The sequence below is a fragment of the Patella vulgata genome, chromosome 4 (assembly GCF_932274485.2).
Source record: "Patella vulgata chromosome 4, xgPatVulg1.2, whole genome shotgun sequence".
NCBI classification, from domain to species: domain Eukaryota; kingdom Metazoa; phylum Mollusca; class Gastropoda; family Patellidae; genus Patella; species Patella vulgata.
Window position 1 is genome coordinate 20,966,192 of NC_065882.2, and position 130,287 is coordinate 21,096,478.

At 35.7% G+C, this 130,287-nt stretch overlaps 4 protein-coding genes across 10 annotated transcripts; 2 read left to right on the plus strand and 2 right to left on the minus strand.

Annotated features, from left to right (window-relative positions):
* The first annotated feature begins 571 nt into the window (after positions 1-571).
* On the plus strand, positions 572-8,295 carry LOC126818240 (toll-like receptor 13). Its single transcript, XM_050545547.2, has 2 exons — positions 572-1,724; positions 4,660-8,295. The coding sequence occupies exon 2, from the start codon at positions 4,686-4,688 to the stop codon at positions 6,723-6,725; it is 2,040 nt and encodes a 679-aa protein (XP_050401504.1). The 5' UTR covers positions 572-1,724; positions 4,660-4,685; the 3' UTR covers positions 6,726-8,295.
* A 6,390-nt stretch (positions 8,296-14,685) lies between these two features.
* On the plus strand, positions 14,686-22,260 carry LOC126817846 (toll-like receptor 2 type-2). Its single transcript, XM_050545008.2, has 2 exons — positions 14,686-14,698; positions 21,671-22,260. Exons 1-2 carry the CDS (start codon positions 14,686-14,688, stop codon positions 22,258-22,260), a joined length of 603 nt encoding a protein of 200 aa, XP_050400965.2.
* Positions 22,261-30,933: 8,673 nt separating this feature from the next.
* Positions 30,934-73,994, minus strand: LOC126818239 (probable 3',5'-cyclic phosphodiesterase pde-5). Of its 7 annotated transcripts, none has more exons than XM_050545541.1 (29): positions 73,647-73,994; positions 63,751-63,939; positions 59,595-59,672; positions 54,105-54,281; positions 53,010-53,059; positions 52,285-52,396; positions 52,063-52,112; positions 51,885-51,904; positions 51,299-51,498; positions 51,030-51,088; positions 50,470-50,520; positions 48,326-48,376; positions 48,081-48,139; positions 47,932-47,983; positions 45,305-45,441; positions 44,656-44,748; positions 44,353-44,421; positions 43,844-43,958; positions 42,733-42,872; positions 42,149-42,235; positions 41,135-41,155; positions 37,446-37,596; positions 36,459-36,614; positions 36,051-36,101; positions 35,477-35,598; positions 34,475-34,586; positions 33,619-33,699; positions 33,362-33,450; positions 30,934-32,762 (listed from the first exon to the last, which is right to left on the minus strand). In XM_050545541.1, exons 2-29 carry the CDS (start codon positions 63,887-63,889, stop codon positions 32,669-32,671), a joined length of 2,616 nt encoding a protein of 871 aa, XP_050401498.1. In that variant the 5' UTR covers positions 63,890-63,939; positions 73,647-73,994; the 3' UTR covers positions 30,934-32,668. The 7 variants fall into 7 exon arrangements, with proteins under 7 accessions (XP_050401498.1, XP_050401496.1, XP_050401501.1 ...); XM_050545539.1 differs by lacking the exon at positions 45,305-45,441 and adding an exon at positions 45,877-46,016; XM_050545544.1 differs by lacking the exon at positions 48,326-48,376.
* A 42,187-nt stretch (positions 73,995-116,181) lies between these two features.
* LOC126818248 (uncharacterized) lies at positions 116,182-118,483 on the minus strand. The gene has a single exon (XM_050545557.2). The coding sequence runs from the start codon at positions 118,370-118,372 to the stop codon at positions 116,621-116,623; it is 1,752 nt and encodes a 583-aa protein (XP_050401514.1). The 5' UTR covers positions 118,373-118,483; the 3' UTR covers positions 116,182-116,620.
* Positions 118,484-130,287: the final 11,804 nt, after the last annotated feature.

A 130,287-nucleotide genomic window follows, 5' to 3' on the forward strand; every position in this document is an offset into this window, starting at 1 on the left:
CCTTGTTTTGAAATTAGTCTCGCTTAACCAGTGTATCGACCATTCTACGTCTGATTGACAGGTCGGGATAATCAAGACTACTTTTTTACGAAACGTAACAGAAAGCTAGAACAAGAAATTGAATTTAGAAATAAGCACGTTAGGTAGCTCAACAATTGTTTTAAGAAGCTTGTAAAAGTAAAATCAAACTACTGCTAGTATCATGTTCCTGCCTAACCCGAGTGATTCAGAGATATTATTTGTACTAAACCAAAAGATGCCGCTCTTAACGGTACAGTTAATGATAAAGCGATTTAAAAAATGAAACGAACGTAATTTCTAAATCTGCTGTAATAACCAAGAAGCTTAATTTAACTGCTATTCAAAATCGTCAACAAATTTTTTACGGCTGTAATTGTTGATAGATATGTAGAGAATTGCACGTGCCATGGCTATTTATAGTATCATACTGTCAGAAAGTTGGTCTCGGCACGGCGAGTGTGCACGCTTCAGTGGTAGTCTCGAACTATCAGCGGTGGACTGTTTTTCTGTGAGTACATAGGTCACCCTACTATCATAGGGATGATTGAGCTTGAATGTCGCGAAAATCGGAACGAAACTGCCCGACAAAATGGCCGCTGTTTGTACGCTAATAGTGTAAAAGTATGCAATTCCAAGGTTGTGGACCCTCTAATTTAAATGTCAGAATTTGTGCCCGATATATGTTTATATCCCAGAGATATCGGTTCGTTTCGATATACGTAAATATACGTAACTTCCTGAATTATGACCCAGATTGTACGGAAAGTCGCCTTTTTTTAGCTTGTTTTCTATTCATCTCTTCCAAAATGTGGACATATCTTGCATGACAACCGCTTGTTTCTTAGTGGATATGGTATTTCATTGAGATGATTGTAGGCCGGATGAGTCGTGTGTTTATTGAGTTGTTACAGCTCTCAATTTTAATCAGTCAAAAATGAAATGGGGTTTAACGTTCTACATTTCTGCGCCGATATTGTCAATAACAATATTTGCGTCATTTCACGATTCTTCAAAACTTTGTTACCGATCAGCCTTAGTAATGATCTATTATGTTAACATTATATTTCAATTGTGTTGATATATATGTAAGGGGGGTAGGATGACCGAACGGTTAGCACGTGCGCGCTGTATCATAAGACCTGCCATTGAGTCAATTGGCGTGGTTTCGATTCCCCCGATTGTACGTGACAAGGAGTAAGGTCGCTTGTCCAACCTCGTGTGTTTTCTCCGGGTCCTCCGGTTACCCCCCACTGCTAAAGACCACTACGCGCAAGCGAATTATTGAATTAGAATTGAACCATGTGCTAGTCCCGAAATGACATAGTTTGTGTCGAGTGGACGTTACCCTCTCTCTCTCTCTCTCTCTCTCTATACCAACTTAGTCCTTTAGCGATTTACCTCCTATTTATATAAACATAAATAGGTTAATAAAGTGTATGATCCCCCCTGCTATAGTCAGGGATCTTTTTACCCAAGGAATCTCATTTCTCCTCGGTGACCATAGTGTTCCCTTTCCCATCTATTTAAGATTATCGTGGCTGGGTTCATAAATATATTTTTCCTGTGTTGTACCGAATGTCGACAAAGTTTGCACACAAAAAGTTAAAACAAAAACGGTTTTTCCAGTTTGATATAAATAAGTTGATAAGTAAACGACAGAAGTTTCAAGTTCACAAAAATCGCGTAGAATAAAGACTCAGAAGGTAAGACATAAAACTAATATATATTTAATTTCACTAATGTTACTCTGTAGACAATACATAAGCGTAGTAGCCGTGGGAATGGGGGCAATGTATTTCCATTTTTCCCTTGTTTTAAACCAATAATACTAAAACTATATTCTAACAATACAATTTCGATGGTGGAGAATATGCTTAAAGTAGCAATACTATTATTGATTCATGATAGTCAACCACGCCCAGTCTATATATATTTGGTGCAGTATGATTATATAAACACTAACATAAAATCCATCTGTTTTTAAATTAGTTGGCAACCAAAATGCCGTTTGTTTACAGAAAACGAAGTTTTTGAAAGATAATTATTAAGCATTATTAGAGAATATTGTCAAAGCTTAAATTGTCAGAATTTCTATTAAAAAAATCATATTCAACAAATAGTATGAATAAAAAATGACTTTAAATTATTCCAACTGACATGGGCTCATTGCCTCCTTAAAATCATGTTTACAAACAGTTAGTTCTTCTCGACTGAACTCAATTATATTTATTACTATATAGATTATATTGTCTGATACAAGCACAATAAGGATATTTTATGTAGGTCACATGGTTATTTTTATACGTTTTGTGTAAATAATGTATATCACTGAACAAGTCGCAACCACTCCTTCACCTAGGCCTACAATGGTGTGTTAACACAGTGATGAACAAACGCGTGATTATACAGCTTTATTTCATCTCTAAGCAAGAAAACGTTTATATGTTCACTCATGCTACGCATTTGTGAAAATATAAGTTTTTCTGCTTCTCGATGAAATAAAATATTGTTATTCACTCTAAAACGACAAATATCCTCTATTTATAATGCATTATGAAAGATTCGGTAAATCACATAAATGGGTAATCAGATGCCCGTTACTCTATTTCAGGACAAACTAACAGGATAAATTCGCCATACGTTGAAATGTTGTGGTAGGCCACATGAGCAATAACTGTATCAGAAAATCCTGTATTTTACAAATAAGTGACAGGAAAACAAAACGGTTTTTACATTAAATCAAAACGAAAGAGAATATGACACTACGGTGTCCCACTGTGGAGCGCAATCCTGCGAGACCACGGGCTTCCAAATCACCGCAATATGCAGGGTTGGGGCCATTACATTGCCAATTACTGCCTTATTTTTAGCAATGTAATTCATTACCATGTCTATTTCAATAAAAACCTGTAGTTATTAAAAAGACAACTCTATTTTCCTGCCATAAAGCATCTATGAAATCTCACTCAAAATAATTTTTGATTCACTAAGACAGATTTCTCTCTATGAATTGTTATTTCTTTCAAATATTACATGATGGCAAAAGTAAATTTTAAAACGAGGGACAGTGCATGACAAAAACTGTTGTTTAAAACGCAGGTAATTAGTTAAAATTCATAAGCAATCCAAATAGTTTGTCTATGCAACTGGGAAATTATAGAAATGAAATGAAATGGAATGGGGTTTAACGTCCTACTGTTCTGCTCCTATGCTGGGCTAATGAAGACGGGCATACGCCATACAGTGTGCTATGAGGGAAATTTTGCCCAGGCAGCGGCACTATCGCCTACTCTTATATCGAATTCCAACTGCCAAGGGATCTTTTACGTGCATTCCAATGTATACATGGGTCCTCGGTTTTTCGTCTCATCCGAAGGACTAGACAGCTGTCCTTGTCAGGCATTCCGTTCTGCACCACTAACAAGGGGAAACCACGTCGGAAAAGGGAAATTATACAGAATGGCTATAATTTATAGTATAAAACGATATATTTTTATATAAAGTAAACATAAAATGATGGGATATTTTAATTAAGTAACAATAAAAAGGATGAGATACGTGAATGCCATTGTTTGGTTTGCCACTTCTCACCTTAAGATTAATCTATAATGGGACTAGCTGTTAATCCAACTGATTGAATGAATGTTAGTATGGGCTTTTAAATAGGCAATAACTCTCAATCCAATTCTAATAATATCTCTCCATTGTGGAGAAATAATGGTCTGATGAATTTGGAGTGTGTGTGAAATAGCTTTATTTAACGTCCGCTTCCACCGAAAATGAATTTGGAGCCCAATCACCCCTTTAAAGGCTGACCTCCAATATTGGCGAGGCACATGTTAACTTGATTGATCATTTGCAACACAATAAGGTACTTATATGGGAACTGACGGTGATGGGGATGGGCGGGATGAGGATGCAATTATGGCAGAATATGGATTACTAGCCATAGCCAGGGGATGTGACTGGCCCAGTTTACTTTCAGTCCATCTGGCTCAAAATAGTATTTGCAAACCATACTACCTCTAGCAATTACAATATTCTATGTATGTTGATCCTGATACACTAAGCAGAACTTCTAAAAAAAAAATTTAATAACCTTTATAGCCCACAGACATACGACGTATTTTTGGAGATCAGTATTGCGAAAGCGTCATTAATTTAACTGATTAAAGATACATTATGTAAGATTTAGATAAAGAGCTGACCATTCATGCTATAATAGCTCAAAAAGAGATAATGTAAAATGAAAATATTGAACATTTCATTTAAATTACTTCATTCTGAGCCAAGTTATCACTGTTTGTAGTTTTTAGTTTTGACAAGGTGTGTGCATAGTGATAACCAGGGCATTGATATATTCGAGACCTAGACTCGCTTTCCGATATTTAACTTAAATTGTTAAATGACGAACCGTTCTAATCTAGTTAAAATCTCGAGTATCCGACGCCATCGAGAGTTGATTATGGTCTTATTTGTTTATAAATGTCTAATTAATAGTTTATGTAACATTTCAGGCCTAAAGAAAGACCTGCAATAGGCAGATTGATCTCTTGCATAATGCATGTTTAAATAAATTATTTAGAGTGTCTGGTAAAATAAATTAAATATAACATATTTCTTGATATTTCATTTCAGCAGTGTCAAGAATTTACCAATCCATCATGTTGGCATCATTCGTTGTTACAATGATAATTGCTACATCAGTGTTCGGCAAGGATGCTTGCGACTCTGGATTATGTACGTGTGCTGGAAAACGAGCGTTATGCAGGGGTCTGAATCTCACATACATCCCTAAATTTCCTGAGAAGATAAGAAATGTTGTCTTCAGTTACAATAATTTAAGAAAACTTGACGAAAATACATTTTCAAACCTCAGTACTCTAAATTTATATAAATTATCTATAGCATACAATCATATTCAAAATTATGGAAACATTACACTGGATAATCTTCATCAACTCAAAATATTTTCTTTGACTGGGAACTTATTGAAAAGTATTTCCCTGCCCAATGTAGTTAAGAGTATCAGTCGCATAAAACTTTCCACCCTTGTTCTGAAATACATAGGTGTAACGAATATACCCGAAGATTTGTTCAGTGTTTATGAATCCTTTAAACGCCCTTCCTTGGAACAATTAGATTTGTCTTGGAACAACATAAATTTATTTAACGTTTCAATATTTAAACCACTGAAGCGGTTGAAAATATTATACCTTACTGGCAACAAACTTGCCGACATGTCATCCATCATCATGGATCATGGACTGGATTTAAAAAAATTATATTTAAATTCGAATTACTTGAATTTCTTCCCAAACTTTTGCCCTAATGGAACGGCATATTTCCGCAATCTGGCCTTTTTAAAACTAGAAAATAACAGTATTCGATTTATATTCCCTGAACACATGAATTGCCTTAAGAAACTGAATCATCTTGGTCTGAGTTCTAATAGTATTACAACCATCGAGCCAGATACATTTTACTTTTTATCATCTTTGCTCTATTTGACTTTGGATAGACAAAGTGACACTAAGTCATATTTTAACCCCAGAGGAAGAGCCTTTAACAATACCAAACTCACCAAGCTGAATTTGTATGGCAATAAACTGAAATCTAATCATTTGGATCCACAAGCCTTCGACGGTGCTAACAGTTTAAAGTTATTAACCTTGTCAAACAATGTTCTCACAAATACTGAAAACCTTAACAAAGCACTGTCAAGTTTAAAATCTCTCCATGTGTTACTGATACAAAACAACTATTTGTATTCTTTACCAAATGTTTTAAGAGACGGTCTCCCATCACTGACAACATTGGATTTAAAATACAACTTCATCTCAAGTTGGCCAGCTAGGTTTTTCCATAACAAAAAAGACATGTTTGACATAAATCTGCAGTACAACATTCTGAAAACTGTTACCCCAGAAATGTTTCCCAAATCCTTAAGAGGTAGACTCACAACAATTCGACTGAATGGTAATCCTTTCGTGTGCAATTGTGAATTAGTTTGGTTCATTCAGTGGATTCATCGGGAATCTCATAAATTTGTTGGATATCCAGACGACTACAGGTGCCTCAACATCACAGAAAGAATTTGCCTGAATAACACCGGAGTGTTTATCTCAGTGACAACAGTAACGTGTTTCTTTATCTTTGTTATTTTCATCATGTCCGTTATCTACAAATATATCTGGCATATTAAATATCATATTTATATGTGGAGATACAGACCTAGACAGTTATTGGATATTGCAGAGAAACATTTTGTTTATGACATTTTTGTTGCTTACTGTATACAAGATAGTGATTGGGTATTGGACGATCTAGTATCAACCATAGAAGATGGAGAAAATATCAAGTTGTGTATTCATGAAAGAGATTTTCTTGGTGGAAAACTGATTATCGATAATATTGTGCAGCATATGGAAAGCAGTCGTAAAGTTCTTGTTGTTTTGTCCAATGATTTTGCTAGGAGTAAATGGTGTCAGTTTGAAATGAGTTTAGCCCAGAAACTAGTTATAGATATGAGTATAGAGTCAATAGTAGTCGTATTACTAGAGGATATAGCAACAGTTAATATGAGTAAGTCATTAGACGCTCTGTTAAAAACTACTACTTATATCACTTGGAATGATCAAGAGGAAGGGGGCCTTGAATTTTGGGAAAGACTTAAAACATCTGTTAAAAGAGAAATCGAATGAGATTAAATCTTTGCTATGTCGACCTTTCATCTAGTTTTCTAAGACTGAAGACTCTGTTGTTGCCATTGGGTCACCTTACACCGAATAGTCTCCTGACATTCCATGTGAATAACATAGTTCCAGTTAGATACATGCAAGACTGGGCGTCGTACACGGGGCAGAGCATGTTTACTCTTTCCATAACATCTATAGGGTTCACGTAGCTATTGTTGTTTTAATTGACCACGTTACTAGACTACAACATGAAACAGACCCCCCCCCCCCCCCCGCGCTCAGCTACATAATTTTTTTTGGTAAATCAAAACTTTTTATGAGAAAAGTTTCTCGACCGTGTGCTTTATCCTTTATCGTCAGATGTGGGACAGGATGGGCACTTAAAGCACGAGATAATGATATAGACAATATGTGATATCACAATTGATGCTTTGCATCCATGAAATTGAATCACAATGTCATTATATTAATTCATAATAAAAATTGACGTCAAACGAGATGTTGAATTTCTCTGTTTAAAAAGCTCAATGTGTATGTACATACGCCAAAATGACGATAGAGGCAATGCGGGAGGGGGGGGGGAGATATATTGTGTCAGGAACTTTGCAAACCCCCTTCCTGCAAAAATTCCTGGATCCGCCCCTGAATCTCTTGCAAAATGTGGGTGTATCTTGTATAGCAACCGCTTGTTTCATTTGGTTCCAATGTAATTTTGGTGGACTTATATATTAAATGTAATTTAGATGGGCTGGTATTGTACATGTATATTGAATGTAATTTAGGTGAACTGGTATAGTATATTTATTTTAAGTTTGCTCTACTGGTATAGTCACAGGCACTTGAAGGGATTAAAATAAAATTTCTTACTACTGCTTGACTATATATTATAGTATATAAAAGGTATTTCAGGCGCCATCTTTGTTTACACGTCTTCAAGACATTTCTTCTGCTATCACCTCACAATACTCACTAGTTCTAACACTTCCCGTCGTTTTTATTGCCAACGAGACCTTATTTCCGGGCTGTTCAAGTTGGTTTTCGGTAAGTGATAGCGCTTCAAGTTTGATTTGTAATTAATAACGATGTGAAATGACCAATTTAATTACATCAGAAGCTGAATAATGATCAAATAAGGCCTCGTTGGTATAGTATATTAAATGTTATTTGCTTGGACTTGTATATTAATTGTAAGTTTGGTTGACAGATTAAGTGTATTAATTTTAATTTAGGTAGACTGGTATATTATATTAAAAGTAATTTTGGTGGACTTATATAGTATGTTATATTATATTAAATGTAATTTTGGTGGACTTATATAGTATGTTAAATGTAATTTTGGTGGACTGGTATAGTATATTAAATGCAATTTTAGTGGACTGGGCTGTAATTTTGGTAAACTGGTATGCATATTAAATGTAATTTTGGTCGACTTATATTGTATATTAGATGGAATTGTGGTGGACTTGAATTGTATATTAAATGTAATTTTGGTGGATTTGTATATTAAATATAATTCTGATGTACTTGTATATTAAATGCAATTTTGATGTACGTGTATATATATTATATCGCGAGATTAAAATAACATAATATTTACTAAAATCTGTCACGTCTGCGATGATTTTTTGATATTCTAGAGGGAGAAAATTCTAAAATGTTGATTCACTCCCCTCTGTCCCTTTTATTATATCAAATCCAGGAAGGATGGTGTCTCCTTAAATGCTGTGAAGCTACAAGTATCGATGAACACGAACAAGAACCCCACCCACCATTCTTACAAAAATATAAGCCCGTCAGGTTTTCCAATTCTTCGCCCTCATTACAAGCTATAAACAATAAACAGCTTAATGTTTCAGGACCAAGGGTAATCGCTTTCGTACCAACTAAGGCATGGGCAATTTGGAAAGTACAAAGACGTCAGCCCACCAAACTACACTTTTGCCCTCCACCCCGATAAAAGCACATCTCAGTAATTTAAAAACTGTTAAAAAACAATAGTATTGTGCCAGGCGTCTTATATATCCTTCTACTGTCCCGGCAGAAAAACAAAATGCCAATCGGGGCCGACTGCTCCCTCGCCCATCTTCTACTGCCCGAAAGCCCTCTTTATTTTAAAACATACATTACAACGCGTGCCAAATAAACCCAAAATACCAAATTCGTCTGACACATCCAATATGTTCGAATATTTGGGCACGCTGTACCTTGAAATTATCCGACAACTGGGGAAGGATAAGTAGGAAATTAACAATGGAAAATTCTTCAAGCACCGAAGTCCAAGTCTTTCGCGTATATGAAGGGAAATAACTCTTGTGTTGCGACAAACCACCAAACTACCGTTATCTATTCAAACCCACGCATTTATTATATACCAAAATTTAAAAAAATATGGCCATTCAATAGGCGAGAAAGAGTATAGAAAGAATTGCACAGGGGAAGTATTTCGTAATGTGTCAATCGGTGGGTTCGTATACCAGATTTCCAAAACGCATTTATATCTGGGAAGAACCCTATCAAGCCTGTTAAAGACATAGGTTTAACGCTGCCACAGCTTCTGGATTTCATTATGAAGCGTTTTAAAACCATTTAAGAAGTTTTTTATTTCAGCTAAAAATATGCAACAATTCCCAACCATGTTTGCTATAATTTCATTTTTATATTTTCAGATGGCATTAACATACAAATACATGCCATTACTCGTATTTCATCGACCTTAATTGATCAGAAATTACAATATCTTTTTTTAAAAATTTGAATATAAATCACATTATATACATTCATATTACATGTACATTAATGTGCGCTTTTAGACACGTTTTCGTCTATATTGTCACAGTTTATCAATGTCCATTGCCAGAACAGTTTATACGCCTTGTTTCATTATGATAACTGGGTCACATGGAACTATTCCCTTGCGCTCTTGGAAAGTGGCCGTACTCAGTCAGTATGTGCCCAAGGGGGTCAAAACTTGGTACCTGCCCCTAGAATTCAGCTTCAATTACCCATATAGAAGGGACCAAACCAAGCCTTAATCAATCTAAAAATATAGGGGAAATGGCAAAAGTCAGTATTTAAAACAAAAAACGACCGTAAACTTTCTTAAGTTTAGTGGTGTTAATCCTGTGGGTATATACCGGGTACTCCGGTTTACTCCCACGGTAAAGTGGAGAGAGAGAGAGAGAGAGAGAGAGAGAGAGAGATGGGTTTAACGTCCATTCGACACAAACTAGGTCATTTCGGGACTAACACATGGTTTCATTTCATTTCAATCATTCGCTTGCGCGTAGGGGTCTTTAGCAGTGGGAGGAAACCGGAGGACCCGGAGAAAACCCACTAGGTTGGACAGGCGACTCTACTTCTTGTCACGTACAACCGGGGAATCGAAACCCTGCCAGTTGACTCAATGACAGACCGTATGATACAGCCCCGCGCGTGCTAACCATTCGGCTATCCAACCCCCCACGGTAAAGTGGAATCGGACGTTAAACATTTATAGAAGAATGATGAGTTCAATTTACCGTGCCGTTGTCATTTATATGTAGACATACACTCCAACCCTACCAATATCATCGAAATTTTAGGTAACTTTTAACGAGGAAAAATATAAAGATTTTACAAAGCGATATGGAATCCAACAATATCACTGGGTAACTCAAATACAGCACTGACTGATAGACCTAGAGCCCAGGGGGTTAACCTAGCTGAAAAGTGTACCAATTTTCTCCTATATGATATCAATGTATGTTTATCTGGTATCATCAGAATGTAAGTCTGCCGGGTTTCTGGTGGTGGGTGTGGTATTCCACGCCCTAAATGCCATGATCCCCAACTAGGCTAGATTAGCTCAAAAGTGTACCACACGAAAATCTTACTGCAGTGTACCGTACATCTTCAGGTATTACAAAAACACTCTGACAGACATTTCTAGCGGTGGGGTACCCCTGACAGAGCTATGTAATTGCCAGACATTTGTAGTGGTGGAGTATCCCTGACAAGTATTATCTAATATTTAGACCAAAGCTAGGCTAGATTAGCTGAAATCTGTACCACCTAAAACAGCTTTGGAGTTGTTCAGTACCACCACAGGAATCATGAATGACCACTGCCAGACAGTTTATGCGGTGGGTTACCCCTAACAGAAACGCCCCAAAATGCCACGCCTCCAACTAGGCTAGCTTCGCAGGCACTGTTCCCGTGTTCTAAAAAATTAGATTTTTAGCCAGGATGCGTAGGATATTAATACCTAGCACGTATGGAAGAGGCGATAAACTGCGATTGCAAGAAATTTATTTTTGGGCAAACCGTAGTTTATCGCCTCTTCCATATTAGTATTCTACGCAACCTGGCACAAATTTTAATTTTTTGGACCACAGGAACAGTGCCGACTAATCTATCCTATTTGGGGGGGCGTGTTATTTTGGGCGTGTCTGTTAGGGGCAACCCACCGCACAAAATGTCTGGCAGTGGTCATTCATGATGCCTGTGGTGGTACTGAACAACTCCAAAGCTGTTTTAGGTGGTACAGATTTGAGCTAATCTAGCCTAGCTTTGGTCTGGAAATTAGATAACTCTTGTCAGGGATACTCTATCACTACAAATTTCTGGCAATTACATAGCTCTGTCAGGGGTACCCCACCACTAGAAATGTCTGTCAGAGTGTTTTTGTAATACCTGAAGATGTACGGTACATTGATGTGCGATTTTCATGTGGTACACTTTTGAGCTAATCTAGACTATTTGGGGGGCATGGCATTTTGGCCGTGGGAAACCACACCCACCATCAGAAACCCGGCAGACTTACATTCTGATGATACCAGATATACATACATTGATACCATATAGGAGAAAATTGGTACACTTTTCAGCTAGGTTAACCCCCTGTGCTCCTGCTCTATGAATGAGATTCACAAAGATTTTCGTAATAATTTCCTTGTTACTTAACTCATACAAAATTGAAATAAACCAACATACAAATTAATATATTGCAAAGCTGTTATACATTATCTGCTGAATGACCCAGTCTAAACCACGTTTTTGGCAGAATCCTCAAACGTCGCACCCGTTTTATTAATTCTACAATCTGTCAACTAGTACGAATACCATGAAGTAGGGTCAATATCCCGGTCGCAACCCCAAGATTCGGAAAAATACAGGCTTTTCGGTCCAAGCCATGAAATTACTTCCATTTTCTTTGACTGGAAGTTTCATCTTAAACTGATCGCTTAACGGGGTTACGTTAGTGCAGCAGGTAAGGAAATCGTTCAGATGTGGATACAGAATTAAAATTTGCACAAATATTCCTCGAGGACTACTATTTTACAAAGGCAATTGGTAACTGGAACATCCAAGGTGGTGGTCCGTTTTAAGATATCCGACAGAAAACGAAATGTCGTTTCTTACGATAAATTCATACTCATAGATAGCAATTACACCTATTTTAAGCTTTGTCTACATCGATCAATGGTTGGGGGGGGGGGGGGGGGGTCCACAAACTTTGCGTAAAAAGACAAGGGCTATAACCCTATAAGTTGCGATCTGATACAGACCAAACTTGAACTAGATCTTTGGATTCTTAACATATGTTATGTTTCGTCAAAATCAGACCAATTGTTGGCTCTAGGGGGTCCATAGACTTTGTACATAATTCGCATTTTACGTAAAAGGCAAGGGTCATAACCCAAGAAGTTCCGGTCCAATGCGGACAGAAATATTTTGATCGTTAATATATATACCCTAAGTTTCGTCTGAATCGGACTAAAAATTGTGTCCTATTTTATTTATTCTACGAAATGCGACAACCTGTCCTTTTTAGCTGTGTCAGCCAGGTTGAAGTTGTCTGTTCCCCAACCTTTAAATCAGCATGGGCAGTAATTCTGCGATATCATCACCACGAGTTAAACCGAACGTTAGTCCCCAGGCAGTACTCGAATCAATGTCACAAAAATTTTATATTATAGCTATTACAATATGCGTGTACTAGTTACACATGTCATACATGTCATACTACCTTTTATATAGTTGTTTGGGATATAATGCAAATTGAGGAAGCATTTGATAATGCATGCAATTTTTTTTAAAACTGTATTTACAAACGAAAGTCATATATGCATCGATCACATGATTCATAAACACGATTGAATGAGTTAGTCACCCTTTAATCTTATTAAAACCAGGACATTTGGTCAGTGTATTAGTTGTTGATCTTCGTTCCCAGACACCCGTATTAATTCTGAAAGACCACGCACTTGCTTGTACCATTTGTAGAGCGGTAAGTAAATAATAATTATTATAGATAATAGTATCTATAATATACATATTCTATCCTATGTTATTGATAGGGGTATATCCAGTATAGTTGAACTAGAAGCTGTGGCTACGGTGGGGTGGGGCGGCTTCAAAATGCAGGGCGCCGTCTACAATCCCATCCCACAATGAATGTCAACAAAATACTATCCGGCTATAACATTGAGCCATCGTATTACCTATAAAGTTGTTCGCCTATCGTTATTTCGCCGGAAAGCTGTTGACTTATAAACACCATGTCATATACCAAACACCAAAAAAAAAAACAAAAACAAAAAAAAAACGTCTGTACGATTTCAAAATCAGAGAGGCACTTTAATCAAATCATTCCAGAAAACGACTTACTAAATGGATCAATGCAATTTTTTGTGCACAGTATGTTGACACATTAGTGATTAATTCATCATAATTCCAAGACATTACGAGAAGGTTTAGAATCTGTATACAGTCTATACATAAGTATCTGGAGTGTCCACCGCGAGTGTCAATAACATCAGCACAGCGTCTGTACATGGAGTGGACCAGACGATTGATGAACGCCAAACAGCAAAAAAAAAAAAAAAAAAAAAAAAAACGTCTGTACGATTTCAAAATCAGAGAGGCACTTTAATCAAATCATTCCAGAAAACGACTTACTAAATGGATCAAAGCAATTTTTTGTGAACAGTATGTTGACACATTAGTGATTAATTCATCATAATTCCAAGACATTACGAGAAGGTTTAGAGTCTGTATACAGTCTATACATAAGTATCTGGAGTGTCCACCGCGAGTGTCAATAACATCAGCACAGCGTCTGTACATGGAGTGGACCAGACGATTGATGAACGCCATTGGCACCTGAAACCACACTCTCAGAAAATCCTGGCGCAATCCATCGGCTGAATTTCATCTCAAAGATGTTCAATCGGGTTTAAGTCTGGACTAAGGGCTGGCTAGTGCATAACGTTGACACCGTTCTGCTGTAGAAAGACCCGGGTAACTCTGGTAGTGTGGGCACGGGCGTTATCATGCTGGAAAACGTTGTTTCGATGACGTGCGAAATGTGGTATGGCGTGGGGTCTGAGAGCTTGATCGATGTGGCACACTGCAGTGATGTCGCCTCTTCTTCCTGGACCAAGATTTTGGAACACCACAGGACCCACTCTCTGGTTCAGGCCGATTCCTCCCCAAACCATTATGCTTGTACCTCCCCATGAGTCTCGTTCCATGACACATTGGTCAGAATAACGCTGGCCACGTCGACGCCATATTCTGGTCCTGCCATCTGCAGAAGACACGCAATACCGACTCTCATCTGTGCACAGAACAGTTCTCCTTTGCCTGTGTCGCCAGTTCTGGTGTTGTTGGGCAAACTGTAGACGTTCGCGTCGATGGCGAGGGGTGAGGATCAGTCCACGGTAAGGTCTACGACAATGGATGTTCTCTCTAGTGAGACGTCGGCGCACTGTATTGGTACTGATGGGTCTTCCGTGTGTTCCCACTGTCTGACGTGCTGTTTCAGATGCCTGTGTGAAGGGATTCTGCACGTGCTGTCGCACAACATGGCGACCTGGAAGTGATTGGCAACGGCTTGGGCAGTGTGGCTAGCGGCGAGTCTTCCAAGCGCCTGGTTCCTCTGAGCTGTCGTGAGTCGTGGCATGCTGTTGACGTTGTAGTGTGAATGATCCAAACAGGTAGGGGGGGGGGGCATTTTATAGGGCTAGTCCCGATGAACAGCACGTGCAGCATAAGTTACATGAAAATCATGGAGAACACATTACCATCTCAGAAGAACCTTTCCTGGGTTCAGTTCAGTGTTTGAGAAGGTGCTGTCCTCTGTTCCTCTCGTCTCCTCTAACTATCTCTCTCTCAGGGTTATATATCTTCGTATAGCTGACTGCCAATTCCATTTTATAACGAGCAATGTTACTACATGTGGAAATTAATAAAGTCCGTAATTATATATGTAGTGGTTAGTATAGCTTATATCGTGGGGTTCAATGGGTTCGCACATGTGGGGTTCAAATTGGTTCGATGCATCTAAATAATATTTCACACGTATAAGATTTAATACAAGTTGTGGAGGACTTTGTCACAAAATATTTAATTGTTTGTCAATTTCAGATTTATTAGTATAACTATAGCATTTACTCAACAATGGCTGATTTCCCAAACATGCTTTTCATAACGCAAGGGATCTGTTACATGCTGCGCTGACAGCCATCTCTTGTATATATGGAGAAAAGAACACGTCACAATTCTAGTGGGCACAGAAACATTCGGGTCTTGTGATACCCTTTTCTCTGTGTATATTTAATGATTTGTTCTGTAGATGATCCAAACAGTTTATATATAAAGTTCAAGATCACACACAATCTAAAGTAGGCCTACTTTATTGAAAAAAGTTGTGTCCATATTTTACATTTGTTACCATTGCTTATATGTTTTAGTCAAATAAAGGAATACTAATACTGCAATCGTTTTCGTTTTATTTCCTATATCTTTTTGTAATATTAAAGTGTGGTACTGATTTAATATTTTGAGATTTATATAAACGGCGTGCCTTTAACATACAAACTACACATATAACTCATTGAACGGATACCGAAACAAATCGGAAATACATATGTCATATCACCAGTTATATCAAGATTTGGGGTATAATGCAAAACTGGAAGCATTTGGTAATAGTATCTAATTTTTGAATTTTATTTACAAAAGAAAGTCACATGTGGACCGTATTTCTCACTGGGGTGTGGATTTGTATTAATTCGAACAATTATGGAGGAGCTAAACCATTTTTCTTTTTAAATGAAAAGAAATGAAATAGGGTTTAAAGTTCTACTGTTCTTCTCCGACTCGGCTAATGAAACAATTGTTTCGGACAGTAAAGATTTTTAATAAATTCCTCAATGATATCTGGATTCGAGTTGTACACTCTATAAGAGATGAAAGAAAGTTGGTCATTGTAAACATACATTTTTTTAGATTTTATCTTGTGATTGCCCTTTTATTTTGGGAATAACGTCATTGCCACCAAGACGAAGGCCAATGGGTACTTTGATACCTATCAACTTAAAGTTTCCAAAATCAGGGTGATATAAATATGTCGTATTTGAAATGTTTTTGAAATGTCCATTTTCTTTCCTTGGCCAATGTCTAGCTACAGCGAAAAGGTGAATTATGGCGGTTTTTATGTCACCTGACCCGAGTTTATCTTTTCACCCAATACGCCAATTCACTTGGGATCTTATCTGGCACGGCGTCTGGTTAGGGGTAAATTTGCAGCGAATAGGAATCGCATACTGGGTACAATTGCAATCTCCTCTACAAACGCAACTAGTTGCCATTTCGCTGTCAATATCTAAAGTTATTTCACGTGGTAGTTTTAACTAGTGGATATTTGATGCTAAAATAGGGAGCCAAGGTGGCTAAGTGGGTACGACGCTGGCTCGCTAGCCTGGAGGTCGCGTGTTCGATCCCTGCATTGGCCGAAAAAAGTCCATCGGGATTTTCCGACGTGGTTTCCCCTTGTCAGTGGTGCAGGACAGGGGGCCTGACAAGAACAGCTGTCTAGTCATTCGGGTGAGACGAAAAACCGAAGTCCGCTGTATACATTGGCGTGCACCTAAAAGATCCCTTGGCAGTTGGAATTCGATATAAGAGTAGGCCATAGTGCCGCTGCACGAGCAAAATTTGCGTCGTATGGCGTATGCCCTTCTTCATTAGTTAGTCCCGAAATGACCTAGTTTGTGACGAGTGGACGTTAAACCCCATTTCTCTCTCTCTCTCGTCTTCATTAGCCCAGTCGGAACAGAACAGTAGGACGTTAAACCTTATTTCATTTTGATGCTAAATAATTGCGGATCATAGATATACCAACATTGCGTCAACATTGTGATTGCGTCACGTTGAAAAGTATGTTGGTACAAGATATCATCTGCACTTTTTGAATGCACAACTAATACACCAGGGTTGATCTTCCTTTGCCGGCTTGTACCGGTCTTGAAATTGTGTGGGTTTATTAAAGGAATATTTGTCTTCACACACAATCACTCTCTCCAAAGCAGACATTTGTTTAATAATTGGACACAGGACTGCAATCTGGACATAGTATAGATTCTGGTATCCGGTATCAACTTTCGTCTTAAATTTGACAGCAAATTAAATTGTGGCAATTCCCACCCTTTTTGTTAGCCAATCAGTTTATGGTTTTGACGCTGTTGTAATACAGTTGTTTAATTCAGTGGGTTACAAAACTCTAATAGATTTGCCAATGCCAGTTTCATGGAAAAGGATTTCTGTACCTTTTTTTTGCTACAGTCTAGTTTAACAAGTGATTGACACATGTTCATATCTGAGCTCAACCGATCTGTTTGCTTTACAGCATTTGCTCTTTTGTCTTCTTTCAATTGTCGTTCTGATTTGTCTGCGATTTGTTTACTTTACTACCCGTTTAATTGTAACACTTAGATTTTATTAAAGCGTGATTTCAAAGTTGTTGCTTCTGAAACATCTGTTGCTGAGAGGTGAAAGAGATTGGCTTTGCATATGAATCGTTGAATAAGGTATTTTCCAATTTCCTTGGATCTTCTAGGATTTTCCGAGACAGCACATCTTTGCCAATGGCATATACATTGCGTGGAATAATACCGAGGTGTGTTGAGAGCGCATCCTGTGTTAGAATAACCTCTGTGACGCGAAAAATGTGTTTCATGTCTGCCTCAGTGAAGTTCCAAGATACTCCATAAGAATCATTGTCGCTCTTTTGAAGCGCATGGATAGCGTTGAAGTGATATTCGTCGTACAACTGATTCTTTCGAAGATCCAGTGCGAACCCCCTTTCAAAGCGTCTTTATGGTCCATTGTAATACTATAGGGGTTATTTTAGTTCTAAGAAAGGTGTTCTGTTTAATATAGAAATTCGTTACCTACATGATTTGTGACGAAATCTAGGGTAATGAAGTAGCTTGCATTATTCTACTACTATCTTAGACTAACTCACCGACAGTTATGTCAGTATCCATTGCTGGGAGTAGGGTACTATCGTGTAGTCATCTGGTGCACAGATTAGTACAGTTAACTAGAATAGTGTTGACGTACAACGGTGACTATACGAAACACTTACCCAAAATGGTAATTGTCCCTCCCTAATAGCTGACACATCTATATTTTGTATATAAGAAAGATCGAGGTTAAATTTCCCTTCAGATATCATTTGGAGACCGTAGAGAAGACATAATCCGTGAGTTCCTAGGGGAACGTCATACCCACAGCCGCCTAGACTGAGGGGCTGGGATAGAGACAAAATGTGATGTTTAAGCCGTTCGGTTTCAGTTATTAAGGATGTTAAACTCAGACCGTGAATATTTTAATAACTCCTAAAGCATGTCTAATAAATGTTGTAGCTTAGCTGTATTTAGCCTTTGTAGTTTGTTGTATTTGTTATATAAACTTAGTAACAACATATAGGGTATTTTTTAGTATTAAGAAACGTGTTCTTTTTAATATAGAAATTCTTTACCTACATGATGTGTGACGAAAACTAGGGTAACGAAGTAGCTTGCATTACTCTGCTACTCTCTTAGACTAACTCACAGACATTTATGTCAGTATCCATTTCTGGAAAGTAGGGTACTATCGTCCAGTCATCTCGTGCACGGATTAGTCCAATTAAATAGAATAATGTTGACGTTAAACGGTGCCTATATGAAACACTTACCCAAAAATGGTAATTGTCCCGCCCTAATAGATGACGCATTACATTTTCTATATAGGAAAGAGAGGGTTTGATTTACCCTCAGACAATCTTTTGGAGCTCGGGAGATCACCATACCTATAGACTCCTCGGCTTAGAGGCTAGGGTGAATACATCATCCAGAGTCAATTGATGATTGAAATAATTGATCCAACAACGTGAAGTCCAAGCAAGGCCTAGAAGAAAGTTTCACACATCTGTACATTACATTTTCTATATAGGAAAGAGAGAGTTTGATTTACCCTCAGACAATCTTTTGGAGCTCGGGAGATCACCATACCTATAGACTCCTCGGCTTAGAGGCTAGGGTGAATACATCATCCAGAGTCAATTGATGATTGAAATAATTGATCCAACAACGTGAAGTCCAAGCAAGGCCTAGAAGAAAGTTTCACACATCTGTACCCAGTAGTGCCACACATAAACGGTGTTCTAGAGTTAGTTAATTGATGATTGAAATAATTGATCCCACAGCGTGAAGTCAAAGAAAGTCCTAATCGAAAGTGTCAGATACAATTCTTTATTTAGTTCCTTGACGAAGGATAGTCACGACGTAACCCTACCTGTGGTGCCACAATCGTTTTATAGTGTCACACCATGTCACATGCAAAGTTTACCTGGCTATTATCGATGGGAGTTGAGAACAGATATTTTTTCAAATTCTCGTAGAAGATTCCTGCTATATAATGCTCTATCAATAAGCGAGTCGGCTCCATTTAAGAATGAAAACCACAAATATGACTTTACTGCTCCCAATAACAGACTGTAGCCGTTCTCACCACCAAGGCGCTCTGCTAGTTTCACACCCACAACTGCATTACAATGTACCACCATATCATAATGGAGAGCAAATGTAGCATTTCTGTTTCTCATTGTAACTATAAATTCACTAAACTTATTATTCCATCTCTGGGCTGTCTCAATATGAGTTTGATTTAGTTCATTCTCAACAAATAACTCCGCGTCCGTGCATTTTAAGTATTGAATAAATTTAAGTGTTAAAGCAAACTGAAGAGATTGAGAGAGCCTCCTAATATGTCGTGTAGCAGTATCAATATGTTCAACAGTTATTAATTTTGACCATTCTGTAGTTACGCATGGCCATCGATAATACTTTCAGTCCCGCATAGCAATATGCACTAAACAACTAGCTTAAGATAGTAAACCATACAGATTACACTAAGTAATAACAATAATTTATGTATGTCAATTCTGATACACTAAGCAGAACTTATATAAAGATAATTTAATGACTTTTATAGGCAACAAACATACTTTTAGAAATCAGTATCCTGAAAGCGTACCAGACATATTTTTGAAAATCAGTATCCTGAAAGCGACATTATTTTAACTGATTAAATAAATTATTTAGAGTGTTTGGTAAAGGAAACTATTTATAATATAATCTATTTCTTGATATTTCATTTCAGCTCAGCATCAAGAATTTACCAATCCATCATGTTGGCATCATTCGTTGTTACAATGATAATTGCTACATCAGTGTTCGGCAAGGATGCATGTGACTCTGGATTATGTCCGTGTCCTGGAATAAAAGCGTTATGCAGTGGTCTGAATCTCACATACATCCCCGAATTTCCTAAGAGGATAAAATATGTTGTATTCAAATATAATAATTTAAATAAACTGGACGAAAATACATTTTCAAACCTCAGTACCCTAAATTTACATAAATTATCTATAGCATACAATCATATTCAAAATTATGGAAACATTACACTGGATAATCTTCATCACCTCAAAATATTTTCTTTGACTGGGAACTTGTTGAAAAGTATTTCCCTGCCCAATGTAGTTAACAGTATCAGCCGCATAAAACTTTCCATCCTTGATCTTAAAGACGTAGGTGTAACGAATATACCCGAAGATTTGTTCAGTGTTTATACATCCTTTAAACACTTTTCCTTGGAACAAATAGATTTGTCTTGGAACAACATAAATTTATTTAATTATTCAGTCTTTAAACCACTTAAGGGGTTGAAGATATTAAACCTTGAAGGCAACAAATTGACTGACAATTTATCAGTCAACATGGATTTTGGACAGAACCTAAGAGTTTTATCTTTTGGGTCTAATACTTTAAACTTTTTCCCAAACTTTTGTCCCAATGGAACGGCATATTTCCGATATTTATTATGTTTAAAACTAGAAAATAACAGTATTAAATTTGTAGTTTCTGAACCCATTAATTGTCTTAAGAAATTGAATCATCTTGGTCTGAGTCGTAATAGTATTACGACCATCGAGCCCGATACATTTTACTTTTTGTCATCTTTGCGCTATTTGGGTTTGGACAGACAAAGTAACCCTAGATCATATTTCAATCCCAGAAGAGGAGCCTTTAATAATACCCAACTCACCGAACTGGATTTGTATGGCAATAAACTGAAATCGAAACATTTGGATCCACAAGCCTTTGACGGTGCTGACAGTTTACAGTTATTAACCTTGTCAAACAATGTTCTCACAAATACTGAAAACCTTAACAAAGCACTGTCAGCTTTAACATCTCTTCGGAAGTTACTAATGCAAAGTAACTTATTGGATTCTTTACCAAACGTCATAAGGAATGATCTCCCATTACTGACAACACTGGCTTTAAAATACAACTCTATCTCTGGTTGGCCAGATGGATTTTTCGATAACAAAAAAGCCATGTTTGATCTAGATCTGCGGTCCAATATTCTGAAAACTGTTACTCCAGAAATGTTTCCTAAATCATTAAGAGATAATCTAACAATAATTGGACTGGGTGGTAATCCTTTCGTGTGTAATTGTGAATTAGTTTGGTTCATTCAGTGGATTCATCGAGAATCATACAGGTTTTATAAATATCCTAAGGGATACAGATGTCTTAACATAACTGAAACAATATGTCTGAACAATACAGGAGTGTTTATTTCTGTGACAACAGTAACGTGTTTCTTTATCTTTGTTATTTTTATCATATCTGTTATCTACAAATATATCTGGCATATTAAATATCATATTTATATGTGGAGATACAGACCTAGACAGTTATTGGATATTGCAGAGAAACATTTTGTTTATGACGTGTTTGTTGCGTACTGTGTAGAAGATAGTGATTGGGTTTTAGATAGTCTTTTACCTATCATGGAAAAAGATGAAAACATTAAACTTTGTATCCACGAAAGAGATTTTCAAGGCGGAAAAATGATTGTTGATAATATTGTGCAGCATATGGAGAATAGTCGTAAAGTTCTTGTCGTTGTCTCTAATGATTTTGCTAGAAGTAAATGGTGCCAGTTTGAAATGAGTTTAGCCCAGAAATTAGTTATAGATATGAGTATAGAGTCAATAGTAGTCGTATTACTGGAGGATATAGCAACAGTTAATATGAGTAAATCATTGGTCGCCTTATTAAAAACTACTACTTACATCGCATGGAATGATGAAGAGGAAGGGGGAATTGAATTTTGGGAAAGACTTAAAAAATCTGTCAAAAGAGAAATTGACTAATCTCGCGGACAATGATAAAAAGATACTAAACTTGCGAATTTATTCTGAGATTACTTTCAAATAAAAATACAGAAAATACGAACTAATCTTGATGTTTTAAATAAAACTATTGACTTTAACGCTCATGATTTGGTAAGTTAAAAAATTCTGTTTAATTAGAAAATTTTAACTTGGTTAGTGAATCTTTTGTTTCAAAACTAATTAAGATCCTTTTCATTAGATCCTGTTCTGACTTTTGTTCTTAAAGACTGTCTAGACGAAGTTAGTCCCGTTCTTACCAATATTATTTATTCTTGTATATCATCTTCTACTATTCCCAACGTTTTCAAACAAGCTTATATTACACGTTTAATTAAAATGTCTGCACTGGATTCTAATGTTTTTAAAAATTACAGACCTGTCTCTAATTTAAGTTTTATTTCTCAAATATTGGAGAAATATATTGCTTCTCAGATAAAGTCTCATCTAAATGATAACCGTCTGTATAAACCATTTCAAAGTGCTTATAAACAATTTCACAGTCCCGAAACAGCTTTAACCCGGGTTTCAAATGATATTTTACTGGACATCGATAATAGAAAATGTACATTTTTAATTTTATTAGATTTATCTGGCCCTTTCGACACGGTGGATTCTTCTATTCTTTTAGGTAGACTTCATTTTAAATTCGGGTTTATGTCTCTGCATTAAATCTTTTAGAAAGCTATCTTGTGGGTGGAAAACAGTGTATTTTAGTTCATTGTAAATCGTCGTCTGAATCTGTTTTGTCATCTGAGGTTCCTCAAGGTTCTGTTCTCGGTCTAATTTTATTTACCTTTTATATTAGAAAATTAGAAAATTTTAACTTGGTTAGTGAATCTTTTGTTTCAAAACTAATTAAGATCCTTTTCATTAGATCCTGTTCTGACTTTTGTTCTTAAAGACTGTCTAGACGAAGTTAGTCCCGTTCTTACCAATATTATTTATTCTTGTATATCATCTTCTACTATTCCCAACGTTTTCAAACAAGCTTATATTACACGTTTAATTAAAATGTCTGCACTGGATTCTAATGTTTTTAAAAATTACAGACCTGTCTCTAATTTAAGTTTTATTTCTCAAATATTGGAGAAATATATTGCTTCTCAGATAAAGTCTCATCTAAATGATAACCGTCTGTATAAACCATTTCAAAGTGCTTATAAACAATTTCACAGTCCCGAAACAGCTTTAACCCGGGTTTCAAATGATATTTTACTGGACATCGATAATAGAAAATGTACATTTTTAATTTTATTAGATTTATCTGGCCCTTTCGACACGGTGGATTCTTCTGTTCTTTTAGGTAGACTTCATTTTAAATTCGGGTTTATGTCTCTGCATTAAATCTTTTAGAAAGCTATCTTGTGGGTGGAAAACAGTGTATTTTAGTTCATTGTAAATCGTCGTCTGAATCTGTTTTGTCATCTGAGGTTCCTCAAGGTTCTGTTCTCGGTCAAATTTTATTTACCTTTTATATTAGGAGATATTGTCAGAAAATAATATGGTCTCAGCTTCCATTTGTATGATACTCAATTATATCTGTCGTTTACACCTAACTGCCAATCTTCTGTCAATTTATCAAAATTGCAACTTGAGAACTGCATTAGTGAAATTAGAAAATGGATGTCAAAGAACTTTCTAAAAATGAATGATGATAAAACCGAATATTTGTTATAAATTATTAGGCTCAAGGCATCAATAAGGTGAATTTGTACATAACATCCCTGTTGTAATTTGTATTCTGCTCGTAATATTGGCGCAATTTTTGATATTTTTATGCTTATGGGAGCTCAAGTAAATAATATTTGTAAACTGTACTATACTCTTCAAAAAAGTAGGGGATATTCAGAAACAATACAAAACTGCGGAAATGCACTGCTGTTTTTATTAGAGGTAACCAGTGTATGTTAATAACAGGCCAATTGCCTACACATGAACATAAACAGTTCATATGGGCGTCTTATCTGACGGCCCCATTTCACTTGCAAAGAAAAACACCGTCAAAAGTGGAAATGGACGTTTTTGATTTTTGTCTTAATAATGAGTAAGACGAAAACGTCTCCCGATCAAATTAAACGTAACATACTAAAGCAAAGATACGCTAAAAGTAAATCTTAGGAAAAGCATATATGGATAGATAAACCAGCACGCGGCAGTTTCATCAACCCTTCCTTGAAGTGCAAATTTTGACAATGAACCCCTCCCACGTGTATGGCGAAATTGCGTGTCGCATGTGCAGCTCAGTGGTTCTGTTTGAACGATAAGTTCTTCATATGTGATCATATATACTCTCAAAGTATGTCAAATGTCCATGACTATTTATCATATCGCAACCTGCATATTTATTTGCATTTCAATATCCCCTACTTTTTTTGAAGAGTATATTTTAATATCAGAAATATAGGTAAAATACGCAATTTTTTCTGCAGAGGCCATTAAGTCACTTGTTAATTCTCTGGTCACTTCTCAAATAGATAACTTTAATTCACTTTTAGTTGGCTAACCTTTAAAGCTTATACTATAGATAAATAACAAAAAGTACAAAATACTGCAGCTAGACGTTTTACTTAAACTAAGAAGTGTGACCACATAACTCCCGTTTTATATAATTTAGCTCTTGTTTACCTCTCCAGATCTTTTAGAACATTATACACCTGGCCGAACATTACGTACATCAGATAAACTGCTTTTAAAGCCCCAAAACTGTCCAGCAAGTTTCTTATGGTCACCTCTCTTTTAGTTTTCAAGCGCCTGTTTTATGGAATAATCTACCATTTAGTTTAAGATGTTGTACATATCTAAATTCTTTTAAAAACATCTATTTATTCAGGCCTTAAACTGACTATATATACAACTGTTAACATCTCCATAATCTTGTGGGTTTTTTTATATGATTACATTGTCACTTTGTAAAGTGCCCCTGAACACGTTATATGAAAGGGCGCACTATAAATATGCTGTAAAAATAATAATAATATAGACCTTTCAACTAGTTTCCACGGACTGAAGACTATGTTGGTATCGTTGGGCCACGGAGTCATCTTGCATCGAATAGCCTCCTGAAATTCCAGGTTCACGAGGGAAGGCATGTTGACTCTTTTCATAACATCTAAGGGTTCACACAGCTTTTGTTACTTTAAATTACACCCCGTTATTTTTAACATATTTTTTTTCAAATTTGGTGTGAAGCATTGGGCTCATCCGAGAATGATCACTGCTGATATTCAGCGTTCCAGAGCCTTCCGTACCGGTGTGAAGCATTGGGGCATGAGACGACAAACATTATCGATATTCATTGTTCAGTGGCCTTCCGTTCCAGATTTATCTCCCTTGTCCACAGACCATGTGACACAATAGATAGATGCTACAGTTTTTTAACATATTTTTTTCATATTCGATGTAAGAAGGCATTGGGAAAATGAGAGGATACGTCTACAGACAAACATTTACTGGGAAGGAAAACCTTATAAATGATAATCGTCAATAAAATTAGATTAAAATATGAGATCTTAATATATTTATTTCTATCAATTCATCGTTCAATGCATTGTAAATGCATTGTACAAATAGTGATGTTGTAATTTTGTTGAAAAGATATTTTATTCCTAAATTAGCTATATTCTGCAATATATATCAAAATCAGAATAGTTTGAAATTACAACCATTAAAGAGTTAAATGTATTTTTTTGTGGACTGGTATATTATATTAGATGTAATTTTGGTGGACTTGTATAGTATGTTAAATGTTATTTTGGTGAATGGTATATTGTATTTTTTGCAAACTAGTATATTATATTAAATGAAATTTAGATGTACTGGTATTGTGCATTAATTGTAATTTTGGTGGCCTGGTACGTATATTAAATGAAATTTAGGTGGACTGGTCTGTATATTAATTGTAATTTTCGTCGACTGGTATATTTTATCAAATGGAATTTAGTTTGACTGGTATGTTATATTGAATGTAATTTTGGTGGACTTGTATTGTATATCAATAGTTATTTTGGTGGATTGGTGTAGTTTATTATATCAAATGTAATTAAGGTGGACGGGTATTGTATATTAATTGTAGTTGAGGTGGACTGTTAAAGCATATTAATTGTAATTTTGGTGAACTGCTAATTGATATTTATTGTAATTGCAATGTTATATTTTCGCTGACCTGGGGTAAACCGAATGTTCAGTGTACATGTAGGTGCTCTTTTAAGGCTGGTGTGAGGGACATATTCTAAAGACCAGCTGCCAGACGTCACGTTTGGTACATAACTGAAGAAGAATGGAGCCCCAATTTGCGACTAGTAGGTTTTACTCATTTTTTTTATGTTTATTGTACTTGTAAATAAGGGTCTTATATATGATTTGTATATTTGTAATGCTTACTTTTGGTGTTTTACGCCCACTACCAAAAAGTTATATGACTTTTCTTAGTATTTTAACATTATTTAGTATGATGTCTTTTTAATGCTTACTTTTTGTGCTTTATGCCCACTTCCAACATGATTTTTCTTCATATTTTAACATTACTTAGTATGATGTCTTTTTAATTGCATTTTAGTTGTTTATTCTTTTATGATCCGCACGATAATAAATTATTTACTAAAAAAATCTTTCACATTTCCTGTGATTTTGTGATGTTCTAGAGAGACAAAAGTCCCCCCAAAACTTTGATTCACTCCCATCTGCCCTTCTAGACATGAAGATAGCCCCTGTTCAATATTTTTAAACCCGCGTTGGCTTAGCGACTATTTATTGGGCCACAGTTTTAACACAAAGCGCGACGAAGCGAGGTTGTCTACATACGCCATAATATCCGCAGTGAGGCTACTTTAAATTCATGTCGAAGTGAAACTATCCGGTTATGTTATTATCTGTCATCAAAGTATTATAATAATCGTGTGTGGGTGTGGGCGAAAAGAGTTATAATTGTAACGGTGTCTATAAAAATATGAACGAGATTATTTTTGCATCTTATAAATTTATTCAAGTCAATACCCAATGTAATTTAGATTTGCGTCATAAAGCATGAAAGTGAATGAATAAACTAACACTGAAGAAAATGTGATAAAATGGGGTTTAACGCCCAACTCTTCTGCCCCGTCTGGGCTAATGGAGACGAACATACAGTATGTTTGAGCGAAACTTTTCCTGGAAAGCGGCATTACGGCCTACTCTTTACCCTTATTCCAAATGTTACGCGCAATGTGTACACAGGACCTCAGTTTTTCGCCCCATCCAAATGACGACTATACGTTGTCCCTTGCGAAACCGCGAGAACCACACCGGAAAATCCAGATGAACTTTCTCGGCAAACACCGGAATCGAATACGGGGCTTTCAGATTAGCGAGTCAACAACGCCTTACTCACTTAGCCATTGGGGATCCCCGAAGAAAAAATACATAAATATGCGCCTTTTCCCACTCCTGGAATGTATATTATTATTCTGTGCAAATATTAATGTGATAGACATTCAAAGGGGGTATTTCTATTACCTTATTTACGTTCTTTTTTATTCACGGATGTGATGTCAGCTGGTCAAAAACTGTATTTGTTCTGACCAGGGTATGATTTAGGAGGGTAAATATGTCACTACATATTACTGTAGTACTAGTAGATATAACAACCGGTTTAGGTTGTTACTCGAAATAAAGTCCTAAGGGCGGAAAGAGGTCGCTATCGACAAAATACGCTCGTCTGTCCATGGCTTTGAATATATCACCGTTACGCCCTAATGATGATTGAGTTCGAATTTTCTGAAAATCTGATCGAAACTGCCGGACAAAATGGTCGTCCGAGAGAGAGAGAGAGAGAGAGAGAGAGAGAGAGAGTTTAACGTCCACTCGACACAAACTAGGTCATTAGTGTTTTGGAAACGAGGCTAATTGAGATGACGTCACGCGCTGGGTGGAAATTCTTGGGTGAAAATTATAAAAATCAAATTATATTAAAATTGACTTGGGTGAAAATTATAAAAAAACAAATTATATTAAAATTGACTTGGGTGAAAATTATAAAAAACAAATTATATTAAAATTGACTTGAGTGAAAATCATAAAAAACAAATTATATTAAAATTGACTTGGGTGAAAATTACAAAAAACAAATTATATTAAAATTCACTTGGGTGAAAATTAAAATTGACTTGGGTGAAAATTATAAAAAAAACAAATTATATTAAAATTGACTTGGGTGAATATTAAAAAAAAACAAATTATATTATTTTTCATGTCCCTTATTAGCCACCGTACCAAAGAGATCAGTGGGGTTATTCATTGCAGAGTTAATAATGAGGTATTTTAAAACCTTCTATAACCATATGCTTTGAATTGCACGTGCACAAGGCAAGCAGCGGCTGATGTTTATAGTTTATGTGTAAAAACAAATTATATTAAAATTGACTTGGGTGGAAATTAAAATTGACTTGGGTGAAAATTATAAAAAACAAAATATATTAAAATTGACTTGGGTGAAAATTATAAAAAAACAAATTATATTAAAATTGACTTGGGTGAAAATTAAAATTGACTTGGGTAAAAATTATAAAAAAACAAATTATATTATTTTTCATGTCCCTTATCAACCACCGTACTTTGGCACCGAAAGTTTAGTTTTTGCTTGGTGGACCTCTGTTCTAGTATCATTTTAAAATATTTAAGGGAAATTTCTGGATCTTTGTTGACAATTTCAATGGTTAAAAGACTAAAGCGAAACTCGTATATCTACCCTTAACTTTTTTTAGTGAAGGTTGTCTTTGAAATTAGGCAATGGAAGGAGACAGCCAAATCTCACAGTACCGTATAGGGTTAAAAGTTCGTAAAAAAGATGCGCAATTGTGTAAAAAAAAAAAGAGGCATGTCAAGATTTATGGTGATCCTATTCAAACTGGCAAACTCTTAGGCCAAAAGAACAAGAACACGAATATGAAGTTTGGGAAGCGTGGGATATTTCTCTGAATAACATGTAGAGTTCAGGTATTCAATCCGGCTAAGCTTCATATCCGAAAGGCTCTATATTTTAATTCGAAACTTTCAGAGTAAAAAGCATATTATTTCGTCACATTTTGGCAAATGATTTTCATATTTAAACCCACTGGGAGAGCGTCGAAATGAAAATTATTTTTTTAAACAAACTTCTGTCACGTGTTTTTTGTTTCTGGGAGCTCAAATCAGTTACTCTCTGCCATCGTTTTCTCTCGAAACTAATGAAATTCATAACTGCGTCAAACATAGTTGGATTTTTTCTAACAGCCGAAGCTCGAACAGCCGATTGGACTGACAAGCTATAGTTTAGAAAAATGCAATGTTCTGTTACAATTACCTAATAGTATCCCCTTTGTTACTCCAGGCTTGGCTGTGGCATTTCAACGGAGACCCCAAATGTCGAACAGTAAATTGGAAGGGCGGGAAATTATTTAGTCTCGGATGACCACAATGAATTCTTAATATACATGTATCTCCTCCTTACGGATATCACATTATATTCGGCAGTAAGCAAGTTGTTCGGCAATAATTTCAAGTCCAGGCAATTTGCTACCGATCAAAGTCTATTGTTGGTCTTGGCGTATATTATCACCAGTCCGACATCCGTGTCCAAATGGGTCAATATGGCCAAAATCCAAAATGGTCGCCAGTTTTGGCTGAAAAATTACAATTTTTACTCAAGTGTCATAAAATTTCACATAAATGATATCACAGACAAAATCCCACCCACTTTCACTGTATATGTTCTTATTGGGACGCGATAGAAATTGGACACGAGATTAGAATATCAATTAATATCACTGTTTTGATTTTAAGCATGGACAGGAAAAAACTGGAACCCATGTGGTATGAAGAAGGGCGTCTATAGACACAGACAAGAAACATGAGCCGAGTGGGTCTAGATAGAACCCTACACATTTCTTAGATTGAGGAAAAGGCAACTGTGTGATAAATTGCCCACCCCACCCCAGCATTACATTTGTCACAAAGTAAACGAAGTTTGTACTGATGAGCAAATTCCTTTCTTCCTATAACTTAGCACGTGCGTGCTGTATCATTGAGTAAACTCGTGTGGTTTCGATTCCCCGGTTGTACGTGACAAGGAGCAGGGTCGCCTGTCCAACCACGTGGGTTTTCTCCTGGTTCTCCGATTTTCTCCCACTGTGAATTATTGAAATAAAATTGAACCATGTGTAAGTCCCGAAATGACCTAGTTTTGTCGAGTGGACGTTAACCCCATTTCTCTCTTTCTCTCAGTCATGCTAGTGTTACAAAAACATTATCTAAGGGTATTGGGTAATCTTACTATCATCTATTAGTACATACTGCTCGTTCTATAATATCATCGATTAACATATGCTAGTCTTGCTATAATATCCCCTATTAATATATGTTAGTCATGCTATAACATCAACTACTGGTATTTACTAATCTTGTTATACCATCATATGTAAGGTCGTAATTGAGGCAAGGACAATCAGAAGTTCCTAAATGTAAATTAATAATAAAAAAGAAAGTGTCAATAAATTATTTTAAAATCATTAATTAATTTTCACAGTCCTTCTAATCGTGAACATAGAGAGGTAAACTCTATCCATGCTTGTCCAAATATTAAAAAGTATCTTTGGTTAGACTGAATCACTTACAAATTAATTGAAAACAATAAAACTCAAATTAATATAGTTATCATTATTTATTGACAGCAATAATAACAATCTGCATTGGTATTTAAATCCCAAAAATATTATTACATGTTTATGTATATAATATATTAACTTATTACTGACACTTGTTTCTCAATTAAAACATCATGACACAATATACATATCACAGACAGGAGGATCATATTAACAACATAAAGAGTATAAATAATAGAACAATTTGAGCACTGTTTACTCAATTAAGACAAATACAATACAAGCAATTTTCAACCGGATCAATAGTGATCACGTTCTGGACTGAACTAGGGTTTTTCAACGTTCGGTATCTAAATAGTTAATCCCATATAAATTCCCTTGTCAGTAGAGTGGGACGGTGGGCCTAGCAAGGGAAAACGTATATTCGTTCGGATGGACGAAAACCAGAGGTCCCGTGTACACACTGGCCAGGAAAAAGTTCCCTCATAGCACACCGCATGGGGTACGCCCGTCTTCAATAACCCGGTCGGAGCATAACAGTAGGACCTTAAACCCCATTTTATTTCATTTCCATATAAATTCAACCGAGATTTTTTTTGAAAATGATTGTTATAATGATATTCGTAATTTTAAGATATTTATATTATAGCCATAGCAGCCTTAACCATTTATTAAATTGGTTTACTGACAAGTCGTGAAATGAAATGAAATGAAATGGGGTTTAACGTCCTACTGTTCTGCTCCTAACCTGGGCTAATGAAGACGGGCATACGCCATACAGTGTGCTATGAGGGAAATTTTGCCCGGACAGCGGCACTACGGCCTACTCTTATATCGAATTCCAACTGCCAAGGGATCTTTTACGTGCACGCCAATGTGTACACGGGACCTCGGTTTTTCGTCCCATCCGAACGACTAGACAGCTTTCCTTGCCAGCCCCTCCGTCCTGCATCACTGACAAGGGAGAACCACGCCGGAAAATCTGGATGAACTTTCTCGGCCAATGCAGGGATCGAACACCCGACCTCCAGGCTAGCGAGCTAGCGTCTTACCCACTTAGCCACGTGATCCCCCTGACAAGTCGTAATGATACTCAAGACAAAAATACGAATTAAGGGGGCATTTCATAATTTGCATAAACTGGCTCCTCTAAAATGTTTAAGATTCCCATGTTTACTACTAGCTTGCCCATTCTGTCATTCTGGTGTTATATAGCAAGCCCCGTTTACCCGATATGCTAAAGATATAAGCTAAGACCCTTTGCAGCTTTCATCATAGGTCAGGAGATCAAAATATAGGGTTAGGGAACGTGATTGTTGACGAGATCGTGGGGTTAGAGTTAGCCCTACTCCTCACCCTAATTCTTATCCTAACCCTAACCATATTTACATCTCGTGAATTATGACGAAATCTGCAATGGGTCTTACCTTTTAGTCCTACAGGTCCTCTAATTTTTTTGTTTCATACGAACTTCCGTTGCAACAATATTATTTGTTCTAGACGAACTTCCACTGCTGGCTACAACATATTTATTCGAATACTAGACCAATTAGAAGTAGCACCTATGTTCCACACACTGAAACGTAGAACGTCGAAGTAATTCAAGGCAGATAAAAATTGTTTGTCTATATGATAGACACACAGTCTGTTTGATGTGCGCGTGATTTTGGTAAGGACACTTTAATCAAGCACAAAAGACGTATAAACAACAAGAGAATCGGTGTATAACAATTTGAATAGATGTCAATTAATTAAAGACATTTAATTCTTGGTCATGCTTTTTCTGTGTTGTTTTCGTGTTTAGCTGCTTCTAACGCTTCTTCTTTATTTTTATCAGCCATGACCTGCCATTGTTTTAGGTTGGCTCTGGAGAGAAAAAAAACACAACAATATGAGTATTTGCAATGAATTATTTCAAAACAAATGTATCTTTGGGGTATGTTATTGTCATATCGCTTCACTTAGTAAGTAGTTATCTGTGTCATGCTCTAGGAAGTGTACCATACCACTATTGTGAACTTAATTGACACTCCCATAAATTGTTACATTTTCTGTAACAGTGACTGCACTAACATATCAATCAATATGTTAATAATTTTGTTGTCTATGCCACGATGTCTTCACGAACCTGTTATACTCATCAGGATAAATACAAAACATCCCTTAAAATAACTAAATATTCCACCGTGTGTCATATGTAATATTTAACCGTGCCAAACACTAAATTAAAGGATTAAGCCATTTTTAAGCATGTCTTATATAACTTTTTATCCCTTATATTGACCACATACAATATGATATTCGATCTCCCATGTCACATGCAACATACGTTCCTAATCGGGTTGAAATTCGCCATCAAGCAGTCCGGAAGACGAATTGAAATATATTATGAGTTGACGGGCGGATAATGCACAGGGGTAGAACATTGGCCCTTTGTGATAAAAATGAAGTATAATATGTCTTACATGGTACCATCCAGCATTGGTTTTGTACTGGGTATGACTTGAGCTAGTAGTTCATAACAAGGTAAACATATACCTAGAATAAATCCAACCTGAAACAAAAGGGAATGAAATTACGAAATGCTGATATTATAATAGATCAATTACAGCACAATGGGTTGATGGGATGTTATTCAAAAACCAGTAATTTTAACAAAGGTTTTGCGATCATAATTGTTGAGTCCATGTTAAGAAAACCGTATTTTATCACAATAACTTACTTCCAGTTGAGGTAATTCATTTTGTTTATCTCTGTCCATCATCGGCATCGGCTTAAATCCCTGAGATTTTTCCTCGTCGCCCTTCAATAATAATAGCATAGTACATTGTATAATATAATAAGCATTTCGATTTTTCTTCTAAGCCTTCTCAATTGATTAATTTTGTCGTGATTTAAATGACAATTATTAATTCACTACCAGAATATTAGTTCGGGAAACTGCTATATTATAATTGTATACAAGATCAAAAGTAGAGGGAAACCGTAAATGACACTTGATTAAATAAACTATTTACATTATTATAAAATTAAAACTTTTCTTTCACTTTCATTAAAAAAAATATTATTTAATTAGTCATGTATTTAAAATGTAAGACACAGCAATGCGTTAAGTAGAAATACTAAGTAACACAGATTATACTAATTTAAAAAGATAAAATGGGTTGAAATCTTTAAAGATAAGACTGAACGAAGAAACAGTATATTTATATAATTAGTAACACATTAACAACTGATCTAATTACCCAGCCCCAATTTCGGGCGATCAATACCGATGAGTAAACAAATACACTTGACAAGAATAAATGTTTCACTAATAATGTCAGAGCTTACTTTAAATGTGGTATATATTAAAGGCATGTGTGTACTTTAAAAACTGATAGTACTTCTTTACAAAAAAACCCGTCTTTAAAACCTGTTTTATAAAGGAGCGCGAATAAGGTCATTAACCTGGCCAAAAGTATTTCCGAATTTAAAACGCATTGCTTAAAACTCATTTTATACAAAAAAAAAGAGAAATTGTAGGTCACATTTATATGAAAGAGGAAAGGTTTACCGGGAGATTTCTAAAGTCCTACCTGTTGCCAAAACTCCTCCATGATAACATAAACTAAATTAAGTTGAATTTCCCATGGTTTGTGCATAGCACAAAGATCACAACCAGTCATAAAAATTGCCATAAGCAGACGTCTGCAGAGATTAAAGAGAGATTAAAGAGAGATAGTTCAGATAGAAAATCACTAGACACCATTTACAACACAATAATACCACAATAGATCAGATACACATTTCAAATCTTCATTTAACTATAAACTATAAAATATGTCTAAATAGGCCTTGGAGAAAATTTACTTAGTGTATATATTACAATTGTTGTCTGGCATATTTCATTATTATAATACATTAACATTGTGTACACACATGGTGTCTTTAGAGGACAGTGAAGATTTGGAATATACATTTCATAATAAAACATTCTCGCATAAATAACAGAAACACATTAAAATAACAAGACAATGAAAAGACACTACACTACACATAACTCAGTTGTTAAGCAGATATGAAGAACCAATAGCTTTTAAGAAATCAGAGTTAGTCACAACAGCGGTATTAAATCCATGTTTTCGCACTGAAACACATGTTAAATATGCTGCCAAATTCACCTCGGCCCAAAATTCTTGGTAGATGACATTAACACTATCCAGTTGTACATCCCATGGTTTTGTCATAGCACAAAGGTCACACGCTGTCATAACAAGAGCATGTAACAATCGCCTGTGCAGCGCACGCATAAATAAAATAAAATAGAACAATTACATAAAATGTTGAAAATTTAATATTTTATAAAAAGTAAGCCATTCAAAATCACCACTGGTGTTCTTTGGTGTTCTTTTAGTAGGTAATTAGCTTATTCTGTTCGACAGCATTTTCTCTGCTTTGAATCTCGTCAATGAATCCCTTGTATTCCACCTCTTATAATTTAACATTCCTATCAATAAATTACTGTATGCCGCCAAAAGCTGTGGCTCAGTCTATTCGGTTTTTTTAAACAAAGGAATGGGATATATTATTGAACTAACCTATGTTCTTGTATTGACCAGGAAAATTCATCTTTGTCCGCTATTTCTTTTAATCTAGCTCGATTAGGAAAGAATAGGGCAAGGTCTGTAGCTAGTATACAATGTTTTATATCCCCTAAAACCTGTAAGAAATGGATAATTATGAACAACTAATTATTATGTTAAAAGGGAATATAATGAATGCCTTACTTGTTGATTTTATAGGTGTAAGATGTGACCATATAAGCTGATTGTAGATTAAACCTCAGTTTTTCATTTCATTTGAAAGACTAGTCACAATTTCCCTCTCAACATGGTAGTAGTTATCCCTGGCTTGAAAGATCACAAAGGTTCGCCTCGATCCACGTCGGGATTCGAAACAAAACGTAATAGATTCATTGAGATACTCACTGTTACTGGTGTTCTGGCGCTTTATACAATTATGTTTACATTGCATTTATTGCATTGCATTGTATTAATACATTACCTTATTTGTTTTAATCATTGATTAAAAGTATCCTTTCATTTTAAAACTAATTTCAATTTTAAAACAACCAGGAAGGAATTCTTAATTATCATAAGTAATATCGCCTACCTGTTTATACTCCTCCGATGTTAAATGTTTAAAAATGTTGTGGCCTTCGTGCTAAAAATACAAGAAATCTAATGTAATTTGTAAAGAGTAACAAATATAAGTGTTGCGTTCGAGATTGGGTATAGTTGCCAGCAAAATTACCAACTGCATGTTTGTGATATAAATGAATATAAAAACATATGTGTGATTTGTGCCTAATTGAGTATTGCTGGCATTTCATATTCAGTTCTTCTACCACGCCCCGGTGAAATCAAATAGGGATGGTGTTTTCTTTTCACTTAACTTTTTCGTTTTATATTTTTTCATATTTTATATCGTATCGAACTCAATTTTGTGCAGAACAATAAAAACGGGCAAAATAAATATATCATTTCAATTAGACTGTATTTTAATGATTATTGTCAGTACCTGTAAGATGGCGACAGTTTGATTAAAATGATGGTGCTCCATAGTTGAGGTAGAGTAAATAGCTGCTAAGGGGGATGCACTTTTCACCATAAAGGCATTGGTTTTACCACGATGATCTAAATCATGACATAAACAAGCAACAAACAAAGCTAGGCACTGTAAAAATAAAAAATGTTATATTTTAACGATCATTTACAAAGTACTCATTTGGTTAAACGAGACTAGTAACAACTAAATATGATTAGCTGAAACTTGAATTTGAATTTTTCAGCCAATCAGGTACCCTCAAATCACTTTCTGGGTAAAATAACCGGGCATGAGGATCATGTTGTTATTCTGTTCTCTGAGAATGGGATATAAATATAAAAAAATAAATGGTATACACATTAGATCATAAAATCTTGCGAAAGATAAAGAAAAGAAAGGATAGCCCGCTTTCAAATGTGTTCCCAACAAGGTGGATACTTCTTAGATGATATTTTGATTCGTTTCATGTTCCATATTTTATGATGTAAGAACTTTACAAACGAAACGAAACGCAAACAGATCTCAACAGATTGAATATTATTCATTGTCGGCGACTCATTTTAGTGAGAGGGGTCACGGTGTCTAAGCGGGTAAGTCGCTGGCTCGCTAGCCTGGCGGTCGTGTTTTCGATCCCTGCATTAGTCGAGAATGTTCATCCAGAGTTTTCGGCGTGCTTCCCCCTTGTCAGTCACACAGGGAGGAGGGCCTGACAGGGACAGCTGTCTAGTAGTTATGATGGGACGAAAAACCGAGGTCCCCTTGTACACATTGACGCGCACGTAAAATATCCCTAGACAGTTGGAAGTCCGGGCAAAATTTCTCTTATAGCACATTGTATAGCGTATGCCCGTCTTCATTAGCCCAGTTCGGAGCACAACAGTAGGACGTTGAACCCCATTTCATTTTATTTCTCATTTCTGTAAAGAATCAAACATTAATTATTTATGAAAATAATGATACCTCAGTACTGGTGAATTGGTGATTACTACGTTTAATAACTGTGTACATAGAATGGGCTACAGAGAAGGCGTGAACCCAGTTATGGTAGGGCACATGACGATAGTTCTTCCGCACTGTCAGAGTAAAACGGCTCAGGTCGCTGATATCAAATCTTTTTAAAAAAAACATGCAAAAAATATAAGTAATGTTGTCATATAGCATAGAATAATGGAAATGTATCTCTAGGTATTGAATATACGTCGTACAAAGAACAGAGTCAAATGAGTGTGGTCCAATTTTAGGTAATCCATGTGAACATAAAACATGAGGAATACGTAAAGCACATTGCTGTGTACATGTACACATGCGTGAAATACTTATATATAGTTGCGTGCTGCTCAGTGAAACAATGTCGTTGGAATTTGGAGTAAAAGGTGGTACGCTATGCACAGCATGTTCTACGCATTGCGTGCGCGTGTAAGCTTAACCTAATACTTCAATACATATGTACTATCCACATATGGATACATGTTGCCCTACCCGGTTATAATATTCAAGTTCCGGGTAATCCATGTATAATGCAGCTTACTTGATAAATAATTCATACAAATATCAACTTGTTTAACAGTTGAATGTAAATTCAAAATTTAAAATAATATATTTTAAAACTATTTTATAAATACAGTTTATAAGTTATTTACTGATACCAAGGTAATCAACTTGAGGTAATAGTCCGATCCTTAATGTAAATCCGTCGGCTTTTCGGGTAGAAATTGTGGAACAATCTACATTTTGTAGGTTTTGTTGTTTGATGACAAAAATTCAATGTTGACATTTTTCTGAGTAGGTCTTCATAGTATGGGATGCCATTATTTGAAAGGTAGCCATTTTGCGACAATATTTTAACTTATATTTTGTTTTCAACTTATTTTATAATGTTATGGACATATCAACTGTGATTTGGCACTGTATTAGTATTGACGGGGTCTTGACTATATTTCAGATTTTTTTTTCATCACTTCATGGTGGCGGCCGCTTTGGTGGGAAAATGGGACAATGTGAAAAGTTTGATTAAGTAGTAGTGGTTGGTGTCAATATATATGTTTACGAGGACGCAGATTCGATTTCTGACATTTACAACCTTGTAAAATGATCATATGTTTATATATTTAACATATTTCTAATATTGTTGCCACATGTGGCGGGAAAATCGGACGATATGCTGATTTTGATTAAGTAGTCGTTTTCGGGGGCGCAAATTCGATTTCTGGCATATACAACTGCGTAAAATGATCGTATGTTTACTACCGATTTAGCATATTTCTAAAATGGCGGGACGTTTTCTAGACACATACATGTACCTGAAAGCCGATACTGTGTCGTACCCAGTTAGTATATTATTCAACGATGAAGATTCGTCATCCGAGATGACCACTGAACTGATATCGATTTTCCTGTGAAAGAAAACCCTATTCACTCGGTCTCCTGGCATAAAGGCGGGGAGAGCGTAACGGCAGCGTGGGGCTTGCGCCCATCCTGCTCCTGTCACGACCACACCAAGCGCTTACTACGCCCAGCGCGCTCCAGTCAAGATCTTACTACGTTCATGACCAAGCTCTGGCTACGCGCACCAGGTTGCCACCATGCTCTCGCGGTTATCTGTCAGACCGAGATACGTTCTCACCACACTCCCGTGACGTGCCTATAGAGACTGTGCCATGCTCACCCTGTCCCCATTCACTTTCAAAGCACAGAACCAAAAGTCAAGCAATCAGGAACATTTTTTAGTTTTCTTGATGTTTCCTATTTAGATGCTAGACTGGAGCTGATGGACGAGACAGCGTAGCAAGCATGTGGCTGGCAGCTTTGTTCCAGCCTTGCGGCAACGCGGTTGGGAGTGGTTGGGACTTGGCCGGCTACTTTGACATCACTGCCCCCAGTTCTTCAATGATGATGGCAGTGATGTCATAGATTAAGGACCGTGTCGTCGTTTAAGTGGTGATATAGTTTGTTTTTCCAACGCAACACATTCCTCTGAACGACTCCTTCCACGCCCAGCTTGGGCTCAGTTGATGATATAATCAATGCAGTCCTTGTTTTATTTCTTTGTATACTGCTTTATATTTAATATCATATATTTCTGTTCTACGTTTAATTTATTAATTACCTTTTCAAAAGTTGAAAGTCTCACATTTTTAACCATCGTTAATTTTGCATCTATAACTGACAGACAACATAAACAGAAATACTCGACAGCGTCACCAAGTCTTAAAATCAGACTACTACAACGCGGTGGACCATGTAAATGTGCTATTATCCTCGGATGAGGTATTTTCATTGTTGAATAATATACCAAATAGGTAAAACACAGCACTGGTTTCCAGGTTCATGCTACAAGCTAATACATAGCAGAATTTGATTCAGAAACCTTTTTAGTAATGTGTTTAGAGAACGCCCTGCCACAAGCGGTGGCAATCTTGGAAATATGCCGAATGGGTGAACATACCATGATTTCAAGCAGATGTAAATGGCAGAAATCGAATCTGAACTACCGAAAACATATATGGACACAAAACACGTCTACAAATCAAAATCAGCACATCGCCCCACAATCTGATTAAAACACAAATCCTAATTCGCTTCGTTTTTTATAGTTCAAAATTTCGTTATACTTGTCTTTACTATACTAGGATTTGGAAGAGTTGTTATATTGCCGGTGTTCTGGTTGAAGTGAGGGATTAGCCAATGAAAGGGTCTGTTACGGCGAGTTCTTGGCGTGCGATGCACGGAACTGTGGGTAAATCACTAGAAATGTCAACGCTGATTGATTAATCAATGTCTGGCGTCATAGGATCAAAAGCCGCTCGTACGACCCCTGACGCGACCTTCCATTACAACCGGTCAGATCTTCATGTAGTGCAGGCCATCGAAAGTATAAAAACTACGAAACGAAATATAGATCTGTATATAGTCACGACCCCTGCTAATATTAATACATTGCCAAATCACCGTTGATATGTCTATAACATTATACATACGGTAAAAAATAAAATAATAAGCTGGAATATTATCGCAAAATGGCTACCCTCAAATAATGGCATCGAATACTATGAAGACCTACGCAGAAAAAATGCCAACATTGGTTTTTTGTCATTAAACATCAAAACCTTCAAAATAAAGTTTATTCCACGATTTCTACCCAAAAAGCCGACGGATGAGAATTGTATAACAAACCGAATCGAACTATAATGTTATCATTTTGACGATTCAAGGAAGTCTATTGTATATCGATGCTGTCTCATTAACTAATCTACAGACAAAATTCATTTAAGAAAAAGAAACATTTTGGGGGGTCTCAAAAACAGGTTATTTCAAAATTACCACAAAAGTTAAATATGAGAATATTAAAATTTAGGGCAAAAGAAAGAAAGGGTATCTATTTCATTTAAACAAATGAGAAAGAGCAGATCGTGCATTCATTCTAAGACTAAGCTATTTCAAGAGTGGGGGTACAAAATGGTTATTGCAAATCAAAAGATAGTTAAAATGATAGAATAAGTATGAATAACTAGTAGCTTTAAAATCATAATGTTGGAAAAATAAATAAATAAATCTATCAAAAGCCAAAGCAAACAATCAGGTTTTTAATCATTTCAAAAACAATGTTTGGTAAATATTCGATCACTACCTATTTACGAAAATACTATTACCTTTGATCATTGGAAGAACAACTGAAAAGTAATATCAATTGAACTAAAACGAGTCTCTTTTATTTGAACCTAATGTCAAAATGGCTTTCGATTATCTATAAACATATCAAATGATGTATGCTCATAAAGGCAGTATAATGATTTAGATAAGACAGTGAATGTAGATGTGGTGTGGGTGGTATAGCTCTGCTCAATATATGAACTGAGAGTTCACTTTAATTCCTTTAATTAGGTACGACTAATAACTTACTACTCCGTTATCAATATACGAACGAATAAAGGCAATACTATGATTTAGATAAGACAGTGAATATAGATGCGGAGTGGGTGGTTTAGCTTTGTTCAATTTATGAATTGAGAGTTCACTTTAATTTCTTAAATTAGTTACGACTAATAACTTACTACTCATTTTTCAATATACGAACGAATAAAAGTGTTAACTATGTTAGGATGTAATATAAACTATTTCGTTTGAAGGTCAGTATTCAAAACAACACACAATCTCAAGATTAGTCCAAGTCCTAATTTTGTTATTACAGCAAAGAGTTTGGGTCTCCTGCGTATTTCTGGCGCGTATACGAATTAATGAAATAGAACAAAACATGGCCTAGTTAGTGTTAAATGCACATTACTCCGCCTATGGCCCTCTCTTGTGTTGCTACTGATATTATTATGTCAAATATGAGCAAATTTCAGTTTGGGAATTAAATGCTAATCCAACATGATATGTGTTATGAATTGACCTTAAAACAAATTCTCAGATTTTCAGAGATTGAAATGCCAAAATGGGTTATCAGTTAAATCCAAATGTAAGAGACTCTAAACAAAAAGTGTATTATATCCATTGTAATCTGTTATCCTAAATATTTCATTTTAGAACAAGGGCAAAAAACAATTTACTACACCAAAGTAACGATTTTAATACGTGGTGATAATAGATTACATTTTTATTATCTGGAAACATCTATTTGCAGTAGAACTTGTTTCTTTATTGAGAGTTTGTCTTTTTATTACCTCATTGACGTGAATAGCTCCTTAAACATATCTAGAACAAAAATGGGTTTCTGTACATCAGAGATCTCCCAGGGTGAGTATTCATAGCTAAAATATAAAAGTTTCATTCTGTGCACATACAACATTTTCCACCTACAATATTATCCGGCGTTGCCCTGGGAGGCTTTATCTCTATTTTGTAATATCCATAATAATGCAATAATCACCAATTGTCAATTTCATCATTAAATACGTAACCAAATACAAAGCAAATAGCAACAGTATATTTATTGTAAAAAGTTGGCCTATAATGAAGTTACTTTAAACTCCCTTTCTTTCCGTCACAAGTGCGTAAACATCTTAAGCAACTCCCACGACATGCCAGACAAAATTATCAATAATCATACATTATGAATTCCATCATTAAATACTGTAACTAATACAATATAAATAACCCTATTCAAATTTCTTGCAAAAAAATGGTTATTTCCACGCGAAATTAATTGCTAATTTCATTATTTGTACATTATATAAAGCAATATTAAAATTCTTGTCAAACAAACAGGTTATTGTGAAAGTGTAGCGAATACACAAATTAATGTTACCTGGTAATAGCTTCTAATTTTTCTGGGTGTTGTAAACTACGAAGTTGTTTTAATTCTTCATCTGTACATTGATTATGATATGATAAAACTTCTATTGCAACTCGATATTTTTGTTCTGAACGACGAATCTTCTCATATAACTGACCAAATTAAAGAAAGAAGATATTATATAATGGTATATTTCTTTAACTTGCGGTTGGCTACAAAATCTTGAACTTCACCCCAATCAACGACTACGTCAGCTACCCTAGGTATGGGTGGGGCTAAAATTGTTGTATAATTAGATGCTTGAGAGTCTGGTCAACCATTGCCATTTTAAATAGTATTTCTTTTCAGGGCGAATCAAATACAACCAGTATATGGTTCCAGAATCAGAGGCTTTACGAAAAACGAAATAGTCGATCGAACAAAGAATTTGTTTACAATATGGACCAGCATCGGTTTAAATATTTCTTAATCATCATAATAACCTTATCACCCCTTTTAGTCTATTTGGTGATGAATTTTCAGAGATTTACTCGTGTTGATAGAAAAAAAAGGTGGGCAGCGGTTTGACAAAACAAAAACAAAACATATCTACAAAGAGTGCGCATAAACTACTATATACATAATAATATAAATTGTAGTTTGGTAAATCGTTTAGTTGATGTTGTATAAGTACATTGTATTCTTTTGTACAGGTAAAATGTGTTTAGTTCATATTCTGCAATTTTACACGTATTATTTGTTGAACAATTCTATTTATATCCATGGACCTTATAATGCACTATATTAATGGTTATTTCAATGAAAGGAATAGAACCTTCGTATCTATCATTTGAAATATTCTCACCAATTAATAATTCATAAGGAGAAAACCTTTATAACTTGTTAGAAGTTTTGTTTAATCGTTTTGTATTGTACAATGAAATGTCGATGTAATGAAATACGTTTAAACTAAACTAAAGGTGTGACCACCTAACTTAGAACGACATTATGCAACAAACCTCTTACATTGTACACTTTTATAGGTGAATCGAAAGTCTGTGATCTCATTAACTTGTGTCTGCCGATATACCATAAGCTCCAATTTTCAATGCATTATAATCGTAATTAGTAAATGTATATCTACCTTCGCATGATGTAATGCCAGACCGCAATACACTGCAAATGTTTCAAAAGCTTCTTCGTCTGTTCTAGAGAAGATCCCATCTAGTTTATTGACCATTTGAACTACACCTATAATACTAAGATAAACGGTTACGCTCAATATATTTTAACCATTTGAACCCCACCTATAGTTATCATTACTATAATAAATAATTAGTCCCAGTAACGCCAGTGTGTGTGGGGTGGAGGGGGGGGGGGGTGTTAACACATTTTATAGTACTTAAATTTTATAGTATTTAATAAAGCAGATTCTCATATACAAACCTCATACAAATGTTGCAAGAAACAATATGTTATATTAAAATTTTTACAAACATAAACAAGAAGAAGTTCAAAAATAAACAAACTCATTTTAGGAATTTGATGGCATTACTTTTATACGTGTATTTCTATATTCACAATTTTGGTGCTTTAACGAGACGATAGGTAATCAAAGAATGGTGGTGTGTATAAAATGAATTAAATACTTACTTGCCCCTGATATATATTGGCATACAAAGGATTGTCTTCGTATGATAGCCTGTCTGAAGATCAACATCTCTGCAAAATACGCAAAAGATAAACACATCGAAATAGCAGAAATATAACCCGTTGTTCCACTGGTATGATTTGGGGTACTAAGTATCCATATTCGCAACCTGGACAGCAGTTCGGTCCGCATTTTCGAATCCATCAAATGGGAAATAAAATAAACTAGGGTTTAATATAGTAATTTATTTTCTGCACCGACTGGGCTACGAAGATGTATCCCCTTTCCATAAAAGCAAAACTTACCTGTTAAATCTCCTGTCACTATAGGCATCAGGAATATTTAATATCTGACCGGAGGAGGCGACATGACCAGCCACACCTTTATCTATTGGAAATCTAAAACAAACAATCTATATGTTATTATCTTTGCTGTTTTGTTTTTTTTTAGCAAAAAAACTTTAAAATTTGGTGGCAATTAGTCAAAGCATAAAATATATAAATGTATTAACAGATACAAAACAACACAAATTACTCATAAAAACCATCAAAATTACAGGCGTCTGTAACACGGTAAATCTCTTTCAGAAATAACATTAAAGGGGGCTAAGTATTATGTCTATTACGTTCGTAAGCGAGATCAAATTCAAGGGCAAATAACGCGCCTGAAACCGATTCTCCATGTTATATTAAGCGCTCGTTAATTGGAGGTGAAGTTCATAACCGCGAATTCATTGATTTCTTCCCAAGATAACGCCAATCGTTTAATATATATAAATTCTACCAAAAATATGTGTATGTTAATATAACTTATGCTTACATATCGAGTATTATATTAAAGTTAATCGACGTTGGGGATTTAAAAGGTATTTAAGAATATTGTATTCTTATTATCTGTGATACAGATATCCCGTGACCCTAAGTCACAATTGTTCTTTTTTCTAATATTCCAAACCTGATTTCTTTTTGTGGCACATGTATTGTTTCCTCTGTAGTTCCAGTATCAAATATTCTTGCATACAATTCATTGCTCTTTGTATCGACCATAAATAAAGATGCTCGATCTGCACTGACTAAAGCTTTGGCAAAATTCTGTCAAAAAAGTGTTTTATCGGTTTCATAGTAGACACCAAAAAACAAATTAATTTTTCTAAAGTACAAGTATAAATATGCTGACCGAGACGCAAAAACAATAAATCAACGTAAACTGCAAATAAAGCATGGTAAAGAACGCAATATATTAAACACTGAAAGTTGTCCAAGACAAGTTTTTAAATGCCGAAGATTCCAGGATGAACGGCAACTATAGACGAACATCGAGGCCAAATAGTGTGAAATTACGCATATTTTTTGTGTTTTTACCGTCTAAATTATTATCAAAAAGAACACTTCTAGTCCTCTTCTAGTAAAATTGCGTCTTTAATACAGATTTTCTTGGTGATCCTAATAAAATTAAAATTATGATCCCTGGGGGTTTGTTTTCAAGTCTCGGTTCGCTTTTGGTACTACAAAACATAGAACCCTGACCTGATTTCTCTCTGCTGCGTATCTGCTTGAGAAAGAATTCCATTGCCAATATCAAATATTCGGGCATACAATTCGTGCCTTTGGTTATCGACCAAAAACAGCGATGCCCTATCTGCATTTACCAACTTTTGAGCATAATTCTGTAGAAACAACCAAAAAGCAAAGCGAAGTGATAACAAAAAATAAAAAGCAAAAAAATGTTACAGTTAAAATAAAATCTACATGCAATAAACATAATGTGCTGTGATATAACTAACATAATTATTATGTATATTATTAGCATAACACGTGACAATAAATTACGATGTTTCTGACCACTTGGAAGCATGGTGGCTAAGTGGGTAAGACGCTGGCTCGCTAGCCCGGAGGTCGCGTGTTCAGTTCATCGGGATTTTCCGACGTGCAGAACAGAGGGCCTGACAAGGACAGCTGTCTAGTCGTTCGGATATGACGAAAAACCGAGGTCCCGTGTACACATTGGCGTGCACGTAAAAGACCCCTTGGCAGTTGGAATTCGAAATAAGAGTAGGCCATAGTGCCGCTGCCCTTGCAAAATTTCCCTCATAGCACACTGCGTGGTGTATGCCCGTCTTCATTAACCCATACGGAGCAGAACAGTAGGACGTTAAACCCCATTTCATTTCATTTCATTTCTGATCACTTAATGGTTGCATTTATAAAACTGTCTGCTTGGGTTACATGGGGAATTCTGTCAATGCGCATTATTTTGAAAATTTCAAATCGTAAACGCGAAAAACATTACACATGTTACAATAAAAAACGGGGGATGTGTGTAGAGGCGGTAACTGAATAGTTAGCTGAAAATAAATCGTACATTTGTGTTACTTTTATGCTTCATTACTTTGTTATATTAGTATAAAAGATAACTTATGCGGACTGTACATATTATAATCCTTATAAATAGTTGGGCTGATATTAAATTAATTTCATGATAATGTTGATAATTCGTGAATTTACATTGCTTTTCAAATCTATACTGAAAGATAACTGTCTACCAGGGTTAATAGGTTGTATCTTGAAGAGTTCATTAGAAATATTTTTCGGGGGCGGGGGGTGGGGTACTATTTCAGTATGTCTAACTCATGCACAGGGGAACAAAAAGACTTTTCACAAGAATCATAATCGAAAAGGCGCTAGAAAATAATCCGAATGGCATTATGTTCGTTAAAACAAAGATATAAGAAAATACTAAATTGGTCAAAAACAATTCATTTTAAATTGCATGACAAAAAAAATCTAGCATGGTTTTAAAAAGGATATAAAAAAATACTAAATTGGTCAAAAGCAATTTAATTTAAACAGTCATAATCTGGAAGGCGTAACAAAATAATCTATTATTATGTTAATTCAAAAATATATATATAAAAAAGATACAAAATTGGCCAAAAACTGTATAATCTAAACAGTAAACAGTACAAAAAGAAATCTAAAATCATATTATATTATTTAAAAACAAATAAATCTAAAGGTTTTAACTATTAATCTCTCCACTCACTACACTATTAAATGTGCATTCGAAATGTGAAAAACGAGAACTAATGCGTGCTAAAAACTACAAATAACTGAAACATTTTGGATATTTCTACATAATTAATTTCACTGGCCAGATTCGCTCAAGATATCTAATTGTGGCAGTCTGATTTAAATACTAACGTAAAGAAACCAAAAGCATATTACAACAAGATTTAAAACAAGAGACCTACACATCATTTAAGGCCATTGGGTAAATACCAGAACCTTGTGATGGACTACGTCGATAATAATTATAATGCATTTTGTCCTACTACACAAAAGAGCATTGGGCAAATGCCTAACCCCTGTTTCAAACCACGTTTAACAATTTCTATACAAGGTTTTGCTTTCAATTACTAAAAACAGTCAGTGAGGAGAAGAGAAATTATACATGCTGTGTATATCTGGAGAAGACTATAATGGTGTACACTGTTTGAGGAAAGTAGTGGACAATGTTTGTGGATCACACGAACGGGCGTGATTTTGATGATAAGGGGACTATAGATTTGTGATTAAACTTACCATTATTTTCATAATAACCGTATCCATGCTCACGATGTCCTGAAATATTGACCTGAAAAAGCAATGTGATGTATTGGTTAAAACCAAAGAAAAGAACACGTAAAACAGTATCAATTGCCAAAAAATCAGAAATAATTAAATCTACTTACTTTGTGACGGTTAGTAAAAATTCGTGTAATTTTCTTTGCTTCGTCATATTTGAGTGAATCTGTTATAAAACAAAAATTGGTAACTTACATTAATCGTTTTGTCTTATAATTATTCATGGCTAGTCAACAAATTATTATTCATTTAAACTGTAGTTATTTAAGACAACTCATTGGGTAAAAAAAATATGGCTAAGGAATAGGTAAACCAAAATTAAATTTAGCTTATAATATAAACTCGAGAGTACCTCTGCATATTGTAGTAGAAGTCCTCCCCATGCTAAAATTGTGCCTGTGACCTGTTAGTAGAAATAAAGCAAAGCTCTAATACAAATCATAATGATCTAGTGTTAAAATATACTGGAACTTGTCTATCAATTAAATGTAATACTTAAATTCTACTATATTAAAAGTACAGAATCTATGCTGAAAATCACAATCTAATCTAACTTTATAAAGTATCTATATTCATTAATAAGTACATGCATTTATCATAATAAGGAACTTGAAATCCACAGATCCAGAGTTATATCGACTTTTCAGGAAAGTTTCAATATTAAAGCAAACACTGATAGTGGAATACGACATGTACATGTACTTCCTAAGCATTGATGTATAGTCACTTACATGCACTACCTATGAAGTAAACGGTCGTACATTGGGACAGGCAAACAGCGTTTGTCTTAAATATTAATTCAGTTAATATGTTAGCTAGCCTCAAAATCGTCCCTTATCTAAATGTGATGTGTGGTGATATAAAACAAATCTAATCATATTTCTAACTATGGTACACATTTTTACATAAATAAATCTTTATAAAATTATAAGTTGGTTTTTGTTTTCAAAAAAATATTGTTAGCAAAAATAAAAACAGTGATAAATTAAGATATTTTGTTTCTAGCATAATAAATTAAAACGAAAATTTAATGAGAAACTATCAAGATGGAAGATATATTGTAGAAATAGTGTTATTAAAATACACGGATGGTACCGGCGTTTGTGGTATCTGCTTATTATAAAGCGCAAACTTGTCTCTGATGCTTAAATTTATTTATTTATATCTTATAAAAATTATTACACACAACCTTTCTGGATTTCTTCAAATCATCTAAATATATTGAGACGCACCAATGATTTGACTGAAGTGCCAACGAGTCAGAATGCGGCTGAATTGTGAATTTTGCAATGTAAAATGGCGGGACAAAGGAAACAACCCACGGAGGCCATAACAACTTTGCACTGAAACGTGGACACATAGGCTAAAACTCTAAAGTCAAAGTCAGTAACGTGTCTGAATCTCTCAGACAGCCGTATACACCAAGCAAAATCGCCACATGAGGAATATAAGCCTATGAATGGCTGTTTGTAGGATTCTTTATGTTCCACAGACCGGCTGACCCCATCTAGAAGGTTTGGTCTTGCTTTAACTCCGTATATCTTATGAAGATATTGTAAAACTCGCGGTCGTTGCTTCAGGAATAAGCAACATTTCATATCACATGTATGCCACGGTGGATCCGTGAGTATATGACGTTGGATCGCTAGCCTGGAGGTCCTGTGTTCGACCCCTGTGTTGACCGAGAAAGTTCATCGGGACATGAGTTGGTGTTTATCAAGTATTGATTAGAAATATTTATACCGCTAATCGCCATTTGCATTTTTCCGGCAATATTTGATTTTCACGGCTCATTCACCCTAAAGTGTACTCAAATTCAACATTTAGTACATGGAAATATGTTGGTCAAGATTACAGGTGGCGCTGGTTTCATTTGACCATATATCGTTTATATCATCTGCAGCGGATGCCGAATGTTAACAGTTTTTCTACTGAAATTCCATTTTCACAATAATAAAGATTTCATATGACGATCAAAGACGTTAACTAGAGTTATCAGTTAGAGTGTTAGGCTGGAAAACCGAGTCTACAGATTCTAATATATTTTGCACACCTATATAGATAACCATCTTCAAAATGTCATGGTATTGCAACAAACGTCTGATACTGTGACTGCTTTGGTTGACTTTATTGTACCACAGAAGTTATGTATATGCAGATTGTTTATAACACACAATACTCACTGCTGGCATCAACCACACAGCTCACTAGGCCCACAAATCAGCATAGCTGGGCGTTACTAAGGCTCTGTGAAACTTTGTTTGATAATTCTGTTAACGCAATAACTCACAAATGTTTTAAATATAATTTTCCGTCCAGTGTACGTCAAAGTCGACGAAAGGAGTCAAGATGTCAGACGAATGTAATGTAGTAACACCTTGATATAGTGAATATGATAAGATACCAGATCAGTGGGTTAACTAATCAGTTGAGTTTAAATTGTTTGGTCAGTTGATTAGTATAATGGTTATATCTTATCAGATATATGCAGGTTACCTCAGCGTAATCTACCATTATTCCAGACCATAATAATAAAAAAGATGCAACCTAAAACGAATACAACACAACAATATAAACACGACATGCTGGAAACACCTAAATAAAAGATACGATATCGAGAACTAAAAATACACTGTGTAAAAAACCTTCGATTTAAATGAAAACAAAACAACAATAAATAGTGCAATTAAATTTTAAAGACATTAATTGGCGTGTGCAGAAAAATAAGCAGGGGCGGGTGGGGAAGGGGGCTGTTTTGACGTGACGGGCCGTGGAGCCTCGAGGGGGTATGGGGTTCTTCCCCCAGAAAATTTTGAAAGTTTGAAGTTGATCTCCTTGTATCTGAGGCCATATCTGGAGGAAATTTGCTCTTTTAAATGCATGGGCGCTCACATAGGCTCTCTCCTGGATCTCTCTTGTATAGGCTCCACATGAGCCGGGGCGTTTACACCCTCGGGATACGCGCCTGCTCGTGTGTGATAAAAGAATACAAAGGTAAATTACGACGTAAATAATAAAGCAAATATGACATGGTATGATACAGCATCCCGTCTTACCTCTTCCTCTCCTTCTGAGAACTGACCAAATCTGGAATTTCTATACACTTCTAAAACACCTAGATACAAAAGATTATTTATAATTTTATGTGATCAGTAGATTGGAACAAGTTTATTGAAGACCGTAATCAAGCACTAAAATACAACACAAATAGTATTATATTCCAAATACCCCTTTTAAAATATTTTGTATGGCCATTCGGCAGGTAATTTTGTCATTGAATTTAAGATGTCTTGAATGAGATTTTCAGAATGTGAAAAAATTCTACCTAAAACATTTCCATCTTCATCCATTATAGGTAATACTATTACTGAAAATGATCTATTGCAGGCGACTCCCAAGCCATTTGGAAATCGATGATCGACAGTAACATCTCTTAAGCGTGTTGTCTCTTTACTGTAAGCAACCTGGGCTGCTATGGAAACCCGGTCACATATCTTTTCCCTGTTCTCGTTTACAATTTTACCACTATGAAAAACAATAAGAGTACAAAAAACATTATTATGACATAATTATGTCGTTCTAATCAGCTATAACTAGTAGCGGATATCGTTCATCATACAGCGCATGCTTAGTATGGAAACAAGTAAACGGTTCATATTCAAAATGAAAATTGAGCGGAATAAATTTCATACGTTATGACATAATGTAGCCGCGATTGTTATTATATACTTGCATGTTAACATATTTAGAGCTCTGGTTAATCCCTATTAATTTTGTTACGCTGTAGCGTAATGGTTGTTCACCCGACTGTTGATCAGTCATAATACATTTGGGACAGAAATTTGCGGCGAGTCCGGCAGTGTTTGAGTCCACTTACAATCATGAATCACAGAATGGAAATGAATACTTACCCCCGGATTAGAACAATTTCCTGAAAGAAAACACACATTTATGACTTTACTTCTGAATGTAAAATTAATTATGTTATATTCAAAGACCACACTTTATGAAATTTTTCAAAAATAGATTGAATATGTAAGACATATCATAGATTTTAAAACGGTTTCTTTTTTTAAAATAATCTTCTACCTGAGTAGCTGCATCTGTTGCATACAAATTGCATCCTTCGGCGTGAACAGCTGAAAGTAAATATGAATACAAATTTAAGACTTAACATATTGTGTGGAATGTATACATCTTTTAGTATGTGATTTTATCGCCTAAGACATCGTATCCAAATAATTCAAATCGATGACTTGGTAGGCTTAATTGATCAGGTGATAACGCTATAGTAGTTTGAAGGCCTCTTACCTTTGACGACACATGAAGCTAACTCGGATAAAGCAATATGTCTACCGCTAGGATGGTTTATTTCTTTTGATAAAACGTGCGCTACACGACCTTTAGTTGTATGTATTTGTGACTGAAAAATAAAGAATGGGTAATTGATTGTTAATGAGGGCGAGGATGATTGTGGTTTAACGTCCACTTAACACGAATTAGGTTATTTATGTACCACCAGATGGTAAATCTTTACATTAATAATGTGCACGTGAGTAGGGTTCTGTGGGACGAAACCATGGGGCTTGGAGCAAACCAACAAGAGAGGGACGCTATTCCCTAAAATTTTCGGATTCATTAATAAACAAGCATATGCGACAGAGACAATAATCATGGGGCGGCTTTTAGGTGCATGATCAAATTGATAAGACTCATCTCTGCCAAGCATTGATTATCAATATATGAACCAGGGGAAATAACCCTGGCACAACTTTAGCAAGAGGTTGCTATACATGTGGATAGCGTTCATTTATACTAATAAATATTCCTTAAAAAGTTGTACAATCAGTGGCTATAACTAAGTGTCGACAGATGGACAAGGGCGACTACGGTAAAGGACCACATTTACACGAAGGGTATGAAAATGCAATCAAGTATTGTAATCATTTTTTAATAGAATGAGAATTCGGTACAAAGAAACTAAAGGATTTGTCAGCTATATGAAATACTCGAACTATTATGAAATACATACTTACTGTAAATTTTGAAAAATGAGTAAAATTGTCTGATATGTGATGACTGTCACCTGTAAGAAATAAGAAATTACAACATAAATACAAGGAAAAACTCAAATCACACGCTCATGGCTTAAGCTTCAATCTGGAGAAACACAATACATTGCTTCTTACGTGAAAAAGTTATAATGTTCAACAACCTTGATGAAAAAAAAATAGTTGTATGATTCTCAATATCACAAAATGTATTACACCCACATTATTCAATTTACATTAATTAACAAACCATGTAATTTATTTTCTTGAACACGCAGCTAATTGAGATTTATCTAAAATGCAAACATGATGATGTATAGTCATTTTACAGTGTTTGTTAATGGACAGAACCAATGTGGCATCTGTGTTTGGTTTGAAAAAGATAATATTATAGACAGCCAAAGGAACTTCAAATATCAATTATGTACATAGTATATTTATGTACACAATAAATGATATATTTTATTAAAGGGATATAATTGAAGATTAGATAAAGCGCTAGATAATAGTTAAAGAATACATGTAGATAATGGAAAGGGAATATGTTGACAGTTCCAGATAAATTACTTCACTCTGAGCCGAGTTATTAACGTTACAAGTATACCCTCGGTTGTCATTGCTACCGTTGTTATGATAATAAACAATGTCTCGATTATCATCTTTTACGTTAAATCATTAACCGCAATGGTCTTGGAAAGTTAATTAATGTCTAATAAATAATTTACATTTAGCTCTTGCATAATGCCCTTTTAATTGTACAGATCTATTCAATGATCTACTGCAGTAATGAGAGAGATATGAAATGTAATAAACTTAATATATAATGGCAAGTATAATTATTGTACAGGCCAATGAATGATCTATTATGCAGTCATGAGCGCTATTTCAAATGTAATAAACTTAAATTTAATGATATGAATTTGATTGATCTTAATGAAATATCCGAATGGTTATTGGTTTAAATTGTATGTTTCTTACTTATCATAATGCACATCTAAGGCAAAAACTGTGCCTTTTTGTTTAAAATAAGATTTTGAAGTATCAATACGCCCATCAAGAGCAGTTTGATGCATATCCTACCATTTAGCTTGAACTGTTCTGATGTTTTCTGTCGATCTGTCGTATGGTGAGATAAGTGTGAAGTCTTTCGGAGATACCAATTTTCTATCTGTTGTTCGTTTACATGAGTTAATACATAGGTATCTAAAAACTCTGGATTATGATTTAAATATTGGATGAGTGCTTCTCGGTTTAGATCTAAAATAGAAAAACATAACATAGTACCATCGACCATAGACAACTAAATTCAATGTTTATAACTCGAAAATAATAAATTAGTGTAATAGTATATGGAGGAGGTGGGCAAGGCAACTGGTGGTCTGGTCATGGGTTGCAATCTGTTATTACGAAAGTATACGCTGTCGTGTGCATGACATCTACCACGGCTATCATATTACTCAATTTGGGTAAATACAGAAAAAATCATGGTGTTCGTGAAGTATTTTTATATAGGAGAACTTTTAAGATCATTTGCCAGTAAACTGATTATCAGTAGTCATTTATAAATACAGTATGTATTGTGCAAGACCGGTTTAAGGAACAACACGCACAGAAGAAACCTTATCTGTTTTTCAAAAAGCGGGAGCAATATCAAATTAACAGAAATATAAGCCGGTTTTGATCTAGTTTTATAAAATAGTGTGGTTGTGAAGACTATTATAATATATAAACAAGTACAAGCGTATTATGGACCTGAAACCAAACATGGCATCATCGCTGCCATATTGAATTGTGACGTCATATCAAAATCGAGGTGGTCAATGGATGCACAATCGCCCATGGAACAACCATGCCAAGTTTCAAGTCATCGTAGTTCAATTGGCGGAGCCATTGTATTTTTTTTTTGAAGAGCATGATCAACACCACCCACCCACCCACCCCTAAAAGAAGAACAACAATAAGATGAATAGCGCTTGGGGACAAGGTTTTGGTTCAAAATCAATCTGATTAGTATACAGATTTATATTTCGTTTAGTTTTTTTTATACTTTCGATGGCCTACACTACATGAAGATCTGACCGGTTGTAGTGATAGCTCGAGTCAGAGTTCATACGAGCGGCCTATGACGACGGACATTGATTAAGCAACCAATCTTGACGTCCCAGTGGTTTCCCCACAGTTCCGTACATAGTACGCCAAGAGCTCGTCGTAACAGACCGCTTCATTGGCTAATCCCTAAAATTAACCAGAAGGCGGCTTTTTTAACAACTCTTCCAGATCCTGGTGTATTTAAGACAAGTAAAACGAAATTTTGAACTATAAAAAACGAAACAAAATAGGATCTGTGTTTTAATCAGATTGGTCCAAAATTGCAGGAAGTGACATTTGTTTATTTCAATTATTCGCTTGCGTGAAAATTAACGCACCAGGAGAAAATACACCTGGTTGCAGGCGACCATATTACTGGTCATCGTAGGCCTACGAGCAGGACAATTACTACTGACGTCATTCATATCGAAGGTCAAAGAATAATTTCTAACTAAATAGATTATTATTAGTGTTGGGTTTGCTTGTAAAACAATTTGCTTTTAACTATTATTAATATGAAATTCGACCATAGTAACATTCTCGTTAATGTACCCTTTGTTCAAGAAAGAAGATTAAAATGGGATAATAATAACGGTAAATATGATCATGTAAAACAACGTAATGTTTAAAGCACTCAATTTACCATATGTTATATCTTTAAATGGGGATAATTATTTATATAGCAATACTTTCATTATTGTAATTATAGAAGCTTTTAGTTTCATAATCATTACAAAAGTCGTTAACGGTATATGTGGCAATATTTGCCAATCTACTAAATATTGAGGTCGATGGAGATCCCCATCCCGCTCCTTAATTCGTGGAAACACATTACCCATATACAATATACACAACAGAATACACAAACAAAACCGATTTGACATTGTAGAAAATACATAAGTACATGAAAACTATCTAATGATATAGTGATGTGAAATTCTCAGTTAAACGTAATGTGTCCTCAGGTGATTCAGAACGAATAAGTAAACCATGCCCCTGTGTTTAACACCCGTCCCGTCTAAAAAGTAAATGGAACGAATCGTTGAAATGAAAAGATGGCGGGTCTTTTGAATTTGCGTGTCTAATAAACAATTGTGCAAATGAATAACGCCCAGGACACTATAACCCCGAAAACTCTTTTGTCGTATTTTATAAAATATATCTAATATCATTGGAACTCGAGAAAGGGTAATCTCAACGCTACAGTGTTGCTCTCAGACATGTAACGCGTTTCAGTTCTATTATGTTCTTATCTTATCAGGGACCTTTGTATTCTGACCTTTCAAAAGTTCTATCGATTTATTACTAGGTATGTATTTGCTTTATTGTGTAAAATCAATAATTATTGATAAAGGTGCCGCTAGGACATAAAAACTCTCTATAAATATTAGTTTGAGAGTGGTATATATTCACTGTTATTATCCATCATATTAAAATACTACGAAATTCCACGTCAGTGTTGTGAAAGCGAAGTATTAATTAATTTTATTTCATATTTATTGCTTGTTAAATAATCTGACTTATTCTAATACAGACATGTAAATCTTTCATATTTTAAAATTAATCGCTCAATGTTATTATTTTACTGGTTAGTAATTCGGCTTCTGGAACATTGTTTTCAACATCCATTGATAACAAACTTCGCTCGTTAGCTGGTGTTTATTTTAGTGGTTTGACCAAATTAAAGCAGACGGTTCATCGATATCTATATTCTAGCAAAAGATAGACAGGCAATAATGACAGCTATAAGAAAATATTAAATGATCTACATGCTCTATGGTTTAGTTCTCAACATATAATTTTTAAAATATCTTAAATATCTTTATGTTTAGAGTATGGATTAATATATGATTATTTTTTTTTTATTAAGATTGCCGATTATGTACACTCAAAATGGCGTGTATTACAAGATTATCGAAATTATCATAAAATATCATCAATCCGTTTTATTATAAATCTTTGTATTGATTTGGTTTGTTCTTCAGGTTTCTTATGTTTCTAAAAGTTGGTATATCTAACCAAATCAACACTAAATTCTATATTTATCTGGCCGTAAATAATTATCAAAATATAACAAACGTCATACGTGCACATTGTCCTAGAGCCATTACGAAGGGCCGCTGCTATACATTCACAACAATATTCCATGGAGCACATACAATCCAGTGATGTCCATTAAACATTAGAGTCACTAATACATGTTTGAAAGCGTTTGACGCAAAATCACTGATATGGCAACACTGGTCTGCTATTCACACACTCTCTGGTTGGGTTTAATTTATTTTGGATTATATAAAATGCAGAATAGGGTCGTTAAACTAAAGCTATACCTTAATCCTACTTAGTTTATATTAATTTATATATACTATAGTAACCAGATTAAAGCATAACACCAGATCAGGCGTAAAATGAGCAAAGACTCATGCAGTAATACAATAGTAACGTAGGTTAAGAATCAACTACCCCATGGTTTATTACTCGACAACTGTTTTATTAGGCCATAATAATTGTCTCAATAAAACTGTTTGATTTCCAGCTTTCCTTATGCCTGGCTTAAATCCTTTGTAACCTCTTGAAGATATATCAAGTGTGATGAAATGTGTATTTTGGTCGATAGCCAACCCACTTTCTCTACATAAACACGGTAAATCTATGTATTTATTAATAATATGCGGTTAAGTATACTTTTGTCTAGTAACTAGTAATATAATGGATTGTTTTTGTAAATACTACAATATCTGAAAGTGGGTGGATTTAAACATTGCAAGAAATGAAATGAAGTCGAGGATCCTTTCTGTACCAACCGGACTAATGAAGACGGGATTGGTATTTAAATAAGAGAAATGAATACTGGGGCTTTAAGAGAATAAAATGCAGTAAAATATACAAATAACTGTAATTAATATCCCCGTTGTTGTATCTAAGCATGTAATGGGTACACAAATACAGAGAGGTGGACAGAAGGTGCAACTGAATTTGTTAATTATGTGGACTTTCTAAATAATTCAAATTGTTGTACTGACTAATCTAGAAAAATTAAACCTTCCTAGCAATGGCACGAAGCTGACATCTTCTTTCTTACAGTTTTGGCAGATTTCCGAGGATAAAGCTACGATAAATACCATCTGGATCGGTTGACATTATTGTTATATAAATTGCATAAGTTGCATATGTAATCGATACAAACAACTATTTTGAACAGCCATTGACTAATATTTTTATGCTATGGTTTCGAGCACGAGGTTTGAGCAGCTCACGGATGACGGACAAAACCTGAAATTGCAGAATTTTATTGAAAATCCGCCAAACCAAATCAAACAGATAACATATCCAATCCAAATGAACCCCATACCATGTTCATCGACAGAAATGAGTTATCCTTTATGTTTTAACTGACGTTTCTAAGACAATAAAGAAGAATTTGTGACATCAGCAGAAAACTATGTTACCATTTAGATGACCATAACTTATAAAATCCGACACACCAAATCACACAGATCACAATAAATAGAAATGAGTTATCCTTCAGACTTTAACTGAAGTTTCTCAAACAATAAATATGGCGTAGTGAAATCAATAGATAGCTATGTGACCATTAGATGACCATAACTTACGTAAAGGTTGATCGATTTTAATAATTCATTTGGGTTTCAGCGGGTTTGTTGTATCGGTTTTGTTTCCGTGCATTTACTATAAGACCAATATACTTGTTGTTAAAACTAATTTTTATGATCTAAAAGATTCTGTTTGCCTTTTATTCAGTTGTATTGTGCCTTTAAGACAACGGGGCGATTAATTTGTAAGCAATTAATGGTATAATTAAGTACAGTTATAAATATAACGTGGGTTGATTGATAGATATACAATAATAGCAAAATGCTAATCAATAATCTGCATTAACAGGTAATCAATAATCTACATTAAAAGGTAAAACATGGCAATTATTTGAACATAATATATTATGTATATATCACCATATTTTTCGCATCGTTGCCTTTATCAGTTTAATAAGCAAGTAAATGACATTTGGGAAGCTTTGGGTTCAAAACAGAGGGAGTGGGGGAGAGAGATGGTGGGGTAATATCCAGTCAAAATAGAAGATACTTCAAAACTAACATCTGGTACATTTCTATATCAATCATTCGCTTGAAGAGGTAACCGCAGAACCCAGAGAAACCCATGGGATTTAGGTCAGGCGTAGGCCACCCTTCTTCTTGTCACGTCTTGCATTAAAGACGCCACGCATGATCTAATGATTTAAAGCGTAAGTGTTAGAATACTCGCCCCTATCTCTGCCCCGCCCCCTCCCCGGTATACAGTATCGTAAAATGCGTACAGAGATTACCCCGTTTTAAAGAAGGTCACAAACAAAAATATGGACTATTAAACCAGATATATACAGCCTACGAACGCTGTACAGACAAACAAAAGTGAGTGGCAAAGTCCTTCACACCGATCTAGACTACGTGTTTAGTTGCTTACCGTGAATTGATAAAGGCCCATCGTGGTTGAAAAATGATGAGTTATTGCCATGGTGATGACTTGGAATGGGACTAAAACCTGTAACAATAAAATACAGACTCATGAACAATAAAATTCATCTTCTTTAATAAATCTAGCATTTCTAAGTGGAAGATGTACAACAAATACAAGTAAATTGAATTATTTATGTTAAGAACAGTCTATAGGCGTTCCACTAAAAGATGATAGTAGTTTTCCATGTTTCGGGAGTTCAAACATTTTTAAACAACAGGCAGATTTCGAGATCATTTGCATGTCATCTAAAAAAAAATCTGAAATTGGTCACCAACTAAAGGAATGGAAGATATATTTTTGATACATAGCGGATGATGTAAATTCGATATTCAGACAGTCTTATTTGCTGGAATATGCAGTGAATTTGACGTCATTGTCTGAAATTGACGAGTTTCAGAAATTATAACGTTGACTTTTATAACCTATTTACGGGAAGATATATTGTTTGCGAGAATAAATTACAAATGAGCCATCAAATTAATATAATTATTCATCGACAGCTGATATAATATGTGAGATGAAACTATTTGATATTTTGCTTCCAGTTTCGTCTTTATTAATTATTCATAAGATTGCCTCTAATCAAATGGGCTACATACACTGATATAAAGTAGTTGTTTTATAAACCGAATAACGGGATATCTGCATTGCATTATGTTAATACTCGCAATGCTACGCCCACATTTTTCAAGAGATGGACAGAGAACAAGCTAACAAGAAAAGCGATATTTTTGTACAACCAGGTGCCATAATCTAGGAAGTTACAGTTGGACGTGCGCGAATAACGACAGGAACCGAGATCTTTGGAATATAAAAAATTATTTTCAGTCTCATCAAAATCGGATAAAAATTGTGACATTTAGAGGGTCCACAACCTTGATATTACATACTTTAACACTAGTTGCGTACAGGGAGAGGCCATTTTGTCGGGAAGTTTCGGTCCAATTTTCAAGAAAATCGAACTCAACCATCATCATGGTGTAACGGTTTCAATATTGTAACCAACCAATAGAAGGTCCACAAGCCAATATCGGAAGGGAGATAAACATATATTTGAAGTTTCGTCAAAATCGGATAAATTATGTAACCCTTAGAGTGTCCCCAAACAAATTGTGGACGGACGGACGGAAAGACGGACAGGTGGGCGTATAAAAATGAAATGGGTTTAACATCTTACTTTCTGAACCAAGCGGGCTAATAATCCATGAAGTTACGATACATGCCATTCTCGAAAGGAGCCAAGATCTTTGGAAGATAAACCTTAATTTCAAGTTTTGTCAAAATCGAATAAAAATTCTGATCTGTAGAGTGACCACAAGCAAATTGTGGACGGGCGGACAGGGGCGACGACCATATACCTCCACATGAAATGTGGGCGTATAAAAACAACACAGTCTTGTTATTTTTCTGTATTTTTTGTATAACACACAAAAACAATTTAATTATTTTAATACGTAAGGTATTTATTTTCAACTAAACAACTAATTATTTTAAAATAAATATATAAATCTCTCAGCATATTTAGAACTAATTGAAAAAATATATCATGCATATAAAAGGCTTAAATTTGTTGTACATGGTTATTAATGGTGTGTATTTTTTATTTTCCTATTATATCAATATTTGTTGTAGGAAATACATTCATGGTACAGAAAGATAACAGCAATTATGGACTAGAACATCAATACCTTTATATTGCCATAGAAACGATATGTTGGAGTGATTTCGACCATTAGTTTAATAGGGCTTTAAAACGTTCAATATCTGATAAAAACACAAACTTTTTATACATTATAATTAATTTGTTGGTGTTTTTATTGCTTGCCAATATCGTACATCGTTGGAAAATGCGCAATTATAAAATTAAATAACGGAATACAGATAATGATTACCTTTGTACATCAATATTAATAATACATTTGCTGTTGAGGTCGATGGCGTCAACTGGCAGACTATCCCAATTCAGAAAACGATCAAAGTCAAGACCGGTCGCATCATCTTTTTTTTTTTTGTAAAACAATTAATCTTTTATTATTTTCATTATGAGTGAAGCCTGTCTCATTATGCTCACGGGTTGCCCCCGGGTCCATTCACTTGATTTGATATTTGTTGTTTTTCTTACAATATTTATTTCCGCAAGTTTGTCTTAATGGTTTTGGTTTGCGTGTAGCGCGGTTCTCCTGCACTTTCTCCGGAGATAAACACTTCCTGTTTCATATTTACAATCATTTGAACACGAGACGCGAGAGCGTCGAATTGTTCTAATGGATAATAATTTTTGACCGGTTAAATGGTAAAAAAAACCCAAGATAAATACGAAACAGGAACGTGTTTATCGATACTGTAGCAATAATATTTAGGGATTTTCTCCGGAACTATTTTGGAAATTTTTTTATTTGGCCACGTCCTTGCGTTCATTTTTCAAAATATTCTCAATAGATTTAGGCCGTCCTAATCACTGATAAATGGATTATGAAAGAAAATGTTTTTCGGATATCGCCAAAAATATTTTTTAACGTTCGGAGATTTTAAAAGAAGATGAAATTAGATTTATTACGGTGTTTTGGGTCGTCAGTTTCAGCGTTGATTGAAATATTTCCGATTTGTTAACCGAGACTAAAGAGTAGTAACTCTTGGCAACACAGATGAGTTCGCTTCGGGAGTTTCATAATAACATTGTTAAATTTTCAGATTTTATTTTTTTATTTGCAGTCTGTTATCACAAATTTGTATCTAGTTCTTTTCAGACAATTGCCTTTCATCCTTATACCCTATAAAATGCCCTATAAAACTGTGTGGTGTCTAGGATTCTAGCGGTTGCTATGTATAGGCCTACTGTTCTGACGTCAACAAATGTCAGTTTTGGCATAGAATCCCTGTTTATTAAGCCTATTTCAGTTAGATTCCCTGATTATACTTTCAAGCGATTTCTTGTGACTAATGACTTATCGTTAGGCAGATCATGCTAGTCAAAATTTGACCAAAGTGCGATTTTAGAAAAATTCAACCTGATTAAGTAATGATTGGTCATTGAAGCTAGCCTACCAAAAACGAAAACAAAATTGTCTATACTGTCACTGCCTAGGTACGAATATATTTGGGTACCTGAAAACAGTTTTAATTAATTTATGACTGATTTTCTACTGTTTTATGTATTTCAGGAAGGTGTTTTCATAAAAGGTGATGCTTGAAAATGGTGTGATAGTCATGTGTGCAGAATTTCTTGAAGATATTTATCAATAAAGATTTGAGCTGAGGAAGATCATTGAGCACACAACTGAAAAGAGTACTGCACTTAGGTCGATATTTATACGCAGAGGAAATTTGAGAGAGAGAGAGAGAGAGAGAGAGAGAGAGAGAGAGAGAAATGGGGTTTAACGTGCACTCGACACAAACTAGGTCATGTCGGGGCTAACATATAGTTCACTTTTATTTCCATAATTCGCTTGCGCGTAGGGGTCTTTAACAGTGGGAGGAAACCGGAGGACCCGGAGAAAACCAAGATTCGAAACCACGCCAGTTGACTCAATGACAGACTTTACGATACAGCGCGCACGTGCTAACCATTCAGCCGCCCCCCCCCCCCCCTAGGAAATTTCTGATTAGTGCTACAATATTTGAATCAATCCTCTGATACAGTCGCATGTAATCTTACAAAGCTAATTTCTATTAAGGATTTTATTTCTTTTTACAGTCGGTGGTACTACATTTTATGAAATAGTTGTTTAATATACACGTTTGGTCAATATTTTCACAACGTAAATGGGCCTACTAATAGTCTGTTAAAGATTGTATTCTATTTATCCAGAAACTGTCATGTGCTAATAACCTCTTATTTCTCATTAATGTGTTTCATAACGCATTAATTTAATTCTTGATATAGACATTTACCATATATTTGGAGGGGAAAAACATTGATCATCGTTAATAATGAAAGCTGCCTGAATATACATTCTAGAGCATTGATAATCATCACTGCTTCAAAATAATGGAAAAAAACCCATCTCCTCAATATATGACGACAACCAATACTACCTTATATTTTATTTTAGGCGCTATGTGATTTTTGTTTATTCTTATTTGGTTGATTCTGTTTATTTACCTGTTATGATCATATCTGGTACTTTATGGTACGACTTAGTATGACTACTACTTGGACCTTTGCTACCCGCGCCACGTTTTCCCTTTCCGGGAAGTGGCGGGAGTCGTCTTGTATTCATCTGACGAGTTGGACTGGACATGGCTTTTCACGATGGTGTTAATGCCTTTCCCAAATTCTCTTCATTATTATCTGAAATGCAATAAACTAATGCTTTAAAATAATTGCTGATTTTTTTTAACTAAGAATTTCCAAACTTTGTCATTATTGACACCGCAAAATATTTATATCTAATATAAAGCAGTGGCGATGATTGGGTCCCATGGTGACCACCTATGAAATATATTGTCCTGTTTTGTAATTATGTTTAGATGATCTTCGGTGGGTTTTTTTTTAAATCACTAACATTTGGTGGAAAAACATTCACTTGACTGAAGAAAACAGTCGTTAATAATGAATGTTGCCTTCGAATACAATGGACAAACTATATCTTGAAGTCCTATTTTGTTCCCCAAAAAATTGTTTACTCTCTTCATATACTGAAAGTTGCCTTCGTAAATACTAGACATACAAATATCGTGATCAAGCGACATTTTGTTGCCCAATAAATATTGTTTACGTTCTTTTCATAAACATGGTAAAGGCATGTATAAAGCCTAAATGTTTCTGTCCCACGGTAATGAGATAACTAGTACATGGTAGTACATGCAACGAATTCTATAGTACCCCTCTAGGACATATACTTTCTATTCAAAAAGAATGAAACAAGCTAAAAGGGGTATTCACGACCCTTTTATCACAATGGATTCATCAAGAAAATGTAGACCAAAAGAAATTTTAGCCTGGTTGTAAAAAAGGGACATCATTGTTCAGGGCTTGGATTGGGTTTCACGGGTTTGAGTATCAACATAATGGAGAAGATAGGATATAAAATGTCACCTTGCTACATATTTCCCCCTCCTTTTATATTGGTCGTGAGAAGTTTGTCTTATATACCATACAAGAATGTGTTCATATATGCACCCCACACTGTGTACCTTTGAATACTTTATAAATATTGTTATCGAATTATGACTGAAAATACTAAGCTACCCTGTAATAATATTACAACATTTGGGTGCTTTCGGGTTATGAGGGCATTTACATGCTAAGAATACTAATCGTTAATTAGTAAGCACATACTCTTTATATACATGCCACCCTTTGTATAATTTTCAAATGGAAACAAAATAGGCCGCCAATCAAGGTAATATCATTATTGCGTTTGTGTCAGCATGAAACGTATAAATAAGGTCTAAAATATTGGAATAAAATTGAGCGTTTGCTTTTTACTATATATGTATCAGAAATTACGTTACGAACGGTTTCGGGGTTCGAAACTTTGCAAAGTTTTTTTCATTTTTTTAATTTCCTACACTTCAAATAAGGTACAGTCTGTGAATAAATGATGTATTTAACTTTCAGCTAAACAATAACAATAGTTCTTGTAGTACCCCGTATTCGTAGATGTAATTATTAAAAGTGGGTTTATGTACTAGCATTAATACTGTGGCTTGACTTATAGTACCATCTTTCCTAAAAGGCAAAAGGGTACAATTACCCATTACAATGAAACGTCAAAATAAAGCACGAGGAGTATGACGGAGGATCGGATTTACTTTATAACCCAATAATAAACACCAACAGGCAAACGTGTTGATCCTTAATATTTAATAAAACCTTGTTACTTCAAAATAGAATAGGCTTTAAAGTGAATCATGTTTACTGCTTATAGTAAATCAATAAATATCACGAATAGCTCAGGCAGATTGTATTTTACTGGGTATCAATTGAGTCCTGATTAAATCGTTTTGAAACCCGAAACCCTTAAACAATCAAAAGTACTTTTATTTATTTTTGTAAAAGAGCAACAGCAACATTTTGGTCCGATAATTCTTTAAATAAGTCAATTGTAACTTAGTTTTGGTCATTTAATATTCAAATTTATATTTGACTTAAACAATAATAATCTGTTCGTACAACTACAAGCCATGAAGGGTTTTCTTATACTCAAATGTGCTTTATTACATAATAACAACGGTCTTACATTGAAGAAGTACATAATGTTGATAACTGAGGAATACTCGAACGACCTGGCTTTTCAAACCGCCGAAATATTTTGCGTCTGCCTAAACTAAACAGTAATATTAAGAAATGCTCAAACATTACCATCTAAGTTCATAAAGTCTTGTATAATAAGTTTTTAATACACTTATTTATGAGGTTTAAAAGCAGTGGTGCGTGAAAGATATTTCACATATAACTTGATTTTTTACACTATATATTTTGTTTGGTTTTTTTTTTAAAAAAATCACCGTAACCCAATATCTAGGAGTATTAAGGTTTGATACATCTGCAATTTACGACTGTCTTTTGTTTAAGTACATCTATACCCAATTACATAGACTTCTAGGTGATGAAGTGGATTTTCTGAGACAATATCAAATTTCATCATATTACGTACCGATGTACTTCAGAATACATACCGGCGTACTTATATACCATGATATTTACTAATGTACTTATTCTAAATGCGTTACGATGATCGCATTTTCATTTCTGGCAACATCGATAAAATAAAATATATAATCTAGAAATACAATTTATTGTGATATAGCGTGTTGTGATAAAAAAAATAAAATGTATCTAATCTAGAACTATTGGTAATGTGTTATGGGGTGTTGCAATGTTGTGATAAAACAACATGTATTTAATCTGGAAATTGTGAGATGGTGCCTGGCGATCTTGTGATAAAACAAATGTATTTAGTCTGGACAAATATTTTATATTGTGATGTAGTGCCTTGTGGTCTTGTAATAAAACAAAATGTATTTAATCTAGAAATGCAGTTTATATTGCGATGTGATGCCTTGCGGGCGGACTTATGATAAAATAAAATGTATCTTATCTAGAAATACAAGTTAAAAGTTTAAAAGACAGCACAAAGTCTAATTTTTAAAAGAATGTAATTGGGTTCTTCCTTGTGCCGCAATCAAAACTGCCACCGCTAAAGTTTTTAAGAACTTTATTTTGTTTCGTGTTTAGTTTTCACAGTATTTAAAATAAAGTTACTACGTAAGTTCAGGGATAACTCCGAAATTAACCTTTTTTTTATGGTGATAGCTATTAATAATAATTTACAAACTCAGAGTCCATGTTATGTAGGCTCACCCTATAAGGGATCCAAGCTAGCTCCGTAAGTAAGGCCCTATTTCACTAATATAGGGGCTCGGTTTCCATCCCATTGCTGGCCGAGAAAGTCCCTAGGAATTCACCAGTCTGTAGGGCGGGTGGGGGGCTCTGGTATGGAACAGCGAATAGTGATTCGGATGGGTTAAAAAAAACGGCGTTTCGTGTACACATAATTGGTGTACCAGTAAACGAACCCTTGGTAGTTGGAATTTGACATGAAATGAAATGAAATGGGCTTTAATGTCCTATTGTTCTGCTAAGACAGTTGGAATTTGAAGAGGAGTAAACACCGCTGTCCTGGAAAAATGTTCGCCATAGCACACTGTATGTCCGTCTACACGAGCTCCGGTGATTTAAATAGGTAGGGCGTTAAACCCTATTTCATTACATTTCCTTTTCTGTTCTCTGACGTTGGCACACTGTTTAGTAATACCCAAATGAAACAAGTGTGGCGCACGTCATTTGATCAAAGAATGTAACCTGGAGCAAGGATATTATAGCATTACCAAGGATTAATATCCATATAATTAATTAAATGACGCCAAAGCCAGTATATTGCTCACAGCAGTGCATTCTGTGTCCATTAGAATAATATATTATTCAATACCTTACGGTAAATAACCATACGTGATTTGATCACCTGAATGTTATTGTGTGTTAAGGGAAAAGCACTTCCTTGGTGCTGTTGGAATTATATTTACGATTTAAATCATCGAGACCATATTACAGTCTAGAATGTGTTTCCTATCAATAAATGCGATTAAATATCAATTTATTTATACTCTTTACAGCACAGGTGGACTTTTGTGATTCACATTTTATTGCGTGGCGAAGTATTTAGTTCACAAATAATGTGAAGATTTACATTAAAAAATTTCTATTGTATAAATACCTTTTAAAGTTTGCGCATAACGTGGACACCAAATCTGAGGATATGAACCGTCAATATAACACCGAAACTTATTATTTGGATATTTTAAATCTATATTCGTCTTGAACAGTATTTGTCGATGAGCTAGCGCCTTGAAAATGGAAATAAACTTGAGGGACTTAATAGTCACGATCAAATATTAAATAATTCGTCCATAGCTTTTGAAATGCGTTTCGAATCAAATTTACAATAATTAATCACACCCTCAAACATCCAAACGTCAACTTGAAAGTGTCCGTATAGGCGATATAGCTTATGACAGATGTTTCGAATCATATATTTACAGATTAAACATCGATATTGTCCAACATTTTAGAGGGAGGGGGAAACGTTGCTTAACGTCCACTGGAGACAAAATAGGTCATTTCGGGACTAACCTATGGTTCAATTTTATTTCAATAATTCGCTAGCGCGTAGGGGTCTTTACCGGGGGGGGGGGGGCAGAGAAAACCCACGAGGTTGGACATATAACCTAGTCCTTGTCACGTACAAGTAGGGAATCGAAACAGACCTTCTGATCCAACGCGAACGCGTTAACCATCCGGCCACCCAACCCCACATTATAAGCTTATTCACAGGGGCGGCGCCAGCCGCCGGTGGTTGGAGGTTAAGGGGGCAAAGGCACGAGCTTCAACTAGGGGTATGGGGCTACCCCCAGACATTTTTGAAACTCAGGCTACTGGAAATGCAGTCTGGCAGTATTTCAGTCACTGATCGTTGAGATAAAGTGTCAAACGAACGGACGGAGGGTATGCGGAACCTCCCCCAGAAAATTTTGAAAATAGACTGCCAGAAATGCTGTCTGACAGTATTCAGTCAGTCACCGATCGTCAAAAAATGAAATGAAATGGGGTTAATCGTCCTACTATTCTGCTCCGAACTGGGCTAATGAAGAAGGGCATACGCCATACAGTGTGCTATGAGGGAAATTTTGCCCGGACAGCGGCACTACGGCCTACTCTTATATCGAATTCCAACTGTTAATGGATCTTTTACGTGCACGCAAATGTGTACACGGGACCTCGGTTTTTCGTACCATCCGAAGGACTAGACAGCTGTCCTTGTCAGGCCCTCCGTCCTGCATCACTGACAAGTGGGAACCCCGCCGGAAAATCTGGATGAACTTTCTCGGCCAATGCAGGTATCGAACATCCGACCTCCAGGCTTGCGAGCCAGCGTCTTACCCACTTAGCCACCGTGATCCCCCGATCGTCGAGATAAATAGAGCTGACCAGATACCGTCTGTCGCCTGATCACTAGTTTATCCGACCCAAGAGAGTCAAGGAAGCCCCCGAAAATTTGAAAAATGGATTGCCGAAAATGCAGTCTGGCAGTATTTCCGACACCGGTCGTCGAGATAAACAGAGCTGACCAGATACTGTTCGTGGCTTGTCTGCGACATCACTTCAGTGAAAGCGGACGTTAAAACACCAAAGTACTACTACTACTACTGTTCGTAGCGAGTGTCAAACGAACGAAGTGAGTGTATCAAAGTGAATGAATATTCTCGCCGCGATGAACCTATACCCACGTGTTATTGTTTATAGTTAGTAGGTTTACAGCAGCATGGGCTTGGTAAGAAATCACTCAAACTCTACAACATGGAAGTCTATGACTAAGTGGGAATGTGGGATTTAATCACCGTAGAAGGTATCACAAATACTTTTTTTTATTTTCTGAAATTATTGGAGGGGGGTGGGGGGAACAGAGGGCAGACTCCCCTCCCCTCTTTGGCGCCGCCACTGCACGTGCATCACATTTTCAATAGCGAACTTCCGGGTTATCGTAAGTAACCTATACTATGATGAACGAGATTCGTAGTCAGATTCTAGTATCGCTGAAAAAAATGTTTACACTGTGTGAACTGTATTATTGTAATACTAGTTTGAAATTTGGAAATACGTTGGATCTTTAAAGGTTAAAATTATACAGTTCTACAATAATTGACAGGTGGATTTATTGTTTTTTTTTTTTTTTAGTTTTTGACGTAAGAAGGAAGCACAACTAAAAGTATATCATAAAACGTATTGTTATGACGTAAAACCTAAAATGAATAATTGTTATGAAATGCAATACGAAATAATTACTAAGCATAAACTGTGAGCTTCGGTTACAATGACTGACTTTTATACAGTATTTTTTTTAAGTAAAATATACAACACTCATCACAATACGAATTTAATTTCTACACTTGGTGAACATGAATAAAACATATATATGTTTGTACCTACATGTATATCAGATATTAATAAACGTACATCGGATTAATCAAATGTATATGTATTCGAGTTGTCTACTGATCCTCAACAATACATAGTTTTTAAGTGAAATATACAACAGATATCCACAGTTCGAATATAAAGGGGAGCCACGGTGGCTAGGCGGTTAAGACGCTGGCTCGCTAGCCTGGAGGTCGGGTGTTCGGTCCCTGCATTGGCCGAGAAAGTTCATCCAGATTTCCCTACGTGGTTTCCCCTTGTCAGTGGTGCAGAATGGAGGGCCTGGCAAGGACAGCTGTCTAGTCCTTCGGGTGAGACGAAAAACCGAGGTCCCGTGTATACATTGGAATGCACGTAAAAGATCCCTTGGCAGTTGGAATTCGATATAAGAGTAGGCGATAGTGCCGCTGCCCGGGCAAAATTTCCCTCATAGCACACTGTATGGCGTATGCCCGTCTTCATTAGCCCGGTATAGGAGCAGAACAGTAGGACGTTAAACTTCATTTCATTTCGAATATAAAGCCTACATTTCTGTGAATAGGAATAAAAAATATATATTTTACACCTACATGTATATCAGTCTGTAATAAACGTACATCGGATTAAACCTGTTTGTATACTAATCCTCGACGATACATACTATATAATATACTATATTAACCGTAATCACTTTCCTTTTTAAACCACATTCCAGCTTATTCATTTCTTACTGAATACAATACGAAGATATCATCTTCAGTTAATTTATAGATTATCCTACATTAAACGTATATCAACTCCCCAATTTATTAATCAATTACCTTAAGATATTGTTCATGTGCTCCGTTAATCTCTAGAACAAACATAGAAATACAACAACAAATCGATAAACTCGTAAATGATTTTATAGACCTTAAAATCAAGACAAACCCCGCTATAAAAGCATTAAATTTATTGTAAAGTTACTTTATAATTTATGACTTACTCAGTTTACCCTGACACAAGTTTGAACTTCAACATAAAGTATGTACCGATGACATAAAAGATACCTAAAAATATCGGCTTTCTTGTCGTTCTGATAATAATATACACATAAATTGTGAAAATGTCAAGTGATTTAATAATTACATAATTGTCGAAATGAATAAGCTAGATGTTGAGACACAAACTTCATGATAAAGAAATTGAAATGAAATGAAATGAAATGAAATGAAATGAAATGAAATGGGGTTTAACGTCCTACTGTTCTTCTCCTATGCTGGGCTAATGAAGACGGGCATACGCCATACTGTGTGCTATGAGGGAAATTTTGCCCGGGCAGCGGCACTATCGCCTACTCTTATATCGAATTCCAACTGCCAAGGGATCTTTTACGTGCATTCCAATGTATACACGGGACCTCGGTTTTTCGTCTCATCAGAAGGTCTAGACAGCTGTCCTTATCAGGCCCTCCGCCCTGCATCACTGACAAGGGGGAACCACGCCGGAAAATCTGGAGATAAAGAAATTAAAGTATCGAAAATGAAATGAAATGAGGTTTAACGTTCTACTGTTCTGCTCCGACTGGGCTAATGAAGACGGGCATACGCCATACAGTGTGCTATGAGGGAAATTTTGCCCGGGCAGCGGCACTATCGCCTACTCTTATATCGAATTCCAACTGCCAAGGGATCTTTTACGTGCATTCCAATGTATACACGGGACCTCGGTTTTTCGTCTCATCCGAAGGTCTAGACAGCTGTCCTTATCAGGCCCTCCGTCCTGCATCACTGACAAGGGGGAACCACGCCGGAAAATCTGGAGATAAAGAAATTAAAGTATCGAAAATGAAATGAAATGAGGTTTAACGTTCTACTGTTCTGCCCCGACTGGGCTAATGAAGACGGGCATACGCCATACAGTGTGCTATGAGTGAAATTTTGCCCGGGCAGCGGCACTATGGCCTACTCTTACATCGAATTCCAACTGCCAGGGGATCTTTTACGTGCACGCCAATGTATACACGGGACCTCGGTTTTTCGTATTATCCGAATGACTAGACAGCAGTCCTTGAATTAAAGTATCAGATCAGCTAACATTCTGTACTAACTGGGAAAAAATACGAGCATACGTTATGCAGTGTAATTTGAGAGAAATTTTGTCCGGACAGCGGCAATTTCGCCAACTCTTCTCACAAATTACAACTGCCAAGGGCTATTTTACGAGCACGCCAAGCAGTACGCATTTCGCCACTTCAAACGACTACTCGTGTACACCCTGCCAGCCCTGAAAAAAGGGAAAACAGGGTGGAATATCTTAAGAACTTTATCGGCCAACATTGGGATAGTACACGGGGGACCAGCCACTTACTCACTGAGCCAAACTATCAATTCATTTCTCATAATAAATTGCTACTTTATCAAAATGTGAAGTGATTTAAAAGTAACGTACCTGATGAAATAAATAAATTAATAATATTGGGAAACTGGCAAATGTTTTAGACAGATAATCCACAAATCCTGTTAATTTGTTTAAAGATCACATGTAAACGTTTAACCATATCATTTTTTATCGTGTGGTCTTACAGATAAGCTCCACATTAAAATCGGATGTCCTACAGACTATGTAAATAGGTTATCTTAATAATAACCAGCTGAGAGCAAACTATGCGCGTAACATTCTATGTGAATAATGCAATTAAAGAAAATAAAACAATAATACAGTCACTTGTGAAAAATAATATAATTATCAGCCAATGCGCTTTTAATTATATATTCTTAGGTAACATGTCTTATCTGGCATATGAGGTTATAACAATTATTATATAATATATATATATATATTAGTCTTCATTTCTCATTCTGCAAAACAACATACTGATTATTAGAAAATGTTTTTGAACAGGTGAAATAGCTTATTATTTCAGAACAATATACTTGTTAAAATTAATCAGTAACACATCCTCCTGTGTTTATTCTAGTCAGAAGTAATTACATAGGAGAAGAATATTTGTAACCCTCGGTCACAACGTAGATAATAAAGTTAATAATGTATACATCAAAACGTCTATTTTAATAACGTAGAAAAAAAATGAAATAAATTGGCGTTAAACGTCTTACTTTTCTGCACCGACTGGGCTAGTGAAGACGAACATACGCCATACAGTGTGCTAATGAGGTAAATTTTGCCCGGACAGTTGTACTACGGCCGTCTCCTATTACGAATTCCAACTGTCAAGAGTTCTTTTACACAGATCCTTTGTGCTTGGTTACAGTTTCTTGACAAGGCCTTCGTCCTGCAAAACTACTGATACTAATAAACTTCCCTAATTATACGAGGTTTATAAAGAAGGGTGGATATAATGAACCAGAAGTAACATCTGCTCAACCCTTCTGAAGGATGAAGAGATCACAGCAGATTTTGACATCGACTGTGAAAACACAACCGAAATTTGAAGACATGCCGGTTAGATAAGTAATGAGACCCTAGTATTAACATTAACTCAGTTCAAATTATCGAATCAGCTTGAGATCACAAACCCGATTATATTAATTTCTTACCTTTAAAAAAGTCTATCTATGTCCTTTTAACGAAATAATAACACCTTAGACCGCTAAAAACGTGGTTACTTTGATCCGTAGACTGAAAGGCTTTCAAAATATTAGCAATGTTCTATTGCCTACGTTCTGTTTTCCTAATCACGTATCGAACTTGCTACACCAAACGTTACCTTATCCAAACACACGATGAATTATAACTATTCAGGGTCTAAAGCTCGGTTGACAATAAATCAGTGAGCAGATCTTTCACGTATATCAATCAATAATATTATTAAAGGTTATAATATAATATAATGCAGTGGGTAGTAGTCTTTGTGACAAAATTTACGTTTACCGCACTACCTTCGCTACATATCTACACTGACTCTCACTCATATAAACAGATTTATTTTCACGGTACAACACAATACAATCTGTCAATATAGAAGGTACGCATCCGTGACGTCATTAGAAAACGCGTAGCAACCTGTAAATTTCATTTCTATGTCTGGCACTAATGAAAGCTAAATTATCATTTGGGTTTAGATCGTGTAAAGGCCATTATAACATATAGTGTCGACAAGGGTATATTAACAGCGACGATCCCTGACTATTGATCAGGCTGTAGGTATTGTTCGCGACAACAATAGTTGGATTTTTACCACGTTAATAAACCTTTCTCGCTCGCCAATCTTGTGTAGGTATATTATAGCCTACGACTTCCATAATATGAAGGTAATTCCTTTCATACTATGACGTCAAATCGCATTAAGCCCCGTTAACACTTCTATACATTCATCTGCTGAAAATTCGAAGAAAAGCCTAATTTGTCAGCATCAAACCGAACGTCTTGTGTGAGGTGCATGTGTGCGTAAGCTAAATCGGCAGTAGAAAACAAGATCAGACAGACGGACTCAAGTAAGGGCATGCGGATGGACAGAAATTGCTCGACGACATTATAAATGCAAATTGAAAATGTGATTAATAATAAACGCAAGAATCGCCTGCGTTAATGAAATTAACACAAAATTGTCCCCCTTGGTAATATCCATGCTATTATTATCGTATTGGAACATCACTAAACATTGGCGTGCACGTAAAAGATCCCTTGGCAGTTGGAATTCGATATAAGAGTAGGCCGTAGTGCCGCTGTCCGGGCAAAATTTCCCTTATAGCACACTGTATGGTGTATGCCCGTCTTCATTAGCCCAGGTTAGGAGCAGAACAGTAGGACGTCAAAACTCCATTTCATTTCATTTCTGTCACCACAGAGTTCTTGATGTGGAAATTTACACGGAAATATTTATTTATGGCTTTCTTATCTAAATTAGATCCTGCTTATATATATATATATATATATATATATATATATATATCCCTAGCCATTAATAAATATTTCCGTGTAAATTTCCACATCAAGAACTCGTAGTATTATTCTTACAATTTCTCGTACAATAGGGGCCACAAGGCAAGAAGTTAGGCCCGATATACGCGAACATCAAACCAAGATCTTTGATACATAAACATATAATATTAAGTTTTTTTTCAAAACCGGATACAAATCGTTAGAGGGACCACAGCCTTCGATCCGATTATCACAAAATTCAAACCCAGGGTGTAACGGTGTATATTTAAACGGTTTTTAAAATCGGGTATAAACTGTAATTTTTGGTACACCCGGGGTCCATAATCTAGGAGGTTACGGACCGATATGTGCGAATATGGAAAGAAACAAAAATCCGTGGAATATAGACATATATTTTAAGTTTGATCAAAATCGGATAAAAAAAATTGTGACTTCTACAGTGTCCACAACCTTGGTATTATATACTTTTATACTATTTTTGCGAACGAGGAGCGGGCAGTTTCAATCCGGTTTTCATGAAATTCGAACTCAACCATCATAAGGGTGGAATGGTGATATGTTAGAACAGCTTTTAATATTGGATAAAATGCCAATATCAAAAGGAACCGCGTGTCCACAAATAAATTGTGGGCTGACAGGGGCGACTCAATACACGTCCACTTGAAAATATGGGCGTACAAAAATAGCTCAGCATGATAAAACTTGGTTTTTGGAAGACTAAACAACTGATATCAAAGACTTTATATGAAATGAGATTTTTATTTTAGAAATTAAAATGTTAAGTTATTTGATACTCCCACTGGCAGGTTAATAGTTGTCAACGCTTATGTAGTTTATATTAGGGCAATACTACTCAAGACGGACATGTTGTTTAGATCAGCATACCAAGCAATTAAAATCAGTGAACCGGACCAAACCCAAACATCCAAAATTTAGCACTTTTTCCTAGATAGTCCTAGCACTGTAAAGGTCGTTGACCATTTCCGATATTGATGGAAAAAACAAAACCCATCATTAGTCTATATATATATTGGTTATCCAATGAGTATATACGTTGCTAATTAAATGAAGTGATTTTCCCATATATCTATTACATATATCTATTGATGTACTGTGACACGCCAAATCATTAGCGGACCTGTAATATAATTATCACTTAATTAGTCAACCAGTTCATTATAGTCTCCACAGGGGAACTAAAAAGAAAAAAAACCCGACAATTTCCCGACTCCATAGGAGATACCATAACTCTAAACTTTTCTAATTACTGACGTACAAAAAAAATCAAAATCTTCAAATGAAACCTTTAAAGAGGCAGTAGCTCTTTGCAGTTCTTGGCCGATTAGTAAATTATAGATTTCGACTTGAGGTAATTTGATTAAGAGTTAATGAGATATAAACGTTTTAATTCTAAATTAAGAGTCTTTTCAAGCGGTTTAACTAAAGCTCGTACGATGCTAATATTGTTTGTAATTAGGAAATCTATGCTAAGTCTGGATATATTATTCAAACTAAATTACATTTATTTTCTTGGTGAGGGTGATAATGCCAAATCTCAGAATAACATCCGACCCCGCCACTTGTGTACTTGGAAATTACGTTGACATTGCTCACAATGTGTGCCCCACGTTCGTCTTAGTTGGCGTAACCCATGTTAAAGTATGGCACTCGTCAGTCACTTTGCCAGATATTCCATTTTTATGGATAATTCTTAAATTAAATTCTAGGCTCTATGTTTTCGGTAAAAAAAACTGATTTAAAAAATTGGTTATTCAAATATTCTCATAACCTGTAATTCCACATAACGGAAACAGTCGTTGCACAGCGAAATCGTTTCCATTTATAAAACGCTACCGCATACGAAACCATCTGGAGATAAAGAAATTAAAGTATCGAAAATGAAATGAAATGAGGTTTAACGTTCTACTGTTCTGCTCCGACTGGGCTAATGAAGACGGGCATACGCCATACAGTGTGCTATGAGGGAAATTTTGCCCGGGCAGCGGCACTATCGCCTACTCTTATATCGAATTCCAACTGCCAAGGGATCTTTTACGTGCATTCCAATGTATACACGGGACCTCGGTTTTTCGTCTCATCCGAAGGTCTAGACAGCTGTCCTTATCAGGCCCTCCGTCCTGCATCACTGACAAGGGGGAACCACGCCGGAAAATCTGGAGATAAAGAAATTAAAGTATCGAAAATGAAATGAAATGAGGTTTAACGTTCTACTGTTCTGCCCCGACTGGGCTAATGAAGACGGGCATACGCCATACAGTGTGCTATGAGTGAAATTTTGCCCGGGCAGCGGCACTATGGCCTACTCTTACATCGAATTCCAACTGCCAGGGGATCTTTTACGTGCACGCCAATGTATACACGGGACCTCGGTTTTTCGTATTATCCGAATGACTAGACAGCAGTCCTTGAATTAAAGTATCAGATCAGCTAACATTCTGTACTAACTGGGAAAAAATACGAGCATACGTTATGCAGTGTAATTTGAGAGAAATTTTGTCCGGACAGCGGCAATTTCGCCAACTCTTCTCACAAATTACAACTGCCAAGGGCTATTTTACGAGCACGCCAAGCAGTACGCATTTCGCCACTTCAAACGACTACTCGTGTACACCCTGCCAGCCCTGAAAAAAGGGAAAACAGGGTGGAATATCTTAAGAACTTTATCGGCCAACATTGGGATAGTACACGGGGGACCAGCCACTTACTCACTGAGCCAAACTATCAATTCATTTCTCATAATAAATTGCTACTTTATCAAAATGTGAAGTGATTTAAAAGTAACGTACCTGATGAAATAAATAAATTAATAATATTGGGAAACTGGCAAATGTTTTAGACAGATAATCCACAAATCCTGTTAATTTGTTTAAAGATCACATGTAAACGTTTAACCATATCATTTTTTATCGTGTGGTCTTACAGATAAGCTCCACATTAAAATCGGATGTCCTACAGACTATGTAAATAGGTTATCTTAATAATAACCAGCTGAGAGCAAACTATGCGCGTAACATTCTATGTGAATAATGCAATTAAAGAAAATAAAACAATAATACAGTCACTTGTGAAAAATAATATAATTATCAGCCAATGCGCTTTTAATTATATATTCTTAGGTAACATGTCTTATCTGGCATATGAGGTTATAACAATTATTATATAATATATATATATATATTAGTCTTCATTTCTCATTCTGCAAAACAACATACTGATTATTAGAAAATGTTTTTGAACAGGTGAAATAGCTTATTATTTCAGAACAATATACTTGTTAAAATTAATCAGTAACACATCCTCCTGTGTTTATTCTAGTCAGAAGTAATTACATAGGAGAAGAATATTTGTAACCCTCGGTCACAACGTAGATAATAAAGTTAATAATGTATACATCAAAACGTCTATTTTAATAACGTAGAAAAAAAATGAAATAAATTGGCGTTAAACGTCTTACTTTTCTGCACCGACTGGGCTAGTGAAGACGAACATACGCCATACAGTGTGCTAATGAGGTAAATTTTGCCCGGACAGTTGTACTACGGCCGTCTCCTATTACGAATTCCAACTGTCAAGAGTTCTTTTACACAGATCCTTTGTGCTTGGTTACAGTTTCTTGACAAGGCCTTCGTCCTGCAAAACTACTGATACTAATAAACTTCCCTAATTATACGAGGTTTATAAAGAAGGGTGGATATAATGAACCAGAAGTAACATCTGCTCAACCCTTCTGAAGGATGAAGAGATCACAGCAGATTTTGACATCGACTGTGAAAACACAACCGAAATTTGAAGACATGCCGGTTAGATAAGTAATGAGACCCTAGTATTAACATTAACTCAGTTCAAATTATCGAATCAGCTTGAGATCACAAACCCGATTATATTAATTTCTTACCTTTAAAAAAGTCTATCTATGTCCTTTTAACGAAATAATAACACCTTAGACCGCTAAAAACGTGGTTACTTTGATCCGTAGACTGAAAGGCTTTCAAAATATTAGCAATGTTCTATTGCCTACGTTCTGTTTTCCTAATCACGTATCGAACTTGCTACACCAAACGTTACCTTATCCAAACACACGATGAATTATAACTATTCAGGGTCTAAAGCTCGGTTGACAATAAATCAGTGAGAAATTGTAAGAATAATACTACGAGTTCTTGATGTGGAAATTTACACGGAAATATTTATTTATGGCTTTCTTATCTAAATTAGATCCTGCTTATATATATATATATATATATATATATATCCCTAGCCATTAATAAATATTTCCGTGTAAATTTCCACATCAAGAACTCGTAGTATTATTCTTACAATTTCTCGTACAATAGGGGCCACAAGGCAAGAAGTTAGGCCCGATATACGCGAACATCAAACCAAGATCTTTGATACATAAACATATAATATTAAGTTTTTTTTCAAAACCGGATACAAATCGTTAGAGGGACCACAGCCTTCGATCCGATTATCACAAAATTCAAACCCAGGGTGTAACGGTGTATATTTAAACGGTTTTTAAAATCGGGTATAAACTGTAATTTTTGGTACACCCGGGGTCCATAATCTAGGAGGTTACGGACCGATATGTGCGAATATGGAAAGAAACAAAAATCCGTGGAATATAGACATATATTTTAAGTTTGATCAAAATCGGATAAAAAAAATTGTGACTTCTACAGTGTCCACAACCTTGGTATTATATACTTTTATACTATTTTTGCGAACGAGGAGCGGGCAGTTTCAATCCGGTTTTCATGAAATTCGAACTCAACCATCATAAGGGTGGAATGGTGATATGTTAGAACAGCTTTTAATATTGGATAAAATGCCAATATCAAAAGGAACCGCGTGTCCACAAATAAATTGTGGGCTGACAGGGGCGACTCAATACACGTCCACTTGAAAATATGGGCGTACAAAAATAGCTCAGCATGATAAAACTTGGTTTTTGGAAGACTAAACAACTGATATCAAAGACTTTATATGAAATGAGATTTTTATTTTAGAAATTAAAATGTTAAGTTATTTGATACTCCCACTGGCAGGTTAATAGTTGTCAACGCTTATGTAGTTTATATTAGGGCAATACTACTCAAGACGGACATGTTGTTTAGATCAGCATACCAAGCAATTAAAATCAGTGAACCGGACCAAACCCAAACATCCAAAATTTAGCACTTTTTCCTAGATAGTCCTAGCACTGTAAAGGTCGTTGACCATTTCCGATATTGATGGAAAAAACAAAACCCATCATTAGTCTATATATATATTGGTTATCCAATGAGTATATACGTTGCTAATTAAATGAAGTGATTTTCCCATATATCTATTACATATATCTATTGATGTACTGTGACACGCCAAATCATTAGCGGACCTGTAATATAATTATCACTTAATTAGTCAACCAGTTCATTATAGTCTCCACAGGGGAACTAAAAAGAAAAAAAACCCGACAATTTCCCGACTCCATAGGAGATACCATAACTCTAAACTTTCCTAATTACTGACGTACAAAAAAAATCAAAATCTTCAAATGAAACCTTTAAAGAGGCAGTAGCTCTTTGCAGTTCTTGGCCGATTAGTAAATTATAGATTTCGACTTGAGGTAATTTGATTAAGAGTTAATGAGATATAAACGTTTTAATTCTAAATTAAGAGTCTTTTCAAGCGGTTTAACTAAAGCTCGTACGATGCTAATATTGTTTGTAATTAGGAAATCTATGCTAAGTCTGGATATATTATTCAAACTAAATTACATTTTAATTCGTTTTAATTCTAAATTAAGAGTCTTTTCAAGCGGTTTAACTAAAGCTCGTACGATGCTAATATTGTTTGTAATTAGGAAATCTATGCTAAGTCTGGATATATTATTCAAACTAAATTACATTTATTTTCTTGGTGAGGGTGATAATGCCAAATCTCAGAATAACATCCGACCCCGCCACTTGTGTACTTGGAAATTACGTTGACATTGCTCACAATGTGTGCCCCACGTTCGTCTTAGTTGGCGTAACCCATGTTAAAGTATGGCACTCGTCAGTCACTTTGCCAGATATTCCATTTTTATGGATAATTCTTAAATTAAATTCTAGGCTCTATGTTTTCGGTAAAAAAAACTGATTTAAAAAATTGGTTATTCAAATATTCTCATAACCTGTAATTCCACATAACGGAAACAGTCGTTGCACAGCGAAATCGTTTCCATTTATAAAACGCTACCGCATACGAAACCATCGTGCGAAAATATATACTTCTCCGTACTTGGCGTGTCTTTGTGCTCAGAACGAAAACGGCGCCTCATGAATATGTTACAACACAAAATACAGAGACGTTAACCTAAAAAGAATTGACGAGAACTATAGTGAACTGCTACTTAGTTGCTTTCATCTATACTCTTCAAAAAAGTAAGGGATATTGAAATGCAAATACCTATGCAGGTTGTGATATGATAAATAGTCATGGACACTTGACATGCTTTGAGAGTATGTTCACAGATGAAGAACTTATCGCCCCAACAGAACCACTGAGCTGCACATGCGACACGCAATAGCGCCATACATGTGGGAGGGGTTCATTGTCAAATTTGACACTTCAAGGAAGGGTTGATGAAAACGGCCGTGTGCTGGTTTATCTATCCATGTTTACTTTCCTATCGGTTCTTGTATAATATTTACTGTTTAGCGTATCTTTGCTTTAGTGCGTTACGTTTAATTTGATCGGGAGACGTGTGCGTCGACGTCAACGTCAACCAACAACACTGCAAGAATTGGCCGTGGCACTGCAAGAGGAGTGGGTCAGATTGCACCAAATCGTGATTGGACGGTTGATTAGGAGCATGCCACGAAGAATTGCTGACTGTTTGAGGATTGGTGGAGCAATTACTCATTATTAAGACAAAAATCAAAAAAGTCCATTTTCACTTTTGACGGTGTATCTCTTTGCGAGTGAAATGGGACCTTCAAATAAGTCGCCCATATGAACTGTTTCTGTTCATGTGTAGGCAATTGGCCTGTTATTAACATACACTGGTTACCTCTAATAAAAACAGCAGTACATTTCCGCAGTTTTGTATTGTTTCTGAAAATCCCCTACTTTTTTGAAGAGTATATTTGGTGGAGCAAAAGCAAACATGTAATTATTTAACGTTGTTGAACCATTACACATTCAAATATTGGGCGGCAGCAGACATTGTCTAAGATAAAATGGTGGCAAAAATGATAAATTGTGAAAATTACTTAAATTCCCAGCAGCCAGTGTTTACAATTTGTATGTTTTTGTTGGTTTTATTTTCCACAAAGGTTATTTTAAAAATCTATTCTGATAAGTTGTAGAATCAGTCGTATTAACAATGTACAGTGGGCATCCGGTTTACGACCGTACTGAAATGAAATGAAATGGGGTTTTACCGTTCTTCTCCTACTGGGCCAATGAACACCGACATTCGCCATGCAGTGTGCTATGGGGGAAATTTTACCCGGACAGCGACACTATGGCCTACTCTTATTTCGTATTTCAACTGTCAATTGATCTTTTATGTGCACGCCAGTGTGTACACGGAACCTCGTTTTTTGTGTCATCCGAATAACTATACGTTGTCCCTAGTTCTACACCACTGACAAGAGGAAACTACTCCGGAAAATCCAGATGAACTTTCTCGGGATGAAACACAGGACATCCAGGTTAGCGACCCAACGTCTTACTCACTGAGCCACCGTGTTTGCCTTATGACCATACAATGAACCAGGAAGCGACCATGTCGTTAATTAGAGACTCGTGTGACTTCCCGGTGGCTCTGAAAAAATTCTATAGAACAGGATAGGCTACAGTGATTAACAATCAATACTTTTGTTATCATCTAGGTAACGATGATGGTAGTGTAAATTCAATCTGATGGATCCTTGCATAAAATATAATAAACGAAATATACCGTTCATGCATATGGGGTAGGTGTATCGCGTGCGATTTAGATCATAAGGTTTGTCATCGACTTCGGATGGTACGAAAAACCGAGGTCCCGCAGGTTAAGCCTTGATAGTTCGAATCGAAATAAGAATTGTAGTTGTTGTTTATTACAAATTTAACGTCCAATACATTATGATATGATATTATGGACAGGTTCATTTAATTAAGTTATTTATATATCAAGGCGTAATATAAAAAAAGTAAAATGGCACACGAATGCTTTTGAACGCCAGTTGTAATGACGCGACTCGATGAACGGGGCTAAACATATACAAGTGGAGATTGGAGAGCGCTATATATGACGTCATATGTGGATTGTGGGTTAAGGTTAGGACCTGCAAATTTCGCCAGATGTAAACAGGGTTAGCCCTAAACCTAACCCTGGAACAAGCCTAAGCCTTACCCTAACTCCAACGCACAATCCACACAGCGTTCTCCGTAGAGAATACTATCGGTGTAGAGTGGAATAACCAGACGCCAAAGAATGCTACTCTAATGGAACTCTTCGCATATTTCGCCGAATATAACTGATTAGAAATTACAGTAAAAGTAAAAACAGAAACGAATGAATGTAATTCAGTTTATATGCGTTGCACCAAATTTGTGTCTATTTCTGGGTGCCAAAGATTAAAGATTTAGCTCCTCTAAACTCTCTATTTCCCTCTCTATTTCTCTCCAAATATGGGAATACTTTACGACTGTAAATGTGAACACAGAATCATCGGCTTTATTACGATTTAATGATTGTAGAAAGGGCCTTTCGTATTTATTATGTTATTACTTTCTTCTGTTCGTGACTGGTAATCCTTAATTCTACAGGCGTGGTCCATGTTCTTTTTATCAGCAAAAACGATTAAAGTATACTAGTGTTATTACAAATTTATATTTTGATGAAAAGATGCTTAGAATGTTTAACATTATCTGCTAAAAACAAATGAAATGAAATGGGGTTTAACGTCCTACTGTTCTGCTCCTAAACTGGGCTAATGAAGACGGGCATACGCCATACAGTGTGCTATGAGGGAAATTTTGCCCGGGCAGCGGCGCTACGGCTTACTCTTATATCGAATTCCAACTGCCAAGGGATCTTTTACGTGCACGCCAATATGTACACGGACCCCAGTTTTTCGTCCCATCCGAACGACTAGACAGCTATCCTTGTCAGGCCCTCCGTCACTGACAAGGGGAAACCACGCCGGTAAATCGGGATGAACTTTCTCGGCCGATGCAGGGATCGAACACACGACCTCCAGGCTAGCTAGCCAGCGTCTTACCCACTTAGCCACGTGATCCCCTGCTAAAAACAAAACCGGCAACCTGTGGATACATAAAGAGCAGTGTTAACAACTGAGTGAAACATAATTTTCAAGTGGTATGTAAATATTACAACAATTCAACATGTTAATGTATTGCAGGCAATAATAGGCAATGCTGCTTTACAGAGAAATGACATAATATGCATCTAGGGACCGAGGGGGTAAGCAGTTGTGTTTCAAAAGCTCAGAGTTCACAAGAGGGCTTGCCAAAGTCAGTGTTCATTTACAAGTTGATCGGTTAAAACCGTTTCGAAGGATTTGTATTTTAAAAAAATCTGATTAAAATTGAGATCTAACGAGCCGGAACGTATTTAAACTTTATTAAATACCTCCAGGTACAGTTAACCATTTCCAAGGCACCAAGGGAAGTTTCTTAAAATGCACTTAAAATAGAATGGTTCAAGAAAGCAAACAATCAAACAAATTATACGACCAACTTTCAACTTAAATCCCTCATGGTACCTTCAGAATTATGTCGATCCAGCAAGAAAATAAATGCTTAAACATGCATTATGCAAGAGCAAAATCTGCTTATTACAAGTCTTTCTTTAGGCCTGAAATGTTATCTAAATTATCAATTAGACATTAATTCGATATTGGCTGGATTAGATTCCTATATGCCGCTAACGGCCAAAGATAATTAAATCAGAAAAAGTGGATAATCGAGACTATGCTGTTTATATTAATGATTTTAGTAATGATAACCGAGACTATGCAAAAATTTCACCGGCTTCTTTCTCGGCTCATAGTGGATCAATTTGACTGAAATTTTCAGCAAATTACCTTTACACTATCTAGTTTTTAACTATTATAGCGAGAACTGCCATCTCTTTATATTATCTCCCATAATGTATCTTTAAATTCATAAGATCGATATTAATTACATTTAAGTTGGGTCCTTAAAACCATGAATCCAACCATATTTAGCAGAGTGGAATTATAGAAATATTAATTTCAATCTAAATCATTGCAATATCATCGTGTTCTAAGTCAGATTTGTGTATTCTGAAGAGCTAATTTTACATTTATCTTTACGAAGGGAGGTAGGGGATGTTGCGGAGACCTAGTATAACAATGGCATCATTAGCTCCAGAGAGCATCATAAAATATTTCAGAACAATGTCGCGAATAGTTCATCCATCTTGCGGATGATAAAGCCGAATCCTTTGGATAGAACCAGGAAATTATTCGTTTGATAGCGAGGGAAAATCGTTGATACGTGTAAATTCTTGGAACGAGCAATGCCCAACCTGCCTGAACGTAAAAAAAATGATTATTTAAAACATATTTCGATAGCGAAATGGAAATTCCTGAATTGTGAAACTGCTTTCATAGAACTGCTTCCTAAATGAAATGATCCCAAAGATCACATCGAAAAACTCGAGGTCCCGTGTACACATTGAAGTGCACGTAAAATAACTCTTGGCAATTAGAATTCGATATAAGAGTAGGCCGTAGCGCTGCTGTCCGGGCAAAAAGTCCCTCATAGCATACTGTGTGACATATGTCTGTTTTCATTATCCCAGTAGGACGCTAAACTCCTTTTCATTTCATAATCTATAGCTATAAATTATTTTATTAGATAAGTAGTTTTCTAACTGTGTATTTATTTTCATGTTTCTCTGTAAATTTATATGTATGGGTTCTTTTAATTGCTTTGTGAGATTAGAAGTTTGACAACTTTGATGTTTTGTCATATTTCGGGGTTGATATAGCCATTAGGTATTGATTAATTGCTGTTCTTTTTATTTTATTTTTAAAAATATTATTATTTGACCTATTTAGTATCAAGTGTATATCATTGTCTTTCATTATTTGTCATTATGCATTATATATTGACATTGTAGTCCGTTTGTACCGTGGCTTTGTCTCACTTTTATTATATTGACATTTCATTCCCAACCATAGTTTTTGCTTTTCTATTTTTGTTTGAAATTGTCATTTGATAACTTTACTTTACTTTTTTGTGCTATGTTATATAATGCATAACTTTGTACACGGTGAACAGTCTATTTGTTAATTACACTATTTTGCCTATACCGTTTGATCAGTACTTTTCTAATGGTTTGGATTGTTCGTATATGGTTTTATTTCATTTTTAACGCAGATTGATTGAAATAATGCGTATCGATAAACTAAATCGCTTGAATTTCGTAGTTTTATGGTATTTTGGATAACAGAAACTATTGAGAAATTGTCACAAACATGTGATATTTCTGACTCAAACGATTAATCTAGACTAAAGTATTGTCGTGTTTTTAAAAGTATTTTTAATAACTTTTAAACTACTACACGAAATAACCAATTTTCCGATGCCTAGATTTCAATAATAATTTGAAAATGCCACACTAAGCGCAAGTGAATTATTCAAATGAAATTGAACCACGTATTAGTGCCGCACTGACCTAGTTTGTGTCTAGTTTACTGGGGTTTTGAGGTGTTTTTTTTATTCTTGGGGTTTTAATTTGGGGCGTCATCTAATTGCTTATATCGCCTTACAATAAAATAAACGCGTGGACCGCGGCTATATTTCCCATGCAATGAAAATAAATTGAATGAAAATTATTTTTGTGAATGATATATGGTAATATTGATATTGATCTATCAGTTTTGGTATAATAAGGGCATCGTCACCAGGGCCCTGTTTCACAAAAACTTAAATCCCCTTAAAATCGTCTTAAACTAAAATTCCATCCTAACTTAAGATAGATGCGTTTCACAAAACGATTGTAAGCATTTTAGACAAAATCCACTAAAATAATATTGTAAGTTAAAATTGTATCTTAACTTAAAATAGTGGCGTTTCACAAAACTATTTTAGGGACAATTTCAAATAAAATCAATTTTAACTTAGGACAGCCGTCACACTCTCTTAACTTAAAATCACGACATTAACAAACATTGATTAGAGCTACGTTGTGAGATTTATTGCGACATATAGATATATTTGGAATAATAATAATATTGCCAATGGCCCGGATTATATAATTTAAACATACTATAGTATGGTGACGATGCCCTTATTATACCAAAACTGATAGATCAATATCAATATTACCATTAATGTTAAGAATTCATGAAAAGTAAATTTATAGTAATTTAGATAAATATTTAAAAGTAATACCATAATTAATCAATCTGGATTCAGATTAATGAACTCGTGTCAAACCCCTTAATATATAACCGAAAATTGTCATACTGTTCTAAATAATGATGAACTGTGTGTTTTATTTTTATCTTAAGAACACTTTTAATTTTGTTAATCACGGTATCCTCTTGAACAGTTTTCATTGCTATCAACTTTCTAATAACTGTCTGAAATTAATGCCTTTCGACTTGTAACACCGACATCATTGTACTTTCGCCAATGGATAGTATATATTTTTAACTTCAGCCAATTAGGCTTGGTATTCCTCAATGATCTATTTCTGGGCCATAATTATTTAATATTTTCATAAATGACCCCTTTCTCCAATTAGAGTCATTCTGTGATTTTTTTGCGAATGATACAACAAAGTATGCTTAAATTGCATATGGATAGTCGTTCGGTTGGTACAAACATCTGAGGTCCCGTGTACACATTGGAGTGCACGTTAAAGATCTCTTGGCAGTTGGAATCGCCGCTGTCCGGGCAAAATTTCCCCTCATAAAACACTGTATGGCGTATGTCCTTCTTTATTAGCCGAATTTTAGCAGAATAGGACGTTAAAACCCATTGGGTGTTCAAGTTGAGAACCACTTGCAATGGAATGATCCAAAATTTAAAAATATAGTAATTATATAATATTAAAGAATTTTTTTTATGAATCTTATATTCAATCATACCAGGACTACTGTTCACCTATACGAGGCAACTTTGGTATTATATCTCTTAATATTCACCACTACCAACAAAAAAACAACAGAGCATTCAATTGGCATTGCTCGTCTGAAATATGCTCCCATCGTCACAAAATAGTCCATCGTCGTGGCTCGGAGTATTTAAATATCCTTCCCTTTTATAATACGCCTTATAATATTAATACTGTATGTTCTCAGACCGTACCTTCCACCTATAATATCAAATATATCTATATTTAAACGTTTCATAATTTAAAGTTTTCTTGTTCATTCAATTATTAAGCATATGTCACCGACTTCACTGACTAGTCACACCTATCTTACTATTTATTGCACTGCACGGTATTTTTATGATATTTTATTGTACACAAACTCAACATGTTTCTGGTGCTTTCTCTGCATGTTTGATGTTTATAATTGGGCAAATTATTGTAAGAAACTCCGGAGCCCTAATTTACTACCCTTTCGAAATAAAGCAATTATTATTATTAGGGTTTAGGACAGTTGGAGAATATTTTTGTTGGGGATCGTCAGAAAATATGTCTGTTGTAGTCACAAACTGTATTTATTTTACTTATGAGAGGCACGTTTTTAGTTTTGCGAAGAAAAAAGTAATCCAATTGATCACAGTATAACGATGTGCCCACAACTGAAAATAAATGTAATATGTTAAATTTTGTATTACCCTTTATCTCTATTCCGTATTAAATGTATGGCCGACATGATATGGTAATTTAATATCTGAGGATTATTGCATACCGTCTTGTCACGTCTTTCAATTACTGACCCGTCGGTCATGAACATGATACCATTGACGTAAGCTTTAGTAATGAGGAAAGAAAGAGATAAGTATATTATATTCATAAAGTGATTCATAGATCACCACTATATACGCCTATTCACTACTGTCACTTTTATTACGACCGGACTCTTATCAAGAGCGACTGTATATCTTATTAAAAAAAATTCAAGTTCCATTATTATATTGCTGACGATATTTTTTTATTTTAATAAAAAAATATATATTAAAATATATAAACTCGTTATCTCAATACTACATTAATAACCGAAGGGTTGCTGCCAGCTGAAAATTGCGAGCAGGTCAACACCCCGACGCCACCCATGTAGAATTAAGCAGTTTCTCGACACGTACGCTTGTATTGTACAGAAACCTGGTGAGGTCACCATGTGCTTTGTACGAAGAAATTTACTTTGCTCTACTGTATACGCCACGGTATAAAATCGTGATTGACATATATCACGATTTTACGTCATATTCAAATGGTAAAGAACTCTCGCCACATAAGACTAGTATAGCCCGTTCAGAGAGAGAGAGAGAGAGAAATGGGTTTAACGTCCACTCGACACAAACTAGGTTATTTCGGGACAACATATGGTTTAATTTTATTTACATAATTCGCTTGCGCGTAGAGATCTTTAGCAGTGGGAGGAAACCGGAGAACCCGGAGAAAACCCACGAGGTTGGACAGGCGACCCTACTCCTTGCCACGTACAACCGGGGATTCGAAACCACGCCAATCGACTCAATGACAGACTTTATGATACAGCGCGCGCACGCTAACCATTCAGCCATCCAACCCCCCTAGCCCGTTTAGACGCTTAAGTTAAACTTATTATTTTTTTTTTAAACAAAAAAAACGGCGGTCGTTGAACCAGTTTAACTTTGTTGTCTGAACGCAAGGGTTGGGAAAATAAACCAGGTTAAAACCCCCAGTTCTCTACCCAATCTGATTAAATTACAGATCTATATTTCGTTTCGTTTTTTTAGACTTTCGATGGCCTACACTACATGAAGATCTGACCGGTTGTAGCGATAGGTCGCGTCATAGGTCGCACGAGAAGCTTTTGACCCTATGACGTCAGACATTTAATTAACCAATTAGCATTGGTGTTACTAGTGGATTACCCACAGTTCCGTGTAAAACACGCCTAAAGCTCGCCGTAACAGACCGTTTCATTAGCTATTCCCTCGCATCATTCAGAACACGTCAATGATAACAACTCTTCCAGCTCCTAGTATAGTAAAGACAAGTAAAACGAAATTTTGAACTATAAAAAGGAAACAAAATAGGATCTGTGTTTTAATCAGATTGCTCTCTACCTGGGTTGTCTTGGCAGTCTGAATACATTGATTTAAAACCGTATGCCCCTGCTAGCTTTGGGCGCGCTCAGTACGTTTCCTTCGTAGCAAAAATAAGTTTAAAAGTAAGCGAAGCGCACTAGTGATGGGGAACAAATTACCACAAAATAACTAATCCGTTGGTTCGAATTCAGGTACTGCGCTGAGCGTAAAGTGGAGGGTACATTTTCTTAAAAGAAAACTAAATGCAGTGTTTTGGCAAATGAACTTTCCAAAATTGTTCTAAAGAAAACTTTGTCACTGAAAAAATCATTGTTCCTGTAATTTCTACGTGTCGTGGTTTAAATCAAAACGATTTACGCGAAGCAAATTTCTAGAATACAGGTAGAACCGACTTATCTCCCTTTATGTTCTCCCAAACTTAAAGGACAATATTGGTGTCGGTCATTATCACATATGTGATAGAGTTAAACACGTTCCAAATATAATTTTAACACAGAGATCATTGCTACGATAGATGCGTTATGGAGATTTCAAGAAAGGGAAGTGACGAACGCAAAAGGAAAACACGAATTATCTTTCTATATAACTGACGAGTGACAACAGATACACGGACGAATTTCTGCTCACTAATAATTCCTTCGAAGACCAAAAGTTGTTATGTGAGGCTGTGAGAGGATATCTGATAATTCAAATAAGTAACTGAATGTCGCTAGATAAGGGAAAACGAGAAAAATACTTAATAGAAACATGGTAATGCACGAACTTTTCTATTTTTCTCGTTTTCTCTTATCTAGTGACAGTCAATTATGTATTTGAATTGTCAGATATCCTCCCACAGTCTCATATAACAACTTTTGGTCTTCGAAGGAATTATTAGTGAGCAGAAATTCGCCCATGTATCTGCTATCGCTCGTCACTTCAGTCAGTTATAGAAGGGATAACTCGTGTTTTCCTTTTGAGTTAGTCACTTCCCTTTCTTGAAATCGCATAATGCATCTATCGTAGCAATGACCGTTAAAATCATACTTGGAACGTGTTTAACCAGTTCTATCACATATGTGATAATGACTGACAACAATATTGTCCTTTAACTTTATACAATATGCGGACAGGCAAATTATTTGATACCCCTCTGTTTATTCGAAATAATTTGCATCGACCCCTTCAGTGGTGTGACTAGATCGTCGCAGCAACGTGAGAAGGGGGGGGGGGGTTCTTACAGCGTTCCCAAGCTGTCGCAGGAAGTACCAAACCAAACAAGCAGACGGTTGTAAGTAAACTAGCTGAGTGATCTCAGTGTTATAAAAATTCCAGAACTTGGTAGAATATATCATTATACAGTTAGTGCAGCTTAGTGTATTGGAAGAGTTTTGCCACGCCTCACTCAGTGGGATAGACGCAACTGGAACAGACCAACCGAGCCGAAAGACCCAAGTTAAGCAGCTGGGAGCGTTTTACTATTGGGTACGAAATCCCCGATAAAATGTTTGTAGTTTTGGGGTTCTGACACAATCTTCCATTGTCCAACTGATACCACGCATAATTGGCAACCTTACCAGATGTAACCAAGTTTCAATCCATGATTAAAAACAGGTTATAAATCTAGTTACTAAATGATGATGACATACGAAATTGATAAAGTATAATAAAACACTGAAGGGATATGTCCATCGATCGTAGTCGGACAGTGGTAATTTATGGTTTGTAGTCAAATAAACAGTTTTGGGATAATCACTATACCAAAATGCCCTATCCTAATTACAGAATGTTTGCGATATAGCAAGATCCACTGCGGATCAGTCTGGTGTTCTCCAGTCGGGAATATACTCACTTTTTTGTGATGTAATAATAAAGGCCCCTTCTGTAATAGCACGAATACAAGATAACTGTCTAATTTCCAGGTGCCTCGGTTCGTGTAATAAGGGAACTAACTCCTGATTGACTATAAAAATATGAAACGAAAAAATCGTCTTAACTCATATCGTAGGAACTATCAATATTCTGTATATCCATAGTAAATATTACATTTTACTTTTTAAAAGAAAAACGCTAAATTAAAGGACGTGACGGAAGGCAGGCGGAGCCTTGTGGAATCAGAAACCTTAATTCTGTTTATATGTATTTCTGTAGAAACTGGGATTACCGTTTACTGGTTATGCATGTTGATGAAAAGATGAAAGAGTGGGTAGCGAGTCGTCGTCATACTGCTAATCTTTCAACATGTTCTAAGTCAACATGGTGAATACAGGTGTGCAAGACTGCAAGAGGTGAAGCAAATCGCAACTCGTGAAAATGTGGAGAGCTTTTTTTGGTTAGTGTTGATATTCTGGTCTGTCCCGTTCTGTTAAACCCTTGGTATCCGTGGAATTAGCTATCGGTAGAGATACAAGTTAACGTGACTCGTAAATAATCTGAATGTATACATAACGATAAAACAATTGTAAGGATTTAGAATTATAATTGCATTTCGGAAAACTGTAACCTATATATTACTTGAAGACCATAACGGGAATAATTATTAAAGCAGTAACGATGTCGCACGTTATTATGCGGTTGTTTTGAGGGCATCCGTAAAATGGTGCTTGGTGTTAATGGGTCACTTGCATCCGTTTCTTCCTTTGTTGTATTGTGATTTTTCTGTTAATCTGGTTAAAAGTCTTGTTTGTCAGTCAACAATAAAATAGCAACTTTCATGAAATGAAATGGGGTTTAACGTCCTTCTTTTTTGCACCAACTGGGCTAATAAAGACGGGCATACGACATGCAGTGAGCTATGGGGAAAATTTTGCCCCGACAGTGGCGCTATGGCCTACTTGTATTTCAAATTCCGACCAATCCGAACCACTGTACACTGTCCCTTGTTAGGCCATCCCCCCTACACCACTATTAAGGGGGCGAGGAGACCACGCCGGAACTCCTCGATGAACTTTCTCGGCGAACATCAGGAACGAACACAAGACCTACAGGTTAGCGAGCCAACGCCCAACTTTTATCAACTGGTTAGTAATCATGGTAGATGTTGGGAGTAAAGCCCATTGCTGAACAATCCATACGACCGATACTTCTCGCGCCTTACTGCACATAATTACTGGAAGATATTGGTAGAAGAAAACAAGTGGTTGCCATGCAAGATACGCCCACATTTTACAAGTATTGGTGGACGGAAAACTGGGAAATAGGGCCCATCCTATAATTGTTCAAACGATTAACATCGAATTAGAAATACATCTGTTAAAAACTGTAGCCTCTGTCGGTTTTCGGACAAGGGGGTAAATTCAGAAAGGAATGTCATGGATCGATGACTATTGATGGGATTCGCTCTCCCATGACTCCGGTGCTACACGCCAAATTGAAATAAATGTTAAAAATTGTACAATCTCATTAAAATACAGATCTATTTTCCGTTTCGTTTTTATACTTTCGATGGCCTACATTACATGTTAATCTGACCGGTTGTAGAGGAAGGTCGCGTCAGGGGTCATACTAGCGGCCTTTGACCCTATGACGTCAGCCATTTGATTAAGCAATCAGCGTTGATGTTTCTAGTGGGTTACCCACAGTTCCTTGCACCTCACGCAAAAAACTCGCCGTAACAGACCGTTTCACTGGCTAATCCCTCACATACTAGTGTAGTAAAGACAGGCAAAACGAAATTTTGAACCATAAAAAACTAAACGAAATTGGATCTGTCTTTTAATCAGATTGCGTTCAGAACGTTTTCGACAAAGGAAGTAAGTTCGGAACGTTGAATATCGATAGCGTTTGTCTTCTCAGGAACCCAAGTGACCATCGCATTTACAAAGTTTCGGATAAGGGGGCATAACTCTGGAACAAAAGGTCGCAGAACACTGATTTATTGTTAAGGTTCGTCCTCCTATGACCCCAATGCTGCAAACAAAATTGTAAATATATTTGTTTTAAAAAATATAGCCTGTATCGCGTTGATAAGGTTTTCGAAGAAGGGTCAATAACTCCGGATCGGAAGGTCCGATGCACACCAAAATCACACTTTCCGAGATCTTATGACCCTAAATTAAGTTTCATCTGAATCGGACAAAAATTGTGGACTCTGGAGGGTCCACAAACTTTGTACATATTTCACATTTTGCGTAAAAGGCAGGAAACATAACCCCGGAACGCTATAGATGGTCCACAGATTTTCCGCTATTTGCATAAACGGTAGCCGCCATTTTGACGGGATGTTACTTATACTCTAATCTTAAATGATACTCGTAAATGAGAGAAAGCTTTTCGAGTTATCTTTCGAATTGGTTTAAATTTTTAGAACTAGGCCATACGAAGGGCTTTCTTGCAAATCCTGTTAAATGTATTGTGAGAGAAATATCAAACCAATGGAATACAAAATGATTAAGTTTACCTGTGTTAGCAAGAGATATTCAATGTATATTTACACGATACATGTGAAATAGCGGTTACAAACAAGTGTTATCTATGACCTGAGAGATCGAGAGCAATGAAATTTACATTAAATATCCAAGAGTGCAAAACATGCTCAAATGGGGGATAAAAAAAGAATGATTGGAGTCAGACCGGGGTTAGTTTAAAGAACTTCATAGTTAACCAGAAAGTAATCGAATTCCATTCCTAACCATACATGCATTTTATATTGAGGTCATATTTAGTTAAAGAGGTCGAATGCTACATTACTGCAGATTACATTTTTGACATTCTAAAGAGCAGACAAAAGCTGTTAAACATGGTTAAAATCAAATATTGTGTCCTTCCTCCGCTTGTTTGACTAGGATTAATCGTGGGCTTAGAGACCATTGACTAGCCGATACGGTTAACAACTTCTGAGCTGGTCAACAACAGGCCCCAACTTTCAATTGAAGCTGTTACAATCATCTCTCTTTTTCTGTTTAAAGTAGATTTTTTTATAAGGAGCCGTGGTAGTTATTACACTGTGTCGAGTTGGTGTGAGTGGCGTAACAGAATTCTCAGATCTCACATAGTCGTTCCTATCATGCATTTTGTTATCATTTGAAAGGAACGGGAAACCTAATGCAATATATCGGACAACAAAAATACCCGAATGACTAATATTCGGCTAATTCAGCTTGTAGTTTTTATGAGCAAATGATGCAACCGTAACATTGATAATGCCTTCTCCAACCTCATTGTCCATTAAGGAAAGTACCTGGCTGTTCCTTTATTCGATTTGTTGGAACATTGGTCTGTTGAGTTATAATTGGATATCAAGTATGTTTTGGACTTACATGTATTAGATGATTCTGTGGCATTGGGGGCAGTGGATATCAGTTGTGTGGTTATTGGATGTTCTAAATGATCTATTCAATTATGTATTCCTGGGATTCGGTGTTCTTTCAACCGATTGAGAGGGGTTCGCTGTAGAAGATGCGGCTGCCGAGACATTAAGGACATATTCCATTTTATTCGGAAGCCAGATGAAATCTAGGGGGCGCATTACTTCTGAAGAATCTTTGTTAAAAGGTGCAAAGTTCAAGACTGAAAACTGTATTTCCGGTCATTCGTCCTAACTCTTTAATGAACAATCTTTGTCAGTTTTTAATCGTTTGAAAATAGCTGAGTCGTGTTTTCAGGAAAGGTTTGGGATATATAACAGGTTATTTAAGACGATATTTGTTGAGTTGATGAGCAATTCACATAAAGTGAATGAGATTTAATTATGGCTTAGTACACACCTAGCTAGATCCGCTTTCTTCTTCATTACAGCTTAACAAGGATTCGAGGAGATAAAACACGTAACTAAGAATTAACTTACCTTATTCCTATTTCACACTGCAAAGGTTAATTTGACTTACTTAGTTCTAAAAGGAGATAACATGACTTTGATTCGCGGTTGTGTTGTTCGTTAATTAAAGGTAAAAGGTAGAGAATTAAATGTTTCTTGGTGATTCGTCTTCTCGATTTCAAAGGGCAACAACCTGTTAATTTTGAATGAACTGAACAATGTCATCTATCTTTGTTGTGTATAGTACAGAATAAGAGGTTAAAAGGCCTGCAAGAACATTTGTTTCGTAATTTAGGATTCTAATAATTTTTGAGAGATTGTAATATAATCCAATTTTAAAACGAGTTCAATATGTTCTTGATTTATAAAAACAAAGCGAACAACAGGGTAAAATTAATGCAATAATTTCAAGGGTTGTTAAATATTGATACTTTTTTGTTTATGTACTAAACCACAAGTTGGTCGCTTTTATAAAGGAGACATTATCCACCATTTATCTATTCTCGTATTCAGTCTGTTAACCCAAATATAAACAGCCACCCCCCACCCACACGGTTAAAAATCTTGGAGCATATCAGATTTTAGGTCTTGTCTTTATACAAAGACTCCAAAATCTAATTTATGCCGCACAAATCGTCAAGGAAATGATCATATCTTTAGCATATCAATTAAGAAATAATTGAGGTAGCTTTTTTCAATTTAAAAATATTTTGTGCTTGCTCTTTTTTTTATTAAGACACTGAATCCGTCTCCCATTCAAGTGTTAGATATAGTTCCATGTTTGGACAGAATATCATTGAACATTCAAAACCGTAACTGTTAGCGCTTCAATCATGTTCCTTTGATTTGTGTAGACCTTTATATTGAAAAGTATTATGGAATATTTATCAAAATGGGTTTTGATTCTTCGAACTACAAAAGGTATGTGTGTTCATATATTTATTTAATAAAACAAGGATATCCCTAATAGTCATTTACTATACTGTTAGCGGCTTGAAGATTTGTTTTCTTATAATTTAAGTTCATATGTGTCCATAAGAGCTGATAGAAAGGTCTCGGCCAGGAAATATAACTATCAAGCTAGTTTTAACAAGCACATATATTTATTCACGCAAATTAGTTCCATATTCACGTATAATGCATCTTCCTGGTATGCAGAATCTACTAGGCATGGTCAATGGTCTGCCTGTAGTCTTCCGCTTTTTAGTATTACTCAACTCTTCCATGTTTTATTTTATCTGAATCTGTATCCGTCGAACCTGAACTGACCAAGAAGTATTGACCAACTGCTCGGTGATCCTGATCAAGACATTATAGGTTGGCAAACAGTTTACCAGGCATAGGCTCAATGATCCATGTGGCCGTTCTGATCTTGGTCTGCGCATATTTGGTATTCTGACAGATAGTAGTGAGCACATTACAAGATTCCGTTGGGTTGAAGGTCGATCGGTTTGTTTATTGACCTGGTCCATTTTTTTGAAGAGTCCGTTCAGTGTACATGCTCCTTCTCTTCAAAATATCCGTTCGGTGTCATCTTCCTGCATCGTCTGTTTAAACCAGTTCAGTATCCTTATACACAGAAACATGTATATATATGTAAATAATAATTTTAAGTATAAAGTTTAGATTTCTCAAAATATTAAAACATATTATTAATATCGTGTTTAAAATAACCACGGATCAATTAGATAATATTTTGATAAATCCTTTTTTAGTGTAAACCAGAACCATAATACATTATTTCTAACTATTAAATTTTAAATTCTAAGGTATGCATATATTTTAATTTTACAAATAAAAAAAACCCATTTTTTTGACAAAATGGCCAGGTTTTGTAACATACTAAGTTGAAAGTGCATTTGATTTTTTTTAAATTTCCTATTTTTGCCAGAATATCCCCATACGAATCGAGTCTCTTTAAAATTTAACACCTTTATTAAAAACTCTGGATTATCGAAAATTCAAAACTAAACAAATTCTAAACCGAACAATTTTCTCAGTTTTCACAAGCCTATATTAAAATTTCCGATGAGCAATAAAGGTCACCAACACTGCACACTCTCTATTTCCAAATTCGAAGACTGGAGGCGAATTATTCTAAAACCAGATCTTTAGCACCGAAGACGATTTTCCTGAAAATGGATTTGACGATGGGCTGCAGTAAATTTTCGGATATTTATTGGGTTTTATTGTACATATCAACTACATGCAATTAGAATCGAGAAAATTCCATTTTTTAGCTGCAATAAAATATACACTTAGGTCCAAGTCAGTTCATATATTTAAAGTAAAGTGTGAAGGGACAACATGCCAAAATAAGAACAAATCCAATATAGACCATAATCAAAAGTCGTCAACATTGGCTACTTGGAGTCAATGTTAAGTTGTATTGATTGCATGTCGCCTAAAACACAGCCTGTGTAATCTATGTATTTTGTTTTAACATTTTATTTTACTTTCTAAGTAACACTATTTAGTCCTATTTTGTGTTGAATTTAAATAAGGAAGATTTGCAGAGAAATTTTTATGGAAGATAATTACCCCTGCTTTTAGGCGATAGTTAAATTCAGAATAAACCATAAACCATCGGATGTTCGGCAAAACAAAAACCGGACATAAACAGGCATTATCTTTCGGGATCTCCTCTCGGGGGGTTGGATGGCTGAATGGTTAGCGTGCGCGCGCGCTGTATCATAAAGTCTGTCATTGAGTCGACTGGCGTGGTTTCGAATCCCCGGTTGTACGTGACAAGGAGTAGGGTCGCCTGTCCAACCTCGTGGGTTTTCTCCGGGTCCTCCGGTTTCCTCCCACTGTTAAAGACCTCTACGCACAAGCGAATTATGTAAATAAAATTAAACCATCTGTTAGTCCCGAAATGACCTAGTTTGTGTCGAGTGGACGTTAAACCCCATTTCTCTCTCCTCTCGACATCATCCATCACAACAGCCAGAGGCTAAGAGAGGCTCAAAAAGTTTGCAGTGACAGCCAAAATTATAGATACTTAATGGAAGCGGACGTAAAAATCCACTCACACATGCTCCACAGTCCAATTTCTCAATATGTTCCAATGTTAAAATGAAATGGTGATTGTCCTATTTTTCGGCACCAAGGGGACCATTTTGCAAGGACAACACCGTTGCCATCTGCCAATGGATATTTTACGCCAACGTGGACACGGGGCCTCGGTCTTTCGTCTCATCAAAACGACTAGGCGTTGTTCGTTGCCTCCACACTGAAAAATCCCTTGGAACTTTCTCGGCCAACACCGGAATCGAACGCGGGGCCTATCGTACTGTTAGTGGGCTAGCACCGCACCTACTGAGCAACCATGGCTACCTGCCCCTGATGTAAAATGATTTATAGGTTATTGCCTTTACTTCCCTGGAATGTAAAACACAATGATTTGCTGTCGTGAACAAGTTGTTGCAATTTGAGCTCTTTTTTTCTTCTAACAGAGATGTCATGATAAGTTTGTGGTCTGTAACAAACGATCAACCATTCTTGGCACTATTAGTCTTAACAATTCTTGTTTAAATTTGACGGAAAGTTTTCATTGGAATAGACAGAATTGCAATCAATAATTGCCTGAATTTCTGTGATCGTCATAGGTCACTTGATACAGCCAATGTTGACTCAGTAGGCCAAATTTGGAACTCAAATCAGTAGCTGAATCGATTGTATGGAAATGGAAACGACACATCAGATCAACCCGATTCAATACCTTTTTTGACTTTAATTAGTTTCGCTCCTTTAAAAGATAGTCGATGATATAATCGGATAGGAATTTCCAGACTGAAAATTTTGAACTCTCGATAAACACTATGACCAGAACTAGATGTTAACAAAAATAACCTAAAGGTCGTTAAGATCATTTCTTTCGCTCTTGTAAACACCGTGTCAACTTTTCTTCATGGCTAGAACCTCACGTGCGTCTTTCACCTTGATCGGGTGATGCCAGTTACAAGACGTGATCTAGACACGTAACACCCCCATACGATAAATGATGTAAATGAGTCTAGGGAAACCTCAGCACGGGATATTTAAAACACGGGTGTGGAAAATACCATGCACTATTTTGTTCTTATTTCAAACCAAAACAAACTTGTGGAATGGTAGAAACATCTGTTATGTATGAATCTATTATATTCTGCTTTTGAAGCCGATCCTAGTGCGGATATTGATAGTGCACATTATGTGGATTTACTTTGACAAAATTTTCACATGCAAATGTACATGTACAACCATATTTCTCACTTCTATGAACTGGTTATTGAATTGTTTCTTTAAGGCGTTTGTTTTATTTGTGTGGGTATGTTGACGGTGGGCAATCCTGATTCTGCTATTGAGGCGGTTTAGATATACATGTATAAATATTCAACTAAATTCTGAGAACGTATTTCAATGTCTTTTTAAGGCGGTAAGTAAACTTTGGAGGCGCAACAAAATATCGCCCTTTCTAATTCAAAATGACCTAACTCTTCTGGGCAATTCTTGGCTAGAAGATGTCAATGAAACATGATTCGTTGGCTTCATTTTTGGATACAGTTCTGTGTTTATGACGTAATGATTAATTAAAAATATTAAATGAATATTAGCAATGGCATATGTATTATTGTCATATATTTTTCTTACCACGCCCTAAATTTTATTTATTTAAATTTTTTTTTTAATATTCGGTGTGTGCTATTTCGTTATAGCCGTAATTTAAAAGTAGCAAGCATACGTACCTTGAAGATACATGGATATGGGTGAAAGTGCACGCAAGTAGCTGATTGGAAGATTCACAATTCTGTGTTGTACTTTTGCATTCAAAGAAGGCATTGTATTATCACTGACAATGTAGGTGCCGTGGTTGCAATACTCAAAACACGCGAACTTTCCTACCGTTCGAGAAAGTTCCTTGCAAGGAAAATCGTCTTGTCACTCGGCTTTATGCCAGAAAACCCAAGAAGCTTTAATGAACTTGTCAATTTTACCAACTAGATTACATTTGATGAAATATCCCATCATTTCATAGTCATATTAATGACAGATGACAAGTATACAATAACCGAAACATGACTTGTCAAAACTATGCATAAACATGTCAATAACGTATTGAAAGTAACACTTTGTTTTGTCTTTCCTAGTATTTAAATGGGTAACTACCAAAATCTTGTCTGAACTGCCAATCATTGCGATAGGGGCGAATCACAGGCTAAAATGAAAGAGGAAGAAGATGAAAGTTAATTAAGGAGCAATAAAACAAACAGTAGTCGTTCACCCTCCAGGCTAGGAACTTAAAAGACAGAGACCAAGTCGGTACAAACTTCACGGCTTCTTGAACATGTTTAAAACGACACGGTGCCTTTTTAAAATTTAACCCGAAACACGTGTAGGTTTAAATGAAGTAATTGTAAAGGTATTCGCAGTTATCCATTAAGTTCACCTAATTGGGTTCACTACACAACGAGCAGATGATGGTTATAAGCTTTTAATAAATTTTACTTTTAGTCGAATTAAACTGTATTTTCAGGGATTTTATTTTTTCTATATATACTTGTTATGAAAACGAGTGTGTGTGTATTTAAATAGCTGGGTTGGTGACAGAGCAGAGGTTACCTCATATGCCAATATAAAGGGGGGGGGGCGTACCCCTGCACCAACCTGTTTATCCGCGCCTGCTTCTAATTAGGGAAGTTAAAAATCAATAATAGGTGCATTAAAATCAGTGATGTACATTATCGTTTCGTGATCAGGTACGCTATATCTCCGTGTCCTTCGGCTATCATTTATAATGAATTGTATATATAAACCAGATACTACACAGACATGTACGATATGCAAATAGGAAACCCAAGCTTGATATTATCTACATGCCTACAGCAATAAATCATATCAATTACACCATTGTTTGGACATAAGTGATTTAGATTGTTCGTCAAATTGTTAACATATCCGAACTTACCAGAAAACAAGGTTCATATTAGCGGTTATCCGAATACTTAGGGATATTTTGTTTTAAACTGGTACAGCGTTTGAAAATCTAGTTCAACCCATCGCTTCAGTTGGTCTTGAAGAGATGGGTGTCGTGTACACCGGGTAGAACATTTTGATACCACGTTAAAATAATACATTTTTGTTGGATTAGATAATGGTCTCTCTCTAATCTCGTACATAGGGTGGCCATTTGGTTTAAAATGTATAGTTGTGACACGAATGGCCCCTAACACCCCCTAAATTTAAATGTTGTAACGGGAACAGTAGGGGGTGGCTTTATCCTTGACCTTGATACATAATTACACTTGAGAGCCATACTTTGTTTTGGTAGGTTACTATTTATTTGGAAAACTGTGACGTAGACTTTTCATTATCATAAAAGGGGAATTCAAGTTGGAGATGGTACTTATTTCAAGATTAACAATTAAAGATCTTTAACTATGTGCCCAACTCAATTAACTCATGTATGTATATTTTCATAATATATTCATGGATCTAGCCCATCATTTTATCTTTGGGTGACTCATTGTTACATTCGTCACGACTTTAGATTTATTAAGGTTCAATACATCGCCTACTCTTTGTATAGACTCTATTCACATAAAACGACTCATGGGATTGATCTATGAATGAAATAGGCTGGAGCAGTATCAATAAAACAGCTATCGCTTGAAGTATCAACTCGTCTTTTCTTTACTAAACACACATGTTTACTGCTAAAAGTGGGCAGATGAAAGTTGAACCTAACCCATGTCCACAATTTCACGAGGAAGAGCTAGTGTCACAAGCAATGCAGTTTAAAAATATACATGTTTCATCATCTTAGATATGACATCAGATGCACTCCTTTGATTGTTATATAGGCAGAAATGGTGTGAATACACGTGACACTCTTTCATAGCAATTGGTTTGTATACCAAAATAATTAAGAATATTTGCATTTCCGCCACACAAACTTTACTCCAAAATAAGTGATGATCACCATAGTATGTAGACATGCGTCATGCAGCCTATAGTATTGCAGTTTATGAAAACTTTAGAGCGGCATTAACTTAGACTGATAATTTTGAAACAAATGAAATGAAATGAAATGGGGTTTAACGTCCAACTGTTCTGAGGAACTTTCTCGGCCAATGTAGAGATCGAACCCACGACCTCCATGGCTAGCGAGCCAGCGTCTTAGCCAACGTGTCTCCCTTTTGAAACACGTAAATGCCTTGGAGTAACCGGAATATTTACTACACGCTTCAAATTAAAAATGTCAAAATACTACAACAAACGTTTGTGCATTGCGTCTTCCAGAAAAGGTGAGATTAAACATCGTACTCTGTACCATCCGACCTAAAGAAGATGGGCATATACGCCAAGTAGTTAGCTAGAGGAAAATAGTGTCCGTAGAACAGAGCTACGACCTACACTTATTTCAAATTCCAAATGTCATGGACTTTTTTCGTTTTCGGTTTCGGCTTTTCGTCACATCAGAATAACTAGAGACTTTGTTTGCCAGACCCTTCATCCAGCACCGACATGGGGAAGCCTGGGAAAAGGTACTAGGGAAGTATACCACACAGGTGTGTTAGCTATGTTAACCTCCTCCACTCAGTATAAGGTCTTTCAGAAACAGTAAGTCCATCATGCCTCCAGTACGACACCCATGACTACTTTAAATATAAAAACAAATATGTACATTTTAACGAAGCGCCACCTTATCGTGAGACTAATGGCAATATGAACATAAAAAGCGAAATTAACTAATTACACGTCATAAGAGAGAGAGAGATGGGGTTTAACGTCCACTCGACACAAACTAAGTCAATAATTCGCTTGCGCGTAGGTGTCTTTAGCAGTTGGAGGAAACCAAAGTATCCGGAGAAACCCCACGAGGCTGGACCCTACTCCTTGTCACATACAACCGGGAACACGAAAACACACAAGTTGACTCAATGACAGACCTTATGATACAGCGCGCACGCGCTAACCATTCGACCATCCAACCGCCCTTTTTAGATGGAAAATACTTAAGTTCAACACACGCATCTCAAACCAGTTCATTTCCAACTGTAAATGAACTAATTACTTTGCTTGGGCAATCTTTAAGATGGAAAATACTAAAGTTCAACACAAGCAACTGAAACCAGTTCATTTCCCACCGTAAATTGACTTATTACTCTGCATAAGAATTTTTTTAGGAGGTAAAGCACTGAAGTACAACACAAGCAACTAAACAAACTACCCTAAATTTCTTATCCTAAATAAACTAATTACACTGCATAAGCATTTTTAAGAGGGGCAATACTAAAGTTCAACTCTAGTCTGTTTATTTCCCACCGTAAATTATAACAGCCGACGTTCTGTGTTTCTTTGTAGTCAAAAAACAAACAGCTTTATTGGTGTACCTAATTACCATCATGTCAGATGTTCAAACATGTGTTTTATGTTATGTCACGTCTGTTAAATGTACTGATATATCAATTAAAACAACCTCTGGTTTCGTTTTGTTGTAAAAAGAACAATACTTGTCTTGTGTTGTAAAAAGAACAGAGGGCTTAAGTCGCCTTGATTTGAAAGTAAATGCTGTACAACGTATTGCTTGCTACACACTAGGGGTGCAAGCGAACCCTTTTTCCCGTTGTGGGAATGATTTCACTGATTCATGTGGTTTATAAAACAAACTGTACGGTGTATCGTAGATACACAAACTGTATGCTAAATTAAATCCCATTTACAGTATTTGAATGTCCTCCAATAATTTGTTGGTTTAATGGCAACATTTAAAGTGTATTCTCTAAGTAAATGCTAAATTTTCAAAATTATAAGAAGCAATGCGTTCGTCAGTGGCGTATCCTAAACCCCAATCCCCCGTGTACAAAGAACTTCACTTATTATTCTGTTGCTATGAAACGTGTAAACTGGGGCTTTTCTTGGTTATGTTGATGACATTGAATGGTATAGTCGGGGTCCAGATATGCGCCGCAGATCACCATTGTCGCCCCGATTTTTAAGCATATTAAAAGTGAGTAGGGATCATCACCACCACCCCACCCCACACGCCCTTAACCAAATATCCTGCGTCCTCCAATGGAGTTTGTGTAAGCTGGCATAATATGTTGTCATTAATTAGCCTTTAGTGACACTAATTGTTGGATGGATATTTTCTACTTTAAATTCAAATGGCGTTCACTATACCGACCTTTTAGTAATAAACTAAGTTTGGTTATTGTCACACAAGCGCGTTAATCTTATTATGGCCAACGTAAAAATACTGGACACCAACAAGACCTTCGTTTGAACAGTGTATTTGAACTAGAGTTACCATTTAGTTAAGTCTTTGTGGATGTTTTATACCTAGTAAATTAACTGTTGACATTTAAGAGTGAAAGACAATATTTTGTGCGTGTAGTAGTTGTGATAAAGAATGTTCTCCTAACGCCGGTAGTTGCGTACAGTAAATATTGAAAATGAAACAGGCATTTAAACCCTTGCTATGGTACGAAAACGTGGTCACTACGTCAAAAACACGCGTCATGGCTAACCACCAACAACGAATTCAATGTTTGATCCATGGACCCTCTTGTAACACACGTCATAAATAAATGCTAATATTCTCAATAACACGCGTCATGGCTAACCACCAACAACGAATTCAATGTTTGATCCATGGACCCTCTTGTAACACACGTCATAAATAAATGCTAATATTTTCAATAACTCTTAAGTATATCGGTAATGTGTAGATTTAAAGTAATTACATGTAACTAAAATTTAGCGGTCACTTTGCTTTTGTTCGAAAGGGTTGATATGGATAAGTTTAATGGGTTAATTTATAGAAATTTTTTCTAAATTAAATTTTTATACTCCCATACTTTCACATGGACGTATATAGTCGTCGCCCCTGTCCGTTCGTCCACAATCTTTTTGTGAACAGTCTACAGGTCACAATTTTTATCCAATTTTGACAAAACGTGAAATATAGGTTTATCTCCCAAACATCTCTATTCCTTTCCATATTGACATTTATCGGACCGTAACTTCATGGATTAATTGTACGAAAAATTGCATTTTTTTAGCTTGTTCTCTGTCCATCTCTTGCGAAATGTGGGCGTACCTTGCATGGCAACAGCTGGTTACATTCAAATGTGCCCAGTGTTGAGATATAACCGTTTTTTCGTGCTTAACAGGTGGTATTAATGTAAGAGCCAAATCTGCCTATTGCAGGTCTTAATTGGACTTCAAATGTTATAAAAACTATTAATTAGACATTTATTCACATGGCAGGCCTATAATCAACTATCTGGACCACCCGATGGCCGAGATGTAAATGGATTGAAACAATTGAAACACGATCGCCATTTAATGACTTGATTAAAAAATGGATAACCTAGAATTATTCTCGATTGTAAAGTGACATTGCTACGATAATAAATAATCTACTATACATCTTTAAACACTGATAACTTCGCTCAGAACAAAGTAATTTTGTATTATCTATTTTTTTAACTATTATAGCAAGAACGACCAGCTCTTTATCTAAATCTTACATAATGGATCTTTAATTCAAAAATGTAAATCAAATTAGTAAATAGACCGACTTTCGCGAACAGTTTTGAAATAATAGAATCGTGCTTGGCCCATCAATAATGCAAATGATACATCATATAAGCCTAATTCATCACTTTATTTGGACCTAAATCAATTGGGTATTGCTCTTTAAACCTCGTTACATTTTGAAATTATATACCGCATAACGCTAAAACACCCAAAAAGTTAATGTATCTTATTACAGGCACACATTTCTTAGGGTCGTATATTTTCGACATTCTGGTCGATCACATTAATTGATCCTCTGATAAACTGAACCGGTGATTTTCCCGATTGACTGCACGGACGATTCGACACTAGCTGGAGTATATTGCGTTATCATCTAACGCTGGTCAATAATCAGTTGGTAGTTCTACAACTACTTCTTTGAAGATTGACGATTCATAAATACAGATTTATACCGCCATTCGGTGTAGCATGCACCGATTTAATTAATTAGCCTACAGATAAAGCTGTGGCCATTAAATATATATATATAGCCTTCTTTTTCGGTCAATAGTATAAGTCGATATCTAACGTATTCCAATTAAATCCAATCGTAGTAAAGAATATACACGTTATTTCCTCGAACTATTTTTCTCCTCGTAGATTGCTTGGCGTTTTGTCCGCATGTAGGCCTTATCACTCGAGAACTAGCCAGTCCTTAACCTGCATAATGTCATGGAATAAATTCTAAACACACCGGAAATTATCAAACACGAAAACTGAAAAATATATCACTAATCTAGGACAAACTTGTACACAAAATGAATACTTTCATTGAACACGGGGCAGGGAATTATTGATATTTTCTGCTCTCTTCCCTATTTCAAATTGAATATAAAGTGGAATATTTGAGTTTTCTTCAATAACTTTTTCTTCTTTTGCTTAAAAAGACCAAGACGTTAGTCATCATCATCGTCATGGATTACTAACAACTTCAGTAGTAGAGGGCTATGGTGACATTTCTTCATAGGTTTGGCTTCATTTTGTTTTACAATATTTTCTAAATACCATGTTATGGCTAGACATATTTTGTCAATTAAAAAAGTAGGTGAAGCATCTGCCATTTGAGAGATGGCTTACTAACAAACCTTAATGCGTAACTCTTAAGGCCAGTTAAGAGATGCACTAATCAAACAAACAACAGCAACAGCATCTTTTGTAGTTTTTGTCAAGGACGCTCTACATTTCAGTAGCCTTTTGAATTCTCTGCTTGCGTTTTGTTAATCCCTTGTATGTAGTAGAAGTAAGTGGATGACGTCAATTGGGAATGCCATGGTAAATACTTAAAATATTTTATTTATTTATTTGACTCATTCTACCATCATCTTAGACCATCATCGCCTTTTCAATTTATAAAACAATTGGTTCATTTTGGGATAGTACACGTTTTGGGTTGTATGTTTATATTTTGATGATTAAACGTTTTCAAAGTTGAATCGCCCAATTCAGGGGAGACTGTTCTGTTTTTTACAGAAGCAATTTGTAAGATTTAGGTAAAGAGTTGACCGTTTTGCTATAATAGTTTGAAAATAGATAATGAAAACTGAATATAGTGAAAATTTCAGTCAGATTACGTTATTCTGAACGAAGTTATGAATGTTTGAATTGCTGACAATATATAACCTAAATAGTATCGATTGTGAAGTACCATCACCCCTAGTAAACTAAGTCTCGATTTTTAGTTCTTCAATCGGCAGTGAGTGGCGTCCATATTAAACATACATTGTGCATACATTAGGCCTGAAATGTTATCTAAATTATTAATTAGACATTAACTTATCCAGACCATAATCAACTCTCGATGTCATCGCTAGCCTACGATATTTACTGGATTAGAATCCGATCTGCTGCTCAACGCCCATTGATGACTAAATCAAAAAATGGATAATCGAGACTATGTTTTTATCGTACCGACTTTAGTAATGATCATCGAGGCTAGACCTAACATTCAATCGCTAAATTCTCGGTTCAGAGTGGATCAATTTTAAGTAAATTCCCTTTACATTATCTAGTTTTTAACTATTATAGTGAGAACTGTCAGCTCTTTATCTATCCCCCATAATGTATCTTTAACGTTTAACGAAGATATGACAGATGATTCAGAAAGTTGATTATGGGCTTGCCTTGTGAATAAATGTCTAAATGATAATTTATACAACATTTGAAGTCCGAAAAAAGACATGCAATAAGCAGATTTAGCTGTTACACAATGTATCTTTAATTCCTATTATATTTTATTGTGGCGCAATACGGCATTTTTGTAAACAATTGCTAAAATGTTTAATTTTTTATTTTAAGGCTATAGTTGGACATACTCACACTTCTCTTTAAAAGCCAAGCCACGAAATTGCATTATCCTCCCTGCAGCGTGAAGTCAGTCGCAAATTCATGTAGCTAACATTTTTGTATTCATCTGTTAAGTCGCAAAGAACTTTGTCATTTTATATTATATTTTGTTGGCTTATTCATGTAATATGTTTTATTGGACTGTACCATATATTACGACTCTTTCATTCCGTCCAAATCCCTCCGCTCGGGAGGCAATCTGTAAAAATCTGAAATGCTTAAATTATCGGGTTGTCGTGATATAGACTGTTATTATATCACCATTTGAAGGGCTATTTGGAAGTAAAATGACTGGCGTAAAATGGTTAACATGAATGTACTCTAAAACAATATCTATAAACGCCAAATCACTCACAAACACTTTTTTTTTCAAAAAAGAGAGGTAAGATTGAATCGCTGTCTTGGTGTAATGGAAGCAGCTTCTTGATACTGTAACGTTATAATTATCTTCGATTACCTACGGATCTAAGGTAACTGTAACGTTATAATTATCTTCGATTACCTACGGATCTAAGGTATTCACAGATGAATACCCAATCGCTCCGAAGGCCATTTGTAATAATCTTGATCTAAATAATATATACCAAATTCGTTTACACATATTTTAAGTCAAAAATATGTATTTGATTGATGTTGTCTATACATTAGATGGCGTAAAATATTTACAGTCCATTTAGCCCACTTTTTAAATACGACCTAAAATCTTTAAACAAAAGGATTTCTTTGTCACCCTCAACTCTTGGTTATCTCACATGACCCAGAATTGGGTAGTATTATGATTTTCTTTGTAATAGTTAACGCGTGAACGGGTTTTATTTTTAGATATGACATTTCTAATTCTCCGCTCTAGTGAATATCAGCATGATTTATATTAGTTTTATTTCTTGAAATCTATTACGTATTAAAGGGAGACAAAAGATATCCAGTTCTACTTTTAATATCCAGTTTTCATAAGATTATACAGAAGCTGATATATCTGGGATAATATTTCGTGTATCCGGTTTTGACTTGATATTTTATAAATCTCACAACTTAATACACACATCAATATCACATCGAAATCCTCGAATAACCTTTAATAATATCATGCGGTATATTTAATAATATGCAACGTCCTTTAATTTTCTTTAGACGAGGAAGTAAAAGATGGGTTTAACGCCCAGTCGACATAAACTAGATCATTTCGAGAGGGCCTAACAGAATATGGTTCAAATTGTTCTCAATAATACGCTTGGGGGTTTTGTCAGTGGGGGGAAACCGGGGGACCCAGAGATAACCCATGGGATTGGACAGGCAACCCTACGTACAGACGGGGAATCGACCCCCCCCCTACGAAATTAAAAAGAAATACAATGACGTGGTTACTCAAATTACACGGATCTCACTCGCCGAATCATAATCTATTATATAAAATACATAATACATACTTGGTCGTTTTGTACGTTTGGCGATTATGAAAATTGGTTTACTCATCCGAAAGCACACCAACCATGTGCGAATTTAACATATCTCACGTATATCGAAGCTTTAGTTGCGTTCCAGCCACCCTATAAAACAAATATTAAATAGCTGGTCTATATATAATCTAAATATGAACCTTGAAATCGTGACGTTGATGGTTTAAATATTGGACAAGAGTTGGGGGGGGGGGAAATAATAAGCCCAAATTATTTATGAAAATAAACGAATAAAGTATTGCGTTATGCTATATAATAGGCTATATATTGAAATATAACTATACCAACTCCAATAAAACACAAGATAAATCTAGACTTTCGGACCAAACACAATAAAATGGACTCTTACCAAGAAACTCACACTGGTCAAAAATTTACATACTTGATTATATGTCACCACTACTACAGGACAAATTAAAAGTGTTTATCAACATCGAGGTCAAGATGGTAATTGGTTTATGGCGTTGGAAATATAGTAAGAACACTTTTTTTAAAATTTGAATATTGTGGCGACAACAACCCAACACAAAGAAATTACCTTAAACAGTCATACACAATCCAAAATACTGGCTAAAAAGTGATTTAATTCCACCAATTTGAACTTAAGTTTGGGCAGGTTACGATTTTATTTCAGCTTTTATTGTTATTTCATATTGAGGTCGCTATGAATCAGGGAGAAATAAAGTATTAAAGAGCCAACTCATTATTTATGTGGCGACAACAACCCAACACAAAGAAATTACCTTAAACAGTCATACACAATCCAAAATACTGGCTAAAAAGTGATTTAATTCTTCCACCAATTTGAACTTAAGTTTGGGCAGGTTACGATTTTATTTCAGCTTTTATTGTTATTTCATATTGAGGTCGCTATGAATCAGGGAGAAATAAAGTATTAAAGAGCCAACTCATTATTTATGTAGGCTTCTTTTTGTATGTGGATGTGCTTAAAAAGCTTTTTTCCCCTAAAAATCTAGTACATGTACATGTATCTCCAATAACGTACAAAGCAACCCATTCTAACATCGTTCATTAAAATAAACTAAGTCAACTATGCCAATAAATCAATATTTAATTCAAAGGGGTTATTATTAAAAACAATGTAAAATATGATCGATAATCAGTTGATTGTTCAACAAATATTTCCTTAGCGATAAATACAGATTTAAAGGACCTAAATCGCTAATATTTGGGATCTAGAAATTGACACAAATGGTTCGCAACGCATATAATAATGTAATATGAATGTATATAAACTGAGTTACATTCAATCGTTTCTGTTTATACTGTAATTTCTAATCAGTTATGTTCGGCGAAATACGCCAGAAGTCTCAATTGAAGACAATCTTTAGCGTCTGGTTATTCCAGTCTAAACCGATGGCATCTATTGCGCATGCTCTCCAGATAAGAATATAGCGTCTCATTTGACATGATTTGTGGAATATGTCTAGCCTCGTTCTTTGAGTCCCTTGTTCCAAATGGGACTGTAACGCATTATGGTACACGAATCGTGTACCAAGGACAAAATGTTTATTTTGTCTCGAATATTGGAAATCAGAAGCCCATCTTTTCCCTGTAAGATCACAAGACCAATGTTGATTTGAATTGACAAATAATTCGTGTTTTCAATGTCGAAGATTTTTGATGATATTGAGTTAGAGACTTAGCTACTTTAAAGTGACACACAGTGTTTACTATAAGTTTATTCTACCAGGTAAACTCGGTACCAATAGGTAAGTCGGTTAGATTTATTAAGTTTTCGTCCGGCAACTGATTACGATATTAAATGTAATCCCATTTCTATTGTGTAGTCTCCGATACCCAAAGGCACCCTAGTGTTTCGGATCATATTATTTGTTTGGGTTCTCTGGTAATTTATTAAAACAAATATGTATGACCCTGTGGGGCTCATAAGTTTTAGATTTACCTAGTCATTCGGGTGATACACGTAAAAAGAACACCTACAGTTGGAACTTGATATGAAGTTTGGGCTGAAACGCCACTGCCCGGGCAAAGTTGTCCTACTATGTGACCGAAGTATTCTTTTGATATGACCTTTAACTCCATTTCGTCCCTTTCTCTTGAAGAGAAAAACTATTGATTTGTACATAGTAACGGCATGACACATATCTATTTATATATATATTGAAAGACAACAAAGAGATGTATAATATATGATAATCATCATGATGGTGATAAAGAACCGTGACAAAGTAAACTACCTATATGACTATTTCTGATGATGAGAAGGAGAACAGTCACCGTCAATTATAACAATCGTGAAATAGATTAATAAAAACTTCTCTATTTTTTAAAGTGGGAAAGCGTTCAAATTACTTTTTTACAGAATGGGGTTTTAAACTCTTGTTCTAAAAGTCATGGTTTGTGAATCCATTGTTGAAAACACAAATCATTTTTAACTTTTTTTAATAGTGTTTACGTTTGAAATATAAATGGTGTTTGAATAGACTGTTGTCTTGTTTTAAAGAGATTTTTAGGAGACGCAGGTCAATTATTGTTAATGTACCGACGTATAAATAGCTGCTTGTCAGGTTTTTTGCTGTATCGTTTCGGAAATTCTTAATGTTTAAAATAACATAACTTGTTAATCTCAATATGTCCCGTAAAGTGGCGACGATACGTTAAACATTATTGATTTATTTCATATTTACATGTAACAAAGCGTTCATTAGTTCATATATAACTAATCATTGACAAATATTTGTTATTATTAAAAGCCAATCCAGCGAATCTTGGCGATGTGAATGTTGTAACAATGAAAGAATTACAACGAATAAATACTTAGTTTCTTCGAAATACTGCTCATTGGTTCGCTTGATTTTAAATAGGGGTATCTTTAAAGTTTGTCTAACGTCTGTTAAAATATAAAGACAGTGTATCACCTACTTAGTGTAGTGGCGAAAGCTTACTTTTTTCTTATAAAACATCTGGCATCACCTTTAACAATTTATGGTGTAGGACTACGTATGGACATAACATAATATAAGAACGCAATATTTACTCGACCGAAACATTGCATTGAATTATAATTAAGCTCGTCACTAAACTATACTCTTATATTCATTTATATCCATAAGAGAATCATATCAATAGAATCATGCGTGTATCATTGTGTAAATATGACTGTACAGCGCTAAGAAATAACTTCTAATAACGTAGCGCTTTAAAATGAAATTACAATAATATAATAATTACGTATAAAACATTGACTGTTATCCATAAATATTTTTTCTTCGTGACCTATGCAATTAAGTATTAATCATCACATAGTATTCATCACACAATTGTTGTTTAGTAACCTTGTATTAATAATTACAATTAAGCTCAGCATTAACCTATGTTGTTTACAAATGAAATGAAATCTGGTTTAAAGTCCTACTGTTCTGCTCCGGCTGGGCTAATGAAGAGCGTCATTCGCCATACAGTGTGCAATGGGGGAAATTTTGCCCGGACAGCGGCACTATGACCTACCCTTGTATCGAATTCCAACTGCCAATGGATTTTTTACGTCCACGCCAATGTATACACGGTTTTTCGTCCCATCCGAACGACTGACAAGGGGAAACCACGTCGAAATATCCCGATGAGCTTTCTCCGCCAATGCAGGGATCGAACACGCGCCCTCCAGGCTAGCGAGCCACATGCTGTTATATATTCTACGTGTAAAACATTGCCTGTTATACATAAAAATATTTTTTCTTAATGACGTGTATTCATTACGTATTAATCATCCCCCTAGCAAGTATCCACATAATAGTTTGCATTTTAGTAACCCTGTATAACATTGTATTAATAACAATTAAGCTCAACATTAACCCATGCTGTTTATATTCATTAACTATGGTCTATTATCCATAGCAAATATTTATCTTGGTGACTTGCCCCATTACGTATTAATAATCCCCTAGTATTCATATAATAGTTTGGCTTTTAGTAACCTTGTATTTTAAATTACAAAGTTAGACATCAATCAATACTTTTTATATTTATTCATCTATTATTCATAACAATAATGACCTTTATTCATACCCTATTATTTATATAAAATTTAGCTTTTCGGTAACCTTGAAAAATACAGCGTGCAGGTGTAACGACTAATGAAAATAAAAAGTATATCACAATGTCACATCACATGCAAGTCGATGACGAATGAGTTGTCAAGTAATAATGATGACAGCATATTACACAAATATATGTAATGCATGGTTGATATTAGTCTGACATTAATCTGACACATATCATGACAGTTATCCCTATATGTATATCATACAACGTGAATCACCCCTTAGATAAAATATAAACCACGGAAGCAGGGACTTAAGAAACTAGTCGCATTCTCCTCCTATGTTAGCCTGACATCCATTATTTGAGTTACGACAAAGGGAATATTGATTTCAACATGGTTGAAACATGTAGGGTTTCTCAAATCACAATGTAGATGAAACGTAATGTTTAAATTGGTCGCGATGCTGCATTATTAGCATATCGGTAATTTTGGAAAATAGAAATAGTGTCATTTTGATTATCTAATTCTACAGCAAGGACATAAATTCTTCCGCATACTTCAATCTGTTACAACTTACATATTAGGATTTATACGTCTAATAATAAAATAAAACCAAGTACGAACAATCCAAACCATAAGACAGAATTCGAAGTCCTAAAAAACGTTATAGGCAAAATAGTGTATTCAAGCAAAATAGTGTAATCAGCAAATGGACTGCTCCTCGTGTACAAAATACACGACAAACAATAGCAACGTAAAAGTATAACAATTTGTATTCAAAATAATAGGTGGGGATCGACGTAATCATACGGGTGGGCCAATAGAATCACTGTCGAAATAAAATGTCAAATCTTCCAATCCAGGCATGGGAGAAGAACATTTGGAAATTTTCAAACCTTGATCCAACTTTTCAAAGGTAATGCATGTGGAACAGACTCGGAAATTATTCTAGTCGTTCGAGTGGTACAAATAACTGGGTTATATATATATATACATTGGTGTTGACAAACGATTCCTAGAGAGATTGAATTCCGAGAAGCGTGAGCAGAAATGTCGATGCCCGGGCAGAAACCTGGTTTACATTCGTAACTAAATATATATATATTTCCACCCGTGTCTTTTATAATAATGATGTATTATTTCCACAACGTTAGAGAGAGAAAAACGTCAAGCCTTAACATTATAAAACAGTTATGGTAACTCCTATTCATAGAATATGTGAGCGAAGTAGGCCTATTTTGAAATCAGTGTGTCATATGCTATTCAAAACAAATCATTGTGTCATGTCTCACGGATTCCTCAAAACAAGTCCAAGTAGTGTGTTAACGTGTGGGAACAGCAAGTGCATTAATACAATGTTCAAATGCTATTCATTCGAACCACTGACGCATTGAAGGAATACCTTTAGATCAAGTTATTGATCCCTTGACTACAAATCATTGAATATGAACAACACCTTGGACTCCTTGGACTACAACTATCACGCACATAATCTGAGCACATAATTGTATTAACTTTGTCAATAACAGTTTCTATTTGAGACGAATACATGATATCTATAATGCCACCTATGCATTTCCATGATAAGACTGAAAACGTTTGCCAAGATAGTGGCGTTATATAACAACCCATTACTGTATATATTTATATGAAACCCATGTCGTTTCCACCCATTAAATATTCCCGCTAGACCCAAGACATTGTCCTTACCCTGACGTACATATTGTAGAACACAATCAAGTGCAACTAAAAAGATGTTTTCACAGTAACACCTCCAGTGAAATATTTTTCTAAACCCCAAAAAAACTCCAACCTTTACAAGAAATACGCTTTATATGCAAATTCATGTTTCTTAAATAATACATCTATATTTAAACGTATATATTTGATCACAGATTGTATAAACATGTATATATTAAGACCACCGTTAACTGAGTGGTCTATCCTTCAAGTAATGCTTAGTCCTATTATTGAGAATCACTGTTATGTTATATTCTTGAGTTCACGTTGAAGTCATCAAAAGAATTTTAGCATTTCAATAGGAGAAATATCGCACGATTGTTGACACAGGATGTAGTCATATCCAAGTAGACTAGTAATGTTTAATAACACTGGAATATTCCATGAGTAGCGAACCTTGATTATCGCAGAGAAAAGTCATTGGATTTCCAGAAATTAACAGGAGAGTTGGTGATGAATAAGTTATATCACATCACATTGAGGTTTTAAAATGGAATTAAATTTATTATAAATCTATAAATATAACACTTTAATCCGCTGTCTGGCAGTATATGATTCCCTAGAACCACGTGTTCGGGAGCTTAGATCAGAGTCTTTAAAATCTCTACCTAGATAGTTCCTGATACCACCACTGCCACTACTGTTGGAGTCTGTGTGTTTGTTTCTCTCTTTGGATGGTGTAGAGCTGTTCTTTCCTCCAGATCGCGAAGATCTCATGGATTCCATGTGCTGTAGATGCTGATCTGGGGAATTCTTAACATACTGTCTCGGTGGTAGCGGAGGGGGTGTTTGTTTTGGAATGGTGCCATTTTCGGTGCCAGTAGAAGGTCTTGGGGGGAGAGGTGGTGGTTCGTCTGAATTATTGCTGTTACTGTTGGAAGAACCCGTATTGGTGGTCACCACTCCATAAATATTGCCACTAGCAGTGATATCTGGATCCGCGTCAAGGTTTATTTTTTTGGGATCTGTGGGACGGTATTTATCATGATAACTCACTTTTTGTCCGGATTCCAGAGCTCTTACACGAGCCCTAAAATCATCCAAAGGTTCATAAGCGGGTTCTTCCCAATAACTCTCTTCATCAGAGTCGTAAGTCAGTTTAATTTTGGGCGTAGGACCACCGTCCCTCACATACTGATAAAGAGTATCGATTTCGTCCATTAACATATCTTCGCGACTTTTGGATCGCCTGATGCTAGACTGGGGAGCTTCAGACAGTTTTTGGGGACTTGAAAACACATTTGAGCTTGAGCCCTTCTTACCTCTTAACACAGATTCCGGTAAATTAACCAATAAATGTATTGTATTATGATAATTGGCTACCATTTTATTGCATTTAATTAAAGTCATTCGGTAGGCTTCACTAGATTTAATCTCATCATGATTAACAGCTGATGTCAAATATAACTGGGCATCAGCGGGGACCGGTAAAATCCTAATATGATTTTTCTCCAAAGGTGACATAAATGCTGTTTCATCGGTATACACCCAGTCGAGTCTAATTAAGGTGGAAAACCTACTTGGGTCAACTTTGGGTTTTATACCCTGTATTAGTTTAACTGTTAATGGTAGTCTGAAGCGGCGAATGATATCTTTAATTGAAAATACACCAGTCACATCTCTCGCTCCTGCTATGGGAGTAAATAAACCTTTTTGATCGTAGCTTAGGTAGACACTATCACCTTTCGAGTCTTCACAACGAAGTAGTTTGACTTTAGTGTTTGCTGACGGGGCTGGGAACGACAAATCACCACAAAGTTTTAACTGTTCTCCAGCTGGAATTATCTTAGTTTTATCAAACGCCGTTAATTTTCCTTCGCCGTTTGCTAAATAAGCCCTTATACTTTCTCTCACTAAACACCTTTGAGGGAAAAGTCTCGCTAATTCTAACACACTTGCTATGGGTCTCGCTGACTTTCCATCTTCAGAAGCAATTTCGAACCATCCTTGGTACGCAATAGGGATCGCTAGTCTTTGTTCCATTGGCACTAATTTCATTATAGGTTGTCCTCGTTTAGATGTACCATCCACACGTCTTAAACTATGGGCAAGAACTTTGACTCCCATTTTCACTGAATGTATATACACTTCTTGATGCTGTTTATGTAATGAAAACTTAGAAATACCAATACTCATATATTGTCCTTTAACCACTTTCGCTAATCCAGGAACGGGTCTCTTAGAGGAGAAATCCTTCAATGGAATAACAACATCGGATTCCCACAGCGGGACCGGTAGCATAGGTGTGTCTGTCATTGCGGCCATGTTACATATCTATGACTGTTGGTGGTGTACAGTCAGTGAATAAACGAAGCGTATAGTTGTATCGACCCGAACAACCAAGCTATTCAACACCAAATGTCTGACGTACTGGCAGGACCAGTTTCTATATTAGGAAATTTCCGTCAGCGTTCGTAGCGAGGCGGACAGGTATAAGTGTTTTGCTCTGATATCCAGTCTCTTTTTAGCAGTTGACATTTTACCAAGCCTGCTCGCTTGATAATCGGATGTGACAAAGTATAAACATTTGTTGAGATCCGAGTCTTAAAGGATTAAGACGGTAAACAAACCGTAAAACCTAAAGAAAACAGACAAAAGAAAATTTTAATCCAACGCAGACTTTACGACGAGAAACTGATTGAAAGAGAATAGGTGACAGGCTTCAAATCCTGATCACTACATTCTTCGAACCACGAACAACAAATCTTTTTAATCTGTTTTTTTTCTGTTGTTTTTTGTTTTTTGGGGTTTTTTTTACAAAAAAAATGATAAGGAATTGACACACGTTCTGAAGAACGAATGTATGCCAAAACTGTATCGATTTTCTTAAAGCATACATAAGAATTGATTAGTATGGATGTTAAGGATAAGTTTGCTTATTAAAATAACCCATTACATGGGGGGGGGGATAATGGAAGGGATATTCCTATTCTCAAAATTCTTGAAACGGAAACTAAATGCATAACTTTTCCATTCAAAATTTTAATACCAGTTCTGTATGGAACAACTCTTTATTTTGTGTTTTTAATTCCTAATTCACAGTTATCAACTCATATTTCTTCATTTCTTATCGTATTTCGACATTTTGTATACTAAAATTAACATTTATATCTTAAAATCAATCAGACATTTTGTTTAATTCAATTGTACATTTACATTTTATCAGAAACATGCAGCGAAAAACAAATCTCGAACAATAAATTTCAAATTACAAATCTTGCAAAACAAATGCTAAATTTTAATATACAAATGTCGAAATACGACAACAAAAATGAAGAAATACGTATTAAGGACTTTGTGAATTAAGAACCAACAACAATTAAGAACACTGAATAAAGAGCAGTTTGACCTTCCATGTCCTGTATTCTTTTTTAAACATTTATCCTATTTCTTAAAATGATGTTATTTATTTGGGGCGGGGAAGACATCTCTTTATTTATTGAACTTTTCAAAATACGAAATATATTTTGTTTAATTTTAATTGAAATAGAGTAAATTGGAATTTGTCGTGTCACAATTCACACTTTAAAAACAATATCACTGAGAATATTTGGACAGCTACCCTAAACTTTAGGTACAGGTGAACAAATAATCCTTAATTACGGGTCAAACAATAGTTCCCTAAAGAAAACACGGATTGACCTTTTTAGCCCCAGTAAGACTTTCGCAGTTCTAATAATACGCCTATTGTTATTAGATTATACCTGATTGTCCATTAGAAGCCATTTTCCCTATTACGTAATTTTTATATACATATCAATTAATATCGTGTCACAGAAACAGAACCAACTAATTTGTATAACTTTTATTGACTTGTGTTAGCACAATATAAAGAAAGCAATTAGGTGATGGTATTTTATTAGATGCACTTGTATGTACCATAATTAACCATGTTTACCCCTCGGATCTGGCAAGGGGTCTTAAGAATACTGTGCTGTACTTATAAATTTAAACTTAACCGGTAGATGGTATTATAGGTGAACTTTTATTTACCGTAAAAAAAACATCTTGCAATAAATACATATTCAGTCTTGTGTGTAAATTCTAACGTAATGTTTTATTACAAGTACATATTGGATGCACGTATATTCTGCCTCGGGCATGACACGTGTCACTAACTACCGCTACATAGATTGATGTAACGTGAGTGGTCATCCACCGTCATCAGCCAAGTTGTTGAAATACAGATATATAACTTAAACTTCCAACTCGATTTAAAAATAAGGTCTATTCTGTTCGCCGGCTTCATTAGGGTTTTATTGTATCATGGTTATTTCACTATTTAAAATTTTGTATGGAAAAAGCTAGTGCTCTTGAGCAAATCGTTTCTTGGATATTCAGCGCTTTATAAACAGATGATTATTATAATTATTAGGATATAATACACTGATTTGTCTTTACGATTTCTAATCACCTTTTCTAGAGCAACTGAATTGCCAGACTGTCACATTAGTGATCTTTGTTAACCTCTGAACTTATTCATCTAACCTAATGAAATGAAATGGGGTTTAACGTCCTACTGTTCTGCTCCTATACTGGGCTAATGAAGACGGACATACGTCATACAGTGTGCTATGAGGGAAATTTACGTGCATTCCAATGTATACACGGGACCTCGGTTTTTCGTCTCATCCGAAAGACAAGACAGCTGTCCTTGTCAGGCCCTCCGTTCTGCACCACTGACAAGGGGAAACCACGTCGGAAAATCCAGATGAACTTTCTCGGCCAATGCAGGGATCGAACACCCGACCTCCAGTCTAGCGAGCCAGCGTCTTAACCACCTAGCCACTGTGGCTCCCACTAATCTAATGATAAATGTACAGATATTAAACAACTTTGTTAATATTCCAAATAAATGAGGAGTGGTATCGGGTGTTCTAGGTGGTATTATGTGTTCTGTATTTAATGGCATCAGATATGACTGGCAGTTACTAGTACTAGACTGCAACATCGATTCCTTATGTAAGCAGACTTTAAATAAAGTCAATTCACTGATTATGTACGTCTTCATTATATTAAACATATATTATTTTTATTTTCAGCTAGTGGATAACCATATATCAAAGATATGAAACAAACATATTTAGCTAGAAATTTCACAGGCATCAAACATATATAATATTCAGCTAGTAGCGGATCCTATATCACAGACACCATACATATTCAGCTAGTCACTAACCCTATATCACAGGCACCAAACATACATACATATTTAGCTAGTAGCTAACACTATATCACAGGCATCAATCATCCATATATAGTCAGCTAGTAGCACAGGTGGACAGATTTCACGCATAGAGTGAAAGTATACCCACATACAAGTTACCCATAGACAACAGTTTGTCTGAAAAGAAAACTGGGATGCTCACCAAATCTGTTAAGGACCTTTATGTCTCCAAGAAATCTCTATCGTCTTCACATGGTGTTACGGATACATAATGTATATCTGGAACAGAAAGTCCTAGAATGGCCCAAATCCTCTCCAGATACCAATGCTCCATCCCAAATTTGAAAATCCACCCTCTCCGATGCTAACACTTCACACCAAATTTGGAAATTGACAGGGTTCACCCTTTCACAGTCCCAATGCTCCCAATCTGGTTTAACAGTTTTTTTGGAAGAGGGTGCGTAACGCCAGAATGGAAGATCGCAGAACCCTGAAATCAATAGGGTTCTCTTGACACACAATGCTTCACACCGAGTTTGAAAAAAAAGACAACAACTTGTTAAAGAGAGTAAACTGTAAAGCCTACGCATGGTTTTCGGATAAAGGGGGGTAACTTCAATCGAGTCACGCGACTCGAACTCGAGTCAGAATAAAATTGTATCAATGAAACGACTTGCGACTCATCTTGAAATATTTATTGCGACCCGAGACCCGACTTGAGCTCGGCAGTCGGACTCGAATCGTGGCGAGCGGGTATAACTCTAACTTACCTTACTCGCCATGAATTGCATACTCATTTGATGAAATGGCGACTTGAGCGTCACGTGACTTTTTCGTACAATCAGGGATCATAATCCAGGAAGTTACAGTCGAAATGAACTCCGCTAAAGGTCGAAATGAACTCAGATCTTTGGGATATAAATATATATTTTAATTTTCATCAAAATTAGCTCAAAATTGTGACCTCTAGAGGGTCAACAACCTTGATATTACATACTTTTTACACTATTTGCGTAATGGCATGGCCATTTTATCGGGCAGTTTCGGTCCAATTTTCACGAAATTTGAACTGAACCGTTTATATGGCGTAACGGTGATATATAAAAAAAAATGTAGGGACTATAATCCAGGACATCACGGTCCGATATGCACTAATATCGGAAGGGATCGAGTTCTATGGGTTATAAACATATATGTCAAGTTTCATCAAAATCGGATAAAATTTGTGACCTCTTAGAGTGTCCACAAGCTAAAAACTCGATTTTTCGTACAATCAGCGGCCATAATAAATGAAGTTACGGCCCGATAAATGCCGATAAAAGGACCGAGATCTTTTGGAGAAAAACTTATATTTCAAGTTTTGTCAAAATCAGATAACAATTGTGACCTGTAGAATATCCTGAAACAAAATGTGGACCTACGGACGGACAGAGGACGACAATATGCATCCACATAAAAATGTGGGCGTTAAAAATGGAATATGGTAACGCGAAATTTCTTAAAACATTTTCATTCTATTTTGGTATACACATTTATGATCTATTAGTAAATTTTAAAATATATGATTATGTTGCGAACATTTTGCAATAACTGCCACATACAACTAATTAATCTATCAGTAAAAGATAATTATATTGTTAACATTTTGACATACCCAACATTTCACTAATGTATCAGTAAAATAAATAGATTGTAAATATTTTGATATTAAACATTTTGACAACATTTGGACATATTTTTACATCTCCAACATTACAAATTTGACTTTGAGCGGCATTTAGCAATTGACACATGTAATAAGCACAAAACATAATATGGAACACAATTACTACTTTAATTAGAGCGTCGTTTCATTGAAGATCTCCCAACGTTATCGAATAAAATATAATTATACTGTAAACATTTTAATGTATCAGTTCAGCGTGTTGAGACTAATTTGAGAAAATAAAATTATGTTAAAGAAATAGTTCTAATAATAAACATCGGAGTACAAGTCATGCGTGATATGTAATTATTATCCCAGCTGTATTACGGAAGTTTGTAAGTTCAAAAGATGACCTTATCAGCATACTAAACCCTTCAGGGATCGGTAGTCACAATAACCTAAACCTCTATTCTATTACCTTTATTTTGTGCATACACTATGTTTGGGTACATATCGTATAGGTATGTAAATTGGTTAGAGATAAGAAATTTTCCCATGGCGATGTCTACACTTCATATCATTTTGGACATTTTTTATTAACCATGAAAAAAAATACAGAACAGGGTATTCGACTTGATTGTAATTTATCACAGAAATTACCCCCAGTGACATACTCCCACACTTTTTTAATCATTAGAACTTGTTTGAGCATATTTCATGCTTGAAATTTAGGTTATCCAGTATCCACCCTTGTCATGGTAAATAAAAATTTTAAATAAAGAAACTCCCCATTTTTTATTCGCCGATTTAATGCATTCCATTAATAAAAGAGCTGTTAAAAAGGACGACAAAACAGTTGCCAGTTTTCAGTGATATGCATGCTAGGGTGTTAAGTTAGTTGGGGATTCTAAGTGAAATTGATTCGGTATTAAAGAATACCATTTCGATAGTGAAGAAATGAATACAACTGACATTTTTGATGTCTCATGCACATTGTCTTCACTACAGGTATTGATATACAATTTGTTTCTGAATTGGAAAAATGAAGTTCAAAGATTCAGATAATCATATTCCTGAAGCAAATGGCCCGATAAATCCCTCTCTGACCATTGCTGGATTTGATGACTTCTGATACTTGAGCTTTTGAGGGAGAGTGTCTATTCTTCCCGTTCAATCAAATCTCTCTTTAAGTACAGCAACTTGACAGCCCTTAATTTAAGCTGGGATCTTCTCTAAAACTTTGGGCAGTGTTGTTCGTCTCCAAACACTATTGTTTACATTGTAGGCGTTTTTGATAGTCTCCCTTGTCACGCAGTTAGTTTTTCTGCCCTATGCTGCAATGCACTGGTTAATTGGACGAAATAAATTTCGTGAGTCATGACGTAACGTTATGTAAACATATTTGAAGCTCTGTTCAGACACGAATTATATTGTTACGCAGTTAGGCATTGGTTGTTAATCGGACTATTGACCAGTCATAATTTGGAACAGAAATTTGCTTTCATTATGGCAGTGTTGAGTGGGATTAGGTCTAATCAAACGAAACACTGTGAGGAGTATGGGGTATTCGGGAATTGCAGACAAACAAAATGATAATCATCTTCGATAACCACAAATATTAATTTATCAATTTTACTATTTATGAATCCATCACCCAGGAATGTCATTGTCATCTTCGATATCTCTGTCATCTTTGACTTCATTGTCTTCAGAGCAAATTAGGTAGTTATGATTGTCTTCTCTAAATATCACTTTCCGCATTCGCACATTTGAGTCAAATATAAAATTGAGGACTTCATAGATTTTACGTGTTGATCTTGCATTTAGGAAAAAAGCAAGCGCTGGGATATAACCGATTTTCTGATCCATTGTCGACTACAGCTTAATCTTTTGAAAAAAGATTTTAAAGAAGCTAAAAACGTATTTGATTCATTACAAAATAAAGTATACTGGAGAACGTCATATGCAAAAGAAGGTAAAGGGACGTAACTCCATTTAGTGTTGAACGCAGACCACCATTAATTTCCACATTGACTTTGATGTGAATTCATGGTTTATTTACCCGGCTCTAAACTTTTCCCAAAGGTTTGTTGGACTGAACACATTACAGTACAAACAGGGCAATAATTAGCCATGTCTTTACCAAAACATTTGTATGAGGTTTATTAGTGAACCAATACCTGTCAAATAATCAACAAATATGACTATGTACAAGTGGAAGGAGAGATTTACTACTGCCTAATCTACTGCACCATAAAGGCCTCTAAGAGATGTGCGATTATGGTGCTTTGTAAGAATATCCACAACCATAACCAAGTATATTTTAACTTACCCTTTCATATAGAAACTGTACCGAGAAGCCCAGAAAACAACGTGTACACTATTTAAACTGGAATAATTCAAAAAGTATTGTACATATATCATTCACATTTAACAACTTCACTCCAAATTGTAGCTCAAATAGTGTTAACATAGTAAGGGTTTTCAAAAAGAATGTAAAATCATCTTTTGTCAGATTGGGAAGTCTCACCACACTCATCTCAGTTTACATAAACAAATGATCTATAATTAATTAGTCCCCCGTCTTGCTCTAGGTGTCTTTTCCATCAAGAAATAAAATAACTAATAATCGCTCATCGGCGGATATTAGAGATATACAATAAGCCTGACAAGCGAGACCACAACAGAACCATTCGGCGTTCATAGGGAGACAGGATGTAGCATTTCCAGAGGTTAGTTCTGAATGGAACTCGAACTATGCTTGACTATGTACTGTCCCACCAGTCGTAACTTTTATATCGTGATGTATTCTGATACATAAACTCATATTAAAAATAACATGGTTTTTTAGTATACAAAAAAAAACAACACAGCATGACGTTATACTAAGGCCATTAATTTGTTCCTGTCAAACACGGGATAGTGCTACAATTTAGTACAAACCTGATTCTGGACCGTTTTGCAGAAATAAGTAACACGGGGTTTTGCTAGGCTACACTAGACGATTCACTGCCTTAACTTAGGATGTGTAGCAGGGATAGCAAGTATCCTCTAATCGTTACCAAGCACAACGAAATTTAGCATGAAATTTCTTTAGATCTACAAAATGCGCCATGGTATTGTGTGGGAGACTGACTGGACACGAATAGATTCATACTTGGAATCAATACTGTACCCAAGCAAACTGATGTTTATATAATATAGAGTTTAAAAGATACGTTCCCAGAAATATATTTATCAGGTTGTTATTTCCAATAAAAGTATGGCAATTTTGGAGAGAGAGAGAAATGGGAAGTAGCCATATCCAATCTTACTGGAAAAATACTGGATTTCCTGAAAAACACGCATGGAGCGCATACAGGACAAAAATGTAAGGGTTTCCATAATGGGATAGAAATAGGGTTTAACGTCCACTCGAAAAAACCCCAGGTCATTTCGGGATTAACACATGCTTCAATTTTGTTTCAATAATTCGCTTGCGCGTAGGGGTCTTTAGCAGTGAGAGGAAACCTGAGGACCCAGAAAAAAACCACGAGGTTGGACAGGCGACCCTACTCCTTGTCCCGTATGATACAGCGCAGCGCGCACGTGCTAAACATTCGGCCATCCAACCCACCTGCGTGACGTCAAAGGTTGCACGCGGAGATTGAGCGCTTGATGTACATGTTGATAAACTTTATGAAGAGTTAGACATACAACACTTTCTGAGATAAAAATCACGGAAAAAGACGTGGGCAGTGTATAATCCGAGAATTTAATTAGGCTTCGATATATATGATAAATGGATAGCGATTAAAGACAACAATGAATTCTTCTCCGACTTCGCACCCGTTGCTAGGTAGTCGTCAGCTAAGTCACGTGACACAAACATTACTTCTTTTAATAGATTTTTTATAGCAGGGGTATCCCCTCGCGTAAACAGTGTTTTGAGAAGGATTTGAAGCAAAATTTTGATAGATTAATAAGTTTGAATATGGTTTTAGTCCAAATATATCATCGACTCACCCAGCTTGTACACGGGAAAGTATCTTTAAATCTAAAGCAGGATTACTTTTATTGAAAACATTTGGTCCAAGTTAAATGTATGTCAATATAAAGCTTATATTGGCGTTTTTTTTATTTCAAATTATGTGTCTTAGACAAATAAAGTAATGCTAATTCTGCCATCGTTTTCATACAAGACCAATCTGATTAAAATACAGATCTATATTTCGTTTCGGGTTTTTTTTTTACACTTTCGATGGCCTCTATATGAAGATTAGACCAGTTGTAGTGGGAGGTCACGTCAGGGGTCATGCGAGCGGCTTTTGACCCTTTGAGGTCAGACATTTCATTAACCAATCCGCGTTGATGTTTCTGGTAGGATACCCACAGTTCCGTGCATCACAGGCCAAGAATTCGCTACAGCAGACCGTTTCATTGGCTAATCGCACACATCAACCAAACTCTTACAGATCCTAGAGTAGTAAAGACAACTAAAACGAAATTTTGAACTATAAAAAAACGAAACGAAATAGGATCTGTATTTTAATCAGATTGGTACAAGACTGTTCATTTACCATGAAGCTTTTTGTATTATTAAAATAGCACATATTTTATATCTTGGAATTTATATAACTGACGGGCCTTTAACGTACAAATTACACATAAATTCACATGACTCATTGAACCGATACCGAAACAAATCGGAAATACATCGAACTGTACCACACAAATAATTGTAACTTTAATTGCATATGCTTCCGCCATGTTTCGAATATAAAATGATGTTTATGTTGCATTTTAGTAGGTCTACTTTCATACATTCAACAAACTATGTCATTAACCTGAGACAATTTCTGTTTTTGTTTTTTGTATTGTAGACTGAGAGACCCCAAACAAGTCATTAAATATAAAAAGTGCCAAAGTTATTTCAGTCTTTCTCTCCTTTTCCCTTCTTTTGCATGGCGATCATTGTTGACGTTTTTGTGTAGAATCGTAGAAAAGGGCTTGAATATACATTTTCTGCAAGATTTTGGTGAATATTCGAGATTTTGAAGCGTAAGGATACGAGAGTTAAGAGGTTGGCTAGGTTGAAATGTAGGGCGCAAAGTTGTAAGTTTACTTGTCTTTACTTCCAATCTGAGGATCTCAAGTTTTCCATGATGAATCGCATACGTTTTTTTTGAATAAAAGGTTGCTAATTATATGTGGTAAAACGCGTTCTACCCAACTAAAATTTGGGAAAAGTTAGAGCGGTTCTAAGAGACCTGAATTAACATTAAAGTCAATGGAGACACCATTGGTGATCTGTGGCCACCCAATTTCAAAGGCTGAGAATGAAAGCTGTCTAGTCGTTCGGATGGGACGAAAAACCGAGGTCCCGTGTACACATTGGCGTGCACGTAAAAGATCCCTTGGCAGTTGGAATTCGATATAAGAGTAGGCCGTAGTGCCGCTGTCCGGGCAAAATTTCCCTCATAGCACACTGTATGGCGTATGCCCGTCTTCATTAGCCCAGGTTAGGAGCAGAACAGTAGGACGTTAAACCCCATTTCATTTCATTTTCATTTCATTTCCAATTTCAAAGGTCGCTTATGTGGAGTTGTGTTCCTTTAACTATATTGTCTACACAGGCTTTCACTGGCAGTCAATCAACAATTAAAGATGCATTATCTGGCTTCAAATCTTACTATTATTTAGACATTTTTTTTACATACCATGCCTATAATCAATTCGCTAGGATATCGGATGACAGGTTTGACGGATTAAACACGATCGCTATTTAATGATTTAATTTAAAATGGCGAGTCGAGGCTACGATAACACACAATCTATGCCACTTCTTGTCAAAACTTCATACAGGGATAACTTCGCTCAGAACAAAGTAATTTGAATAAAATTTTCAATAGATTCATTTCGCATTATCTATTTATGAACTATTATAGCAAGAACGGTCAGTTCTTTATCTAAATCTTACATAATGCATATTTAGGGGTTCAGTTATTTACCTTGGTATTTGACAGATGTTTGCGATTAGGCCGTTATCATTTATATGTGCTGTAAATAACTGTAACTTTATAAAAGCGAGCGAAAATATACTAAATATTACAAAGCGATATGGAATCCGACAAATATCACTGGTCAACTCAAATACAACACTGACTGAATGCGATTAAAAAAGATTTTTATACGCCCACATTTTCATGTTTGTGAACAGTCTACAGGTCACAATTTTTATCCGATTTCAATGAAACTTGAAATATAGGTTTATCACCCCAAGATCTCGGTTCCTTTCGATATTGGCATTTATCGGACTGTAACTTCATGGATTATGGCCACTGATTGTACGAAAAATCACGTTTTTAGCTTGTGAACACTGTAGAGGTCACAATTTTTATCCGATTTGGTTTAAACTTGAAATGTATGCTTATGACCCAATGATCTCGGTTCCTTTCGATATTCGCGCATATCGGAACGTAACTTCCTGAATTATGGCCCCTGATTGTACGAAAAATCGCGTTTTTAGCTTGTGGACCCTATAGAGGTCATAATTTATATCCGATTTAAAAAAAACCGTATTATTATATCACCGTTACACCCTAAGGATGGCTGAGTTCGAATTTCGTGAAAATCGGCCGAAAACTGACAGACAAAATCGCCGCCCTTCGATCTCAAATAGCGTAAAAATATGGTAGATCTCGGTTCCTTTCGATATTCGCGCATATCGAACCATAACTTCCTGAATTATGGCCCCTGATTGTACGAAAAAGCGCTATTTTAGCTTGTGGGCCCTATAGAGGTCATAATTTTTATCCGATTTAAAAAACTGTATTATTATATCACCGTTACACCCTAAGGACGGCTGAGTTCGAATTTCGTGAAAATCAGCCCAAAACTGACAGACAAAATGGCCGCCCCTCGTTCTCAAATAGCGTAAAAAAAATATGGTATATCAAGGTTGTGGACCCTATAGAGGTCACAATTTTTATCCGATTTTGTTGAAACTTGAAATGTAAGTTTATAACCAAAAGATCTCGGTTCTTTTCGATATTTGCGCATATCGAATTGTAATTTTCTGAATTATGGCCCTTGATTATAGGAAAAATCACTTTCTTTTTAGCTTGTTCTCTATCCATCTCTCGAAAATGTGGGCGTATCCTGCCTGGCAGCCGCTGGTTATATTCAACATACATTATGCAAGAGCTAAATCTGCCTATTGCGGGTCTTTCTTTAGGCCTGAAAGTTATCTAAATTATTAATTAGGCATTATCAACAATGTTTCGATTTCAGTATCTATCTAATAAACCCAAAAAATATAATTTAATCAGGAATATTATGGACGTGAACAGTCGGAACGTGAACTAAATATGGAAATTATTGAGAAGC

What these genes read in the sequence shown, in the direction of transcription:
- LOC126818240 (XM_050545547.2), top strand. Translation starts at nt 4,686, where the DNA reads ATGTTGGCATCATTCGTTGTTACAATGATAATTGCTACATCAGTGTTC.
- LOC126818239 (XM_050545539.1), bottom strand. Translation starts at nt 63,889, where the DNA reads ATGTCCAGTCCAACTCGTCAGATGAATACAAGACGACTCCCGCCACTT. An exon ending in TGAAGATGGAAATGTTTTAG is followed by an intron (nt 51,089 to 51,298) that starts GTAGAATTTTTT and finishes TTTTGTATCTAG; the next exon opens with GTGTTTTAGAAGTGTATAGA. An exon ending in AAATTAGAAGCTATTACCAG is followed by an intron (nt 42,236 to 42,732) that starts GTAACATTAATT and finishes TTTATATTTTAG; the next exon opens with CTATGAATACTCACCCTGGG.
- LOC126818248 (XM_050545557.2), bottom strand. Translation starts at nt 118,372, where the DNA reads ATGGCCGCAATGACAGACACACCTATGCTACCGGTCCCGCTGTGGGAA.